General features: G+C 41.1%; 2 protein-coding genes across 2 annotated transcripts; one reads left to right on the top strand and one right to left on the bottom strand.

Annotated features, from left to right (window-relative positions):
- Positions 1–7,167: 7,167 nt before the first annotated feature.
- Positions 7,168–116,042, bottom strand: cacna2d3a (calcium channel, voltage-dependent, alpha 2/delta subunit 3a). The gene is made up of 37 exons (XM_041060289.1): positions 115,918–116,042; positions 115,463–115,544; positions 94,219–94,335; positions 82,376–82,435; positions 70,000–70,162; positions 65,904–66,035; positions 64,831–65,042; positions 63,719–63,793; positions 59,637–59,726; positions 58,904–59,017; positions 52,198–52,276; positions 48,119–48,252; positions 46,604–46,621; positions 42,670–42,741; positions 42,204–42,284; positions 41,503–41,577; positions 39,717–39,800; positions 39,549–39,620; positions 38,769–38,830; positions 38,589–38,656; positions 37,661–37,706; positions 37,044–37,141; positions 36,856–36,949; positions 36,612–36,707; positions 36,337–36,458; positions 35,406–35,483; positions 22,723–22,784; positions 22,133–22,177; positions 21,975–22,037; positions 20,364–20,434; positions 18,239–18,314; positions 18,062–18,114; positions 16,453–16,508; positions 13,759–13,873; positions 9,364–9,476; positions 8,099–8,181; positions 7,168–7,978 (listed from the first exon to the last, which is right to left on the bottom strand). The coding sequence occupies exons 1-37, from the start codon at positions 116,040–116,042 to the stop codon at positions 7,886–7,888; spliced, it is 3,279 nt and encodes a 1,092-aa protein (XP_040916223.1). The 3' UTR covers positions 7,168–7,885.
- On the top strand, positions 26,397–33,089 carry LOC121196998 (leucine-rich repeat and transmembrane domain-containing protein 1). The gene is made up of 4 exons (XM_041060302.1): positions 26,397–26,955; positions 28,869–29,253; positions 29,381–29,586; positions 30,929–33,089. The coding sequence occupies exons 1-4, from the start codon at positions 26,919–26,921 to the stop codon at positions 31,456–31,458; spliced, it is 1,158 nt and encodes a 385-aa protein (XP_040916236.1). The 5' UTR covers positions 26,397–26,918; the 3' UTR covers positions 31,459–33,089.
- Positions 116,043–116,773: the final 731 nt, after the last annotated feature.

Genomic DNA, 116,773 nt, shown 5'->3' with positions numbered 1-116,773 from the left:
CCTGCTCCTGTTGTCAAAGCCGCTGAGAGGAGCAAGGGTGCTGGCCAGGACGTCCACCAGAACAGGAAAATAAACCTAAGCAACTTACAATCCCAGAGTGAAAGAAGCAAAAGAGAGATTCAGAGCATGTGCCTATGCAATTTATGCCTACTTTCACCTTCAATTCACCTTCACCCAAGGGCATAATTTACATTTCAACTTTGGAGGAGACATCTGGGAAAAACTCAAGGCTCCCCAATTATAGTCTAATTCATGTTCATAACACACTGTGCGTACTATGTAACCCTTTGGCACTCAAGACAAATTAGTAGTGTATAAACATAATTTCTAAGTGACAGAGCTGCACTTAACTTGACATCCTGCCCTGGACTGTGTATAGAGAAAAGGGAAGCAAACTGTAATTCTGATTTACATAGTAGTGGTGATCATATGATAAAAAAGCCACTTTGTCACTAATGATGGATAAATTATGTAATACATAAACAATTATTAAGTAACTAATAAGTATTAAGTATTAAGAGGTATTCATATTTAAACTTGATACAACTGCGGTGTTGAAAATCATCAGCTGTTAAAATCTTTCATTACTGTACAAAAATGGGGAAGTTTCTTGTCTTTTGATTGGACGTTTTGGTCAGCACAGCTTGCTAATGATGAACATTTGTGACTAAAGCTTGTATTGTGCATACAGCAAGTAATTATTCTTTCTCATGCATTTGTTACACTATACCCTTTGTTTTTACTGTAACATAACGCACTTTACATATGTTTAGCAACAAGGCTGTTCCTTCTTCTTTGGGTGACACTCTGCTTTAACAATTCTACTTTTCGCTGTTGCACGTCAAGCTGTAATTACTCTAAAAACTCTATGCACCAGGCTATCATTAGGTTTATGCATTCACAGCAATGCAGTTTCTTAAAAGTAGCAGAATCTGATTGTTTAATGGTGCAGGCATTTAGCGCTTGCAAACCACACACACTGTTTACACCAGGGAGATTGTTAAAAAAGTATATAAACAGATGCTGGCCAAAATTACCATTCTGACTCAACTTGTTACCCTCAGTCCATAAATACATAGTTTATTAGGATCAGGCCCATTTCTTCTCCATCAACACAATGGCAAGGCATTTGGCTGGTAAGACTGGGTTGGGCTGGTTTGAATGGCTTACAAAGGAATTATTTTCTCAGATAAACAGCTCCAGGCCTCAGAGTTGATTAGGAGGCTCTGCATACAGCAGGAGCTCCATCCTGTGTCCTTAACTGTGGCTGTGACACTGACAGGGAGAGCGGTGTGATGAGCCTAGAGGCTGTGAGATGTTTATATGTCTGATTATACCTTTGTATATATGCTGAGATCACTCACTAGGGATTTATGAACCTGGATATCTGAATTAAGAAAGGAACTTGTCACAATCATGGGAAAGGGGAGGAAATAAGGTCCAGAGAGAAGGGAGGGAGAAGGACGGGAAAAAGGTGAGAAGGGGAAGAAATAAGGTCCAGAGAGGAGGGAGGGAAAAAAGGTGAGAAGGGGAAGAAATAAGGTCCAGAGAGGAGGGAGGGGAAAAAGGTGAGAAGGGGAAGAAATAAGGTCCAGAGAGGAGAGAGGGAAAAAAGGTGAGAAACGGAAGAAATAAGGTCCAGAGAGAAGAGGAGGAAATAATAGGAGAAGAGGAGGAAAAAACAACCATAGAGAAGGGGTCCAGAGGGGAGGAAATAAGGTCAAGTGAGAAGGGGAGGAAATAAGGTTCATTAGGAATGGGATGACTGAACTCTGTTCCTCCAGGTAATATGGGGGAGGAACACATTAGCAGATGTGATTTGGACTTAGGCTGAAACCAGGGAGGTTCGCAGTAACATGTGAAGGTCACAAAGGTGCAATTTCTTTTTCACATTTTATAAATGATGACAGCATTTCTGGAGAATCACTGCAATTCTCTACACTCAAAAAAGCACAAATGAACCGTTTCTTCCTATGTGTGTGTCTCTCTCTTGCACTAATACAAATGCATATGGATACTTACACAAACATGTTCCTGCTCCACCATTCTCATCCATCTCTTTCTGTCTCTCTCTGTCTCTTTTAGCCTCACCTTCTTGTGCTCTCTCTGTTGTGGACAGAGCTTGTGTGTTGGCTTCTTCTTCTCCTCTTCCAGTAATGACACACTTAAATAATAATACACTTCATACACCCACTAATAAGCAACATGAATCACACTCATATATCTACCCACAGACATGCAACCATACACACTCACACACACACACACATGCACACACACACACACACACACACACACACTGTGCCCCTGAGCTATGACAAGACCATGTCCTCAGTATATTATAGCCTTGATTATTTTTAATTACAACATGTCCTTTAACTGTGGAGCTGCAACAGTTACACAAATGAGAACCCTAATCAACTGGCTCTCCAGGCCTCCTGTCCAACTGCGGATCTCAAAAAACAAACAGACGGCGTCAAAGCCCCGCTTGCCTCTACCACAAAACACACGTCAGCCCCCAGCATTACCCCTCTGTGATGTCATGTCCTCTAAATGCTCCAGACGGTTAGGGTGAGAGAGAGCAGGAGGACCACATGCATGAAACAAACACACGCACACAAGGGCGTACTCTATGCATAAGCATAAATGCGTAGCACAAGTGCACACTGACACACAGATCAGAGATACAGAAAAGGGGCGTGATGGTGGTTAGAGTGACAGCAAGCAGGAGGACATACAGAGCTGCGGTTGATGTCAAGAGTAAGGTTTTGGATATTTGTACGGTCAAGAGGGTAATGATGGGTGAGAGAAGGGTGAGAGATGGGGTGAGTGGGGGACACTAGGGCATATAAATGTCACATTGCAGTAGTGATTTTTCTGTCAGGGCCTGTGGTTGTAACCTTAGCCTTCCTTTCACTGCTCTGCTATGCAAAATAAGGGAGCTGAAATCCCAGGGCCAGGCATACGCAGAACATGCGGCTCATGGGTCTAGCCAAGCATACACACACACACACACACACACACACACACACCTTTCATCAGGAACTCACACACTGATGTAAACATGAACACAAACCATACAAAACATTTAAAGCCCATAAAATGTTGATGTACTCGCTGTGTCTCTGTCTGTGTATTCATAATACACTGCATGGAAAAAGCAAAATCAGCATGGCACACACGCACGCACACAAACACACACATATACACTAATGTGCCAGTAAGAGCGACCATTTAGTCCTGTCCACACTGAGTTCATAGAGGGTTAGCAGGAGCAGCTCTCCAGCTGAGGTATAAAGATACTAATCAAACAAGACAGATGGACACGCACACACATGCTCGCACACACATACAGTCTTCTATAAAAGTCTGATGTAACCACACCATGCCCAGAGACGCCATGTACAAAAAAACACGGCAAATTATCACATCAACATTCAGCCTTCATCAGCACAGCAGGATTTTAAACAAGCGGGGGGGGGGGGGGGGGGGGCAACAGCAAATAGTCCCTAACTCATTGATCAGTCCTCCATCCAAGACAAACATGCTGATGCTGATGAACTGTGATCTGAGGGACCTCTAAAATCCTCACAGTACTTATAATGGTTGTTCGCAATCCCAATCCAAAGCAGAGACCTGGGGACAAACCGAGGCCGAGAGCCAATGGTGTTGCTTTGCTTTGAACCATTATATCGTGAGACCACCTACTCTGCTGTAATCAGCCCGCCTTTTCCCTCCATTGCCTCCCTGACCTCCAATCTAGCTTTCTTCCATCCCTCGCTTACCCTCCCCTCTCGCCTCTCTCTTCACTCCCGACTGTCCATTCTGTTAAGCCAGCCTAACTCTAAAAACAGCCTGGGCGCATTTGAGTGGCAGAGGTAAAGCAGGGGGGCTCCTGGGTCTCCATTTAGCTACTTCCTGTTTGAGGGAGCCAATATGTATGCCCCTCCAGGCCATTGCTTAGTTTGCCATGTGTAACCGAATGAGGCTTTTCGTAAACTTGACGAGCTGGCAGGGCTCAGATCGCTGCTACAAAGAAGCCGCTGAATATGCAAATGTTGAAAAATCTCCCTCAGATTATTTGCACAAATACAGAATGGAATGCTAAATATATGCCTATGATTTGTTCTGGTTTTGTTATTCAGTATTTGGCTGATGAGAGTAAGCTGCCTGTCCGACAGAAAACTGATGAACTACAAGCTGGTGAATTATGTGCACTCTTCTCCCCAAATATAAACTGCATGCTAATCCCAATCAGAGCACAAAAACAATGAGATATAGTTTCTCTGTTTCACACACACACACACACACACACACACACACACACACACACACACACACACACACACACACACACATACACACACACACACGCACACACACAGACAGTATTAGTTCAGCTGGCTGTCAGGTCTTCAAGCTCACCAAGAGGTCCATAAGCACTGAAGGCTTTTCTTCCTGTCACAGTATGGGGTACACAACTAACCCTGTGTATGTGTGTGTGTGTTGAGAGTGTATGTTTTCAGCTGGCACCTCTCAACCTTGGCAGCAGCGTGTCTCCTGGCACCCGCAGGAACAAATTTGTCTTTGGGGTTTGGTTCGGTTTTGGTCTCCGATGTGTGTGTGGGTACATGCATGTGTGGGTGAGGTAGTCGAGAGGTCTGGTCATTATCACCACTACAGCCAGCGAGCATGTGGCCAGAGCAGCAGGGAAAAAGGTAAAGCAGGGTGGAGAAGGAGGTAAATAAGGACGGAGCTGAGAAATGATGCTTAGAGGCAAAGGGTTGAAAATAATGACCGCATGTTAAAAAAAAATCGAATGCGAATAACAAATTCACACAGCAGAGCATAAAATCCCACTGAGCACGGCCCCGAAAGATAAATGAGACTCTTCTCTCTTTCCTTTTTCTCATTGTTTCTCTAAAATTAGATATTCACTACTGTAAACCTATCCTCTATGCAAACATAAGAATACATGCACACAGAGAGTTGCAGGGCTGATATTTTGCTAGTCACCCTGTGGAATGCCGACAGAATCGTATGTGTGTTTTCCCAGCTTGTCTTAGCTGTGGCGTGTTGTGGTCACCGGGCCTGTGTGTGGTCCTGGTGTGGTTCAGCTGCTCAGAATAATTTCCATTTAAACATATCTGTGGTCTTCAAAGCAAACCACCAATGTTATCCACTCCATTGGAGGTAACACCAAAAGCTTTGCCCTCTGTGTGACCGCCTGTGTGTGTGTGTGTGTGCATGTTGTGTTCACGTGTGTGAGTTAATGCATGGTTAAGACTGTGGGTGTATGCACAAATGTTCGAATGTGTGAATAGGTGTGTGATTCACTGTCATCTGTCTTCCGGTATATTAGCAAAGGAGATTTCTCATGTAGTCGAGATAATGGCGAGCAAACAGGACTAGAGTAGTGTGAGTGCTGATGGATGGGTGTGTTTTGAACTGCAGGGCCCCTTGAGGGCATTGTGTCCCAGTGATCAGTGACTCCTCTCTCAGGGGTTCCTTCCCACCACAAACACCAGTGCAGATCGGATCATTGGGAAAGAATGTGGACGCCTGCTCATAAGCTCATAAAATACCTTCAGTGATGTTCCACTTGCTCGCTGTGTCTTTGAATGTGTCTCTTTTGATGGACGGGGGTTATAGGTTTGACCTGGCTTGTCCACATGAACATTTCTGTGCTGAGCCAAACCTGTAAAGACACACATTTATGATTCCATTAAAATAAAAAAAGAGGTATCTTTTTTTAATGTTTCCTCAACATATACAAGTTGTCCAGTTAAATGTTGTGTTTCTTGCGAGAAATCCAGAAAATGGCATCTGTAGACATTTGCATGCTTTTTAGCATCTGTGTGGGTTGTGTTTTTCCCCTACCTGTGTGTGGGGAAAACAACTTACAGAAAACAGAGATGAGCATTTATCACTCACAGGACCCCCGAGGTGGCTACAGGGCTGCCACTGTGGCATCTCCCCAGAAAGAAGATTGCTTTCCCAAGTCTGCCTTTTGTACACTCATTGGATGCACTTTCCCATAACTCATCTGGCAAACAGGAAGGAATCACAGACCGGATTAGATGCGTGTTGACTCAAAACAGCTCCAATCCCATTATGCAGTGATAAATGACCCACCAGCAAGTCAGGGAGTCTTTGGACCATAAAAAGAGGAAGAGCAGAATGAACTGAGAATGATTAGAGAGTCACACAGTTCTGCTCGAGGGACAAGATCAGTGAAACTGTAGAGAATAGATTAGACCACTAGGATGGTGAGAATTACCTTGTCAGTGGAGGAGGAAGTAGGGGTTAGCAGAACTGGCGAGCTGAGAGGTGAGGAGAGAGATGGAGACGAAGCATGTCCCCTTGTTGACCACAGGGACCTTGGTGTTGACATGGATACCACAGCAGAGCAGCCCCCTGCTGGAACTGACAGAGAACTTTTATTGTTACTTGTTGTGCTCCCATGTTTGGACACACATACATATAAGAGTGACCCTGGCATGGCACAGCAATCCTATTCCTGTATGTATGTGCACATGGGTTTGTTTGTCAAAAAATTTGATTGTTTATGTCTATATCCTAAACAAATACAGATGTGTGTTGTGGTCGGCCTTCGATTCCAGTGTCACGGTCTTTATTGTCTTTCTTTGAGTGGGGGATAAGCCTCTAGGGTAGAGGCGTACATGAATGACAGAAGAGCAAAACACCAGATGCACACACAAATACATGCACATGTGCACGCGCGCGCGCGCGCGCACACACACACACACACACACACACACACACACACACACACACACACACACACACACACACACACACACACACACACACACACACACACACACACACACACACACACACACACTCAAAAGCCTGCCACATCTCACGTCTCATGTGGAGGCCAAAAAGCAGCCAGACATTTCCCTAACCATTTAAGCAGATACTGTATTAATCAGTCAAATCTGCCAGCAACAATGGAACAATCTGGGCTATAAAGTATTAAGTCTATTGTTCTATTCAATGTCTGCTTTCCTTAAGGGCCTCTCAACAACATGGCTTTCAACAACAGCGTAAATTTTAAACATCATTTTATTTCAAAAGTACACAAACAGGACCAATATCGTTCAATAAGGCAAAGCTCAAATATTAATAACCACTCACATCAGAGGACTCAAAATGTCATAGTCACAGTTTATGGGTACCACTTGCAAATCATAAATAAACCTTTTTTTCTTTATATATATATATATATACTAGATTTTTTTTTGTTCTCAACATGAAAAAAAGATCATTAGACAAACATTTCATTACAACCCCAGCCACATTTAATCATCTTCATCTTCAGCATTATTTTTTTTTAATCTTCAGAATCGTTACTGTCCATGAAAAGTCAGAGTGGGCCAAGGAAAGGTGCGCCTGTCTTCTTCCACATCGGTGTTACGTGGCTATAATGCCCAGTTCCAAGCCCAGCTACAGAACCCAGCCCTTAGCTGCTACCTGAAAGGACTGAACATAGTGATGAGTGTCAGTGGTTATTACTGGACAACTTGTGCAGTTTTTAAGCTACTAAGTGCATTGTTAGCTATGTTCAAAACTGTGCATCTCCTTAAAAACCTCTCCATGTAGCTCATGTGATATTGCTAAAGCACCTTAATGATCTCTACAGCTGTAAAAGCTGTCCACTATCAATCCTTTCAAATCTATGTCTTGTAGGGGTGTACCTCTAGGCTAGGGGTTTTGTAGGCGGTGAGCTGAAACTGGGCAGAGTTTTATAAGGGGCAGCAGGAGTGTTTTTTTTCTGTGGCATTGTTGCGATTCTTCTGTATGCTGAGCCAAGCCGATCCATGTCAAGTGCTGGATGGAGAGGCGTGGCTAGCTCTGGTCACCTAGGGAACAGTGCCAGTAGGGAGCAGAGCAGTGTTGCTGCAAGAGACGGGGTAAGACCCACAGCCCCTCCACACTCCATTGAGTTCTCCTAAAGACGGAGGGATGTGTTATAGACAGATATGGAATATTTTAATAAAACACAGACGCAGAGTCAGCAGAGGATGCATTATGAAAGAGAGTACTGTGTGTGCGTATGTGGTGCAAATACCTCAGGGTGAAAAGGGTGACAGGTATCTGGGCGCCTCCTGTCCTTTTGCATCTTCAATCTCTCGCACTTAAGAGATACATTATGTGCAGCTGAAGTCAAGGCAATAACAGACAATGTGTACACTCTGCAGGGTGTTTTCCTGCTGGAGTATATTTCTTGTTTATAATGGAAAGGAATGCATGTTTTTGAGTGCACCATGGAAAGAAGATCATCTGCAGGCAGGGATCTGTTTTGCACTGCGTGATGTGCAAAAAAAAAAAAAAAAGCATCGACAATGTTTGATGAGTTTTCTTTTGTCGCATAGCAACAGAATAGCAGGCTTTATGCTACAGTAAGCACTCTGCAGCAAAATAAACAGTGGTGGACATGTATATACAGTGTGACTATACTGCATAAAATTTCAGAGAAATGCACATTCTAGGAGAATTCAGCTTGGGTATATGGTAACGAGCTAAGTTCCTTCAGTCCGAATCCACCCTGAGCTGTGTCTGCTATTGATCAGTATCCAATCACAGTGTGGGCTGTTGAGTAACACAGTTCAAACACACACACACACACACACACTGCGAAGCAGACTTGTAGTAGAGTGCTGTCTCATAGCCTCGGCTTCAGAACTTGTCAGACACAATAATCCCATTTCTTACACTCATCGAAGGGGTAGAGGGCAAATAAACTCCAAAGCTTCCCCGCAAATTGAAACGCTCTCCATTATTCCCATCGGAGTTACATCAATGGACACATACTGGCCTTAATAATTCTGAAACTGGAAGTCATGAACTGAAAGAAACAGGCTGCTTCAATAAAAAAACATAACGAGGTCATATTTTTATTTTTCTCAGTGGGGAGACACAGTCTGTCTGGGAAGGTTGCATCAGGTTGGCTGTATAACACATCTGAGATCGCCTTCAAGCAATACCCCTCCATTCATTTCTGAATCTGTTCATTAGTTTGTTCATTCATTCTAACTATCCAACATGTCTTGGGCGGATAAGCCACTTTTTCGCAAAGTGACACATACCTTTGAAATTTGAGTTTCTGATTATTGTTAGTTTTTCATGCATTTAAATGAGTTTGATGAATGTAATTATTTCTTAGGTTGACAGAATTATTCGTTCTCAAGTCCCTGTTATATTTTTCTTGCTTTTATCCAAATAATACTATTTATTCCATCCATTCAGGATACAGACAAACTACTGTCCTGTTCAAAACCCCCTCAAACCCACCCACCCCCCAGTCCCTCCAGTCTTTTGGCCAGTTAAGGATATACATGATTTCGATGGGGTCCATGGTGATTGGCTCGAACATGCTGCAGTCACACTTGTTGTCCACCACCACCATGAAGAGATTACTGCTGGGGATCTGCTGGATCACAAAGGACCTGCCAATCACATTACAGACAGCCAGAAACAAAGAGATGAGGAAGGAAGAGGGGAGACGGAACAAGGGAGGTTGAGAGTTGGATTGGCGAGTAGACAAGGCGCATGGGTATAATGTAAAATTCCATGTGTGTCAGAAGATTTGTGTTATGAGTGTTCACATTCTCCCCTGGCAGAGGGGAGATGCACTGAAGAGACTCCACTGGATGCATGTCAAGAGGATGACTTGTCTCACTGCCAGCTGTCAATAAACATACTTAGACTGACTCACACCAATAGACACACATATAAAACATACACACATACTTCTCTAACTCACTCCATCCCCTCATCCTCCCCATCCTCTTCCCTTCTTTTGTCTTTGTTATATCCTATCCAAGGCGAGCACCAATGAAGTGTTGCCGAATATAAAACACTCCAAAGGGAAACAAATGGAAACCACACTTTTGTGCTCATAGCTTCCCATGGCTGTGTTTTACTGGGCTGAAAGATCAGGCCTCGCCTCGGCCTCCTGGCCAGTGATTTATGACCGTGGATAAGCTTTATGAAGAAGAGAGGTCGTAAAGATGATCTCTTCTTTCTGTCACCCTTTCTTTCTTTATCTCTTGCTTCTCTCCCTCCCTCTCTTCTGCCACAGCTGGGTGATTTATCAAGTTCACTGTGAGGCATTTATCAGACACGTATAAGAACATGCACGTGTGACTGAGTGAACACACACAGATGCAAAACTATACACGCGTACACTTTCTCAACTCTTGTGAAGGAGGACAGAAACTAAGACAAAGTGGGAGACACCTGACGGATCAAAACAAAACCTAATATCTACCGGGATATCTCAGTCCTCTCTAATTCAATACCATGTCCAATTTAATCTGACCACAAACAGCCTCCAATCCCTGTGTAGCACCAATCCACCGCACTCTAATACAGTTATCCCACCGTGACCAACCAAACCCAACCAAACCAGCCCAGCAAATGGGCCAAGCCAGTTCCAATCAGGGTGAATTAGGATCTGCTGATGTTTAATAATCCGTGCTCACCCCTGCACAGCGCCGGGCCGGCCCAGCTCAGCCCGCTGATAGAAAGCAGAGCAAGTGTTCTTGGAGAAAAGACTTAAACACATCCTGACAGCACAGCTGCTGGCCTTGAACATACTCAGTGCTGGGAAAGGGAGCACTACACCACATATGAATGCACACACACACACACACACACACGCACATACACACACAAAGATGTGTACAATATGCACAAATTTACGTAGACAGACATCAGTGCATACTCTCTTGCACAAACACACAGACAGCATAGACAGATAGATGTGTTCTTGACACGGTCTCCTAGTGCTGTGGCTTTTAGTGATTTTGGCCAGCTGAGAAACGGACAACAAAGACATCCAATATGTTTCTCTGAGAAAAGATAGAAAATGACAGAGAGACAGATGACCCTTTGACTGACATAGAGACTGACAGCAAGAAAGATAAGTCAGTAAAAGAGAAAGGATTCAAGAGTTAGATAGATGTTATACATCTATCTACAGCTGATATACTGTAGTAAAAGATACAGACACACAAAGTGGCTGACAAAGCTCTGACAAAACATGTCACACAATCTGTCGTTGAACCTAATAAAAAGCAGCACTGCTTATCAGCACTTTTTGATCATAAAAAAATGTTTAATTTTTCCAGTGTCCTTTTTACTGAAGTTCATTTTAGAGGTTAAAGCCATGACAAAATGACACTACATCACAGCACATGTTTAATTCTGCATGCTTTGCTTTTAATTCTGAACAGTAGCAGTTTTAGTACTTTTCATGGTAAAATTGTTCTGTGCTTATTTTTGGCTGAAAGCAATATTTTTCTGTGTCCTGTCGAGAATGTTCACATTTTTCCACTGATTTAATCATTGCATAACTTAACCATAACCATAACTGCATTCACTGTATGGTTTTCAGAAATATCTGTCATCACAGTTGGGAAATGTGTCCAGTAATTACTGTGTGTAATTTAACAATTACTAATTCACTTGAGTTGAAATTGCTCCAATGAAATCTCAACAAACAGACTGGCGAGTTTTCGGAGCAATGCTGTCATTTTATTTCCATTTCTCTTACTACTTTTGTGGAAAACGGGCATCTAGCCTCCTGAATTTATTTATTCAGCGACAGAGATAATGTGGATAAAAGAGATGTTAGATGATGTCTAGGAAATATACCCTACGATACCCTAAGCCTTTTTTTTATTTTTTTTTTTATTTTAATTTTTACCTTCCAGCGGCTATAGGTGCAAACACAGCTAACAGCTTATAAAAATGTCCTGACTGAGTAACATGAATCATTAGAAAAATCATATGGTCACTGAGAAACGTAACAATGATTATATTTACAAGTAAAGGTTCAACTCAAAAATGAATTATATAATAATTACATAATTATCATAAAAATGAGAACTTACTCTAACATGAAAACAAACAATTAAAATATCAAAATAACATAACAGAACATTTAAAAATGATAAATACTGGTTCCATAAAAACTGTGGCATGAATTCTGTTTTGTTTATTATTTAATATTGTCTAAAAACCGATTTGCTGCAACTGTAGCAGTAAAAATCTGTTAATTTAAAAGCTGTTTAAAGAAACAAAGCTTGCTTTATACTATGTCAGGAGTGACAACTTCATGATATACACAATTATCTCAGAATTACCATGATTATTAGTACGGATTATTATTACATAAAAAGAGACAGATATATTTCAAGAATCTCTAACAGATGAAACCACGTCTACATGACTGAATGTCGAGCTGAAGCCGTAACTCATTGTAGCTTTGAACCTCTCTCTCTTTTCGGGACATGTCTCGTCTGGGACGGTTGAGAGAAATAAAAAGGAGCCTGTGGAGCAGCAGGATATATGGCCATGAGTATTGTCGCTAATAGTCCCCTTGAAGACCTTCTCTGGTTAGAGACGTGACACACTCTTTGTCCTAAATCTCATGTTACAGTCTAAAGAAGCTGGCAATGCATTAATGGAAGTTAAGTCATCCTATAGGGCCGCTTAAACTGTTATATCATTCACAAGATTTCAATGTTTCTTGCGCTCTATTGCTCTGTTTCACCCGTCAGGAAGTAACAGACAAATACAAATACCCACATCACACACACATATGCACACACACAGTCAAATAGTACAGTAAAGAGAGATTTAACAGGCAAGAGCTTAGGGTATATTTCCTAGAGCATAAAGTACACACACGTGTCCCAATGAAAATATGAGAGAAAGGCCTCAGTCAGCCTGTAACGTGAAACAGATGTTTATCACCAATATCCTCTATTACTAATATGAGCCATAAAGTTCCATATAACCGAAATAAAAACTCCATTTTACTTTTGTCAAATTCATTGTGCTTTAAAAAAGATTTATTTGAAGGCAACATGTTGCGCAGAGCACACAGCCCTGCCCGCTAATCCCAGTTCTGGTGTCATCATTGGAGATGGGGCAATTCTTCTCTGAAGCACGCTTATGTCATGTGTGTATGTGCGGGTGGGTGTAAGTGTCTGAGAGGGTGCTGTGCCTGCTGGTATGTGTATGTGTGTGTGAACAGTACATGTGTCTGGGGTCTGACTGCATCCCCAAACCTCATTTTACTCCTGGCACCCAGGGCAGTGGTTACCCTGCTGACCTTGTGGGGCTGTACCGGCAGCAGACACACAATGAAAACACACACACACACACACACACACACACACACACACACACACACACACACACACACAAACATGGAGTTCTGAGCTTCCCTGGCAGTTCCACAGCTGGGAGCAATGAAGGGCCCATTGGAGGGATCCAGAGAACACCCCACAATTGCCTGACAGAAAAGCCCAAATTGTTAATGGGGACCACACTCATTTTCCCATTTTTAAAGGAAGCCTTTTTTCCACCTCTCTCCCTCATCTCTAAATGCCTCGTATTTCAAACTGCCGGAGGAGAGAGTGAGTGTCTGTGTGTCTGCATGTTTATCTCTGATGGATCACCGGGATAAAAGTGTTTTCAACAGACAACAAATGATTTAAACGTGTTTCTCATTATCAGGGATTACAGAGATAAAAATATTTCGCCGAGATGAGAGTTAACAGGATAATTCATTTTTCATTGTTAGCTTGTTTTATGGAGCACAGCGGAGCTTATATACAACAAGTTTTGCTTTACAATAGACAGACTTTTTTATTATTGTCACGTTGATTTTGGTGTTAATTTATGTTTATATGTATCTGTGAGTGTGTGTCATACTTGATGCAGCCATCACAGTCAATGTTGCCCGTGTTCTCTTTGATGGTTCTCTCTGAGACAAAAGCAGGGTACTCTGTGTCACATGGAACCTGCATGGTCCGACCTATCCTCTGAGCTGAGGGGCGGAAGGAAGGTAGACAGAAAAAGGAAGAAAAGACAGCGAAAGCAAAAGATGGAAAGAAAGAAGCAATGACAGAAAGAGGGAAAAAGGAAATGAGTCAAAGTTGGTGGGAAAGTCATGGAACATCCATTTCAAAGTCAAATATAGGTTTAAAATAGCAATGCAAATATATTACAAGCTAACAGTTAAACACACCACATCCTTACAAACATACAAGTTTGAAAAGAAGCAGCATTTCTGAACCAGAGCTGCCTCTTGTCCTGCTGGAGGTATTTCCAGTGTAAATCTAGGCCAACCACTCATGCAACATTGCTTGAACTCTCCTGCCACCCAGAGGTTTGAAGCAGTGCTACAGGATGGAAAGGACTGAGGAGGGAAAAGAATCATACAGGTTTCTATTTGTGTTAATATTTTAAAGCAGGCTTATTAAAGCAGCAGCAGCTAATATAAGCCTGAATTGCAAATTAAACAAACATTTCAATACGTGTAGTCGTATTTTGTAAGCACAGTTTTATCAGAGTGCTCTACACACAGATTTCTAACGATGGTGGATTATGTGTGCAATTTGAATGGAGTGGTTTAATTACTGGGTGTCAGCAGCGTGGCAGTGCTGTGTGAAAAAATATGTGTGTGTGCAGCTGTATATTAACTATATGCATGTGAGAAACGCAGCCTACACGTTTAAACGTCTGGGATTAGTTCAGCTCGAGAGGTTGTGTAGATTGGGTTACGGGCTGCTAAGTTGGGGTGTTTCAGTTGTGTGTCACAGGCCTGTGTCTCTATTGTAAAAAGATATAGAAAGTGCTGCTAAGACCTGAGGCTAGCCAGCTGTGAAATTGTCTCGACTGCTTGGCGAGCAGCGATGCCCAGCTTCACTTCATTCGGGATAAGAGTGTGCAAGGAAAGCATTTTATAGACTTTCATTTTGTGGTTCTCTCTCTCTCTCTTTCCCCTTTCTCACGTTCACATATGAAATATTTTCATATTAGTTTTGGCCAGAATTAATACTACAATGTGATGCTGCTTAGTGAGGCTTTAATTTCAGACAGGCAAACAGTATTCAACACTCCATAAAGCATTAGGCATCACAGCATTCACAGCTTGGCAGCAATCATATGAGAATGTGCATATGTTTGTGGAAGAAAGTGAGACCGAAAAAGAAAGGCAAGACATAAAATCAGAGAAGGAGAGAAAGAGAGATAGACTTAGTGAGAAAAAGAGAGCAAAGTCTTTTTTTTCTCCTGTTACAAAGCGGATATTGCTTCCCACCACTACCAATAGGACACACATCCTTACAGATCATAAAACCATCAACTATAATCCCCCTGGACACAAACAAATACAAATGTGTGTGCAGACAGACAGACACACACACACACACACACACAAACACACACACACATCCTCTCTCTCACACTGAGGTCACTTGAGGTAATCTCGTGTTTTGCCATTTTTACTTTTAGGTTTTGGATTGTGCCTCTTTATTCTGTTTTTCCAGTGGTCACACTGACTCAGACCAAGAGGAAATGGAGGGGAGATGGTGAAGATGAAGACAGGAGGTCAGTGCTGAGGACGATGGTTGGAACTTTGTTCCATGTGAACTCAAACATGAGTACAAAAGCCGGACAGTCGGTCAGTGTTTGCTTTTATTTTATATTATTCTTTAAAGTATATAAATTGCAGTATCTAAAAGAAAGGCCTGTTTTCATTTTATTCAAAAACTGAAAAAAAAGTTTACATTTTATTTGGCAGATTCCTTTCTCTCTTTTGTGAGAGGGAAGAAAACAAGTATGAAAGAAAAACAAAATAGAAAATTGTTCTTTTTAATTCTTCAGAAACTGAGGAAAACTAAGTTAGTTTAGGAATAAACCTTTAGATAGTTTCATTTAAGTTGAAATAGTATTAAGTTTAGGAAAAACTTGTAATACAGGTGGTATTTGGAAAGTATGAGATCTGTAAGAATATCAGCTCATGTCCAAATGCAATATAACTTCCCCAAAAATATTTTTTTGTTCTTTCTGTTATCCTATTAATTTCACATTAGTTTGTTGTATAAAGTAGAAAATCTGCAAATTCTAACAATGAAAACTATTGCTTTGGACCTTTTATTTTTTCATTTCTGTTTCTGAAAGTAAAATTCAAGAGCAAAAAATACACTCACCCATGCAACTGTCATTATCAAGGACTTTAAGACCTGAAATAGGTGCTGCTAACGAAAATAAAAGCTTTGATCAGTTTTGTTTTTTTATGTACATAGCTGTATAAATTTATCAATTTTCAATGAAGCTTAGTGTGTACTAATTACACAAAAGTATAGTGGAAATGATAATCCTGTTTATCTTTCTTGACATTGTAATCATAAATACTTATCAGAAGTATTGGTGATAATTATTTGAGAAACAAAATTATTTTGCACTTTATGCATCTTATATTTCTGCTGTGGCTATTTTGAACTACAGCTTACATTCAAAATAAAATATATTATGAACCCTGTACATTTGAATGTGCGTGTGTGAGTGTGCTTTAGATAGAGAGAGAGGGAGCCAGCACATCCCAGAAGAGTGCGTGCTTACCTTTTGCTGTCAGGTCAGAGTACCACCAGCTGTACAAGTTGAACTCGACCAGGAATCTAAATATGGAGAAAACATCGACCATGACAATTCACTCCAACACAAGCTTATATAATACATACTGTAGCACTGCAACCATTTTACCAACACGGTTAAAGTTTCTGCAGACATACAGAAGAGAAAATGTATTCCTATTTTAAAAATGAGAAGTAATTTGGCTTTAACAGGAACCGTGGCACAGACGTGAATCTTTGCTCACTGTCAGTTATCCTTGTTGTAATTTAATCATCTTTATAAGCTTCTCAGATGCCTCTAAAACTTACAATCATTAAAAAAAATGTTTTCAAAAAATTAGTGTAAAGTGTCTTCTGAGAATTCTTGTTTATTGGTATGCCTGCCAGACCATGCAGGCTAGTGCTTAAGCTGACTCTTTTCATTTGAGTAATGTGGAAAATTATCTTCAGTCTTGTAGAACATCAGTCTTGAATGACTTGTTGGAGCAGCAGCTTGTAAACAGGTTTTGTTTTGTTGACCTCATATATAATCATTTATGTGTACAGATGGTTGTATTTTCTCACTTCAGTGCTAACCTTATACGGTTATTAAATAAATGTTCCCTATATGAAGAAAACAATGTAATTAAAAATAATTGTAAGGAGACAGTATATGGCCATTTCCTAATTACATATGTCATAATGCATTGCATATACATACATCATACTGGCATATTTTTTAAATTAATGTATATGCTTAGGGCAACATGCTTCTGTAAGGCTTACTACATTGATAACCTATAGTGCATGTTCATTGTTTTTGTGACTTGTATTGCATGTGATATGTATTTAATTTGAAGGGTAATCATAAAGTCCTGAAGTTCTATAAATTTTACACACAATAGATACATTTTTGTCAATGGTTTGTAATTATTTATATATTTAATTTGATAAAACACAAGTGAAACTTTAGTGAGTTGTCACTGCAGTGACAACAGACCACCCAGGAAAACTCCACAATGTGGCATCGCAGGAATACCCGCGCTACAGGAAACATCAGGTAGCCATTATTGCTCATGATCACTGATGATCACGTTGACGTGCATGTGAAGGCACTCGTAAACAAACATACAGTTGATACTCACAAACACACACTTAACCTCAGACATGAGAGGCCACCGTACGAGTCCTCAACTAGAATTACCACCTTGCAGTTGGATATATCAGCCAACCAGTCATCTTGCAGTTTACGTCCATGTCTATCCAGATTCACATAATATATGCAGCGAAGGCTTTAAATGAGTTTAATAAAAATGTATTAAGTGTATTTTTTTGCTAAAGTTATCATTTTATTTACATTTATGATTCCAGTGAATAATTTCCAACTTTACAGTGGTCAAAAAACATGTTTTGTGAGGTTACAGTGACCTTGACCTTTGACAACCAAAATCAGCTCATTCTTGAGTCCATGTGAACATTTGTTCTAAATTCCCTCAAGGCATTCCTGAAAGATAACCAGAAAACATGATGCCTCCAGCCATGGCTGGAAAGCACATGTATGCAGCAGGCATAAGTTATTACAAAAACACAAGACACTCTCATATACACAGAAATCTTACATGACAAGCTCGGTCAGGATCCACTTCACGGCTGAGTAGAAAGCAAAATAAGGCTGGAGAAATAAAAAAGTGAGAAAAATATTGATCAGAAGCTAATAACAGATAATACGTTGTCTTTTACATCGCGTGGGAGTGCGAACATGGAGGTCAAACAGTGTGAAAAAATGCAGTACTCACATCCAACAGTGTGTGTCCACTGTCACTGCTCTCCGAAAAGACCCAGCAAAGAGCCTGGTAGTCATACAGAGTGACCCTGTGTAGATAAAGATAGAAAAGAGAGGACAGAGTGGGACAGAGACAGCAGGAGACATAGAATGTTTTTACATTTGACTTTTCATAATAATGATTTTGTCAGATCAGTACAACCAGGATAAGGTGATATAAGTCTTGATTCACACATTCCCTCTACTATTACATGCCTGTGGGGCCTTTTGGACTGCTGTGTGGGAGCAGGAAGGAAAGATCCCACCTCTGCTATAACTGCTGCTTTACCTTCGGATAATATATTGGATGGATGTGGCAAGAATGGGAAAAGGAAAGCAACTGAAAGCCGAGAGCTTCCCGAGAGGTTCCTCAAAGTGATGTAGGAAGGTGTGTGGTGTGTGTGTGTGTGTGTGTGTGTGTAGATGATTTGGGGATATTGGGGGGATATCAGAGGATTTAAGGGCTTAGTAGACCCTGAGGGTGTGAGGTCTGAGTCTGTCTGGGTGAGGTTATTGAAAGGGTTCCTAATACACACACATACCTAGATGCACACATGGGACACCCGTCCTCATAGCCTGCAGACAGCTTCCTATATACTTGACAATACTTTGTGTGTGCATGTGTGTGTGAGCACGTGTGTGATGTCTGAGTGGGCGCAGTCTATCCGCAGCCCTGGGCCATGTTCAAACCTCAGTCACAGTCCTGGTGACACACAGCTTCAACACACCGCCAGGAACCAATTAGTGCTAAGCCAGGCCACATAATGGTGTTAGCAGCAAACGTAGACCCATGTAATATTTGTATATGAGTATGAGGGTGTCTTTGCGTGGGTGTGTGAGAATGCCCTGCATTTGGTTTGCATGGGTGCATAACATCACTTTCAGCATGTTTATTCATTTCTCTTGTTTCAAAAGATTAATACTCCAAATGTAACTGAAAATAATGTGCCTACATTTATTTTCATCTACAGTCCCAGCGCTGACAGATAAATTCAAGCTGCCAGCTTGTGCCAGCCTCAAGTAGTTCACTCTAAAACGTCGTTAATGTTTTTTAATCAAGACAAAAACCGTGCTTCAACATTCTCTACAGATGGTACTGGGTTAAGACAGATCGTACTGGATTCATTACTGTTAAGATATATGAGCTCTATTACTCATCATGCTAATACATCACCGACACAAGTCATATTATTCATTCATCATATGTCATCCTCAATTTTATACAATCCCTCATCATCCAACGATAAAGATTCAGTGAAAGCTCTTTCAGGCGTCTTTGTTTTTATGAGTGGGACTGTAAACCATTTGCTGTCAGCTTTTGAGGTTCATCCCTATGATAAACAGGCGTGGTTGTCAACTTGTGCGATGATTTATCATCCATGATTTTTATATACTAAGACAGCATGGCAAAAATCTCCTAACCCACGTCCCAAAGGCAGAAATGAATGCTGGGTACAGTCCTGCTGCAGTGTTGGAAATGTGGTTGTAAGCTTCTGTGCAATCTAAATTTACACTTAGCCGTACAACTAAGTTAAGTTAGGATTCCACAAATGTTAGACCATACCAGTTTGACTCCACAGACAAAACTACAGTATGTGTCTGTCAGTGTCTGCTTCTCTGCATTTTTGCTCTGTAATTCTGGGAAAGGTATCCTCCTGGGTTAAATTTCCAAATTAATTGCAGAATGTCGCCACCCACTGCTCCTGGCGTTTTCCAGGAGACACAGCTCTACAACAAGCAGTATATGCGTGAATGTGTCTACATGTGTGTGTCAGTTTATGTGTGACTTCGAGTTTCTCCTAATTCCTTCATTTCAGGAAAAGATTTGCTATAATCCCCTAACGGAGAACTCAGCTAAGCGAGGGGTCGGAGTTCAGCGCTGAATAGCTCAACACGATTGGCCAAGTTAAGAGCTGTCAGCGCCAGGGGAGACATGCTCTCATTCTGTGGCCTGCCTGATATTATGCACATACATTTACACACATGCACATACACACACACACACACACTCTCATACATACACTTGTGCTGGCAAATATAAGTACATACTCATACATCCACCCACACACACACACACACATGCAGTTTGAAATCCTTACCTCTTGAAAGAGCCCATCTGCAGAAGCTTGCTCATTACAGCTCCCTCTGCTTCTCCAAAAAATTTCCCTGTCTGAGAAACAAGGCAAAGAGATTATCTTTACTAAAACAAGTCATAATAAAATGTAACTAACTTTAAATTATTGATGGAAGCCCTTGCAGGCTCAAAACACATGCACATATGCGCAGATGACAAGATCATCCACGAGGGAAACCTTCAATTACCAAATCCTTAGGAATGCTGAAATGACCAAGTGGGCCTGGCCGAGGAGAAAATTCAGTGATACGGGAACACCTTCTAGGAACAGAACTAAGAATAAAATCTCCCACATGGAACGCTTCCCAAAGCACACAAATAACCTGATGACATGGCATCAGGTTACACACAAATAACCTGATGAGACGGCACAAACACATGGAAAGCAGTTTCTGCAAAAAGGCTCTAACCATCTCATCTCATTTAGCTGAGACAGGAAGCGTTCCTGTTTTTATTTATTTTTTTGCCAGGGCTTAGTTTGTTTGTACTTCAGAAAGTACATCCTGTAGCGCTTTTTGATATTTGTTCTCACTGGTAAAGCTACAACTAACAATTAAATGAATATTATTTTTTTTCAATTGATTAGAATGTGAAATTTTAGAAAACCATGAAAAATGCATATTCTCAATTTCCCAAAGCCCCCCCCCCCCCCCCCCCCCCCCCCACAATCCTAAATTTCTTGGCACCTGGGAGGCACAGAATCCCACCTCAGCCGCATCTTGCATATGTAACCTCCTAACAGAGACAACATAACATGGCCTGAAATGACACGGCCTGGTAGATCCTCCAGCTCACCCGGACAGACAGACTCAAGACCCTTCGCACATTTAAAACAACATTTTGACAGATCACATTCATATTACCTTGTTGATCAATGTCATTTTCATTACACAGCAACAGTGAGATGAAACAACTTGACAAGCGGAACTCTAATCCATCTCCATCACCTCCAAATTAAGATCAAACAAAGGACAGGAGCAAGCAAGTGAGAGACACATGAAAAGAACATGCAGGGGACGGGAAGGGCAGTGACAGCCAGCGGACTGGCTTCTAGATGAGCCAAAACCAGAGTGACAGCATGTCTGGTGACAGCTAAGCAGAGGGTATATGCTAGGGCAGCACCATGTCTCCTTGAGAGCAGTGTAAACAACAATATTATGCATGACATGCAGAAAAATTATTATAAAACAGAGAAACAAAGGTAAACTTGCACCACAAATTAAAATTTAAGCTCAGCTCAACAGAGCCGTCATACTAAGACAATCAAACTTACCACTCATGCACATACATGTATACTCCCATGTTATTAGCCCAGAGGTTAAGCTCACAACTGTCTCAAAAAGACAGCTGTGTCAATAAAGCAGCTAATGTTCCGAATATGAGATCTAGCAAATGGTTTAATAGCTCTTCTTAAACTGAAATAGCATTTGAATTTCTGCTTGTTTTCTGTTTGCATGGGATAAAAAAAAAGTGTTTATTCTAAATATACCTACTTTAAAACAGGCTATTATGCAATCATATTCACTGATCTTGCCTTACCTGGTTCTACATGTGTGTGTGCGTGTGCGTATCTTACCAGACTGTAGTCCTCTGCTACCAGAATGAAGCCGTTGTTGTCAATGAGGTAGCAGTTAATATTCTGTTGAAAAGTAAATGAAGTGTTAAAGCAGTCATGAGAAGAAGAAGTGACAGAATCACGGAGGGTTCTAGCTGAGAAGAGAAAGGCTGACCGACCTCATCATCACAGCTTATGGAGCATTTCCCATCTAATGCTGCACACTGTAAGACAAACAAAGACAAAATATATCTGCATATTGTACGTGGATGTCACACCAAATATTTAGGCTGTCTGGCCGAGAACATAGATCCCTTCTGTCGGCTGAAAACCTTTGCTGTCGTCCAAAATCATTTTTAGATTAAAAAAAGGGGGAATTAAACAGACTGATGACCTTTATGTGTTAAAAGTTCTACCCAGTTTCATGGGTCCTTGAGTCATGAATTATTCATGTTGGGACGATGAAGTTTTTATTCAAGTACCAAAACGGGAGAAAACAAAGGACGCTTTATGAAAAGGCAAATATGTGTGCGGCACATTTATAACTAAGAAGCTGGAAGTAAGAACAAAACGGCTTGTGTGTTTTTTCCTTGAACCTTACTCACGTTTGTGTTTAATTTGTACATATTTTTAAACTACTTTGGGTAGGCAGTGTAACTGGCTCAGTTACAATTGGTTATTTTAGGTTTACAAGTGTGTTTGTAATGTTTGTGTGTGTGTGTGTGTGTGTGTGTGTAAACATGCAGGGTGTGTGTTTATGCATCTGTACCTGTCTGCTGGCTGTCCAGAATTTCTTCTGAAAAAACTCCAGTTTCATCTGGATGCCCACAGCTGAAAGAAAGACAACACAGTCACTGAGGCTTATCAACAGGACGTGTGTTGAAGTGCAGCAGCACTCTGATCTTTATCACAACAGAAGTCATGTCATTAACTCCAACTGAGGGAAAAGAAAACCCCTGCTGGACAAAAGGCTTCATAAGGGCAATTACACCCTTCATCATACATGCGTCAGCTTATTTTTCTGTGTGTGTGTGTGTGTAACACTGTAATCTGCACACATCTGTACAGATGCTGCTAACCACACTCAAAATGCTGTTTCACACGATTCTGCACCAGACCTCTCTCTTTCTGTGCCCACATGAAATTCATACCATGCCTCAGTCTGCCTCCCTGTTGTTATCCCAACAGACATTTCCAGAGTTGGTATACAGAGCTGCTCTCATTTCCATAAGCCTCATCCCAGCAGGTCCCTAAATACGTAGAACTGACCAGAATTCCTTGCCTGGAAAAAGAAAAAAAAAAACCTGTCGCTGACATTAAATATGTCAGCTTTTTCAGAGTTGGCTGAGGAAAGATTGACACATTCACCACAGGCTTTAACTTCCCTCCTCTCCTCCTCATCCTCCCCTCCCACCACCCCCTGCTACTAAGACTCAGAGGACCCTAGCTTTCTCTCAGTGGGGGCTTGCCATGCTTTGGGGGTGTGTAAGTATTTCCAGGAGCAAAATTTAAGAGCTTCATCCAAATGCACAGCAGCCACAGGTAGTAAACTAAATGGAAGAAAATGTGGCATTGGGATGGATTTAACAGCTGGGGCATTAAACTACAGTGAGACAGACAGGCATAATTGATTAGCCTTTTATTAGATAAACAATGATAAAAATTGCTATGCAGTACAAATTAAAAAAAAGTATTATTATATTATAGCATTATTATAATGTATGTCATTGGCAGTAATATCTATAGTTAGAATAGTTGCAGCAGTGGTAGCAGTAAATGTAAACTGACACTGATTTCGCATGTAGAGAAACAGTAATGAGTTACTGTTAGAGATGCAGTGAAGTGAGAGTGCATACAGATGGCATCCAAATAAAACAAAAAGCCTCTCTAAAAGCTATAACATAAAAAAAAAACCATCACTGGATGTCAACATGTGAAGGGAACATTAATAGTGAGAAATATTGTACTGGTTTCCACTTGTTTTAGTGTGATTGCATGTTTGCGTGATTGTTTAAGTGCAGTGGGGTGCTGCTGTGGCCTCTTTTAGCCCTTGCCCAGAGAAACAGGTGCAGATTATCCCATCATAAGCTTTGCCAGAGCCTTTCAGCAGCCCACCATTTCTACACCCACACGGAAAACCCAGAAGGAGAGTCTAATTTAAGATGCTGGGCAACAGCAATGGAAACGCACATGATATAAAACCAGGGAGAACCTTGATCATTAAGCCAATAAAAGATAAAGGATCATCTACTCTAAAATAAAAAAAGAGCTGTAAAAACAAAGGAAATAAAGATGTCAGGTTAAGTTGTCAGGCAAACATACTGCGAATTCTGAAAGTAATTAGAAGATGTAAGATTTGAAAACATAGCTCATATGAAAGTAGAAATATTCCACTGATGTCAAGCACATCTCTGCTCAGCAAGGAAAATAATTGATGGAAACATAAATCCAATATGAGCAGTGCAAGGGTTTACTCTCTAAAATGGTATTAGAGGTTAAAAGTGCACTGATGTTAGCTGGTACCTGGAAGCTGGCTCAAAACTAAGACAAAAGCCCCAATCTGTCTCTCTAATGCTTGGGAATTTTCTGTACTATGGAGGAACATTTAATTTCCCTAGGCATGATTTAAGAACTTGGGGGTGTTTATGCCCTGAGCTGGTTTTATGAGTTCAAAGATGAAGAGACATCAAATCCACTCCAAATCCCCCCCGTCACGAATTTCCAATCAGTGCAATCCCAGGAAGGGAGAGATGACAACCGGTTTAAGGTCTACAGATAGTTAGGATTCTAATATTGTATACATCCATTAAATGTATCCACAAGGGTGTGTGTGTGTGTGTGTGTGTGTGTGCATCAACTCACATCCCAGTGATACCAAAAACACCTCTAGGATAAACACAGACTCACATACGAGTGTCACAAACACACAGAGCTGTCTGAGAGATGTAGTGATTTGCAAATTTGGTGCTGCATGTGTCCAGCAGCGTAGCTCCACGGCAGCTACACAGCACAGGGGCGGATCACGTCAAGATGCTGAGCAACATTCAGAGGATGAGCCGAACAGGAGGCTGTTGTTCAGGATGCCAGCAGTCTGCAAGACTTAGGCTCCTCTGAGCCTCCTTCCTCCCTGTGCGTTGTTGTTAAGACAATACTAAGACTTGAGGTGCAAAATCCAGACAAAAGATTCAAATGATTTAAAAAAAACGGCAGTTCATCATTGTAAAGTTACCAAAAAAAAAAAAAAGATTTTTTTAAATCAGCAGGTGTTAGCAAAATCTCAAATAGCTCTCTGAATGAGCCAGAATATGTAACAGAAACACTTATATACAAATCATGACAACCATCTTTGTACTTTGCCCTTAAGGCTTCAATGTCACATGCATTAAATGCATCACAGGAGATACATGAGTCACATGGTGGTAATATAAGGCATTCTGGTCAGAGGAGGAATAGTAGGGCATGTTTTCTCTCTCTCTCTATTTTGGGTAACTTGATGCTTAACATTTTTAGACATTGTACCACAAACACTACAGACTGTCTGGACACATCAACCATATGGGCTTTTAGCAGATACAAAGGTGTCATCACACATTTGAGGATGTATTTGCCTGTGTAGGTGTACATGATCACTGAAGTGTGCATATGAGTGTGTGTGTGTGCGCGAGTGTGCAGGTTTAAACCCCAGTGCATGCATTTTTTGTTTTTTAAAGCATCCCCATGAGCGCAGTAATTGCTCAAGGCTGGTATTTTCACACATTTACCCCAATAATTCAACTAAATATAAGCTGGTGACGCATCCGGACTTCAATTTTTACTATACATGACAGAATGAAAATAATTGTCATGCCCTTCAGCAGAAGAATGGATATAAATATGGATGGACAGGAGGGCAAATACTAGGGAGGGCACTGCAAGCCAAGGTCAGCTTGTAAGCTTAATCATATTCATCGTTAAAATGATTCAATCATTAATCTCTTTCTCTCTCTTCCTTTGTTCAGTTTTTTGCTTCTCCTTGAAGCGACCCATGAGCTCAGCCAATCCATTTACATGCAAAAAAAAAGGGGGGGAAAAAAATCCATGTAAATTTACTGCAACAGCTTAATATCCTGCTGTGTGCGTGTGCGCATGAGTATGTGTGTGTTTGTGAGTTCTGTGTTGCTGTGCTGGGGGCGTGTTCTGTCACCACTCCTGCCCACGGCTCGTGCATAATATCTTCAGAGCAAGCCACAGCAATGGGCATCCTCCGACTGTGTTCAGTGTGTTCGAGTATTTGTTTAGACACACTGCAATCCAAATCTAATTTTGGCTTGTTCAACTCTTGCCAGAGCAATAGGAGGTAACGTGAATGTCATTGAATGTGTGTGAGTGTGATTTAAGAGGCACAGCTGTCCACTGGGAGATGACACACCATCACACTAACCAATACAACTGGGGACAGGAAGAGCGAGCCAGCAAAACAGAGAGCAAGAGAGAAACAGAGCAGAACAGAGTGTTGATTTGGGTTCAACAGAGGAGCAGAAATTAAATAAAATGAAGCAAGAGAAAAGGGAAAATAGAAACACGGGCAAAAAAATCATGAAGAAAAATACAAGAGACAGCACGAGGGGTTGAGAGACAGTGAGAGAGCAACAGAGAGAGATACAGAGCGAGAGAGAGAGAGAAAAAGAGAGAGAGGCAGATCTCCCTAACTCCAGTGATTCCCAGACTGGCTGGCTGGCAGTAAGCTCTGTGCTCTGATCTGCCCGCTCTGATGGGGTTTCATGCCCGTGCAGGCAGTGTTGGGGGATCCTGAGGGCAACACAGGTTTCTGCTGCTGATCTCGGCCTCTCTAATTACCACCTATTGACCATATCAAGCTTCACAGATGAGAGTCAGGACGAGCTAATCTCAACCTTACTGATGGCTAATGGATCATCAACCAATGACAATCACTAGAATCCAAAAAGGGAGATAAAACAACACCAAATGCAAGTGACAAAAGGACGTCTGGCAGACATGAGAGGTAGGAGCTCCATGTGTCAGCATGAATACATTTGTGTATATGTGTGTGCGTGTGTATTTGTATATGGCCAGGCAGGCTGCTATCAGCTGCTGAGACGAGTGTGTTGTGTAAATTGTTGTATAACTGAGTGATGTTGATTTGCTTGTAACAGTTGCTGAAGTAAAACAGTTAGATGCAACACACGTCAACTTTACAGTCACACTTCTATGTTTGTAGCTGTACATTAACGTTGCTCTCAAAATGTTTCCTGTTGCAAATAGGTATCGACACAGGCACTGAGCTGATTTAAAGTGGTACTTGATGTGGGTTGTGTGTGCATGTCATTACAAGCTCCTCTGTGTGTACTTTGGGCTGGAGGGACACATCAGAGCAAAGAGCCATTCTCCTGTGTTGACCTCATTCCAGAGCTGCTGCTACAACGCTCCACTGAGCTGATGCTCTGTTTCTGTGTATGCGTTGTATGTATATGAGTTCGTTTATGATTAGATGCACATTCAATCACATGTGCAAGCACATGTGATTGAATGCACTCTTGCATACACACACTGGTTTCATTAACAAGGATGCAATTAACACTGGGCTTTGTGCTACAGCGAAATTTACTAGACTAAATCTCAACTCAAGCAACGTAATATCATCACAGCAACACTGCCAAGAGCCATTCTACCAAACTAACACCTGAGAATAGACCTGGGAGTGCCTGCACCTGGATATTTCTGAACCTGCAAATCACAATTCACTGCAACAAGTCCACAAGCAATAACATTAGTCCATAATAATGATTACATGCTTTTAAATGAAAGACTGTCACTCCAATTATTAGACTATGCCACAATAGTGTTTTTTCACAGAATAGGGGAACTGTAGGACAAAGGTGTTGGTATCTTCTAAATGATACTGCTGGTTAACTGCTGAATGCTAAACAGCAGTTGTGTGAGTTGAGTGTTGTGTGACTACAGAGTTTAAACAATTAGACACTGTCCCCTTTCATTTTAACATCCCTCAAAGGTTATTTGATTATCACAGTTAATAGCTGCAGTGTTTCCTAATATGACAGTGGAAATAAGTATCAGGTTGTTGTGAGACTCAAAGCTGCCTGATCACAAAAGCATAAATTAGGTGAAGATTCCAGCGGGAGGTGCCACCTGATACAAGAGAAAATTAGATCATTCCCATTTGAGAAAACATTAAATATTCAGAACATTTTAGCTGTTGCACCCAAGGAAACAAAAACACAGTGCAGCTTATCTGCTCATGATCTCTGAGTGTAACTTGTGAGCTAGCTCCATTCCCAGGCACTAGTCTGAGCTTCATTTCATTGAGCCTTGAGCTAGTCCAGCCAATGCTATAAATACTGCTGTACTGTTCCAGAAGGAATGGACATGTGAAGTCATCTCAAAGGGAATCAGACACCCAATATCTGCTGTGTATGGATTTGTGTGTGGGTGGAGTGTGGGTGAGGGGTTATGAGGCTTTGGTGAAGTCACCAAGGGCCACTGTCTAAGGAGGGGTGGGAGGTGGGAGTTGGCATATTAGTAATAAGTTTACTTTCTTGCTCATTGAACAAAGAACTGTGCTTTCTGAGAAAAAAGCAAAGTGCACTGCATTCTTTTCCAAAGACATCACTTCAGATATTTATGCCGAAACAAAAATCCTCTAATTTATTTGATCCCTTATCCCCTGGTCCAGTGATAGTGGCCATGGCGGTTGAAGTATATATTGAAGTAATTATATAATAGTAGGCTGCCGCATTGCTCAAAGAGATCACATCTTTATTCATCTTTGAAAATAAAATCTTTAAACCATAATATATATATATATATATATATGTAGCTGTATTTTGTCATATTTAGCTGCAAATTGTAATAGAAATTTGATGTCTAATTCAACATTATGTCTCCTTGTCTCCACAGTGGTTCTCGTGTTTGCCCTCCTATCCCTCCACTCTTTGTCACATGCCTGTCCAAAGGAGTGTAGCTGCAACAGCAACACCAAAGTAGTAGACTGTCGGGGTCAAGGCCTATATGACATCCCCCGACGACTGCATCCAGACACTCAAGAACTCTATCTCCAAGATAACCGCATCAGGGGGCTGGGATCGATGGCTTTCAGAGAAATACCACTTGTCCGCATTCTTGATCTATCTAATAACTCTATAACATCTGTTTCGCCAACTGCTCTGCTGGGTCTCAGGACTCTACAGCGCCTCAGCCTAGCCTACAACAGCCTGAGAGAGCTTGACAAACGGTTGCTTGGATCTATCCGCTCGCTTTCACACCTTGACCTCTCACACAACAGGTTAAGCAACAAACTGGAACAGATCAAATCGTTATTTGTCCTTTCCTGAACAATACTCACTGTAAACTTGATACCACATAACTCATTGTATCTTATCTCATTTCCTTGCCATGTCCCTTCTTCGCAGCCTGTGGGGTTTGCCTGGAGCCATGGGGGACAGTTTGAGGAACCTTAGCCACCTGGGGCTGGCACACAACAGGCTAACACGGTTGGACCGCTCCCTGTTAGAGGCCCTCACCCGCCTGGACAGCCTCACACTACGAGGCAACCCCTGGAGGTGTGACTGCCAGCTCATAGGCCTCAAACTCTGGCTGGAGACCTACCTCTTTAAAGGTTAGACCACTAGTAGCTCTAGGCAGTGGCTGGGGAATGTCTGCAATGTTTCAAGTATTCATCCATCACAATGCCTTTCCTGCTGGGCACAGTATTAAATTATGGTAATATTTCATTATGGTAATACTGACCTTTAACACAAGAAAGTACCCTAAAACTAGTAGAAATGGCTGGACTTTATAATAGAGTGGTCAGTTCACACAACAAGAGAGCTTCTTTTAGGGATTTAAAAAGTCTGGCTGACGCCACATGGATATACTGTTATATATTTTGCCCTTGGACACAGTGAAGTTAAGACAAAGCTAAAAGGCCTGTCCAGTTATAAAAGATGGTGGAATAAGTGTGTCACATGTTTGAGTCTCATGTGGAACGAATGTAGGCTGTAGGTTCCGGTTTGACGAGGTGACCACATGCATATCAAATTCATATTGGATAATATTATGGGGGCGACAATTTACAACATTTGCGGTAGTCTTTATTGTGACTCTTGATTCACAGACATTGATTGACCTTAAAGCAAAAAGTGCCATCCATCAATAAAAATGTCCTGAATAATGTGATGATGTTAGGCAATCTATGTGGCAGTTCTTCTAACTATGGTGGTGGTCTCTATAACCAGAGACAGTGGGCCTATACGGAGTGATTAAGAGTTGAATTGCAACCTGCATCATTTTCCATGCCAGACCAACCCCTGCATGCATTAGATAACAAAATAACCACTGTATAGTGAAAGCTGGGCGTGCTGGGAGTTGGCTAGCCCGCCTACATTCCTGTGTTACCCTGACACATCTTTTGTCTTAAAGGCTGAAAATTCCAATTACTGTAAACCAGAACAATGGACCCAGATACACGGATGTATGCTTAACAGAAAGCCAGTGGTTAATAAGACAGGCAGAAAGACAAATGTTTGACAGAGAATGCTCAACATGAATTCAGAGAGATGAATAATAAAGAGATTTAAGGGACACACAGAGGACAGCTGATGAAGTCCTAACACAGCGCTTTCTCCAACAGACTCGATTCACTCCGTTTCAGTGATCCAACAGAGACTATTTGAGCTGTTAATCATCTAACACTTGCTAGTGCAGCCCCATTAAAGTAAGCCATTACATCCTATATTAATAAATATCTCAAAGTAATGGGTTGGTTCAGGCTCAGTTATGATGATTGTGATCATGGCCTCCTCTGTAGAAAGCTGCCAAAAAACTAAATGGGCCATGAACAGCAGGTAATGTGCTTATAATACACAACTGACTGTTGCATGACTCCCTCTTCATTCGTGCCCCTCACACCTGTCTTTTCCAATCACTCTCTAATTTAACTGTCTAATTGTGATCTCAAGGTGGAGTGGTGGATGAGGTGCTTTGCTCCCAGCCAGAAGAAATGAGGGATAGAGACCTGCAGAAAGTCCCTTACCAGCTCTTTCACGCCTGCATGACCACAAGCTACCATTACCTGTTTGCCAACATACACCACCTGGAGTCTGAGAGGCTAATGCGAGGCCACACCCATGGTAACCATGCTCATCCCTCTAGCCATGCTCTTCATGTCCCCATGGCAATGGGGGAGGGCTTTGGTGGTGGAGGAGGAGGAGGAGGAGGGGGAGGAGGAAATCTGCCAGAGTGTGAAACTAAGCAGAAGCAGCGGCCTGTCAACTTGCGCCACGCTATTGCCACAGTGATCATCACCGGCGTAGTGTGTGGAATCGTGTGTCTGATGATGCTGGCTGCAGCAGTGTATGGCTGCGCCTACGCCGCTATCATGGCCAAATATCAGCGGGAGCTAAAGAAGAACGAGGAGCTGGCAGCAGTGCAGGGGGCAGATCATGCCACAGCAGATGAGAAGGAGCCACTGGAGAATGCTATTGCCTAGGAGATGATAACATAAACCCTGGACTTAAAACCTGGGCCTCGACCCTTTAACCTGATCGTGTCTGGATGCCATATGTGTGCTTGTGCATGTATGTTTGTGAGGGAAAAAAAAGACGAGAGAGAGTGAAATTCTTTATGTGTGCGTACTGTATGTTCACCTCATTTCTGAGGCTTGGGTAGCTAAATTCCACAGGTATTTGACTATGCACTGATGAGAGTATCTTTTACTGTATGTGGGTTTGAGGGGCAGGCCAAAGAATTCAATTCAGTTCCATTTTGTCAGAGAAATGCATATCACAGATAGGAACAAACTGCTATATATTTATAATTGTGTATTTGTAGGTATAGTAGTAGAGCTCTGGTATTTAAAATGGATTTCAGATTTTGGTTGTCTTTTGGTTGTTGTTCATAATTTTGAGTCTGATTTTGAGGTCATTTTGAAAACTCATAGTAGGCAGCTGCTGTCAGTTCTGTTCTGTTCTAAGTTGCTCGTATCATTAACGTGAGAGTATGAGACAAAGAATGAAAGTGTTTGTGTCAGTGTTTCATTTGTGCTTGAAAGGTTGTGTGGAGATGTATACTGTATGCACATATTTATAGAGAATTTAAGAGTCTGTGCCTAATAACATGATATAGTTTTGAGGAGGAAACCTGTTTTCGTAAAGGATATTTTTCCTGACCGCTGAAGTGAAGATGGGAAATTCGTTGAAGCAATAATGAAACAAACTAAAATGAAAAACAGCAACAAAACCTGGACTCAGCCTTGTTGTTTTTCTATGACTTTACGGGTTCATAAGTCTGAATTCTCATCCTGCTGCACACAGTCACACCCACACACACACATACAAACTTTTAGAACTACAGTTTTTGAGATCAGTTTGTTTGTGAGTTAATGCTGATTACATAATGGTAGTCATGTCCTTCAGTATGTATTATATAAAATAAAGGGAAGCATTTTAAATGATTGCTGTATGTATACTGGCAATTAATTTGAGAATGGAGAAAGCATCATTAAAAGAGGGATGTTTTGTCCATTTTGGAGTGAATCTTACTGTTAGAGTGTACTTGTCAAATTGTTCGTGTGGGTAAACTATTATTGTGATTGTACCATTTTACAATATGAAAATCAAAGAAAAACTCTATTCTGAAAACTAAGCCACATTTTCTGAAGCCATACAAATGAAATATGTCACAGTAAAATCAAATGATCATAAAAGCAGGGAAATACCCCTCATGTGAAGCGTTGCAGTTGTAATCTTAAAATTAGTGACGCATGGGTGCGTTTTGGGTTTAATTTGATGTTGGCACTGTGACATTTTCTTTTGGGTTAATGAAGTTGAATCATTATCATGTCAAAAGACCTGACAGGAGCAAATGGTGAAACATACACATATTTCAATGAGAATGCTGTGATTATTACTTAAATAGTTTGCTACTTGGAAAAGATATATATAGAATAAGATATAAAATATACAATTTTTGTGTCTTACGTAGGACGTTTTCCCATTTTGGATATTGCTCAATCTTTTTTTTTTCTGATGGAGTTAACTGGTACCATTACAAGGGAATTCCATAGCTATGATGCATTATCAGGTGTCTAAATTGTCTCTTCATTATATTATTACATGTAAAATGTCACAGAGAGCATATATTTTAGGCAGTGTTTTTAGTCTATATTAAAAAATGTAGCTTGTGTGCAGTGCAAGCATCATTATTATCTATGTTTCGATAATTAGCCATCACAAGTAATTTTTGGTGTAGCCGCGGTGCAGCGTGTGGACACATGAATGTACACAGATGCCTTTGGTCTTACTGTCCAACCTCACTGTTATAGCTCTGTGTTTCTTACCACAGCAGATCCACTGCACGTGACTCAGGATGTGACCACAAACACAGACACACACACACACACGCGAGCATGTATGTACGCACACGTTAACGTTGTGACTCAAGCAATGTCTGCAGGGCCCGTGGTGCGTGATGTCATCAGCCTGTCCTGTTAAGTTAGTGTATTAGCGTATTCACAAGTCTACAGCTCAGTGGAGCGCAGGGCAGTGAAAACTGGCCCTAACCGGCCCACACTAAATTTGCATTCTAGCCTACATCTCTCCTCCCATCTGACTCTCTTATATAAAATCATCCTTACATACATCCCCCGATCTGACAAGCAGGATTGCCATTATTGTACGTCAGCACCCACTGTAACAATAGGGTCTTCATGAATCCTTGTTGCTGATTAGTCATTTGGATTGCTTCTAAACAAGATCTGAGAGAACGATGCTATCTTAAAAGAATAGTGATCGAGTCAACAGGGTCAAATAATACTGTGGGCTGGTGTAAACTGTGGGCTGCTTGTGTGCCGCTTGGCTAGAAATCTGATGCACACTCTATGTGCATGTACGCGTGTGTATGTGTGTGTGTGTGTGTGTGTGCGTGCGCTGTGGCACCACACAGACTCTCCCATCTCTGTCCTTATGCTCCAGTGGTTTCCCCCAGGCCAAGAGTACCCACAATGCACTGCTTTCATGTCAACGCATTCAGGCACCGTGAAATAATTTTCTCTTTCTCTGCCCTTTTATTTCTTCTCGTATTTTATCACTGCATTTTCAAAAGATTCTCCTCTTTTTCCTTTCTTCACTTTTTCTTTCTTCTGCCCACATATTTTTCTGTGATTCCTCCGCTGGCATTATCAGTCCTCATGTGTTGACAAGGGAACTTACATAGATAAGCATCTAAAGAGGTTTTTAATATGAAGCAAAAGCTGTGCTCCGCATTGGCCCTTGGTGCATATATTGGGGGTGGAAAGGATTGCAATACTCCACATCCTCTGCATGCTGTACTGTGTACTATATTTGAATGGAATACGTTACTCATTTTAGACATCATCATGTGTGTGATTAGTAAAGCTGTTGATGTAAAACACAATGGGAAAACAAGACTTCCAAAAGCATAAAAGAGGGGGATAAACATGAACAAAATTGGAGGCACCTTGCTGCAAGCATAGCTGCCTGAGGAATATGACACACATCTATACCTAGCTGCCTTTTTTAGCAGCCACATCAGAAGCTGTAATAGTTGCTTCAAACTTTCTTTACGTTAATTACAATTTTTGTCATGTCAAAAAACTTGCTTGGTCACTTGCAAACAAAAATACATTATGTATTTTCTTAACCTGTCATCCTCATCTGTACAGTGCTACAGTAAAAGTGTGGCATTAGTTACATAACACAGAGAACAATGACTGAAAGTCGTCTCGTGCCTTTGGGGAGAGGTGGGTAGCAAATGATCTCATATCACAACTTTCCTAAATACCACAACTGCTGTGAAAGCATATGTCTCTATTTCTAACCTCACACTTTTTTTAACCCATTTCTTCCATTTAATCGGCCTTTTCTTTCCTCTCCAACCAAGATGATGGCTAACAGAACAAGGGCCGCACTTCATACCATCAACTTGCTGATTGCACCAAGTTGCATTATATGGGCGTGACATTGTGGGGCGTCTGAGTCACCAGGATGTGAGATGAGGCAGGCCACAAAGAAATCCTCTACGCCACAATATGCCTTAAATACACACAGAGGCAGAAAAATGACTGCACAAAAGGCATTCATGAAACTGGCTTCTATTAATATATTTAGGCATAAATATTCTTGGATGTAAACGTCAATGCTATGTTGCACTCTCGCCTTCTTCTGAGCATACGTTCATGCAGGGGCAGGCGTGCTGACCAAAAAAAGCAACGTAGTCAGTATATGTGGGAAGTGAGTGTTTCGACTCAAAAAAGAGGAAAAGAAGTCGGGGTAGACAAGTGTGGACCAGGGAAACAAAGCCTCTACGGCATAACAGTGTAAGGAAGAGAATACTTCAGCCTCTGTCAGTGTAGGAGTGTGTGTGTGTGTGCGAGAAAGAGAGAGAGAGTGAGAAAGAGCCACTTGAGTTCCCACTTACCCGCAGCTATGGGTGATTTCCTCTCATCCAGAAGCTGAATGGCAGTGCTGGCCAATACAACACTCTTGTTTTCTGTTCCTAAGCCACACACATGAGCACACACAAACACAGCACACACAGAGTTCACATCACAGTCATATCATGATTTCTTATATTAGTTCTGAACTGACCACAGGGTGATTGGAGAGAGAAGCACTGAACATAAATACCACAGAGTACTATTTCATGGCTACAGCTAACTGCCACAGTCCTGAGAGGAAGAGTGCATCCAAGGCAAGTCCGCTGAGTAAATAAGAGGCTTTCAGATCACTTGTATTAGCTGGCACTAATGGAAGGCCTGAGGCTGAGGACAGATGAGAACACATTCTCCCTTTGGAGGAGAAACCATTTCTTAGAGACATAGTTAAACTGAATATGTGTGAGGTGCCTGTGTGTGTGTGTGTGTGTGTGTTCTGGCCAAGTCACTATGGAAAGGGCTGAACCTCTTCCTAACGTATCTTATTTCAACCCACAGCAATCAGTCCTTTCCACAAGAACACAGCCCAGAATTAATAAGAGAGGAAGGGGAGGCAGAGATGCATGGCCAGAGAAAATGACCAAATATGGGTGAAAAGGGAAAAAAAAGAGGATGTTTAAAAAAGGTCCTTGTAATACAAGTGACATATAATTTTATTTGTGTATTTGACAAACTGTAAGCTTGTTTTGGATCACCTTATACTGTAGCACTTTCCAGTTTGTTTCTGTAAACTTTCAGACACTTGGTGGTGCCGTTCTTACAGAGGCTATAAGGATCATTTTATTACGGTAGTAATAAAATGATAACTGTGTAGAGCTATAAAAAATTTAAAAGTGATATCTGACTTATCTCTAAACATTGGCCTTTGCGAGGAGAATTGATTTATCATCTCTTGTACTGAAATGTACAACTAACCTGTGTTGAAAGGTAGAGAGTAGACAAAGGTACCAGGAACTTGTTCTGCCGCTCTCTTGTACCACAGGGGAAAGTGATCGGCGTTGAACACCCCCTCTTTGTCCTCAGCTGTCAGGAAGTCTCTTGAAGCAGACAGGAAACAAAGGTGATGATATAAATGATGCATATGTGAAACAGAATATGCTCTTTGGAGACTGAAATGGAGCCTGTGTACACACTCTCTACAGAGTACATCTAAGTATCCATAGATACATACATAAAGTCAGAATACTTACTGGTTTGTAAGCTCGTCAGGCACCACAAATAGGTTAATTCTGGAAAGGCCTGTTCTTGTACCCAGGTAGGCTATCTCCACTCCTTTATCAGAGTTCCTGTGAAACGACAAACAGATCACCTGCAAATGTGCACTCTTACACAGCATGCCTGCTATCAGCACAGTCAAAAAAGAAAAAAATGTTTGCACAAGTCTAGGATTTTTCTGTATAATAGACTGTAAGATTTTGTCCTTCAGTGACATACTCAGATTTATTGAGAACAAGGCTGGTCCAGTATGCCTCCAAAGGAGCAGTCACCACTGCATCAAAGAGCACCTCCTGAATCAGCTCCTTGTCACCTAACAAAGCAAAAAAAAAATTCATGCTCATTAGCTAGTCAACATCAGTTGATATCAGTAAAGCAAACTGGTCTGCAGATGATGTTTAACCGACATTGTAGGTGGGGTTCGTGGCCACTGAGGTAGAGTTTGATCGCCTCTATCTGGGACAGGTAGCGGTGCTCTGGGTGCTCATCTGTGTTGCAGTATGTCCTGTCATATGACAAGATTGGACAATACAGACATTTGTTATAATGACATATAACACACAGTCATAAATGGCTCCAGATAGTTTCCTTTCAAAACTGATTTCTCAGCTGATCACTGATTATCTGCTTGAAACTGCAATAACTATTTAACCTCGGTAATATAATCCAGTTGCTTTCAGTAGCTTTTTGATTGCAGGGCATCTACAATGAATTAAATGTGAAGTAAAACAAAGATGGTTTTCACATTTGCAAGTTTAGTTTGAAAAGCGCTTACTGTAATTTGTTTAGATGTTGGCTCCCAATCCTAGTGACCACAAGTCATCAAGTGACACAAACCATCAAGTCAAAGTCCTACAGATCCCAAAGCTGTTGTATAACTGTTGTACTGCTGTGAAATTGTAACTTTGTTTGATTTTATAATGCGGCATAATATTTAGCATGGAGCCCAACCACAGTGCCTCTCGTGTAAGGGATGATGATCGGGTCAGAACAGAAACATACAGCAATGTCGATATACTCTTACCACTCATCTGCCAGGGCTACATCAGGATGCTCCAAGTCATGAAGCCCTGTAACGAAATAAGAACTATATATCTCAAACTAAATCCGCAAAGGCACTCAATATGAACTCATAATAACAGGGGTAGGCATCTACACCTCAAATGCACACACACTTAAAACACACACACACACACCGGGGGTGAAAAATGTGCTTTTTGAACGGATGTGACAGGTCTGATTAGATCAGGAAGAGCCAAGTCATGCTCAGAGGGCTCCGCATGATGGACATGTTTAGAGAAACACACAGACACAGACACATACACCACATGAATATTAACATGCATGAGGCTGGACATAAAAATAGACACAAATACACACAGAGGCACACATACGCACTGTCGAGACAAGGACAAGTACAACACACCTAAGGAGCCACTAAAGAAATATTTAACTTCCTGTCCAATTGTGGCTTTTGGGTTCATTATCACTACATTACTACTGAATGTGTGTGTGAGGGTGTGAGCAACAGAGAGATGGAAGAAAATAGGAGTAGAGACAGACTAGATGAAAAATAATGCCTTGTTATGTATATGTTATGAGTGGTGTAGAGTAAGTAAGTACTATAGCCATATAAAAAATGTCCTTTCCTAGCTTAAACTAGAATATTTTGCTGATAATGCTTTTGTATTTTTACTTCAGGAGCAGGACTTTTAGTTGTAATGGAATATTATACTATATAGAATTATATAATCTGTTATTACTGTTTTTACTTCAGTAAATGATCTGAATACGTCTTTCACCACCGCAGCTGAGTTAGCTGAGTGAGAGACAGGGATACAAAAACAATGAAAGACAATGAGGGAGAGAGTTTTACGCAGACAGAGCAAAACAGACGGAGATGATAAAGAGTAGAAGTGAGCAATGCAGAAAAGGAGGGAAGGATTTCCTACCTTCCTCCACTGTGACATTGCCTCTGAAGAAAAACTTCCCATGGCCTCTGGAAAGAGCTACCCCCAGACTGAAAATGACAAAAAAAAAAATCTAAATTGAAAACTCACCAGTTCTTTATTGTGCCGAAAAAACTGGGACTAGTCATGGTTCTGTCACTGCTCACATAAATGTCTCCTTACCTGAAAGGAGTCCCCTTTATGTCTGTGTAGTAGTAATCATTATGCAACACCAGTACACGTTTCTGAAATAAAGGAGATTAATAAATTCTATTATACGCTACAGTAAACAGTAGGCAGTGTGATGGCAGTTATCTGATGCGATTCCCTGTATTGTGGCTCCATCTAGTGGCGCAGGGAGTACATGCTCTGGATTAGCAGTTTGTCACAAAACCTGTTACTCTGCAGACGGATGTGTGGTTGTGCAGTGTGAGTATCTGGATAAGGATTATGGATTTGCATGTGTGTGTAGATTTGGGTGTGTGTATATGTGTGTCTGCAGATATGCATTTACATATTGAATGCTTAATAATCAGGCTAATGTATAATGCTCTTGACTAAGCTTTGAAAATGCAAAGTGCAGGCACGCTCACACAGACACACACCTGAATGCCTCCCTCTCTCCCTCTCCCTCTCCCTCTCTCTCTCTCTCTCTCTCTCTCTCTCAGACAGGCAAGTAGTAAAAGAGAATCACTGGGCTGCTGTCTCTCCCGTATTCAGCAACATGTGCTTGGTGGAGATAAGGGGCTCACACACAGACAGACACACACCCATGCATGCAGAGCAAACCAAATCAGAAACAAAATCCCCTAGTCAATCCTGTGCATTACTGTGCCAAGTGTAACAACCCCTTGGCAGAGTGGATTCTCCCTGCTGAGTATTTTCTCTGGCTCACCCTTTGGGACCATCTGAAAAGTGCTTGTTAGTGTGTGTTTGTGCATGTCTGAATGTTGGACTCCTCACCCCTTTGTCGACACTCTTCTTCACCTCCATGGAGAAGGTCCCCGTCTTCCTGTTGACCATGGCATTTCTCAGCTAGCAACACAAAACACATACCAAATTTCAAACACCAGATTTTTATGTTGGGGTGTCATGATGATGCTTAATGTAGACTTACTACAAGCATCTCACCGTGTCGTCCTTATCCTCCCATTCCACCTCAGACAAATCCACACTGCTGTAGTTCGGCTTCCTTCGCTTCTTGCCATCCCCATACTGGACACACAGACCCATGTACACACACATGCACACACACACACATAGAAAGATACTGAATAAAATGAAAGAATATACCATACTAAAGCAGAAACCCATTAATAATAAAATTATGACCAATGAACCTAGCTATTCTATCAGTTTTTTCTGAATTATATATTATAATAGTCAATAAAATTTCAGTCCAAAGTGACAATCTCAAATGGTTTGTTTTGTTCAACATTAAATCCAAAACCCAGTGACAGTCTATTTACAATGATATAAACCAGATAACAGCAGAATTTGAGAAGCTGCAAAATAAAAGCTGCAAACTAGCAAATAATAAATCACAAATGAGAATGTATTTTCTGACAGGATAGGATACAAGAGAAGGCAGATAGGAGACGGTTAGTTTAAATAAAGACCGGAAGCAGGCGTTTCTGCCTGCTTCCGGTCTTTATTTAGCCAGGCTAGCTGTTTCTAGCTAGCCTGGCTCTGTCTAAAGTTAAAAAAAAAAAAAGAATCCACCAACTAGCTCCTCCAATTCTCATTAACAGTAATCAACACAATATATCTTACTTGCTTAATCTGTGCATATACACAAAAGTAAAAATGGCAATTTGTGGTTTTCACAGAGACTATTTCGTAGTGGGTGCAGTGACTTCCTGAAGTCTTCTTATCACTGTGAGGTGACCAGGCAACCAGGCTAAGCTAAGCTGATCATCTCCTGTCTCTAGCTTCATACGTAACAGAGAGACATCAGACCGGTGTCACTCTTCTCACCACTACGCACAGAAGCAAATGAGAGAATTTCCCAAAATGTCAAAACTATACCACCAACTGAAATATTTTAAAGGGATGACCAGATTTTGTGTATGTGTGATGTTCATTTATGTGTCATTTCCTCTCTACTCTTCTCTCCTCTCCTCTGGCCCACATACCCTGTTTGATATGGACAATAAATAAAGGTGACACAGGCCAGAGTACTGGGCTTATCGCTGTGTATGATATGTGTTTGTGTGTGTCTGCTGTATGTGTGTACTTGTGAGTCCTCCTCTTCATCTGTCAGTGAGGACAGCCTCCCACCTCTCATTAGTTGTTAAACACTGTTCATTAATGTCTTTAATTAGACCGCCATTAAACCATCTGTCTGTCTGTCTCACTGTCTGTTCTCTTCTCATCCCTCCATATCTCTCCATTTTCATCCACTGTTGCACCCAGCTTTGTCACTCTCTGCACCTATTCTCACATTAAGCAGGCTCCTAGCTTTCCTCAGTCCCCCTCCCTCCCTCCCTCCCTGTACCTCTCTCTCCCCTCATCCTCTTGTGAGAGGAGTGAGTGAGTACAATGGAGTTAATCACAGCCATTCAGAAGCTGTATCTCTGTCTATTCACAGCACAGCGGAGGCCTGGAACACAGTCCCCTCATCTACATACCACCACGCAGCCAACACACACACACAGAGCTCACGGCACATAGACATAGAGCACCCACACAACTACGCACACATTTTCTATGTCCATCGGCATCACAATGTGACAGCAAAATCAGTAATTGACTTGACATGAACTCAAGAGTTAGTATTCCTAAGTCGTCTGTACAAAATAAATTAATACATTTGAACTTCAATCTCTACACCGTAAAAGGGATTGTTATGATAATAAGGTTCACTCTCAGTTAACTCGTTACAGAGCATTTGAATGGTGCTGGAGGTAATACTCACAAGTGGCCGTAGATCTGGGTGTGTAAGGATGTAGCCGTTGTTGGTGATTGCAAAGGCGTAGCCGTGAATGCCCAGCTAAGAGGATACACACAAAACACACACACAGACACACGAAATGGACACGTGACAAATCTGTACCTCTTTGTCAACCCCAGCTAATCAAGCTCTTTGTAATTTTTACAGGCAGAAGCTTTGTCTTTGTGGTGAGCCTCAGAAAACTGCACAATATATGAGGATGGCATCATTTGTCCAGGTCTGGAAAAATTACACACTTTCAAAGCTCAGAATTTTGCACCCAACCAAAGTTTACATTTTTCAAGTAAAAGAAACAAGCACAGGGGACATGGTGGGGGACACTATCAGAATGCATTAGTATACATAATGTGGGTAATTTTCTTGTCATAAGTGGACAGGAGGAATGAGCTGTGAATAATCTGTCAAAATTTCAACAAAACCTCTGCTACTGGGTTTGGCATCCAATTACTGCACTGTGGAAATGGACTGGCATTTGCAAGCACAGGAGTTTCAAAAAAAAAAAAAAAAAAAAAAAAAAAAAAGAGCAAAATCTGACTTAGCATCCAGGTGAACAGAGCATTCACAAAGCCCAATCACATGGTTCAAAAGACATCCAAGTTTGGGTCTGAAAATAAAAGGTGTGATTACTCGTAGGAATAAGTGAGGGCTGACGCTGGGTGTGGTACCTTATATTTGGGGATGGTCTTGAGCAGCTCAGAGACGGGCACATCTGTCCCAACCACCCCTAAAAGGATGCCACGGTTTCTCTGGAAGCACACACATTACAAAAGTTGTGTTTGAAAGGTCACTTTCAAAACACAGTCTCTCACAGATCCACTGTTTATGATATAAAATAAAAAATCAATCAACAATATACATTCAATTAGTGATGCTCTACTGTACCCTAATTTAGAGACTCCAATCAAACTGAAATTAGTGTTCATCAAATACAAACCTAATTAACCATTATTTCACAATTTGTGTCTATTCTCTCAAAACCTAATTCTTCTTGAGTTATGCAAAAAAAAAAAAAAAGTAATTGCATAGTTTTTCAATTAAACTGCAAGCTTGTTGGAGAAAAGAAGTTGGGGAAACACAATGGTCATAGCAACAAATGTGCTATTTATTCCATAGCACTCTGTTTGAACTTACAGTCTCATTCTTGGTACTGAACACTGGCATTGCCACTGTGGTCATCAGAACTGGACCTTGCCCGTCCTCCAACTGAGTGAGTCATGAGATATGAACGGTGAAAGACAGCAATTGAGAGGGTAAGAGAGAGGAAGAGAGACAGAGGGAGGGAAAATGATGAAACATTATTGTTATAGTTACAAAAGAAATGTAACTGCACAGCACATTGCACAGCATCATGCATATTAAATGAAGCATCTTGCTTAGTAACACTCAGTAAGTGATTATTTCAAGGTGCATAACGCTCTTTCCTTTAGTAGTGAACCTGACAGGAATTCTGCAGCAGACATAGTCATATTATCTTCTTGAGGGACCTAGAAAACATCCATGGCATGTTTTATTCATGTTTATTATTTGCCTTAAAATGTATTCAATCACAGCCTGCCTTTGATCTCATGCAGAATAAGCTTATCCAAAGGCAGTTCATCTAGTTTGGATGTGGGTATCTTCCCTCCCTAAAGACTGCTGGAATAATTACGATATTTATCTTTCTGGCGGCTGTCTGTATCTGGCGATGATATCCATTAGAGATGAAAGGTTGACACTATTATGAGGAGACTGGAGGAAGGCTTCGTACTCTGCAAAAAGCGCTCTGACCTTGTCCACTCACGAGTGTTGAAACTGTCTAAATGTCAGGCACTCGTGACAGTTTCTGTTCAAGTCACCGCAAGTAATTGGTGCATTAAGTGCAACATGAATCCCAGAACAAAATCCACAATCATTTAAGTTATATGGCTAAAAAGCATAAATCATGATTTATTTCTGCAGCAGCAATCAATAGAATATTATTCTATTATTTTATAAGATTCTGTTAAACTGACTAAAATACCAGATTCCAGCATAGTACTTATTCTAAGGGAACCAATGCTCTTAACTGAACATTGCACACCAACTGTACATTCTCCTTCCTCCATCGCTCACCCCCCTTTCCCACCAGTAATAACAGGTAATGACAGGAAACTGCTAGCATCAATTCTGTCTCCCTCAGACACTGGAAAAAGGGGAATTGGTGACCAGAGCTCAGACAGCTGGTAATAGCAATCCAGGACGCAGTATTGGACTTCAAAGAGAGAACAAAGCACACCTAAGTACAGCTGCTGTAACAATGGACAGCCTTGCTGCTGGAGAATGGGATCGATCAAAGGACAGGGGAAACGAGCAGAGCCTCATCTAAAAATACAAAATCTATTTCCAAGCTCAGGTCTATTGGATCATATATCACCGGTCTGTAAACATATGGACGGACATTTATTGCGTATCCCCGTGAACTGTTGTTCAGCAGTCCCACTTTTTTTCTAAGATGTTTTATTTTCAGTATATGTGCATTTGGTGAAAAATCAAGCTTACCCAGCTGCTCTGGGAAATGACATACTGTAATTAAGCAGATAACAAGAGCTGCATGGAGAAAGGCAGCCAGCAACTGCATCTGTTGGATTCAAAGCCAACGTCACATTACAGATGATCCTCACTTGCCCTACCCAGGGGACGAAAACCTTTTAAACCTGTGCTTCATTATCCTAACCCAGGAGAGGAAAGAGACACTTCCTCGAACCCTAAGCGAATGTCCTCCTACATGACCATGGCCCAAGTCCCTCAGGGAGTGCCCTTTATACAGAATTTGAATTATCATACATAACCTGTGACCTCTAATACAAGGTCAGAACTGAGCAAACATTTGGGGCCAAAATCTGCATCATCATTGCCACAGTCAGAGTAAATGAGGTGTGTTAGTCCTTTCCCCTGCTGTGGGTCAGAGAATGAAAAAGAACCCCACTAGGCTCTAATACACTCACTCCCCACTGACACAAATACCCACACACTTACACCCCTCAGAGGGTTCAGATACCCACCCCTGCCCCGTGTTTGGTGTCTCACAGGACACCTCTTAATCTAGGTTGCTGTGACAAATTGTGTGCTGGTGGACGAGGTGACTCTTGTTTCCTTGGAGACCGAGCTTAATGATGTTGGTGTGTGTAAGTGCTGAGGCCAAAGCCCCCCTGTAGGCTCGAGTGGGAAAACTAAAACACACCACATGGGAAGCAGCGCTGGCAAGGACCCAGCACACGCATTTGCTGCACAGGTGTTTTGGGATTATCCATGAAAGCTCTCAATTACCTCAATCAAATATTCAAACTTCTGCTTTGAAATTGTGTAGTTCATATTCATCCGTCATGACATTTTCAACAGCTTACTACTTTAATGTGTCATCAAAAGGTAATCAACTGCTCCCCGGTTTCCCATTTGTCTGTGTTCACGCTTAACCAAGTATCAGTCTTGTTCTTTGAACTTCAGTCCAAAAACCCTCCTCTCAACCCCACATCCTTCTTTACATCCTTTATATTCTCTTCCCAACTTTCACTGATACTGTAACCTTTTTCTTCAAATCTCTTACTTTCTCTGCGACCTTACACTAGTCCTCAAATATCCCCACCCCAACAACACGCACACGCACAGACACACACATAGTTCTCTCCCCGCCCCACCTCCCTCCCCTCATCCCTGAGCTCCGGTGTCAGTTCATTCGACAGAGTGGGAAACAAAGCCAAATGAGCCAGAGAATGATGGATGAAGCTGGTGAGACGACGGATAGGAGGAAGAGGAGAGAGAGTGGAAGGGGAACAAGAGCACAGGACGAGCACAGGTGGAGGAAAAGAGCTGGAGAGAGAGAGAGAGAGAGAGAGAGAGAGAGAGAGAGAGAGAGAGAGAGAGAGAGAGAGAGAGAGAGAGAGAGATGCGAAGTGAAACAGAGGAAGAAAGGGGAGATATGCAAGGCAAGAGATTATTAGGTTGCACTGAGGAATGGGGAGGAGAAGAAAAAGATAGGATGAAGGGTGCATCTGGAAAGATGATACCCATCAGCCCTAGAACGCAAATCCCATATGATTTCCTAACACTGTGCCAATCCTCGGAGTTTTGCTAACTTCTTATCAGACACAATCACGAAGCAGGGTGTGCACTTGTGTGTCTTTCTGTCACTGTTATACTCTCAGATGACTGTTGTGTATGTGTTCTCATAGCACCCAGGCCAGAGCTGTGCCGGGGTGATTACATGCAAAAAAGCAGTGCAGATTCCTTGCTAATCCCAATTATCATGTCTGACAATGTGATATCTATTTCTGTTTTCTGCTGAGCCGCTTCGATGTCAATCAGCTCGGGTCTATCACACTAAAAGTACTATGTCAGACATATGGCCTGCCAGCTGTCTAATGCAACTGCTCTGTGCTCAGCTCATGCTGATGGGGGGGGCAGAGCACTCTTCTGTTCCACCATCATCATTGTTATGATTACAGAGCTGCTTATCTCAACCCACATATGATTCGTAAAACACTGAAAAATAAAACACTGAAAACGATAAAAAGGCATCAGAACAGATCATCCCGCCAGTCATTATGGGCTATTGGATTTTCACCCAGAAGATGACAAAACAGCTTATTCTGGAGAATTCTACCAAAACAAATAACACGGGCAATCTTGTTTTCACACCAAAATCACACAGGCAAAAGAGCAAAATGTAGCCTCACATTTACACATACGGTCACACTGCCAGGCTCAGAGATACTGGCGAAGCACGGCCAACACAGAATCATCAATGATGAATGAGTGTGAGCGTGTGCACAGACGTGTGCGCGTGTTTGATCAGACGTGCAGAAGAGAGCGATCAACTGAACCAACGACAACCACGATGCATGGTTTGAATCAGGAGGTTGACGAGCAACATATGACACCGACACACAAGAAAATGCCATGGGTCAGTATGGTAGTTAGTTCACCCAAATTATGCCTTCACCTCGCAGAGATCAGAGACCAAAACGCACATGCACAAGAAATGCACATGAACACACACCAGGCCTCAACACAGCACAATACAGCAATGACCTCAAACCAGAATTTTTACCTTTTGCGCTTGGGGGAGCTAAAGAGAACAGATTAAGAAGGAGAGGAGGAGAGAAAGGGTCAATACGTTTGTGGATAAGTGTCAGAAAGCCTTCCAGTGTAGTTTCCACTGAATGGAGTTCCAGCACCAGTGGGTGCGATAAATCCACTGACACCGAGTTTGGCTGCAACTTTAAAAACAGCAAGAGAGTCAAGAGAGGAGAAGTTTATGGCTAGGAGGCTCACAGCAGAGGAAACAACACTTAAGTTGTCACTGTTGAGTCAGTGTTGAGTGCATGTTCTTTGACTGTGATAAATGGATGAGGATAATGAGGACAAAAATAAGCTGAGAAAGATAGAGAAAGGTAAAACATGAGGGATATGAAGAGGATTTCAGACAGGAAGAGTTCATTTTCATGTACTGTAGTGTTGATAGCCTGTGGGTATTTCTGCTGGAGGGCACTTTACTTTGTCTCCTTACATTTTTGAAGCTCTCTGTCTTTTAATCTATTTAGAAACAGCTGAGGACAAATGGCTGCTGTTCACCCTCTATGGCCAAACACAATAAATTGAACCAAAGAAGTGCACTGTGCATGCAGGAATACCACAGTATGCAGGTAGATTTTGTATTGCAGAGAATTCTATGGGCCTATAGGACTATCCTTTGGGATATTTTAGTGGTGATAATGTAATTTCCAGGGAACTATAAAGCATTCACAGGAGATTTAGCTAAGCATAAGATTATCTGATTAAAAAAAAAAAAAATTCTGGAAATAAATACGAATATGTGTCATTGTTCATTACCATAGCACTCAGTAGTCAGTTTATCAGGTGGCTCTAACTAAAACTAATGCAGTCAAATACAACAGTCCTGCGATAAATCCTACCTTCACGAAGGATATAATGTTTGGTTTTTATTGAAACTGTTTCAGATTGGTGCTGATTTGATTTTATGATTTGGAGGCTGCAGTTTGTGGTGTTGTTCTATTATACTGTAAAGCGATTTTTTTTATTATTTGGTCCACCTCATTTATATCAATGAGGGTAGGCTAAATAACAGAAACCACAGTCAGTATAATACAGAACCAAAACCAAAATGATCATAAAATAAAATCAACACCTCCCTAAAACAGTTTGAAAAGGTAGTTGCATTAGTTTTAGCTATGTGTGTCAAAGAGGCTGGAAACATTTAACGTGTGTCTGTGTGGGGTATGGTGCGAGGTTCCAAGATCAGAGACTAACTCACCAATGTTCTACTCACGCTACACAACTCCCAAACACACACAAGAGGCTCATTGACTTAATAGTTCCATCTGCTGCACAAACGCACTTTCACACATTCACAGTCTGAGACATACAAAGGCAAAACACACTGTCAACCCTCTATTTCCGTTTCATTACTACTATTCTCCACTGGACTATTCACTTCATCATGAAAATGCAAACGTATTTCTTGAACACACGATGAAACAAAGGGCATAATGGATTAAGTTTTCTTGAGTCCAACAGCGTGTGAGAGGTGGTATAGTCAACTCACAGTGCTATCAATGTAGGCCTCGGTCCACACCGTGTCGTGCTCCCGGTCGATCACCTTGGGACGACTCAGCACGTGGAGATACTCCATCACATTCTCTTGTACATCTGCCAATGTGGAAATCTGAGTGAAGTAGCCTGTGGGGCAGAGGGAGGAAGACGAAGAGAGAAAAGATAATGAATCATTTAACTCAGATGCTTGCCAGCAAGGGAGTGTGAACAGGTTCAGTCTCCTCTTTCACTATGCTGCCCCAAAACAGAGATCAGAAGTAGAGTTTCTATGTCTCCAACACTGTTTCACACAGCAAGTGTCACATCCAATATCAGCTTGGCCATTTAATCTTTTCCAAGCCATTGCTCCCATTTTACTTACCTTGGTACTAAAGCAGAGAAATTATATCTAGAATACAGTAAGGTAGGCAGCAGCTATTTGCTTGATGAAGCAGACGGAAACCTGGATGAAGAATTCCCTGCAGTGATGTACAAGTGAGTGCGAGCCAGCATGGGTTTGTGAATGGGTAAGTGGTATGTAAATGTAACAGAAAAACGATCTCAGTTAAACCAAATGTGATGCCATTTCCTACGATGGTAATGCTGCCATTATGATGCTAATGTGCATGTGCAGGAGGGAATATACTGTTTCCTCAGCGGGGGGGGGGGGGGGGGGGGGCAGAAAGGGACAGAGGAAGAGAGGGGATCAGGACAACAGTAAGACAGAGAGAGAGGACGAAAAGTGACAGAGAGAAGAAGGGAAAAGAGAGAGACCACCACATTTCCACCCATCCGTAAAAACAGCAAACTGCTTCCATCACCGTGAGGCAGTCAAGGAGAAAATCATAGCTGGAGGAAATAGATTTTGGGGTCATCGTTCCCAGCAACGACCTTTACTCCACAGGGAGAAAAGAGCCAGAGTCTAGACACAATATACAGATCGATGATGGATGCCATGTATCCCACCCCCCAAATAACTAAGGAGAAGATCTGCCACTGATAATCTAATTTTAAATCTGCAACCACAGGAAAGAAAAAAACACTTTAAAAGCTAAAGTTTCATACACGAACACTGGACGCATCAAAACTACATGATTACAGTCACCATAGCAACAGGAATGGACTTGACTCTGAACTTGACCTGGAAGTGAACTCTTCAGTATGTCTCGTTCTGTATTCTTCTGTACTTACACTTGCTATTTTGAGTGCATAAGTCACACTGACAAGTCACAATCACACTGACAACTGTAGCACATAACGCTCAAAAGTCACTGTAAAACGCTGGACACTTCTCACCCGGAATGGTCACCATCTTGGCTATGTAGCGGAAGGGGCAGGAACCATTAAATTATTTTCAAACTTGTGAAAATGGCAATTACAAAGGACACATACAACTTTTGATAAAGGTTTGTTTATTAGATAAGTTTGATGTAGGGGTTATGCTGCACAACAAGAGTCTACGGGCTGCGTTGATCACAAAAAGAATACGTAAATCAAGGTACCAGTACGTTTTCTGTGGCATAATTCCCACGTCAAATGAAACAGGGAGCAAATAAAAGCACATTCCTTTTTGAGTCGAGTGAGCAAACAAACTGGCAGATATATTGCTGGGTGATGCAAACATCGCGGGCAAATTTTGCACTCTGCATTTCCGGTAGGTGTGCAAAATTCACTCACTAAGTACATACTGTACACAGTATATTACATGGAAGTGCAGTACGAGATGAGACAGAGTGCTCGACAGATTCCTTCTTTTCATCCTTAGAGACATTCAGATCCAGCTATTATTCCACCAGACAGTGCAATGACAACACACACATACAGACTTACATCACACACAAAGCAAGCTGCCTCAGTCTAACTGCATCATTCATCACAGCGGTGAGTGAAGAATGACTACTCCCACTGGAAGGCTGGGGGCGTCCTTCGGGCTGAGCCACCAGGGCCAGTGAGATGAGCTGTGCAGGGGAAAAAATGAATGCTCCCTGCTTTCAGTGACATGGTACACCTGTTGTACATGCAGGACAGGACAGCCTCAGCATGGTCTGATCAGGACGAAGGCATTAATATATCTTTGAAGGACCTTGGCTTGGGCGACATGTAAGCAAAAATACACAACAAGGTGTCCTGTTACATGAAAATAACGGATGAGGTAGAGGTGAAAAATCTCATGATGTGAGGCAGAGCTAACCTGCACTACAAAAGTAAGTGGACACCCTTGCACACACCCATATGACCATATGTAACAACAAAATCACATAGATTCTGGTCGGCGTGTTTTGTTACAGAACACATACTGTAAAAACTCCTGCTCAAATTTGGCTTAAATGGTACTGCTTTGATTTTAAAGTTTAATTAAGCCAAATTCTAAGCGCCCCCCCCACTTCAACAGTGACATAATAGCCAAGACTCTGAGGTATATTTTATACTTGGATCCACAACTTGGAAGTACAAAAGAGCATTCTATATGGACTGGGGTGTCCACATACTTTTTGTCATACATCGCATGTTTGATATGTGTATGTTTAACATAGAAAATCCATTGATGGCATACACTGTATTCTATAAACATACAGACAGCCTGAGGGCACATTAGAGGGAGAAAAGAGGAGAGTTGCATATGGCTGAAGACGCAACTCTTTTTCTTGAGACTGTGATGGACAATGAATGATAATCCTGGTCCCAGAATCTATTTGTAAACCTAAATGAACTGAAACCAAGCAAAGTGCACATCAAGGCCTGCAGGACTCCATTGCTACGACAGATTTCCAACAGTTGGATTCCAGAGAGGCCATGTATGAGGTGAGATACAATGGAGCCTTCCTTCAACAAAAGCACGTTCATGCTAGCTAACCTGAATCACAGGATGGTGTAAGTCCTAATTCCGGTAACCCCCCCCCCTCACTTTTTTGAATGTACTGTGATTATATACATGGCCTCTCTGGTATGCAATTGATGGAAATCTGTCGTAGTGATGGGGAACTTTAATCCCTGTGTGCAGTTTTGGCTAAGGCCTGTATCCTTTTCTTGTTCACTTGCAACAAAAGGTATTTCTCATATGTATGGTCTGTTAGTAGGTGGTACAGCCATAAGGCTTTGTGGTAAACTTAAAAAAAATTACCAGTACTACCTGTGCCATGACACTTAACATTTCCAGAATACTCTCTGCTCCACTCAGAGGCCATAGGGAGATTTTTGACACCGCTGCCTTCAGTGACAAGGCAGACAAGGTAAAGCTTTTTCACCTGAAAAGCTACTTACAGTAAAATAAAATGAGGAAATGAAACCAAATTTTCCGCTGTAGTTTGGATAGAGATGTTGTACCTAGGGAGTTGAGAGAAGACTGCTCTACACAGCTCCTGGAGGCTAGAGAGGATGTCACTGTCACAAGCCTGACTCATCATCCGGCATACAAACACACACGCACTTATGTAGCACGACACACACACACAGGCCTCATCATCACCACTAACACCCTCAAACTGACTGGATGAGTTCTCTGGTATCACTTCCAAGCAAAACCGTGGATGTCCTTGTCCTCTTATCTACACACACACACACACACACACACACACACACACACACACACACACACACACACACACACAGTTAAAAATGCACGCACACCCCTTGTGTGACCTATGGCATGCCTGTCTTATCTATAGCAGCCTGAGGAAATGGAGCCAGACTGTCTCTGTCACCCACCTCCCAGCTAAATATAGAACCTGAAGGAAAGTGCTCTACACACTGAGACAACCATGACCACACACAAAGCATCTGAAAAGTGGTGTATCACCAAGATAGTTTGGACTTTAGGTTTAGAGGAAGATGTAATGTGACATATCTGGTCTGTGCAACTGGAACCAGCTGCCTGCTGTCACATACACATGCTAATACTGATGAGCGCTGACAAACACATGTCTATGCAACTAGATGCACGCACACAGACACACATGCCAAACACCCCAAACAAAACCTCAGCTCCATAATGCATTCGTTTTTCCGCCTGGCTGACAGCAACGTAGAGCAACTTTCCACTGCAAAAACGGATTATACAGTAGAGCAATCTATGCATGTGTTGTAAGATCCCACCTTTGTTAGCACATGCCATCCATTTCAGATTATCCGCGAAGGCCGACTCTCGACCAATCAGGTAAGGGAATATGCGGACCTGTAGAGAAAAAGCAGATAGCTTCCGTCAGTCACTTTAATCGCACTTTGATAGGCCCCACCACACCACCATATGGAAGATAACACTCAAAGTCAGGCAGAAGCCTCATTCTTTATCTGCTTTTTTTTTATTAGCAGGTCTTTTCTCCTTGATTATGGACTCAAAAGTTTTAACATTCGTGTTTCAGATTTTATTTAAAGTTCAAATAATTCAAATCATTTTTATCAGCTCAAGAAACTAAACAATTAAGGATTAACAGATACAGGTTTTTAAATAAGATAAGTGTTTCCAGAATCTGTAATTAGAATGAATACAAATGATAAACCATGAAGTAAATATTTTGAGTTGAAAAAGCCAAACTCAACCTTCATGTGCTCAATTCTGAGAATCCTCTAAACTCTCTCCTGCCAAACCCATTTTTGCCCAGCAGTGCTCAGTTGGATCTAGCAGCAGGTGTAGTTGGCAGGTGTGTTTATATATATGTGTGTGTACGTGTGTGTGTGTGTGTGAAGAGCAGGTTGCCAGATTGGACCAGATGCAAGCCTCTGGGGGCACAGCTGCCATAGCTCCCGTGCCTGCATTTTTCACTGCCTCCCTTCACCCTGACAGCATGTGTCTGTGTTTGTGTGTATGAATGTATGTATGTATGTGCAAGCACATGTGTCTAGATGTGGGCATGTGTTTGTCTATCTGTATGTGTATCTTAATTTGGGATGACTTGAGTAATGAGTAATACTCTCGTTCAAATTATATTTATTTCATTGTTATTGCTGTGTGTCACAGATGAACACCTTTTAAATCCAATAGTGATTATAACTGCTTTAGCAAGCAAAGATATAAACCACAGACAGCTAATTCTAGGCTCTCATTTTCTAGAATGGATATTGTTGCTCTATTGTTAACTGTAATGAGTTTCACTGTGAATAAGTGCAGTTGTCAAACTGTCATTTTTAAGCAGCCCTAGTAATCTAGACCATAATCATCCTCTATTCATACAAACCTCAGCCATCTGAATGACATTGTGACAGGAAAACACAACACAGCCAGCTTGATCATAACTGCTCCACGGTTAAGAGGTGCCACAGTGGGATTTTCTGGTTGTAGTTATGTGTTTTCCTTCACTGGTAGCCAAGATGGGAGAAAAACTACAGCAGGCTGGTTATTAAATATGGAAGAGGTTTACAGCTGAGTTAAGTACAGCGGAGATAAAAACTAAGCAGGGGTTCTAGCTCTGGCATGCAATCTTCAACCTACTTCACTGAACAAATTTTATATGGGCAGGAAAAAATACACATGTATGCAAGAATAAAAATGCACAGATATATAAGAAAACACATCTGTACATATCTTTGTACGCACAGATACACTCTCATGTAACTAGAGTAACACATACTTAGGCGAGTTTCAGGCACAAGTTTTTAAACACGAGTTTCCAAGTGTGCAAAAATACATTTGTTCACACTCCTACATTATGTATTTAGCACTTAACTCAATAATTTATCCAGTTCTTCCATGTAAACATTCAAACAAACGTTTAAAGGCTGTAAGCATGTCTGTAAGGCTACATGTGTTTTAATGTCCAGAACACACCATCGCAACTCGCACTGTTACAAAGCCACAGGCTAATTGTTCAGATGTTACTGGCCTCATGCAATATGTAGCATAGTCTAGGACAGGGGTCGACAACCTTAAATACTCAAAGAGCCATTTGGACCGTCTCCCACAGAAAACAAAACACCTGGAGCCACAAAACCCTTTTGACATCTAAAATGGGGATAACACTGCATATATCGTTTTTGTTTTGTTTGTTTGTTTTTTACCTGTATGCTATGTATAAAAAAAACTAGTGAGTTGCAGTTATGAAATCGGTGAACTGCGAAATTTTGAACGTCTTTTTGAAAAAAGACGCTTGGTTGATGCTTACTTTCAAATAAAATACTCAATGTCTATTATATGAAATAAAAACTATCCACCTGCCGTCTGCTTCTGTGTCCCGCCATCACTTATCGCGTGTACTGGAACGTGCACTCAGCTGTCAACCTGAAAATGTTGCCGCCGGATGTCGCACATCGGCGGTTGTGACGCATATTTTGAGCGACAAAAAATTAAAAACGTTTTATTTTAATGTTACAAGATCACCATAATCTAATCAAATTTGGAACTACATTTATAAAACGAACGAACTAAAATAAAAATACATTTAAATGAAATACTCATTATTTATTTTCCAAAGTCACAGGGAGCTACAGCGGAGGGATGAAAGAGCCACATGCGGCTCTGGAGCCGTGGGTTGCCGACCCCTGGTCTAGGACCAGACAGCCCTACTGCTGGTTATAAAACCACAGCTGATTTCAGTGGATATGGATAAGTAAATGTGTTTTGGACAAACAGATGTACGTATTGTAATAATGTAACTGCGTCTAAATGTTGTAATAAAATAAATTCTAGGACCAAGCCATTGTATTTTATGGAATTGGAGTGTGGAGTGGAAATGGAGTGTAGTGTTTTTTTTCCCTTAGATGTTTTGCTTTGTACAAATCCCATTCCCAATTTGGAAATAACATGCACATTTTGTAATTATGGCACAGAATTAATGGCAGAAATTATGTTTGGTTCATCTCTGATTGTCCGATACACTTAATGGGCAAAGCTTGGCTTGTGCAAAACAAAAAACACAAAATTATGTTCTCAACTCAACTCTAAAATTATTTTGCTAGCAGCACCTGTTAGCAAGCCTTTTAAATTCAGTTGTTACTACATTAGTGGTCCAAGATATTCAAACTTTAAGACATTAAAAACTCAAAAGACCCTGATAACCTTGTGTCACAGTTTGTGCCAAGTTAGCACAAGTCATCTTTTTCATCTATCTTTTGCCTCTAATGAAATTCCTTATCGTGAAATCTGCTTTTGTTTCTGTATTACAAAAAACTGGTGACCAAACACTTCTAAATGATTACAAGCCCAATTCTAATCAGTCTTGCTCAAGGTTCGGGAATTGGTAATTTCTAATCACTTTCTAAGTTTTTACTCTAATACAATTTTATCTGATTATGAATCCAGTATTTAGGAGAGCAGACCGAGATTTGTGTAAGAGAGAGTTTTAAAGTTACCTGGTCTCAAGGTGGTCAGTACCCTTTTGGTGAGTTTGCTAGTCTAAGAGTCTGTTTGCACAGACAGGCACTGCTTAGGTGAAATGGCCTAGTGGTGGATTACCAGGTTGAGCCAGTGACTCTCACGTGGAAGAGGCAGATGTTGCACATGGGGAACCTCTCAAAACTTAAAATTGGGAGCCAGGGCCACATGCAGACTGTGTCATATGGACGCTCTGTCTCTGTCTCTTAGGGCTCATGGTATCAGTCTAGGCCTTTCTGTGCCAAGTGTTGCTGTGCCTCTCATCTGTGGGACTGAGCCTGCACTGCTGCAGTGTAACCTCTGGGGACTTACAGTTGGCCCTTTACTGGTGGGACAACAGAAACAATATTGGCAGAGGATATAGGGGGCCTCAAGATACACAGTGTATTGAGGTGGCAACAGATATAGTATGGGCCACACACACCCTTGCCTATATGCACAAATATGCATAGACCTTCATTTTCAGGGTCAACTCATGCCGGTAAGGACAGTCAGGACACAGGATCTTTCATCAACTGGCTGCGCTGTCTAAGCCCCCACCATCAGCACTGGCCTCTGCAGCAATTTTGGTGCAGCAGCAACTGTCTCAATTGCAAATCACAAGAGTCACTCTGCCCCAGAAAGACTTTTTAACAATGCAGACATATTTTATTGAGCACCACACACACTCATTCAGAAACAAACCCTCAAATGATTACAGTTGTCAAAGACAGACAATCTCTCAGCAGATCAGTGGTCTGGGGAGGTCACAGTCCAGGAGTCTACACTCTCAGGTGGTTGAAGAAATTTAGTGCCACTACAGACTGGAAATGGACAATTTTATTAAGTGAAGAGTGCCACCTCCACTGCTCTAATCAATGCCATATGTTCCTCGCTGTTCTTACTGTATTATAAGAAAATTCCCAATTTACAACCATCGATCATTGCAAATATTCAGGGTGTACAGAAGGGTGCTGTTATGCTAACATTAAAATTTTTCCTTATGTTCCCGATCTTCATCGCAAAGTGTTTGATATTTCTGAACTGTAAAATTTCTCCCACTCTCATACCAGTGTGATTAAGGATTGCCTTTTTAATGACCTTCAAAAGAAAAACAATACACACATAACTGGTGTTGGGTTTGGTTAGATTTGGATCCTCTTTAGCCAAAGGTAGATGCAGAGTGCAGGGCATAATATTAAAATTGCATTTTGGTCACACACAGAAACAAATGCACAAATATAACTGGTTCCCTTTGGTTCATTATTCTGTAGATGAGGACGAACTTCCTGGACAAATTTGGATCCGCTCGCTCAGACCACATTTGAAAGTGGTCATATAAGCTTGCTTTGGCCACGACATGTGAAAAGTCCATATTACAAGTGAGTCAAATACATTGGGCGATTTGGTTTGCCTGGAACATGCCAAGGAATAGACCATTAAACACCATTAAAAACAACATGGAAAAACCATGATCTCACGTCAGAACAGGGCCTGAGATTATGGCTCACATATGTTTAGATGCACTTATGTGGATGTGCAAATATGCCCATGTTTATGTGTTGTGTGTAGATGGATACACAGGTGTGGGCACATTCTTGTAGACAGGTAGGCATGTGTGAATTTGTGGATGAGAGTATAGGAGTGAGTCTTTTGTTGAAGAATGTTTGGTACTTTTATCTCTTGATTTAACTCAAAGAAATGATTGATCACACACACACACGCACAAAATATCAGAGAGCAAAGTCAGGTATGTTCTTAAACAAACCAGCAGGGTCTTTGAGAAAATTTTAGTTCGTTGTTTAGTTTTTTATGCAGAGTTTTTTTTAATGATTTTGAGGTCATGCTACAAAAAGTTAAGATAAGTGCAAAATAGCTTTTAAAACATTCTTTATCTACAAAAGGCTGATATCTGAAAATTATGACAGTATCTCTCTAAAAATAATCACTTGTGTAACATGAAAGAAAAACTCATTATAGAATGTATTTGAAGTTTTCCAGTGCTTAAGACTTCTCATCAGTAGATTCTGTTTTTCATGGCAATGTTTTCTTTATGATTCTACAATATTTTCCTCTATAGCTTTTTGGAATAAATGCTGTCTGCATACAGATATATAGCATTCCGATTTTCCTGTGCATGCCTCTATACGCAGTGTGATGCTATACACTGGTGAAGCTGTAAGGCTGGTTGGATGGAAGCCATTAAAAACCAGCAGCAGAGGGAGGGAGAGAGAGAGAGACAGAGACAGGAGAGAGTGACAGAGACTGAAGACTTCTATTATCAGCGGGGCTTCTTCTAAATGGAAGTATCTAGCAGCCTTGTCCCCTCTCTGTTCACTGCTGTACAGCCTTGAGGCAGGAGTGGTGGTGGTGGTGGGGTGCAACCATTCCAGACACACACAAACACATGGGAATATAAGTGCATTTGGAAAATATTAATGCATTGTATTGTATTAATGCATATGAACATGTGTTCAGACACAATGTGAAAATTAGCTAATAATGTCTCCTAACACAGACACCAGATTCCACAACTGACTCCCACACACAAAAATGTGTGTGTACATTCCCATTCACATTCTCTGCAGGAACATTTCTTGTCGAGGCTGTTGAAAGATGTAACTGAGGCAATGAAAGTTTGCACTGTGTTTACATATATACAGTATGTGTTGGTGTATGCATGTATCTTTGCCTTTCGTACTCCCCTCCACCTTTTAAGGGTGAAGACCCTTTGGGCTTTCTTTTACAGAAGAAAATGGCCTAAGAATGAGCCTATTTCTTCCCCTCCATCTCCTCTCTCCCTCTCTCCTCCCATTTCATTTCATGGCCTGTCAGAAGAGCACCACAATTACCTTGCAGGACAGAAGAGAGACAGCTCAGACCTCAGAGACAGGGCCATACTTAACTCTGTTTTAAAGCCTTCTGAAAGTACCCCATACTGGGCACGTTCAATACTTTCTGCTTGTCAAAAACTTTATCGAACAACTCAGCCAAGTACTAACATGTGGCAAAAACATGCTCTGAAACACAACCACAGAACAGAACTGTATTCTATGTGCGAAACACTGACACACTTTTTGTTTGGTGATCCTGCTTGTGAGAATTGCAGTATGCCTCTAGAAACTATATTTCTGATGTAGTTACAATAATTGTACATAACTTGTTATAAATGTCCTAGCCCTAGAAAAAATCACTCATGCTATTTCTTGATGTATTTGAAAGAGACTTTAACTTGATTCCTCTGTCATCCCTTTAAAACTATGTCAAATGGACTTACTTCCTAATTCCACATTTTCTCACAGCGAGTTTAAAAAGTCATTCATAGCCACAGGAGCACATGAATCCACTGCTCTCCAGAGCTCACCCTTCAGTGGAATACACGGTCTCAGGTCGATGAAGTTGTGAACAAGGCATTATAATAGGAAATTGAGCTCAGCTGACCTCACTATACAACGGTCCAGGAACACAATTGCAGAGAATAATGTGATGTGTGTGTCTGTGTGTTTAATACACTACCTTCCTCTCTGGCCAGTTATACTTGGCAAAGATGGCATCATATGTGTCCACTGCCCCATCTGTCACCAACATAATGGCTTGGCTACACTCACTACCCCTCCCAGTCTCGTTGAACTGGAGACAGAGATAGAGAGGGAAGGTTACTGCAGGTGTACAAAATAAAAAAAACAAAGCTCTCTCTCTCTTCAATCCAAATAGAAACATAACTAGTTTAAAAATTGACTTTTTTTCAGTCACTTTCATCTAGTTGCTTCCCATTTGAGAATATCTTTACATGACTCACCTGTACGTCATGGAAGCTGTGTAGCAGCAAACTAAAAGAATAATAATAGTATGTCTTCTCCTGTATACATACATGCCCACAAACTACAAGTACCATGAGATTGCATTATTATGTTAAGATTACAGAGAGGAGTCATTAAGCAGGATGGAGACATCTGTCATTGCAGTGTGTACCTTAGATAGATACATGTTGTTAAAATATGAGAATTTAGAAAGGGATGGTAAATGTGCGTGTCTGTGTGTCTATGTGCATGTGTGTTTGATTAATTGCTTGTTCGTAATGAGGAGATGTCGAACCAGTCATCTGAGTCATCAAGTGTCTTGTTTACTTGGTTTTCGCATGATTCTGTTGATCTAGCTATTAATTACAGTGAGCTAATTAATTTTGTGCATGAAACTGTTTGTCTTCTGTGTGTGCGTGTGGGTGATCATGCATGAGTGTGTTACTTACGTCACTGAGAAGATTGAAGGCCTCAGTCAGAGCTATGTCTAACATACCAATGCCTTGGGCAAACAGCTTGTCGAGATGCTCTCGGAAATGCTGGGAAAATAAAGTTTGGGGAGAAGCCGTTACAATCACGGTGACGAGAGGAGAGAACATGAGCACTGAAAAAAACAGAGGGTGACAGAATTAGAGGTCACTAGCAATTTTTACTGAGAAAAAAAGATACAAAGAGCGGATAGCTACAGTAAAAGGATAAAAATGGAAATGATTTCATTTTCATAACACAGGGAAACACAATATTTTACCGAACTTTATTTACTATAATTTATGTGCGAACCAAGATTGTACCAATGGTCCGATAGGCTCTTTAACATGGCCCTGAGCCAACTTCTGCAGCAAACTGCCACATTATCTCACGGTGAAATGTCACATCCTGATCGAAAGAACTAAAATGTGCAGTTTCCCCTCCATCTCCTTTCATCTGACTACCATTCATTCTACTGTAAGCATACATATGTGCATGTGTATGGTTGTCTTCATAGGTTTCATTGTGCCACAAAGGGCACATTATTTCTCCGGAAATTAATGATGAGTTCAATATTGCAACCTAACAGGTCTCATGAGTATGTCTCATTATTTATAAGAGCCTTCCACACATACACACACACTCACGCACACAGCACAATCTATTAATAGCTATTTAGATCCAGTCATTGGCAACTGCTTTCAAAAACCATTACCTACGGAGGTTAGCAACCCTCACACACACTTCTATACTACTGGTGGTAACAGAGGCATTATATAGAACATATTCTCTGTCTCTCACTTTTTAGGATCTAGAAACACCACAGACATAGGCGCCACCTACATCACCATCCTCTCATCGTCTCCCATCTTTCTCTTTCTTTACTTTTGCTCTCTCCACAGTAATTTCCTCCAGTCTTCTGCTCCTTACTGAGGAGAAGAGAAAAGCCTCCCAACAGACAGTAGGAGGCCAAAGCAGCGTAAGCAGGGCTTGCTTACTTGGGTACAAAAGACGCACACAAGCATAAGCACGAGTAACACACAAATAAATATGTGCACAAAAACAACCTTCAGCGTCCCTGACAACAGCCCCATATGGCAAAAAGAACCTTTCCTTTGATGTGGATAAAAGGGTTAATCAGTTCCAACAAAAGGCTGTACCCTGAAGCACAGCAAACTTTACCTATTGTGTGTTTATGTGTGTGTGTGTGTGCGTGTGTTAGTGTGTCTGTGTGAGTGTGTGTGTGTTAAGATCGAAGTGATTTGTCTCAGCACAGCGGGCTATGTTCAATCCCTGGCACAGCAGTGTACTAAAGTGGCAGATTCAGAAAGTGTGTGCGCATGCATTGCTGAATGTGCCCAACCGTTTGTGCTGCACCACAAGGCTCTGAAACATACAGTACATTGGACCTCAAACTCTTCAATGCTGCAGACACATTTTATACTCAAAAATGATCACAGCATTCAGCTTAATGAAGCCTGGCTACAGGGACATAATAAGGAATGAACAAAAATATCTTATATTGCAGCTTGCAGAAGTCTTAGAAGTTATTTATCTCAACATAGAGGCAGGTGCAATTCTGATAAATGCATGGAAAAGAGAGGCAGAAAAAGAGTTGGGTTTGCTGAGCAAAAACAGTCACTACTATGTGGTGATGTGAGTAGATTAAGGCTATTTCAACAATAATACAAGTATTGTGTGATCAAATTTGATGTCAAACCTATAGTTCAGCATCATAGTAGTAAAATAATTCAGTGGATAGAAAGAATCAGCCATGGTTCTGCTGGTATTGGTTGACAGTTAATCTTAAAGTCAGATTCACACCCCGTTGCTGCATCCATTCAAAAATGTTCTGCCGGACTGGATTTGGAAACTTGAAGGTAGAAAGATGTTTCACACACCTCAGCTGCATTTCAGAGGACTGCTCTGAATTTAAGCACAGCAACTGTTATATAGAGATAATGTTACAAATCATGAGTGTTTCCCTTTAAGGGTCTAAATATTGGGCTGGAATTACTGCATATGTGAGTAACAATCAGACAGGGTGGATTTCACTTCCTCAGATTTCTGTTGACAAGTCTAATTAGTCAAATAACTAGTCATAGTAATATACCCTCATGAATGTGTGTCCAATAGAAGCCTGACAACAGGTATTTTTGACCCAGTTGAAGTTTGGGCGTGAAATAACAAATTTTGGAAAGACAGATCAGTAAGTTTAAGTCTCCAGTGTGACAGTCACTTTCTGCCCCCAGCTGAAGTAAAAGACATTAGCCTTATCTACTAGTGCAGACTGCCTTCTCCTCTTAGCTGGCTGACTCACACTACATTAAACTACCATCTGGAATTAAACACGTAACGCTAATCCATATGCATAAGTGTACACTCATTTAGAAATAAACAGAAACTCACTTAAACGCCAACAGGGACACATGCACAGATAGGAACACACACATAATTCTACCGTACTTGTACGTGGTACATGGAAAGTAGTCCATGCATTTGCTAGTAAACAGCTGCGTCCCGAAGATTTGACCTGGACTAATAGAGGTTAGCAATTGAATTTTTAAATGGAATTTCAAAGAATTTGGAAGAGATGGAATTTTTAGTGGGCACCTGGAGACAGAGCCTATATTGTAGAAACGATAGTAGAGCAGAGACTCATAATTGTGCAACAGTAATACGGAGGAGGCAAGGATTATTACATGTGCCATCTTGATGAAAATGTCCCGTATGAACAGTCCAATTAGTATATACAGTCAAACAAAAAGTTTCCCCAAACCACATTATGTGGAAATACTAATGCAGCTCGCTTCTTCAGGAAAATCCAAACCATAACTTTAAAGAGAAGTCCACCAAATTACTATTGCACTCCTTTGATATTCTCAGACTCATTCCATGCATTGTTCTTCTTTGTCAACAGGTGCACATGCAGCACAGCATGTGAAAGCTGAGAGCCTTATCTTTTCAGTGATATAAACATTTACAAGATACAACAACAACTGTAGGTACAACTAAACCACCATTATTACAAAAACATCAAAGTAATAATGTCGACCCTTATTGTTTTTATTTTTCCTCTACGCACCCTGCGGTTCCAACACGCATAGTAACAACAACAAAAATGATCTTGTTTTGTCCGGAAATGTCCAAAGAAAAATACAGTCAAAAACATATATATTTTTTTTTTATATACACATATATAAGTCCATAAATGATCAAAAGTTGCAATCGGATCATTCCAGTTCGAAAATATATCCCACTATTTCTCCTTCGTTTCTTCATTTTGTCACCTTTGTTTTGTGTTGAAAGTTGACAGGCATTTTTGGCAAATTTGGAAGGAGCAGGCAACAGAGCACTGGTGAGCTCACTTTTACAAACCTGTAATCCTCAGCCCCAACCAACAGTGCCTCAAGTTACATCACTTAAGGCAACTAACAGACTTCCAACAGTCGTCTTAGGAGCCATAAAAGACCCCCCCCCCCCCCCCCCCCCCGGACCTGTAAACAGACGTTGATGTGTAAAATCAGCCTAGGTCCCCTTTAAAGATACCAATCACCCAGCTCAGTCCCTACTCCCTCTCCTGCCTTCTGGAAAACATTATCAGAGAATCACCACTCCACTGCTCACAGACAGTTTCTTTCTGCAAGCAGTCTGATTAACAGGTCATGCACACTCCCACCACTTCAATACTCATACTTACTATATACTCATAAATATACTGTGCTCTACCTCAGTCTAAGCAGCTAAGTCAGTGACATCTTTTCATAGAAATGTGTGCATACGTCCCTTATTTGTGGAAAATTTTATTTACTTTATATTTGACATTATTTGTTGACATTTTTATGTTGTATTGCGTATTTTAATTTTTGTGGGTGCCTTAGTACAAACATTTAATTGTCTTGATTATTGTGGTTGCTGTATAGACAACGATAAAGTTGAACCTAACCATGTTTTTTTTTCCATCAAGGAACCCTGAGCCTGGCCAGGCCACTAAAATTCATCAGTGATTTCCAAACGACTATAAAATGAGAAAACAATAGGAGACAAAGAAAGAAAGACTCACATCTTTGTTGGTGACGTCTGCTTGGACCAGAGTTCCATTGAGGCACGGCTCCACATAATGTAATTCCTCATTGTACTGGAAGAGTACAAAAGGACTCATTAAAGCAAAAATAGTAATGACTTTAAATGTGCTGTATATATAGAAATATTCAATGTGATAAAAATACAAAATGTGAAGATGTCAGAAGCTTCACTCATCTTGATGAAAAGCACACACGTGCTCACATCGCACACACGGTACAGTACACAATGTACTCAGTGCCTGCCATTCTGTGATAATACTCACCATTTAATGCATGAGTATGAATTAGACTTCAAAGGCCATGAAAGAGAATGGAAGTGCATTTTTCTAAAGCCAGTAATTTTGCCCTAATCTTTGTAGGTATAAATGCATCTGTTGTTCATCTTGCTGTCTTTATGTGTGTATGTGTATATATGTATATGTATTGCAGCATGACAAAAACTCTCACTGCAGATATTTAAGACAAAATCCACAACAACTTTTACACAACTCTGAGTCTTAAAGTAAAAGTAGCACAAATAAAAAGACGACAGAAGAAACAGTTGAGTCAAAATGACACATCCTTTTAAAGAGTTTGGGGAAAAACAATATGTTTTTGCCTGATTGTCTAAATCCTCTTTTTCTCTGTTTTTCAAAAGAATAATTTTCAAAATAACATGATTAGGATATCAAATGATAATGAAGACTTTGTTCTGTGGAGAAAGAGAATGGAGGCTGGCAAAGTGACTAACGACGTTCTGATGTGAAACAGCATCAGACACACACATGTGCAAGTGCATGGTGATGCACACACATACACACTCATGGAGTTTCATCAGAATGAGATGTGATAACAATGGTTTGGGTGCCTGAGGCGGGATCCAATCACAACTGTCTCTTTTGCAATTCAAATCTTCATTCAGCTGACTGCTAATTGGTTGTGAGCGTGACAGAAGAGAAAGCTGATTCGTTCCAGCATTTCCTCTGATCTGAGGAACAGCGGATGTGGACTTATGTGTTTGTGTGTGTGTAACTAACTGAGTCTAAAAAACACAGAGGTTAAGTAGTAGTTTAAGTTGTTTACAGCTGTGTGCACATCTGTGTGGACTTACAGCGATGATGTTGAAAAAGTCGTCGTCTCCAAGAGTGTCCAGTATGGAGGAGACAGTCTGTCTGGCAATGGTCAGCCTGAGGCCTTTCATGCTGCCACTGACATCCACCAGGATCACCACATCTTTTGGAGAGGTGGCAGCCTGGATGTACCACTTCCGGTTACGACAGTCAAAAGCTATGACCCCGTGTTCATCTGGCTTCCATTTGATTCCTTGAAGAGCGTCACACATGAAAGACAAACGAATTGCGATAATGCTGGAGTTGTATAATTTGGATGGAAGGAAAACAAATAGAAACTGAAAAAAAGTGGCCAGGAAATTTGTTCTTTGAGCCCTAAAGGCTCTCTGCCAAAACACACTGCTTTTTCTGTCACAACAAATCTTTTTCTAAAACATTCATCATCTGCTTTTAAAACTACCTCTTCCCTTGTGGTTTTTTTTACAGATTTGGTTTATCCACATTACAAAAATACACATTTCTCACTTACGTTCAGTGATATCTAGCCATATAGCTAGAGATCTGAGATTTCTGCTGGTACCCCAGTACAGTGAATGTATCTGTATTGCTCAAAGCACTAAAGGATTCAACAGCAATATTTCCTTCTAAAAACTGTCTGGAAATGTCCAAATTACATTGAAATATCAACAGATCACACTGTTAACTGTTTTCATTTAGACCATTTCTGCAGTAGACAGAAAATATGGTTGTTGCCTATCTGTTGGGGTCTGTTGATCTGACAAGTTTTCACTAATTCCATTCAATATGCTACTTTTCTTAATTATGCTACTTTGGTTCTTATTCTTTCCACCTCACCTGAAAATCTTAATTTTATCCCATCTTCCTCACTCACTCTCTATCTCTACAAACTCTCTCACCTGTCTGTCTTTACCCCCCTCTTTCTTCTTCTGTGTACTCCTCTCCCCCTCCTCCAGTCTCTAGCTGTCAGTCTTTTAAGATTCCCACACACCCCTCACTCTGCTTTAGGGAGACAGCAACTTAATTACAAACACACATACACACACACCCACTACCTGACACCTATCCACCCTCACAGACACACACACACACTTACCTGGGTACTGCCTGAAAAAGCCTTTGGCACTGCCAAAGTACTGCCATATGAGCGATGGGTCTCTCTCAAAGTTATCCACAAACACTTTATTCAAGGCCTCTGACCAGTATACTCCGTTGACAATTGCAGAGTCTAAGGAATAAAAGGGAAAAATGCAGGGACAAAGACAAGCGTGGAGAGGAGAGAAGAGCACTATTTAAGTGGAAAGGTTGACACTGTTTTTACAGTCCAGGAGGTTGGAACAGATATTCTCTAGTGCCTTCTCATCCAGCCATATAATATCTCATACTGCACCTTCACAGATCACTATCAGGACCTATTCATTTCACAGAGATTCAAGCAAGTGCTAGCAGAAAAACAAAGTGAAAAGAGGGGAACAGAGAAAAAGTATTAAAGAGACAACAGAGAATAGGAATAGGAGAGACTGTAGACTGTAGAAATCTATGAAAAGTATTAACAGAGCTAAAACACAATAACTGCACCTCTGTAGTTACTCTGTGCAGTTACTGCAATCTGGCTTTGTATTTGCTGTTCAGGCTGTAGTAACCTCACTGTAGTAGTATCTGGGCTGTAATTGCTGTCACACTTAAAGCACTTCCAGAGATAGCTAGCCAATGAGACAGCTAAAGAGAGAAATCTACATCAAGTGAACGCTATCTGGTAAGATAGTCATGGCTAGTGCACTGGCATCTTGGTAATTCAGTTCATTATTCCACATACCTAAATGGAGGAGCCATTTAAGCTTTAAGTTCTAAATTAATTCAATTTACTGTGGTTAACAATAAGGTATCTTTACTTCAATCATATATAAATTATTAAATTATGCATGCAAAACACCTAGCAAAACAGAGACACTATATTTAATTTCAGTGTACTGCAAATGGACAAAATAAAGCATATTTTCTTAGACAAACTTTTTTAAATGGACAAGAAACTTGAAATAATCCATTTCTCTGGTAGATACTGCAGTTTTCTAGGATTCCACTTGGATTCCATGGATCCATTATCCAAATATTATGCGGGTTCTAGTGCAATTATTTTTTGAGGTAAAATAATCCTCCTGAAAAGGTAGAGTATATTTTATGTTACACAATGTTCCAGCCAGCCATTTTATTTTAACTTCACTGTTTCCGCTCTCTGTCATTGTAGGGCAATATTAATATTGGTGAATATGTAACATACAGAAAGTGTCTCTGTAAGTATGCCCATATGCTTCTGTACAATATTTGCTATAGATTTTGCTTATAATTCCATCCAAACTGATTGTAATGTATGGTGGAGCACATCCAATCCTTTGAGATTCTTTTATCAGTTTACAGGCTGAGAGAGAGGAATGAGTTTAACTGGTTAGCAACCAGACAGCCAAGCTTATTACAGCTACTTACTACCACAATTTTGCTTGGTTCAGAAGCGGGGAGGGGAAAAATGGAAGCAGAAAAGGATGAGCAAGCAGACAGACAGACAGACAGACAGACAGACACAATCGTACAGTAAGACAGATTTCACAAAAGCCTTTAGAGAGAGATAAAAACGGAAGGCAGACAGAAAGGCAGGCAGAAAATTACTAAGAGACAGACAGACAGACAAGTACCTAATGGACAGAGAGAAAGAAAAGCAGATAACAGATTTCCCATCATTTCCTATGCTGGCAACATTGTTATGCTGTCAACAGTCATGCCAATAAGCCATGATTGAATTAGTCTTCTGGAAGCTAGCAAACTGAAGCCCTCTCTTGATAGTAAACACCTATCCACCTCTATGGAGTGGAGGGGAGAGGAGGCTGGATTTGATCCAGGCTCCATTTACACAACAATACAGTCACTTCTGGTGCAGTTTGAGTGTCTATTACAATCTGGACTCGTCATGATGAGGGAGAAAATATGGGCTTTACTTCCCCCTAAGCTGTCATTTAAATTCATCTCAACTAATGCACTCCTTAATTCAATCTGATCAAAGAAGCTCCCACGATTCTATATATTCACGCGTGCACGTGTCCTCAGATTAAAAAGAACTGGGTAGGTTAGCCACTGCACCAGAGTGATCTAAGCTGAAATCAACTTCAATTTATTAGGTTACTTATGATGATTAGGCAGTAGGGTTTTAACAAGAGGAGGGAGGAAGCATGAGTGGAAACAGGAGAGAGGTGAGAAGCAAGGGGTGTGTGTGTGTGTGTACATGAGTGCATGTGCTCATATGGAGTGGCCAACATTTCTCCATCTCAGACAGTGTAAAGGTAGGTATATTGACATTAGAGTGTATCGACCTTCTGCAAATGTGTGCATGGCTTCACTGCATCCATGGTGCACGATCCTGTCATGTAGCCCCATAAAGTATGATGGTGGGAGCTGTGTTTTGGTTGCAATGTAAGTTTCGAAGATGGATGTTTGATGTGGAGCGTTCCTCCGCCGATTAATCTCTGGGGGCACAAAGCTTTCTGCTATCATGAACTCAACCTCCAATTCATCACTGCTGCCGCCAAACCATTTATGAAGTGTACAGGCTACAGCCAGCTCTTCAGCAGAATAAAGAATAGGTTCAGATGACAGTGATTGGCTAGCACGTGAAGAAAACACAGCCTTAGTTCAGTGATACCACTGGAGACTCCCAGTGCACCACCAAAAAAAGTAAGAGAGAAAAAAAAAAAACACAAATTGACCAGTAAAATATTATTTACTACGCTGGCCAATCAGATATACAGTATCCAAGCGCAGATTACTGGTAAATTAGCTTCTAACATTAATGGGGTAGTCCTACTTTTGCTACCAGGATAACTTTCCAGAGCTGTAGAATTTTGTATTACAATATTATAATTTGCATATATAATTTTTTTTGGCATCTGATAAGCATTTCACAAATCCACGAATGTATTGCTTAAACTGGACGTCCTGGATCACATTTCATCTTTTCACCTGCACCTGTAGCAAAACACACACACAATATAGCACCTTGCAATTTTTATTGCAGAAGCTATTTTCTGTCTCAACACCTGCTAACTTCTTGGCTGAAACCAAGTCATACACGTGAAAGTATTAATTACATGTCAGTGCAACAGCAGTGTGGTAATAAAAAAAAAACATTCGGATTCCTTGTTCACAACAGTAACAATGCTGTGCTAATAGATAAGCAAACTTTTGCAAATTAATTCCAGAGGAGAACAATTTCAGAAAGAATGTTTCCAAATGTTTTAAAGAATTGTTCATAAGCTGTTTCCTTGCCCCAAGCCAAGCCTCTCAGACTCCTTTTACAGAACAGTGAGTTTCCCCACCAATGAGCTCCCTGTAGTCCCAGCCAATACATCCATGTTATCACTGCCAGTGAACAAAGCCCGCAGATCTAAAACTCTGAAAGCAGTGTGCAAGTGTGTGTGTGTGTGTGCGTGTGTGGGAGAGCGTGTGCGATTCTACTCATTTGCCTGTGAATCAAATCAAAATTACTCTTCCTCTCCCAGTATCACTCCGCCAGCCTGCCAACCTCACTCTCCTAGCACTTTCATTCAATTCCTTTCCATTTCATTCAGTCTCCTCCTGTCACTCTCATTTGCTTTTCTCTTTTTTCTACCTAGCTGTAATTAATCTGTTGCTCAGACCTTCCATCAGTCTGACTTAACCTACTTTCTTTCTCATTTACTTTCTCCTCCTTTTCCTCCCTCTCTCTCTCCATATAATTTCTTTGCCTGTGGTAGCTGGGTTAAGCCGACATGACATTCACTCTGCCCACTGAGCATTGTATAAGGCCATGACTTCATTGCTTGGACTTGAGTGGATGGTAAATTAGCAGAATGTCTGATTATTTAACTGCAAATTAAGTCAGTGTGTGGTAGAGATGATCCAAAGTGTTACAGTTAATGAACTCAAATCCTCCTCCTGACACAGACGTATATCCATGTGCACCAGCACACATACTAACTGCTGTGCTGAGTTTTGTTCATTTTTAGACTGGGGCTTCAAATTAGTGGACAATTCAGCAAATAATAGACAACATTTCCAGAGAAGCTAAGATGTACATGATATTTTTATAATAACTGTGTTAAACTCAACCTTTTCTGCACACTTGTATTTTTGACACATTTATCCTAAATTTTAAGCGGTGAACATACCTTTGTTGTACATGTTGGTGGGTACCTGGACCACGCTGAGGCTTAGGTTGACTGACAGGTTGTTGAAGTGGTCATTGGGCTGCAGGATGAATTCTCCCCCGAGCTCTACACTTTTCCCCTCTTCATCTACCTCATTGATCAGCACTGCATTGAAGTATTCATACTGGAGATAAGAACAAAGAAACAGAGAGAAAGTGAGAGAGAGAGAAAGACAGAAACAGAGATAGAGACTGAGATGAGATTACACATAGAATTAAACACCTACAAAGTACTTTACTGAATAGTTCAATCAGAATCCTATATCTCAGTTTCAACATGTTAAAGTTGCTGAATCGTGTTATCACTGTATAGGATGACTGGGTCATTTTATTGCTGAGTCAGAGAGTAGTTTGCATACTGAGGTAACCTGAATCCCTGGATCATCCCATACGTGCATGTTGCTATGGCGGAAAGCTGCTGAGTTGACAAATCTCTGCTCGGTCTCCGCACACTCCCTTCCAAGCTAGATGCTGCATGTGGTGCTCTGCCTCCACTGTATTTTTAGTACTGCGCATACTGGGGAGACTATTAATAAATCATCGAGCTAGATAAATATAGAGCACATGGCTCCCTGCATCCCAAAGGCGCTGAAGTCTGAGATACCACAAAGGGGCACAGCCTACAAAGGCTATAGCCGGTGCAGAACAAAAGACGACAACAAGATAAAGATGCTCAAGCGATTGAGAAGAAAATTTGGCATTTTAGGCTAAAAACCCAAAGGCATGCAAATTTTTTTGTCTGTTCACATGTAAATGAACCACACATATATCTACAGTAAACTTAGACATCAAAATCATGTCAATACAAGCTGAAACCGGCAAAGCTGATCATGACTTAACAACATGTCATATCGACTGTATGTATGTTCATCTCTTGGATTTCAGTCGTAGAAAAACAGGCTCTTGTTGTGGTCACAGTGGATCACTGCAGAAGCACAGGTGCAGTACAGTCATATTTACTAACCTGGCCTATAAAACAGTTTGAGCCCATGTAAGAAGTAAGGACTGTGAGGAAACTTTCAAGTTATATGAGTGTGGCCCAAAACTCTTTTACTTTGATGACAACTGAAATTTGAACTAAATGTCAATTCACCACGACAACATAATGAAATGACAGTAAAATTATAATTATAATCTTCAACACATTTTCAGTTATATACATAGTGATGATAATAATATATGTGCTGTTAAGCAGTAGCTGATGGAGAACAACCTTTATTCTTCCCTAAATAAAAAATATCTTTTACTGCTCTCATTGTCTGTAGCAATGGCAGCAGCACCAGTTCAATTCCTACTGCAGGTGAACAGTGGTGATTACATGGCTAAAGGCCACAATGATTTCTCTTGTAATAGCCAAGAGAACAGGGTTTGAAAAGGGTCTCTGAAAAGAATGTATTGCTATTCTGAGGAGTCCACTACAAAGCCTCAGTACGCGTGTTATCATTCAGAGGGGGACAGACACTTTGGACTTTGATTTCTGAGGGATGAGTTGGGGGGGACTGAAAAGACAGCAGGTCGAAGTAAAGAGTGAATTTGTGCAGAGAATTCGGCATAGAGCACACATTTATACATCATCATACCTTGCCTATTCATCACCAAATAATCCTGACACAAGCCCTTAGACCTCAAACACATTCTACTGTCCTATCGCTTACTTGAGAGTACTCCTTCCTCTACATTCCTCAAATAACACTCACCCCACCACACTAGCTTCTCTATTCTCGCACCAGTAACCTTCATTTGGGCTAAATCTTTTCAGCTCCTCCTGAGGAACACCATCATCCCCTCAGCCTGGTGCAAAACACAGATAAAGCCATCAATTAGGCTGGCAAATGTAGTGCCTATCAGTGTAATTAATCAGGCCTGATTAGGCTTATTAGCCCTTTATCAAAGGGAACACTGCCATTTCAAGGTGAGGGAGCACAGTGTTGCATATTTCTGCCTATATTTTCCTTCTTCTCTTTTACCTGGGTCGTTACACCCCTATGTGAAGATAAAACTTAAAATATGTTTTCAAAAGACTACTCTCTTAGCTTTTTTTTGTTTTTTGGTCTTTCACTGTACTCATTTTTTCGCTCAGTCAAAATTCTCATTACATAAAGTGAGTGGGCTGGAAAGGCCAGTCTAGAGCAGTGGTGACATTAAGTAGACAAACACATGGCAACGTTTCATCCAATGAAAGTCAGTGCAGGACACAGGTTTCTTCATTCAGCATTTAGCTATGTCACTGCAAGACATCAGTATGCAACTCACGTTTGAGTTTTGACCCACCAATTGCGAAAATCTGATCTACACTGACCTTTACTATGTTTGGGATACCAGCCATTTTCTACAACCACTATGGTACCTGTTCTTTAAGGGCAACAGGGTGAACAGAATCCAAAGTAGCTGACTTTGACAGGGACTTTTTTATTTCTAAGAGTTTTCTAAGTGTTGCTCTAGAGAACCACTTCTACCTTGTGCATTTAAGAATAGACAAAAACTAACAACCAAGGGAACGAGAAGAAAATTGCAAAATTTCTTTACAATGTGTTCTTTAAACACAAGCACAACTCCAAATATATGCTAAAGTTGCTCTCTGTCAGCTGGATGAGTGATTATGTAACTTCTTTAAATGGGATAACATCAGTGTTGCATTCACAGCCTTGCAACTTTTGCAGTACTCTTTACTAAACACGCACCTCAAGGCTCCTTAGATAGTACCTCTTCAACAGTGATCAAAGAACTGTTGCCACTAACACGAGAAAGTCTCCTCCTGTGGTATAAAATCTGGTGAGGTTGCAGGAATGGCAACCTTCAGAAACTCTGGCACGGTTTCTCATTCCAGGGAACTGCTTACGTGTCCTCTTCACCCATCTCTTGCTTTCACTGTACCTGACCTCTCTTCCAACTGTCCAACTGTTTTTCTATCCCCTGCCAAAGAGGGCCACAGTATCCAGAGCCAGCCTTAATTGAACCTGATTATCACCTTCACAACCTCTTCAGGTCTCTCACAGTATGTTGCTCTCCAGTCCAAAGAAATTCAAACTTCTTTTGTTTTGTTTTTGTTTTTTTTTTACATTTCTTTAATTCTTCATTTAATTAATTCAATTTTTTTTTGTTCATTTTTGGCCAAAATATTTATTCTTTTCAAATTACTCAACATGTCTAACAAGCACAAACAGGAGATGGTGTAATGGGTAAAATGGAGCAACTATAGAAAGACTTTTTCATGAGTATTGAGTTGGATGTTACAAGACTTGCTCATTAGTAAAAGAAATAACTTTTTAACTTATAAAGCAAATCAAAATTCTTTCCTCCTTGGCAGCAGAGAACCGAGATTTTACCTTTTACCTCAACCTAGAATTTTGACTGGCTGAAGCCGTAAGTAGGACACTTAAAAACTGGGATCTTAGTTTACCCAATATGTGCACACGCAGACTACAACACACATTTGAACACACTGTGACACATGGTACACAGAGGCTTAACCGACTGCACCTGCAGAAAAACAAGGTCCCATTGCGTCTTCACTCTGTTCTCGTTCTGCCATTGTCTTGTTAGTTTCTCTTCTAACATTCTCTGTCTCACTTCCTCTGTCTCACCCTCCCAACCTGATTTGTCCCTTTTCCTTTTCTGACTGAGCCTGTTTCCTTCTATCCATTGTTCACTGGCTGTATGCAGTCTTCCACAAGTTCCTCACCACCCTCTGTCTCACAATTGACTCTTATGTGCTCTCTTGTCTCCGTCTCAAGCTCCTTTCTATATGTTTGCCCTGCTCCCTCTTTCCTCCCTGCCTGTGTGATAGCAAAAAAACTCAAGATCCAAGACAGAAAACAATAGTAGCTAATGACTTGGAGAAACAATTTAAGTTGTGCAGATGTAAGTGTCGTGAAAAAAAAGATAAAGACAAGAGAAAACGCCACCAGAGGCATTAGCCGTTTAAAGCATAGGGAATATAAAATAAAGTAAAACAAGTAAAACAAACAATGGTTAATGAGTCTGCTAATAGACTTATTTAGATTCACAGCATGTGGGCTTTAATTTTGATTAAAAGTGCACCCATCAGCTTTTGAGTTTCAGTCGCGTGGGAGTGTATGTGGGTGTGTGAATAGAGGTAGGGGCAAACTATAGCGTGCATTTGTGCATCCGTGGATGCTCCCAGGCATCATTTGAGGCTGTGTGTGTGTGTACAAGATGGATGGAAATGTGTGTGTGTGAGCGTGTCCAAGTGTGGGTGTATGTGTTGAGTAAGTCAATTATGCCATTCCAGTATTACAGTGAAGGAGTGCCCAGTGCCACTAATGCAGTCCCTGATCATGGTGTTAACAACCTGATCTTTAACGCTGGAGTGCATTACGCTGAGAGATCGCACATGTACCATCAGCACCCACTCACTCAGTGTGGGACAGACATAGAGGGAGAGGATGAGGGGGGGTTAGTGGAAGTAAACACTGGAGCATATTTCAGCTGCCTGTTTAAAAGTATAAGCCAAAAGAATGGATACATTTAAGGTGTAATATGTTCCATTTGACATCAGACTGTCACTGCTGCATTGACGTCTCAACAGTATTCTCCAATAACACTCAGAAAATAAGTAAATTAGAAATTAAATGTGCTATAATTTTCTGCCACTAACTCTCAGGGACTTTCTATTGAATTTACACTCTTATTATTTTAGATCATTTCTTTTTATTTTGGACTCAATCAAAGTTAAAAAAAAAAAAAAAATACACAAAAAAAGCAAAGCAACCCATATCAGAGATGTGATTAAAAAGCAAAATTCAAAGGTATGTGCTATCATCAGGTCAAAAGTAAACTAACATAACTTTTATGTACAGCCAAGTTTTTGCTTTGACAAATGATGAAACTAATAGGTTTTTAAATCACCTTTATTTATCTTTCAAAATCCTCTTTTCTTTTATCAGGCTTTCCATTAAACTAGTGTCTTTGTTCTTGTGTGATATTATTTTCCTTCATATTCTTTTAAAGGTTCATTCTAATTGTTTTATACTTGAAGCGCTTTGAAATGGTCTGTTATATTTTAACATTTATGATAATTTGTTTTTGATTAATTCTTTTTATGTTCCTTTTAAAATTAAATTGTAGGTGTGTAACACCATTAAATGGCCTCAGTAGGAATTACGCTGTATAAAAAAAACCTGCTTCAGTGTTTCTGTGGACCTGCAGTTTACTGGTTTCTATAGACATGTCACAATCTTTTTGTGAGAGATAAGTGAGACTTGTGCAGGAAGGTATTACGGAGAGGAGCACATATAATGCTGTCTTTAAATACTACTATTTCCCTGTGATCACTGAGTTCAGTGGCTGTCTTTTCAAACTGCCACGCAATTGCACTGTGCACTGTTATTGATGTAAGGTGCTTATGTGTAATTTATTTACTGTATGCTCCTTCTTAAGCATTTGTGTAATTTTTAAAAATAAACAATTATCAAGAACCCCATTTACCTTATGGACCTTTGCGGTTTGGTATCCCACACGTAAACACCACTCATATGCAGTATGTAAGTGCATGATCCACATGAATATGCTCACATAAAAACAAAAACATCTACTTTTGATAAATACTTTTGTTGCAAAGAGCACAACAATGAGCCAAGAGCTTTAAGAGAGAGGGAGCGAGACAGAGAGGAGACAGTGTGTGTATGTGTGTGCGTTTGTGTTTTGGGAGGGGGGCTGTTTGAGTGTGACGCTCCACCCTCTGGTGTTCACTTTTAACTCTCGTCTCCACTTCAACTCTACCAACTCACCCACCTCCCTACTTTCTTTCTTCACGGTTGGGAAAGGGGAGGACGCCACAGCCTGAGTGTGAAAATGTGACTGGAAAACAACCAGGGGCCATGGATACAGGTAATCAGACAGTAAACAAGACAGCAAATGGAGAAAATAACTTGGAGGAAAGGCCAAGTACGGGTTCATATACTGTGTTTAAAATCCTTCTTCGTGCATCTTATGATTTGGGCTCACTCTTTCTGACAAGACATGAGTATAAATCTATAGCAGCCATGTGAGGTTGCAATGCTCATTACACACCTCAAAACACCTCTGCTGTGTGTGTGAACAAAATTATCTGCGTTATTAACTGTAATCAATGCATCATTGTATTCCTGTGATTAAAAATTATGCTTTACGATATTTAATTTTAGAGCAAAATTGTGGAAATGAACAGTCACACAAAGCAACATGTTGATAAAAACAAGTGAAATGCCATTTAAGCTTTATCCACCACATCTTGTGTTCTCTGTCCAGAGGAAATAAATAATTCATTTGATAACTGGGCACTTATTTCCCTAGACTCACGCTAGACTTGCTGGAATTGTGAACAGAGACTGCACTAAAAGTCACGTAAATCGTGTCAGGTAAGAGAGAATTGCTCTGCTCTTACCTGACTTTTCAGTTTTCTCTTCATAAGCTTCTGTGTAACACGGTAGTTTTTTTGATTTTTATCTGCACTGGGTTGCAACATAAGTCTTTGCTGACCTGGTTCAAATTGGTTAGTTTTCTGAAAAGTCCAGTGTTGGTAATTTTGGTCTCATTTCACATTGGTTAATCTAAACTAGCAAATAGCATCTAAGGTTGTGTGCAGAAATCGTATTTTTTCACCTTCCAAAGACTAATGATTTATTTTGGTTCTAATTCTTGCTTAATAAAATGATGTACTGCTGAAATAAAATCTAAGGTAGTGAGGACAATGTATGGGAATATTACTTTTTTATTCCTCGAGTCTTTCTTCTGAAACTCATTCATTCAAGCTTTTTAGAGGCTTCTCAAAGTCAGTGATTGTAGGTAGCACCCAGTCTGTGAGGAGAAACTTTCTGAACTCTTGTCTCTTGAAATTTTGCAAATAAAAGTTGCTTGAAATTCTTTGTGCCTAAAATTGGCAAGCAGGTGAGATGCATGTATATGGATAAGGAAGAAGCAGAGCATATACATGTAAGAGTGTGTGGTATATTTGTGCATTATATGTTGGGCAGTCAAGGCAACTCTTGAATAAATGGCTTAAATATCCTATCTTCGCATCACTGGCCATGCATGTGACAGGACAGTGAAGTAGAGGATACCCTGGGTGAGACACACTCACTCAGGCCAAATAATTTTTGCCAGTAATAAGACACAAAAATTGGCAAACCAACAAGCATGTGGCCACCTCTCTGCACTCTATGGTAATACCCTAGACAGGGGAGCATGAGAACAAAAAAAAAGATTAGGCATTTCTCTCCCACTGCTCCCACCAGACTGGGGCTACATTTTCAGTCAGCATCAGGCTTGGCAATTGGCTGTTTGTCTCCAACCTCCAAGGAAGGATTTCATTGGCTGCAGAGGGCATAGGAGACTGCTCTCTGCTTTCCTATTTACAGTACATGAGCATTGCGGGTAAAAGAGCGAGGGAGGAAAATCGCAGAAGATTACCGTGCCAATTTCACATGGAAGCAGAAGAGCTCTGGAAAGGATAGATAAGGAAATTCCTATCAAACCGCTGCCAGCCAAATATGTATCCAATAGCAAAAAAAAAAACCACACAAACATTTTATAATAAACCCCGAATAGTGATGGAGGAGGTTTCACCCTACAGCGTGGATGTGGTATTTTTAGCACAGCTGGTGATAATTACCATCTATTCACCATGTTCTGCAGTAAAAAAGCACTATTAGAAATGCCACCATCAGAGCAGGGCAGACACAAACACACCTACACAGGTGTACACATACGGCACCTGCAAAAATGTACATGCATATTCACAAACACGTAAACAGCAGCAAACAATGCTTCAGCAGTTTGTGATCACAACTAAAGAATGCTCAAACATTTAATTTTATGTTCGGGCAATTCAAAACACAATTAGCAATGAAAAATTAATGGCTGCAACATAATCTGCCAAGAGGTACTGAAGACCAGCTTAACTAAGGATGAATACCAATACACACATTCACATACACACAGAGATGCACACATATGCTAACACGGACACGCTGACATGGATGCAGAACAATAGCCAAGGACAATTTGTTATTATTACTGTCATAACTGAGCTGCTGAAGAAGGGATTCATTTGTGAGAGATGTCGGAACACGATGTGAAACCTCCCACATTTCAACACCATCTCGACAGTGACTATCAAGATTTTTAACACATTTTCAGAAAAATTAGATGCAAGTTGATCTGCAGTTCATTTATTTCTTGTTGATTTTACTTTCCATTGCTTAGGTTCAGCTTCACTTTACCTGTCGGTCAGTCAGAGCCAAAGCTGGACAAACTCTTCAGTGGATCAGCAGGGTGGTGTTAACAGCAGCACAGGCGGCCAAAATGAGGAGGAAGAGAGTGTTGATGAAGATGGAGGAAGAGTATGAGAGTGCACTAGAAGCATTTGTTTTGTAAAAATTAAAAAGCACGTGTTTCTCTTACCATTCTGTGCTGTTAATGGTGGCTGATAATTGGTTGAGGAATAATTCGCAGTGTGATGACAATGACAAAGGTAATGATGAGTTTACTATGCTGTCAAATGGTAAAACTGTGTTTATTATTATATTTTGTCATAGTATTACTCAAGGACCCACAATTAAGAAGGTATATGTTATGTGATGAGTGCTGAAATGAGCATGGCTTATGAAACCTATAAGCAATGGGCTCAGTGGTTTGATGTCCTAATTTTTGCTCTCTATACCCAACCCACTGACTATGTGTTGCACATCATCTTTAAAAAATAAGCTCTGTAATGAGGTAACACTGGATCATACACCAACTGCATCTGCCATTACGTTAATCTGATTAAAGTAGATGCTATTACTGTGGTCACACACCATGCCAAAATTCATCTGGCAGGTACATGTGATTGTCATTATCATGCTCATGTTTCTCCCCCTTTTCTTTCCCTTCCTCTTCCTATTTCTGTTTCCCTTCTTCTTCCTATTTCCCATTCCCACATTTGTGGCAAGCTACATCCGCAATACATGTGTGCACATAGTATATTCTTGTATAGGGGTATGTCGGCTTGATAACGGTCTCTCACTCTGTCCTAGACATTGCGAAACTCTACATTACACTATACAATATGATCTCTCTCAGCCATTATCAGCTCTATAGCTGTGTCATCAAAGCTGAAACAAAGGGACACTCACTTTGCTGGGCTCATATCGTCGCCGCCAAGTAATTACTGGCATAAAGCACCGCTGTGAGCCCACACGGTGTGGCTGCCCCTCAAGCAGCATATGAAAACACAAACACACGCAGACAATCGTCCACAAGTAACACATGTGCAAACACAGGTCCACAAGAACATGCAAAGCTGGCTTCAATGATAAATACTCAACAAATTGCAAATTCGTGCATCAGCAACAACACACACACACAAAAGTATGGTTAAAGCAAGATACATAAAAACACTGATGTATAAAACCTGTACAGGGAAGCATTTTTTATTTTTTTACTCAATATGCAGCTGGCAACAGGTAAAATCTCACATCTTGTTCAATTGTTCTGCTAACGGTCAGATGAAAAGGACTTACAGAAGTTGGAAACTGGCTGATGCACACACAGATGCACACACACAGATGCACACACACACACACACACACACACACACACACACACACACACACACACACACACACACACACACACACACACACACACACACACACACACACACAAGTAATTTTGCAATGAAATGTTGCAATTTTCTTTTCTGGCTGTTCTCTGGGTGTACCTGTCGATTCAGCTGGTGATACATATTTTCTAGGTTGGTGTTCAAACCCAGAGTGAACTTGTTGCAATCAGCTGTGGGTGATTTTGCAGGTGGAGCACCCACCATTGTCAGACAATAGAAAGTGAAGCTGACTTTTTACAGCTGAAAAAACCCCCCCACCTTTTTAAAAAATATAACACTGTATGACTGTGGGACATAATGGTCTAAATTTGGATCTCACATCTTTCAGTGTAAAACTGTGAGTCTTGACAGAAGCCACTGCTGATTCTTAGGAGCTTAAACTGTATGTTAAGTGCTGCTTTTGTTTTTTTTTGTTTGTTTGTTTTTTTTTTTTTAACGGTTCTAGTTATCTAATAAATATTATACCCCATCCAAACCAAATAGACCCACAAATTCCAGGTCATCTTTGAAGCATCTTTAAAGTGTTAGAGGCTAGAAATTTCCTTTAAAGCACAGGAGGTTGCAGAGCATGTGGAGAATCAAGCAGGTGACCAAAAAAAGAAGAAAGGGGAACTATGAGAGAAGGGTTCAGAGCTGGACAGCAGTCAGTGGTTAAATTTAGTAATTGATCCTCCTTAATGACCCATGACAGCAGAAAACCACAGGCGTTCACTGTAATGCCTTAAAGAGCTGACAGAGTAAACACATACTCACTGCCACAGGCACAGACAGAGGCACACATAACACACACCACAGACTTTAAAAGTAGTTTTAGCAGCAAAATTCTCCCAAGTCAGCTTAGCATCATATTTCCTCTCTAAAACTCAAGTTTCTGTTGTCGCTCCTCCTACTTTAATAAACTCTGTTCTGAGATGTGCATGATGCGCAGCAAACTCAGGCGAAAACATCACAAGTGCACGGAACAACACACATTCCTCTTTTCTCTCTCTCTCTCTCTCTCTCTCTCTCTCTCTCTCTCTCTCTCTCTCTCTCTCTCTGGGTCACACACACACACACGCAATACAAAGCTGCACTCTAAAAATTAAAGCTGCTCAAATGGATTTGAGGCAGAACCATGAGAGCAGAGGCTGGGTTTGGGGATGTGTATGCAGATATGATTAGCTGAATGCATTTGCCCAAGTCTGCAGAACTGAGGGTGGAACTCCAAGGGAATAGTTTAAAATGTGTTGGGTTTTTGAGTAGGACTATGACAGTGATATAATACCATAAATAATTCATGATTTATGTTTCAGACTAGAGAATTTGTTTGTCACAGAGTAAATTCTGGCATAAAAACATGAGGATTAATTGCTTCACCTCTGACAAAATAGATAAGAAGCTTCCCACATACAATTCAATCTCTAGTTAGTATTATTATACAACTGTTGTTACAATCACGATGCCTTAAATACGTGGGAGATTTACTTTGATAAGACTGAGGGTTTGGACTAAAATACCCCTCAAATATTAATCTCATCTGATGGGGGCAGAGTTGAGGTTTTTAACCTATCCTGAGTACTTAGGGTGAGGCTGGGGCTTACATCTCTAACATTTCTTTTTTTAAAATTTACAGTTAAGAGAAGAGTTACTTCATCATAATGGCAGGAAACCTATAGCAGAAGTGTACCAGCATCAGTGTGTAGCTATGAGAGAGCAAAAGAGAGAAAGGGGTAAAGTTATTATAACCGAATGATGGCACAGACTACACAACTTATACCCAGGAAAAAAAGAGGAATTTTCCTTGACGGTGTGTTGATGTTCAGTATAGGCAGTAGGTCAGTGTTTGAAAACAAAACAGAACATGACTTCACAGCACTGTAATCTGAAAGACTCACTCTTGTCAAAAGAAAAACCGTTGAAGCTCTACCTCTTCCACTTCTGCCTTTTACCACCAAAATAGAGGAAAAGTCTGAGTAAACACACCCTAACCCTAACACCAAGACCTAACATTTACTCTAGATTGGTTTTCACATTTTGCATACAAACAATCAATGATGTGCGAGCAGCAGGGTGGGTATGAAATTCACAATGACACGTTAGCTTATATATAGACATTTTCAAGGAAACCAGTAAACTTGCTGTTTAGGGGTAAATTTGTACGTGGTTTCTGTTCTCACATTTGTACCATTTAAATCCAGTGCTCTGACCACATTGCTAGATGATAATAGTTAAATATGCACTGTGACTTCACATTGTAATTCCTGCAGATTACAGCATAAAGACAACTGCATGATCTCTTCACGATATACGTGTTTGGAGGCACGTCTGCTCCTCTGAGGCTGTGAATAACCTGACAGTGTGACAGTGGCAGACTGAGACATATGCTGACAAAATGATTATAGAGAGAAGTGGACTAATACACTTTTAAAAGAGAAAAGACTGTTAAGCCCAGTCAAGTGAAACAGACTACAGAACAATATTTCTGATGTCTCTCCCCCGTCCCTCCTGTGTTGTGTTTACAGAGGCCCTTGTCATTCACTGGGCCTTTTTTTTCCCCACTGCGGATCAATCTCAGAAGCGCTGGCTTCTGTAGGATAAATTATTTCCATCCAGAATTAATTAATGGGCTTACAAGAACAGGGAATGAACATTTTGACTCTAATGGTGGCAGTGTGGTCAGAACACAGCCATCATTACAGTCAACACGTGTCTCCAACATCTATACTGTAGATGCAGGGGACACATATACACACACCTGTAGGTTTGGATCCTCCTCGTGCTGTAGATGGGCTTCCTCTGCCGCCTCCACCAGTCTCTACAGGAGGAGAGGAGAGATACAATAGTTTTAGAACAAAAGTGAATTGATGAGTGGGTCAAAAAATAATAGACAGAGAAACATTCATTTTGAAAGTAGCTTTACAACTGGCTTTAGAAGTACCCCTGAGCGCAAAACCAACACTACCACCCCTCAGGATGCACACAGACACACACATGACACATACAGACACAGATAGTGGACAGACATTAGGCCATCTTGTGAAAAGAGGCTATTTTCCTAAATGGTTCAGCAGTAAAGGTAATGACTGCCCCAGGTTCTTTGGACACTACCACAACAAACTCCATCATCAGTTCATGCTGTTTTACACATGCTCTCTCTCTCTCTCTCATGCACTCAACAACACGCATACACAAACACATGCGCACACACATGCACTCTATCATCACCCTCTTGCTGTTACCGTCTGCTGTGTGTGCCTGTAGGGCAGTGCGAGTATCTGTGTGCCTGCGATTCAACGCTATCCTCTCTCTCTCTCTGTGACTTTTTCGCTCTCTCTTATGAGAACAATCATCTTTTGAAAATAGCTTTTTTTGTGAAAAGCAGGCAACATGATGTCACTGTCATCGTTCTCCAATGAAAGACAATCATGGAGAACTTTAAGTTGCAGAGTCCCTTTTAAATTAAACTTCTCTTTGCTTCATGGCCCGCTTTCTTTGTGCAGTGGCAACCAGGGGAAATAAACATTACGGCATAATATGAATCAGTATCCAATACTGGCACCATTATGACAGAATATGGATGGTTAGGTTGAGAAGCACATGCCATTCCACAGACCGCGCATAAAGATGGGATTAGCGAGGTGTGACGTCACCCATTGTTTTCCACTGGAGCTGGTTTGAAGACCAGTTTGATTACTTTCATTATTCATCTAAAGTATGTGAATAATATTCTTTTAATTATTAATGCTTCACATGCCTTGTTTTGTCCAAATAATAGTCATAAACCCAGAGACACAGAGTTTATAATGGTATAAAACAGGGAAAAGCAATAAACCCTTTCTTCTAAGACGGAGCCAGTGAACGTTTGATATTTCTGCTTTATGAATCACTTGTTGATTCATTTTTGTTGCTCCTCTAATAGATTAATCATTTCAGCGCCAAGTGAATATACATGTGTATATGACAGTGTCATCAGAGTATGTGAGGTATGTGGTGATGGGTGAGGGGCTGATATGGTTTTTTGTATAGAGGGTATAGAGGAGGGGCCCTGATGTTGGTGATGATGGTTGAAAACATAACTGTGCCAGTTCCTCCTTCTTGTGGTCCCTTGCTGGGAACATTGCGAATTTGTGCTCAGTTACTAAGTCAAAGGTAATAATGGCTGGCATACAGCAGCATTTCAAACAGGCTGAAGGTGAAGGACTTGAAAGAAGCTTTTTGGGCCCGGAGTAACAGTGATGGGAGCTGTGGCTCTTTTTAAGTGAGCCAGAACATTTGGCTCAGCTCAGCAATAACAGGCAGCTCTTTCAGCTCCCAAACTCTCTTCATTTAGTACCACATCTGGCTTTTATTATTCAGCCAAATTTAGCAATGTTTTGAGGTATGATTGGTATGTGGGCACATATATCACTTCAATTAATCTATGTAATGAACTCATAATTTCCAGAATACCATTATAAAAAACATTAATATAAAAACATCAAACACTATTTTAGGTGTATTGAACATTCCACAAACAAGCATTTTGCTACAAATACGAAACACAGTGCTTTGTTTGCAAGTGTCGTTCATCTGGTTTTCTGCTGTTTGGGCACTCCTCAAGTCTCTGTAAACACCCCCTCAATCCCCACCAACCTTCCGTCGGTGCACGGAGTGCCCGTGGCCGAGCAGAGTGCCCGAAAACATCATCCTATTATTCTGATTTGTATGAATTAACAAAAAGAAAGAAAACGGCTCTCAAACAGCTCCCATCGTTCACATAAAAGATCCGGTTCATCGGACCAACTCGTTCGCAACTTATACATCACTACTGAGTAACAGCTTGACTGTCAGGGATCTCTCTCTCTCTCAAACACACACACTCACATACACAAGTACTTCTTTCTACTTCCAGCTGTGATGCACATGGTATGTTCTCATAGCAAGTCATTTCTCTCATTCACAGCTGGTCCTGGTGTCTATGAGTTTTGGTAATGCACTTCCATTTCGCATTTCCATTCAAATGGCTTTACTCATAAAACTACTGCAATCAGCCAGCTTATTTCAGCTGAGCCATGTGTGAGTGTGTGTGTGTGCATGTGTGTTGTGCTGCTGCTGTGTGTGGAGGCAGGCTGTTTTGGGAAGCGAACACTGTAATCTAGAGCCTGGCCAATCATTTTCTTCACCATAGCAACACACCTGGCCATTGCATATCGTTGCATATCATTCTGTGCTTGGATCCATTCAGCTATCGATTCATGTATACATTTGTTCTGCTTCCTTCCTGGTTTTTGACAGGCTGAGAGAGGAAAGCACAACAGTGAACACCTCTGTGTCCTCTTTGGCCAGGACTTCTTCAGATCTTTTTTTGAATCAAACAAGAAACTCTCATGCCAGTGTGAGAGCATGGGTGCTAGTGTGTGTGTGTGTATGTATGAGAGCATCCGGGCATTGAAAGGCACCACAAAACCTAGGGCAGGTGCATCTGCTGGAAATCCACAACAAAGCATGCTCTAGGAACAAACAAAGATAAGGACGGTGGAATAAAGGGAGGATGAGAAAGGAATGAGAGAATAACATTCTCTAAAGGTCTGAATGCTTAGCCCCACACTCCCAGCGAAATGTCAGACGCTGCCTGTGTAGCCGGTGTCGATAGAAATACACTTTCCAGCATTTGTGAGTGGGTGATGGTGTGCGTTTGTGTGCATGAGTGAGTGTTAATGTTTTTCTCAGCTGACACGTGTTAAGATATTAGCCCTCTGACCTGTTGCGTCTTGCAGTCGCTTTTGCAAATGTCAATCACCGAATGTGAGAGTGTGCAAGTATATTAGTGTGAGTGTGATGAAATCTGACTGAATCTAAGTACAGACAAAAAAATGTGTCACAGTGGCTCAAAATTAAGCCTATTAATGTGTCACGCTGTACACACACACACAAAATAACACAAAACAGCTGGCTATAAGTATTGCACAGCATTACATCATCTCATGGAACACATTCATAGATACATGGCCGACGATAATTTCATCCCTGGTGCACTCCAATGAACATTTAAACACTTGATTCCCACCTGCTGATAATCTATTCTGGCATATTATTCATGCAGTGTAGCTTACCATGCAGGAAGATGGGAGTTAAAGCTCTGGGGCAAAAATAACTTACATAGTAGCAGGGAGTTTTTCAATTGGAAAAACCGATTAGAGATAAGTAGGTACTACTCACTCCTTTGAATGTCAATTCCACCGTATCACCAGGACGAACATTCCAGGTGGTGTGTTAGTCTTTGTGTGTACGTTGTGTTGCTGTGGGGCATACGCGAGAGTGCACGCTCTCCGTCTGAACGCGTTTGTGTGTGTGTGTCTCGCATATATTCAAATGAGCTTGCCACATCTTTTTGTCAATAGGTGGTCCCGCCAAAGTGTACGACGCAGTTTAAAAAGAGAGAGGAAATGACTTTTCTTCTCAAGTCGTTCTGTCGAGGCTCGGGCTCGGTGCGAGATGACAGCAATAATTAAACTGACACAGTCAGAGAGGCAGGCCCTGTTGTCTCCCTGAAAACACACATACACACACTCGTACACCAAATGTACACATTCACAAGCCTTCACTGTAGCTGACAGGGTAAAAGCTTGAACACACAGAGCTAACAAGACTTGCTGTGGTAACTGAATTAGATTTGTTAGCGCTAGAAGAAGAGTCTGGCATCTCTACCTGATTACAGGCCCCTGATGTGTTTCTGCTGGCCTCTGTCTTCACTACAGAGCTTTGATTCTCAACACAAACCTGATTAGACCCGACCCAATTGCTCTGGTCCAGGTCAGGCTTCATTTTCTTTTAATTCCCTTCAGGCTCATTTCATGTCGATTTGTTCTTAGCCTGAATCAAACCACAAGAAACAGTGTGTTGCATTAACAAGTTCACATTCAGCTTTGCCAGCACTTTCTATGATACTTTGGAGCTGTCAGGTTGGCTGAGGTTATGCATATTAAAACAGAAAATGATGACTATGAAGAAGAAGTAGAATTGAGGTTAATTTATTTTGACCTAACAGAAGGAAAATTCTAAGTTATGAAAAAAAAATTATTGATATTTATGTCATAATGTATGGACCCAACTTTTTTAAGCCGGAAAAAAAATCTTACCTCCTTCCCGCTCCCCCTGTTTTCCCAGTGTAAGCTGAGGTAATGTTGTCCCCTTCAATTAAAAACAATTTCTGTTCCCATTTCATCATTTTTCATCCCGCCCCCTTTCACTCGCCCAGTCCATTTCTCTGACATTTGCACTCATCTACCCCCTTTCATTATCCGACATCCTGTGATTATGATTTGCCTGACAAAGGATTCAGCTTGTTTACGCTTTCAAAAGTTCATAAACGATCCCCCTCATTTAGCTGTCAACTTGATTGGCCCATTGTTCTTGCGCGGTACTTGCTGTGAGGTAGGCTTCCTGATGGTTGGAGCTGCTGACCTTAACAAAAGCCTATCCATTATGAATGTAACACTAAAACTGTGAAAGTTAGCGAAGGCTGTCGTATATAGCTGAGCTGTGCTAACAAATGTTGCCAGAGAAGCAGAGGAGGGGTGGACGGAGGTCACATACATTATTGACTGATAGCGGAAGTCTTGGACTTTTTTTCTGAGCAGTACATTAAGCCCTGCCTCGGCACATTCCCTCCACCAAGAGGAAGGGAGGGCAGTGGCCTAAATCTGAATGTTCTCCCGAGGTAGCCAGGAACAAGACCACAGTCAACTTCAGTTCTAAATAGACTCACAGAAAAAAACATTCCCAGAGGTGCTGTGTGCTGTTGGTTCAGCATGCATTTGTACTTTGGGTTCAAATTTAACTTTTCTTTCCTCCCTGTAACCATCTTTTGGGGTTAGAATTTGTTCAAGAGATCAGAGCATTTTACCTTGAGAGTAGCAGAATTGCTATTTAATACTCAAATGTGCTAACAGCAACAAAAATTAATCAATATCAGCCACATTTATAAGCCTGGTCTGCACGTGTAGATAATAAGTTTGACACTCTCATTTACAACCAATTATTTTATTATTTTTCTTTTTTTTATATCTATCTGTACAACCTTAAACAAATAAAGTAGAGTAACTTAATAACTTGTCATGATTCTGCTTAGCCGGATGTATAGCTTTTCCTCGACCTTAAGAGGAAATGCTAACTAAGCCTTGGCCTGCTGGATTAGGGCAGGTCTGACGGGTCTTGGTTCTGCCAGAGGCCTGATCCATCAAGGCCTCAGCTGGGCTGAGCTAGACTGGCTTGGGTCAGCCCATCAATAGCATTGGGGACTGCAATTAATAATGTCAAACCAGCCCAGGAAGAGTTGCAGCATCAACAAAATGGAAAAGTGCCCTGTGACACTTTGCTTCCTCTGTTTTGCACATTTAGATTGGGTACAAGCCAAGTAGGCAGAGCATGGTGGAGAGACAGATACAAAGGGAAAGTGAAAGAGAGAGGGAGGAGAGTGGTGTTCTTTGAAACATCAGATCCCAATAATCAATACTTGACAAGTTCTCAGCATTTCTGCTGACTGAAAGGGAATCTGAAGTGCTTGAACCCAGCTCCACCATCCTTCTTATATTTCCTCTTTCTTCACACTTTCTTCACTTTCATTTCATGCTCAGATTGAACTCTTGACTCGTCTTTTTTTTTCTTGACATTTACCTTTCCCATCCTTCCAGCCTACAGCCTCATTTCATCATCCTAGAAAACAATCCCAATCTCTTTCACTTTGATGATTTGGTGACAGCAAAACAACCACAGAGAAGAAGAAGGAAGAGAGGGCCGCAGTCCTGACATCTCCTGGCTGGCTCTGCCTTGTCATTAGTAGCCATCATTCTCAACACACACTCACACACACACACACACACAGATGTGACAATGATCTGAGACTGAAGACAGCTAATGAAATGAGGGAAATGAGGGGAGCAGTGCTGTGAGCTCAGCGTGACAATGTGGTGTGCCAGGGAGGAGGTCAGACAGGAGGAAAGGACAAGACTGCAGGGCTGGACAACACCATTATAATCCCTATCAGAACTGTGTACCAACTAATAAGATAAAATCTTGCATAAGCAAGTTTAGCTCTCATACACTGTGTCTGCAATTAAAAACAAAACAAAAAACTACATATTTGTTGTGCCTTTTTTCCTAATATCAGACAAATTTGGGAAAAAAAATGAAAAACTTATCACAAACAACATTAAGTGTGCTTCTCTCCACTTGTTTTTAATGGGAAGTTTTCAATGTCCACATGAAAAAGAAAAAAAAAAGCCTGGGTGGAAATATCACAGATATGGTTGGCAAGACGCTCCTGTCCCATGTGGACTTGCCGGGAGTTCCTCTCCCTTGTGACTCTGTGTGTGTGCATGTGCAGTGCAGGGAAGCAGTCACAGCACGTTTTTCATTGCATTGTAATGTACAGCTTCTCACGCATATGACCTTGAAAGGTGCAGTGGAAACTGGCTTAGGCAGGCTGTAACATTCCTCATATTAATGCATTAAAACGTATAAATGCAATATTACCATCACATTTTCTGAATAGTTTGGCTGCCGCTCTTTCAATGACATCCCTTTTTTGCGTCCTCTTCCTCTGCTACTAAATGTTTGTGTTGATGGCCACAACTCCTAGGACTCACATGACAGCAGTGGATAGAAATGCGCATTAATTTGAATTTTGTTTTGCTGATTTTCTGGAAATTAAAATATGCAATTCATTTGGACGGATATTTGGCTATTTAGTGGCTCTCTGACATTACACTTAAAGGAAAATTATGGACAAGTTGGTTTGTTGCTCTGTCAGACTTATTTTTAGGAATGCCTTAAAATTCTCAGCAATTAAACTGCTGGTATTATGTTACCATTACACAGAGAAATTGCAGCCAAAACTACGAAAATAAGACAGAAGTTGTAATAAATGAGCATTTCCCTTTAAATGTTGACGCTTTTCAGCTAATAAGAGGAAACACATCTTTATTCAAATCATCTGCTGCAGACGACAAGTTATGCCACATTGTTGAAATGCTAAATTTGTGTTTGTAATTCACTGTGCATGTCAGCAAATGAAAATTAAAGTTCACAGGAGCTTTTGCTGGCAGCAAAATTTCATTAAAAGTCCTGTGTGTGCCTTTTATTTTTAACATACACCCACACAGACCTCCTCTGCTCTACACTGGTAATCATGTTGAGGACTACAGAGGCATAGCTGCCACAGGTAAATGATATCAGCAGGTACAGAGCAGAGACCGAATGCCATTACAGGAGAAACAGCCCTAGCAGCAAGGCATCCACTCTGCTTTGAAGTGCATTTGTCACATGAAACACAGCCGTGCTTGACTTCAAAGAGGGCATTACAATAGTTCCACGCCTTTCAACTTTGATAACAACATGTTCACTGTTTCTTTAACTGTCTGCTGTTGCTGCCATTTCCAGCCAGCAGACAGGCTTTTTCAGGAGAGGAGAGGAGCTGCTGTCTGCTAAACAATGATAATATCCCACTGACTCAGGAACTGATGAAAGTAATAGTAATTAAAAAGTAACAATAGCGAGCTAAGATGTTTGCTGAGCCCAGGAATAAACATAAATACACACATATGCCTATGGATTTACGTGACACGCACAAAGCTACACACAAGGACACAATGTCCTTTGCAAACACATGTTTACTTTCAAATGCTATGTGATTGGCCTTTTTAATCTTATCTACAGTGGAGCTGCAATTTAATTGGTGAAGCAACTGAAAAACACAACAGCTGAAAGTTTTATTTTCTATGAGACTGTGAGGAGGCTGTGCTTGCCATAATAATGTGGAGATGATAAGGGAAAGAGAATAGAGACATGAACACAATCACACACCAATTTTAAAAGCAATTACACACACACACACACACACAAGCTTTTTTCTCATATGAAGTCCGGACACAGTCCGGAGAATCAAGTTTGGACACTTTCTCTCACCCTTACGTGAGGGGTGGCACCTGGGCAGAGCTTGCAGGAGGCACGATAGAAAGCTCATCAACACACCCACTCGCTCTGTGAATTCTCTGGACAATGACCTGCTATATTCACACATCAGCTAAATGTATGTTTAATGTAAAGTCCTACCAATTCAGATCTTTGCACTCTCACATACTCCTGGGTAATATCTACATCAGTGTTGCAGCGCATGAGTGAAATAGCTATACATACACTTTGTCACTCTTTCTTGTCTTATATGAATTAAGCTTACAAATATGTTTCTCTGGCATCTTCCTTTCTCCAAATCAAAAGCATTATCTTAACACACAAGAATGAAAGCACAGACCTTTTCTCCCCTAAACACACTTAAGAAGAATGCCATCAGCAACCCTACACACACTTTAACAGGTGCATCCTTTTACAGCAGCAGAGGCTGCTGTCTCTCAGCAGGTGGCGGGGAGCGATAAAGAGGGGGAATCGATGTGGAGACGGGGAGATAAAACCACGTTGACGGACAGGGGAGAGCGCCTGCACGGAAATTGAATCGCTGGAGCGCCACATATACTTCAGCAAAAAGAAAAGAAATGGGAAGAGATGGAGTACAGAGAGCAGAGACAAAAAAAAGGAGAAAGGGATGCTTAAGGACAGCTGTAGGAGTGCATGCTGGGCCAGACAGAACAGAGTTTTGGTAATAAAAGATCAGAGAAACATGACAAAGATGGAGGAAAGGAGGGAAAAGGACTCATGGACACTGCCACTATATGTTTGTGACTAATGATTCATCACAAGGCTAACTGTCAGCAATGAAAATGAGAAGGGTGGAGGGGGACTGATAGCAGCTGACAAGATTTAAATATTCCATGGATGTGTGCATGGCGCCTTTTTTTCCCCTACTTCTCCACTTTCTTCAGATTTCTTTCCTATAACATTTATTCTTTCTCTTCCTCCCACGACTTTCATCTGCCTTTGTGAAAGTGCAATTTCGCGACCCCAGTGACCAGGATTCCTTCTCAACTTCACATCAACCCCCATAACTTTTTATTCCACACACACAAGTGCACACAACCCCCTGAGATGTACAATTATCAGGCATCCAGCATCCGGGCAGGCAGCTTTAGAGAAGCCATTAGCTAACCGAGCCCTCATGTCTCCAGGGGTTTAACGCACTCTCAAGGAGATGGCACACACAGACAACTATGTAACTAGACTCAACACGTCTAATCCCCTAGCTCAATGAAAATTACTGTCGTCAACAAGTAAGTTTATAAGACAGTTAAAATGGGTTGATAATGAAAAAAATGATGGTTATATAAATTAAATACAGTTAATACCGGTTTGGGAAGCATGTAGCGTTAGTTTAATCACAAAACAATGCTCATTATTATTAGAATGCCGATTAAGTCCTCGATTTTCTATTAGAGGAGTTAATAACATAACCAGTAACAATATTCAATTAGAACCTTGCTTTCATGCCAAGAATCATTGTATAAGAGAAGGAGTCATATTTTTTAAATGCCAAATGCCTATATTTTTTATATTCCCTATTAGCATGAAATACTTGTCTAAGTGCTCAGTAAAGACTGTTATGCATGTGGATGGGCAGAAATGCAAAGTGAATGTAACGCTGTGAAACAGGCATGATCATGCAATCCGAGAGGGCGAAGGCATCATACATAAGAATAATAACACAGGCACAAGCAAAGCTAAAGCACGGAAATGGTTTGTCACTATCTGTGCCCCTCTCTCTCCCTCCCTCGCTTCCCTTTCAGCTTGTATCCTTGGACCAGATCCTCAGAGAGAAATCCAATTTCTGTGAACAGCACCATGTTGTCCTGATAGGATCTATCACCTGGAGCTAGAACTGCAGCCAGAGAGGCAGTGCACCGTGGACACATCCTGAACTGCACCTGTTACAACACTGACAAACACACACACATAACCCGCAGACATGCTCACACACAGATATGGATAAGTAAATGAAGCATTCAGATTGTTTAAGAAAAGTAAATATAACACAATATAAAAATGCGCCAAAACTAGTGAGAGCCATGCATGCAAAATCTGGTTTTAATATGAACATTAGTTTCTGAGTCTGCCTGAAAGTAAACACAGAAAGTTGCTCCCTCAGAGCGCTATTATGCTAACAGAGGAATGTACATCCGGGTCAACTTCCCAGCCGATCCGATCATTCTGCGTATTCATCCATGCAAGCCAGTTTGCTTACAGCTGTGAGGCTGTGGACTATTATAAGGCCAACTGCGAGTTATTTCACGGCTGACTGTCTGGTCTGAGACTTGAAGGCAACAGAACCGACCCAAAAGACAATGTACCTCGGGAAACTGGTTGATGTTCCTCCGTAAATGACTGACGAGGAAAACTTTTGTGGCAGAGAGTGGATCATGTTAATGTTAGATGGGAAAACAGATGTCCACAGTTGAGACTAATTCTAGTGATGTAAATACAACAAATATCAGCACTGTTATCCTTGAGTACGAATTTCACCTTCACAAAATCCACCAGACTACAAGAATACATATTTCCCACCAAAAAAAACTATGCAGGGTTAGTGTTAATTGTCATTTCATTTTTGCAATTTGGAAACTTGCAGGCACTTGTTTGCTACTACTTCTCTAGCACAAACACACACCAAATGGAAAGCTATCTTCCCCACACGTAAACAAACAGTGTGCAAGCTTCCCATACACAGTTATCTATAACAGTTGTTCCAAGCAGCGACCCTCTGAGTTTACTTTTGCTGCTACTCAAAGGCAAGTGTTTGAAAAGATTCATATTAAAACCATGTTTATTGAAAGCGGGGCGCTCGCACAGGCAAGTGAAAAGTTAGCACAAGTCATTAAAGACAGCCATATTTATGGGGAAATATGTCAGGTTATAATACACTGGAATTATCCTTTAAGTATAAGTTAAGTGAAAGTGCTCATTATGCAGAATGGAGTTTATTAAAATCCGGTATAAATGTCGTAAAGTAAAAAGTACAATTTTCTGAAATGTATTAAAGTCTAAGTATAAAGTGCCTAAAACTTATATTTAAGCACAGTACTTAGTGCAGTCGCTGTCAGTTAAAGTATACCAATTCTACAGTCTACACATAAACACATTAAAAGTATAAATCATACGATCTTAGTTTTACTTTGGTAGTGTTCTCCTGAAGGGGCCTCTTCGTGTGGAACACTGATGTTTGGTCTGAGAAGATCAATAAAGTGACACAAGCACCGATGGGTGGATCACGGCCTCTCTGTGTCTGTCACCTCACTCCCCACACCCACTCTTTCACATTTCTCTCTCACACATATACACACCACACTCAAGACGTGTCTGGTTTCACGGCGGCAATGTGACACTACAGCACTTCTTCAGACATCAAGCAGGCTCAGGCTTTACTTTATGATTTCCAGCCTCTCGGAATAGATGTACCAGTGCAACAGAAAATGATTATATATTATTTGTAATTATTGTTATTTTTTTATGCACTGTGTGTGAAATCCTGATTGTCATGAGTGTAACTAAAGTAAAAGGAGCTTTTTATACATCTTTGTGTAGGAGTTGTTTCAGACTTTTTATAGTTTGTACTTTGGCTTAATTCTAAGGAAAGATTTGGTCTAGTGTGATTGATGAAGATTCAGTTACAAATACCTTCATTGCCTGGGCTTTCTTGTGAAACATCTCCTCCATGTCCTCTGCCAGCCTCTTAACCAACCGCAGCCCATCAATCTCCTCCACCCGCACCGCCCGCTCAAACTCCTTGTATTTCTGAAAAAAAAACACACACACATTCATGTTATCAGATAACATTTACTGCAACAGTTGAATCACTAAGTGGTGTGTTTTTGTTTGTTGGTATGTTTTATGTCACTGCATTTCACAGCATGGCCTCATGCCAATGTTCAGCGTCTTATCTATTCTTATCCTAAGGCAAAGCAAGGTGATGGGGAAAATATAATAATTTCACATCTAAATCATGAGATGAAAAATGAAAAAACATTGCCTATTACCAGTTATGAAAGCCTTCATATATTGTAGGAGGAGGGGGAAGCTATAAAAATATATTCTACACTAAAACTAGTCAAGACAAATCAAGTTTATCAATACAAACTAAAGTCGTACATACAATGTGAGTCTTGGCTATACAATGTAGGTGGTAAAATTACAGTATACAGAAACAATATTACAATATACAATGAAGGACTACTAGCAGTGCCACAAAGTACTAAGAATACACTATGAGTGGTTCAAAAGTGGAATAAAGCTTAGCAGAAACCAATCAGCTCAGCCAAGAGAATTATCAGCCACCTTCAACTTTTAGCCACCACACATTAAGCACTGATGACACACCGCTGCCCTCAGTATCTGCACTACACTAAATCACATTATTCTGCTATAAACCTATACTAGGGTGCTTAGCTTAACCAGCGCCTTAACCGGGGGACAGTGACATTAAGTCTCACTAATTCCACGCCCATACACGCCACACACACATACATATGCAGAGCTGATTTTGAGCGAGGGGTATACTTGTACAGGAAAAAAAAGAAGAAGAAGAAGAAGAAAAGAAAACCATTTTTGAAATCTGTGCAAAGCTGCAGGCGGCTGTGTTTCACTCTTTGAGGATTTAACAGAAGATTACCACCATATCAAATAGCATGCCCTCTCTAATGTTATGCCAACCTGCTTAGATGCATGCTCTTAGCTGCTTCCTGTACGGCAACACACATGAGCAGCATGGTGAGGGGAGAGGGATCACAGCAGGAGGAAGGGAATGGGGACAGCATCAGACACTCAGACAGTAGCTTTTGGATTTAGGCAATCATCTGAAAAACTGCAGGACATCCCCAAACAGAGGAGGATATTTTTCTGCCTCATACCAAAACTTTTGATAAGCATGGATTCTTAGCTTTAGCTGAAGGTGACAAGCGAAAGCTGAGCGACTGATCAAAATGTTCTGTCACTTCAGTGAACAACTCCTGAGACGAGTCAGTTTATTGTGCGGTGTCAGTGGAATGAAACGCCCTGAAAACAATCAAGCACAAAAAGGGGACACTGGCTTTGATCACTGATTGTTATCTCTCTAGTAAATTATCAAATATGGGTGAAAAAAAACTTTTTTGTATTTGTGTGTTGCTGTGTGTGAAGGAGCAATATTGGCACCCTTGCATTTGCTCCATCCTGTTAGAAAGACACGGCCAGACAGACAAACAGATGAGAAAGCAAAAGAGAGATAAAGAGAAACAAAAAGATTTAGAGAAAGAGATAGAGGGGGAAAAAAAGACTGTGATAGGGAGAGCAAACACTGTGTGGGTGCAAAGAGATTTGAGAGGCGGAAAGACAGGGAGGATGAAGAAGAAAGGGAAGGCGGAGAGATGTTAAGGGTGAAACGTGACAGTAGAGAGTAGATGAACAGGGTAATGGATGATCAGAAAGACCACGGAGAGATAATATCGAAGTGGGAAGGTCAGAGGGCGGTGTGAAATGCTATCTGTATTTGCAGAGCTGCAGACGGGCACAAACAGAGGGAAGCAAGTTAAAATCACTAAATTTCCATTCAGTTTAATATTTTATGACAAACACAGGAAGAAAAATGACTCACGCTAGACAAAGCCATAGATTAAGTTCAAATCTGTGGATTACTTCATTCATCATTACAAGCAGCCAATTATAAGAAGTGCAAGGGCCAGAGCCTGAAGGTACAATATTCCAGGGATGCCAGAATGATCATTGTACTTGGAAACAAATTGAAAAATAGAAGGGATTTTTTAGAGCAATTACAGTGATTAGCTCTGATTCATCACAGTACTTTTTGAGGAGATGAGTGTCCAACTTACTGTATAATGGAATTTGGGTTTGGGGGGGGGGGGGGGGGGGGGGGGTTTGGTGAACCTCCTGTTGTGAATGAGCAGGAAAAGGTCTTCTAGCAGTAGGGAGCAAGGAGAGAGATTTAAAAGCAGGGGGAGCAACGAGCAGCAGGAACAGCAAAGAGCTGCTGACAGTAAGAAGCCAAGGAGCACTGAAGAGGATCAGGTTCATAAAGGGAAACACTCACTGTTTCATCTTTATCTCCATATCATAGCATCAACACTCTGTTCACAGCCATAACACAGAACTGCCAGTGTGTCTTTGAAATGCTGCCGAAGTGGTGCCATTGCTGCCAAATTCATTTGCATGTCATGGCAAAACAGTTCAGTAATAAAATTCTCTTCTAAAGACTCTGTGAAGCCATCCAGACATGCTTCTGTTTCACATATGGTAAAGACTGAATCTGACGCTAGGATGGAAGGAAGGGAGGAAGGAAGGGAGGGAGGAAGGGAGGGAGGGAGGGAGGGAGGGAGGGAGAAGAAACAAGCAAATTATACAAAACACTTTAATGTCTTTTAAGACAGGTTTTTCTTCAGACCTCTTCTGTGTACCACAACTACCACAACCAAGTTTTACAGTTTCTCACACCATCTTTAGTCCCTTACCCAACATCACTGCTAACTAATTAACTGCAGCCTCAAGTGACATAGTCTGTGGCCAATCAAAGTGACTGGCTGATGACTCAGAAGCCAAATCACAGCAACCATATGAAAATCGGTGCGATAATCCCACTGCCTGACAGACAGCTGCAGAATGTCAGGGGGACAGAAAATCAAGGTTTTACGCCAATCCTGGTTCCCGGATGGCTCTGGTGGGCTGTTAAAGCTGACAGGTCAGCGGCAGCTCAAAACTGAACTGGCTTGACTGGTTTCTTCACCAATTTCTTTTTTTGTCCTTTCCTCCTTTTCTGTCCTTGTGCATCTTCTTCTCTCTAGTTTGTGTATCTCCTGTTTCCTCTTTCATCTGTCTTCTCCTCTACTGCACCCACTTCTTTTGCTAATTATAAAAATGAATGGGCTGACTTCATGGACACACACTCATGGATTATTCTTTCTTAAGACATCTCCTAAGTCTTTCCTATTGAAACCAATATATTTTTGTCCACAGCTACGCTAAATCCTTGCCCAAGAAACTGGCCCAGAACTGACAGCTATTACACACCTCGCCAAGGCATAAAGAAAGCACAGAGTGCCCACAGCCTGAGCTGAAGTGTTTATGTGTTTGTGATCGTGTTTGTGTGGTCAGCGAGAGGCTGAGAGGGTCCAGCTGACCACAGGCTGTCTGCAGCGCTATGTTCAGTCAGGCTGACCAGAGCAGACCAGGCCCAATTAGCCTGGAGCTATCCTCTTCACATCACATCATCATCACAGGAAAGCCAACTGACATACATCCAAAACCACCATTTCCCAGGAGAGGGGGAGAGGAAAGCTTCTACAACAGGCTTCAATGGCAACTTTAACATGAGGACAGCAGTGCAGTGAATGAGAAGAAAACTAGAGGAGTCAGATTTAGGCTCCTGTGTTAAGTATCTACTGTGCTGAAGTGTGCAGTATAACAAAGAGGAGACTGTGTAGAAGACACAGAGAAGGTCAGATATCATCGTAATACAATAAGTCGATCATATGTTATATGTAATCACTGTATGTGCTGATTTAGCGCAATTTTCAAGAAGCAATCAGTGCTTGTCGCCTGAAAATCTCATGTCTTAGAAGGGTTTCTGCTTTGGGGGTGGTCTGCTTTTAAGCTGGACCCCCTGTTCATGTCTACTAGTATAGCTGCTAATCTCCTGCTGAGCTGTGACACTGACTCAGAAGAACTGCATGTTTTGGCCTAACATGCTGTTGAGCACAATATAATGATTTTTTTTCTCGGTTTCCCCCAAGGGTCGTCATGTTTGCTTGAAACGGATTGAGTTTGTGCACCTGGATACTGACCTGATCTACATTCCCTGCCGTACATGCACCGTTCTTTTCACCAGGGGAATTTCTGCTACCCTATAATATGGGCTGGGCTGCACCTCAAACTTTTTGCAAACAACAAAGAAGTTGTTCCATTTTTTACAACCTATTGTTCTAGTTCTGCCCATCATTCCTACTGGTTTCAAAATCATTTAACGTACCATCTTAGCTGCTGAGATCATGGGTAGCTCATTTTAAACATCATGCAAATTACAAAAACATTTTCTCACCTACTTCTACTGGTCTCTTTCTAACCGGGCAGATAGTACTGGTTTTATTTTTGAGATATCTGTTTCTGAGATTTCTGATAACAGCCCAAAACAATTTAGGTGAATGGACTTTTTTTTTTGTATTGTACACAGCATTGAAAAACTTCAGTAAAGATTTTTTTAAAATACAATCTTTCTGCACTGTGAGCACAAAACTCCATTCATCTCTACTGTAGAAATATTTAATTACACTGGAGTTGGTAATGCAAACAGAAGTTATCAGAAAGGTTCAAGTCAGATTTCTTTTTCTTAGCAAGCAGGTGACAGGTGACAGGCAGCAGTTTAAGAGGTTAGTTACACCTCAGAGCCTTGAAGTTTTGATATCTTTACTACAAAGCAGTTCCAAAGGAGCAGCTCGAAATTGAGTAACAGAGCTTTTCTAAGCCAAAATAATTGTGTCTGCCCATAAACTAAACTAGTTACAGTTAAATTTACTTCTCCCCAAGCAAGTTACCTGTCAGGGTACTAAAGCTGCCTCATGTGTCCACTAAAAGAAGTTGTTTCAGCGGTGCTGACGACAAAGACAAACAGTGGTGACACATGCTGTACTGCACAGTCTGTGGTAACTCAATCCCTCTCTTTTTCTGCCCCCTCACCCCCTCTGCTTTGGTGCATCACATGAATGAGCTGATGCAGCTATTTTCTCTCCTACACAGTGTGCTCTGACTGTGGGACAACAATCCGAGGTTAGAATCCCTATCTCCAGGCTGCACCTCAGCGAGCAGGAACAGTGACGTGCAAGCCTGCATATACACACATGTATAGACATACAAAACACAGATATTAAAGATATAGATCCAAAAGATATGTGTAAGTGGAACAGGGCTGCTATCAAACCAAGCATTTTGCTGGTAAAGTCAGGACCAGGTAGGCTACATGTACACTAGTTTTTCTGTGTCCATCAGTTGGCTCGCCTCCATGATGGAGTATTAGAGTGTAGACAAATGAATGACATAATAAGTTTGGTATCTATGTATGTGGTTTCATTGGGGTTTGATAATAAAGTGATTAATGAAGGGGAAAAACTTCATTTCACACTAAGACTGAACCCCAATCCCCCAAATCCCAGCTCATTTTACGCGTCACCAGAGCCCACTTTGCCTTGGCCCATTCTCACATAATCTCACAGCTGTTTGAATCTGCCCCACCCAACCCCTGCATGCATGCACGCACACACACACACACACACACACACACACACACACACACACACACACACACACACACACACACACACACACACACACACACACACACACACACACACACACACACACACACACACAAACACATAGACTGACTGGAGCAAAAACATATGTTCACACTTCAAAATCTGTGCACACACACAAACATATAAATGTTAGTCTACAAATTCTTCACATATTAATTACAGATTTTCTTCAGCACATTAAATTAATTGCTTAACAATCAAGGGACAAATCATAATTCATAATTAACTGTTTAAAATGATGAAGCATGTGACTTAAATGTAGGTGACTAAAAGCCAGAATATGAGCTGTGTCATTGATTTTGTCAGTGGGTTGCTCAGGTGTTTCCTGTCTCTCTGGCTTACTAAATCTTGCTGAACATTCACTGCAGAAAAGGAGAGGCATAATTTGGAAGCGTGTGCCAAGAAGCCTGAATTACAAGTCTGTGTGCTTTAGTATTCTGTCTCATTCAAACTGCGTTATTTGGTTTTCATTCACAAAAAGCAGCCTGGTTTGTTTTGTTTGCTTCTGCCTGCTTGTCTGACTACAAGTGGATGAGTCTGGTTTGATGAACAAAGGAGAAACAGCTCAGAGAAGATTCTGATTGTGTGTGTGTGTAGGAGATGAGGAGAGACAAAGGACACAGGGAAATAGAGACCAATATGTCCACTTAGCATACTCTGACGTACACTGCCCCTGAAATTACTTGGATATCTAGATCTGGATAAGAAATACAAAAGTTGGCAGGAGTCTCTTCCTATTGAAACTGAAAAAAAAAGCATATAATTCCATGGTATAGACATGCAAAGACAAGAGGGCAAAGAAAAAACAAAAGATGAAAGGGGGAAGAAAGGAACCATAAAATCGGGCAACACGACCACTCTTTTTAACACCACTCTTCTCTGCATGCCTGTGCCTTTGATTCTTTCCATTTATAAATGGTGACATTCAATTCAAAATCCATAGACATACAATATAATAAAACATGATGTCTTTCTACAGATTGTATTTTGGATCAGAGTATTGCTACTTTTACTCAAGTAAAGCATTTGAACATAATAGCCCTTGATGTCAAGGATATCACAAAAAAAAAAAAAACTTTTGCAGCCTAATCTATATTAATTTTATCTTTTCCCAACATGTGGAGATTATTATATATTTATGAAACAGAATACTTAATATCCGCTGAAAAAATGTTAAGAAATGTCAGGCATAGACCTTGCTGAATTATTTAACCAAATCCCAGAACAGAGATGCACAAGTGGGGAGTAATTTCCCTCTGGATAAAGCGCACTTTCTATGTGTGTATATGCATGCAGGTGCTTGTATGTGTTCATTAATGCAAGTTAGTGTGTGTGAGCGTGTATTTTCCTAAACCATGTTCAAGAGAACAAACGTCTTGCAGTGTCATCATTTCATAAGAAGGACCACAGATTCCCTAAAGCCTAAAGGTGTTTGTAATTACAGCCAACATAGCTCAGGGAGGAGGAAGGGAGCAGGGGTGGAGAGACAAGGAGAGAGGAGGTGAACAGAGAGAAAGGGAAGAGGTAAAACCCAGAGGCGTGGTTGAACTTAACACGTGGTTGAAGTTAATGCTGTTTTCTGCCTCCGTGTCACTGGGCCACTACTGCGTTTGTGTCTGAGTGTGCGTCTGTGTGCAGGAACAAGGGAGAAAGAGAGAGAGAGAGAGAGAGAGAGAGAGAGAGGGTGAGAGACAGTTTGAAACAAATACACTCTCACTGATGTTGAATTCTGCCTCCTGTGAAACACTCAATCTGTTACTTGAGAAGGGGACAGGAGCTTCAGCCCAAATCCATGGCAGGAAATCACTGCTGGATCACAGGATCTCCCAGGAACGCCAACTCGTTGCCATGCCCTCCTCCTTTCATACCCTTCCTTGTACGCCAGCCGACAAATTGTTCCCTCAAAAGAAGAGCGCTGGCCGGAGATGAAGTGGAACAATTAATTTCACGCTTGTCCTCCCTCCCTCAAAAGCATGTTGGTCTGAGTCCCGTATCTGGTGGCACAGAGACACTCCCCGCAGATCGTAAAACACACACACACACACACACGTGCGCACACACACAACACCCTCATAGACAAAATGTAAATGAAACACTGTAACTGCTAATCACACAGACATAAAAAGAAGACATCTTTAAAAACAAATAAAATTCAGGAATCATAAAGTCTTCTTGCCTGACTGGCCACACCTTCATCATTGCTCCATTCACCATAACACAATCTATCAGCAGGGGTGAATATAGTATTGATCATAACGTGGAGATGTCTCAAAGTCAGATCAATGAACGGGGAGGATTGGTAGAGCACATGCACGCACTGCTTTGACAGACCACTCAATCATAAGGTGAGAAGAGAGCAGCACCTGATAGGAAATAAACGGTGGTAAAAAAGTGAGCTGGGAGCTGTTTCATTGTGGTCAGTCGTTGGCCCCTAGAAATCTACCACACCATCAGACACCCAGTCAGGAAGCAGACAAAGCATGAGTAGAAAACCAGAAAGAAGTAAAACTAAAAGTTGGCACCCAGGTCTCAATTGTTTTCTTACAAAACCAATAGTTTTTGTCTCACATGTTGAACATACACATAACCACATACCATAAACATTGAAAATTCTACTTAATTAAACTTACAAATTGATAACCAAATTCTGCCGTGTGTCAGGCTTAATAACAATGTTCAAAATTGTGGTACCTCTTTGCTTGTGACTGATTAATGCTCTGTTAAATCTAGACAGATAACACCAGCTAAATGATGATCTAAAAGTCTCCCTTTATCATCACTATTACACACTGGTTTCTTATTTTTCAACATGCTGACAGCAGTAACAGCAGCTGTAAATGGGTTGTCATCAGATGAGCTAAAATTGGAATTGACTGTTGAAAACAGTAAATAGTTTTTACTGTTTTACAAGTAAAATGTGGAACTTCACAGGGAGCCTTCCACTGGCGTGAAAACATGTTCATTATCTCAGGGAAGTGGTAGTTTTCCAATGACCAAACTGTCTTCCAGTGTGGGCAAACCTAAACGTAGCTAAAGACTGCCTCTCTAAATGCAATAAAAATCTAATTTTTGATTTAATTTAATTTTAATTACTTTATTAATCCCTCCTGGGGAAATTACTCTCTGCATTTTACCCACACCAAGTGAACAAAACAACAGTGAGGCGCCAGGGGAGCTGGGGTGGATTGGTGCCTTGCTCAGGGGCACCACAGCCATGGTCGCAGAAGCAGGTCGTACCCATTTTTGTGCGCTTGGTCGAGGGATCGAACCCACGACCCTCCAATCTCTTAACTTGCTGCGCCACGGCTGCCCCCTATCAGAAAAATCAGAACTGTAGGCTGAAAATTAAAACTTCAGGGGCTTCAGAAGCCCCTTCCACATTCCCTTCCTTTCAAGATGGAACTAGGTGGGTCCAACCACTTGTGTAACTTTCCCATACCAACAATGACTACTGACATTCACACTCACTTCACACCGTGAAGCTGTCAGGTGCACATCAGGTTCACAGAGGTGAGAGAGAAGCCGGGGTTTGAATTTGTGTCTCTAGCTCTTTTTCCATTCCTGATACAACTATTTCTGTCATTCTATCATGTGAACAACTGAGTGCCATACTGTGAATGCCTTCCAAGAGAGACTGGATAAGATAACCCAGCCCTTAGACTCAAGCCAGCCTTTGGAGAAACAAAGAGACTTGAGACCTTTTGAACTCAACTGCTCTGAAACTTGACTTAAGACTCAACTCGCAAAAAAATAATTAAAAACACTGAAATCTCAAGTTTAAAATCCATAAAATCCTAGAACTATGAATGTAAATAAAGTGCAGAGAGGCAGGCTTTGCATATTTAATCATATGCCCTGTGCATTAGAGAGACTTGGTCACTAGTACTATCAAAAAAGAGCTATTAACAGCTTTTCAAATACTGTGTCATTTTAAGAGGCAGCACTCAGACCACCATCGTCATCTTGGTTTAAGGGGACATGAACTTCTGTACCAAATTTCACGGCAATCAAAAGAACATTTTTTGTGACATTTCACTTAAAACCCCAAATGTCAAACTCATTGTGGCACTAAAGAAAAAGTCAGGGGATCACCAAGCCAGTAGGCTTCATCCTTTGGGGACTGGGAATGTCTGCACAGAACTTCATGGCAATCCTTCATCTGATGGCTGCTGAGACATTTCAGGGACCAAAGTGGTGGCCCGATTGAGAGACCAGGCGTCTAACAATGGTCGTTCGTCTCTGCGCAACGTACAAATTGTCGGGTATTATCTCTTACATAACCAAATATTGAGATGGACTTTGAAAAATCTCTCTAAAAAGTCACTGGTTCATGCACATTCTCCCCGTGAGCAAAGGCCATGGTGCTCTTTTTTTATTTCAGCATAATTGAAACCACTTACACACCTCACCCATTTAGATCCTTAACACAATTCATCCACCAGCAGCTCCTGTGTGTGTGTGTGCTTCTGCAGTGATAGAGTGTTTAAAGGCTGCCTGAGGGCTGTTGAGAGGAGCAGTAGAATAACAGCTGTACACTAACGCAAACACACACGCAAACACACAAGGCCTTATGGCATAGCTGGTAGCAACGCTCAGGAGTTTGTCCCAGGGTGCACTGCGTCTGTTGGGTATGCACCATTGCCCCTCAGAGTGGGTGCCAACTCCCTGCTCTCTCTAATGACCGCCATCTTTCAAAGTCTTCACATGCCTTGCCATCATGGTGCCCCCCGCACCCCGACACCCGCCCAACCTATACACACAAGGAAGCTCCTAAAGGGCTGAGGCTGACATCCCCTACACCAGCATGAGAACTTATCTACCCTAAAATAATGCTTTCATGAGGCAAAGCAAACCCTTTGTCTTTCAGAACTTATGCAGTAAGTGCAAGAAGCGGCCTCCCTACCATTTCCACTCCGCTTCTTCTTTCATACAGCCATAATTCACTTCACCAAAAAACATAATAGCACCAAGAGCAGGTCTAATCTGTTCACATGGAACTGATTAATAGTCCACAGTCTATCTGTAGTTGCCCGCATTCAGTTGGTTTCAGCAGAGTCCTGGAAAACATTTTTCATGCTTAGCAGCACGTTCAGTGTGGCCTGCTGCTTCCCTATTCCACTCCATACATTCTCACATTCTGAAATTGATTCTAGCAGCAGCCGGCGTGAAAGTGGAAGGAGAGAGCAAAACATTGTGGTGGATGTATAAAGGCAATATTCATCCTTGCAAGTGGAGATTTATTATGGGAAGTTACACTTTTCGGACCGCAGTTTCATTTGAGTTTGCTTTGAAAGCCTCACAAAGAAATGAAGGAAATAAATGTACTGCCCATAGTTGTGGAGAATGCATTTGAGATCCCTAAAACATTTCATCAGGAGACACTACAAAGTTGAACTGGACTCATAAATGAAATGAACAATATGAAATAAGTGTAGCCTACATAAAATTAAAAAAAAAAACAACTAAAAGCGATGTACTGTTCAGAAAGAAACAAGTTAAAAACATATAAGCAGCATTAACAAATCATTAGGTATTCAAATATGGCCATTTTTAGAGATATCAAGACATGAAGCAGGAACTCTTCCCATCAGTAGAGACTCATTTCTGGGAGACTCAGGCTCAAGGTAATAAAAATTCTACAGGGATAGTAGCCCCTGTCATCCGATAACACTGATCATGATCTTTAGGTGTTCACACCATGAATGTTCAGTTGCGCATCGTCTCACAGGAGCTTACTGAGCTGAGATCCAGAACCTGTGCAGATCACTGGTGTAAACTGTCATCCCTATTGTACTTCTGGGAAAAAAAAAATCTTGAGATGGTAAATGCTTTGTGACTATTTGAAAAAAAGGCAGTGGCATGGGAACGAGTGTGGTCAACCCCATTGTTGAGAAAAGCTGCGGCATTCAAATAAAGGTGCAGTTTCTCAGTTGTTAGAGCGCTACAATCATTCCACACACTGCTTGTACTATTCACGCCAGGCAAGTGTAATCAATGGAGCATCACTGCTTACAGCAAAGTCTGAGTGCCGTCAGCATACTGCAAAGAAAAAGGAATGCATCTGAACTATAGATGCCAACTACAACTTTTTGTTCTTTGCTGGTTACACTGCGTTTGCACAGAGGAAAGCAACTGACTGACTGAATACAAGCATGGCATCAACAAGCCTTCTTAATTCATAGTAAAGCTGGATTTACACTTGTGTTACAGGGCTAAGCCATACCTGTGGCAGGTATGTGCATAGGCTCCAAGGTCATTTCTTAAGCTATGGCGTAGCCGACGTGCACCTCCTCAAAAATGTAACTACACCTCAGGGCTACAGTGCTAATGGAGATACAATGTGAAGAAAACAAGAACCGTGAATCACAGCTTGTGTTTTCCCCAACATGTCTCTGATACTGGTGAAGTTTGTGGAGAGTGAAGACAACACTAATAAAGTTAAAGACAGACTCTTGGCAGTTTCCTTTTCCTCTCTTCATCCTTTGCTAGCAAACATCTAACAAAGCAATAACACTGCAAACCTTCTGTTCACCGCACAATGTGAACAATGAACATAAACACAGTGACTGCACAGTGGTGGTTTCCTGTTCAGTTACCAAGCACAGCGAAACAATGTTAGAAGTTTCTTGGACGTAACTCTGTGTTCACAAAGCCGATTAACCATGTTTGAGTCTATATTAATCAGATGTCTAGTTCATTTCTGATAATCTTAATTAATTTGTCAATGAAAAGTCACATTTTCCAACCTGGAGAAGATTGTTGTATTGTCTGGGTCAATAGTAAATGAAGCAATTCCTAATCATTTGTATGTGTATGCATCACTGCACACCCTAAAGCACTGCCAGTAATAAATTAAACATTGGCGATTCAACAATTACGTTGAAAACAATCCCATTTTATGACCAGTTACATTATTGCAGACTAAAATATTAAATAGATTTGTATTATATAGTTGAAGAACAGACTGACTATAATTGAAAAAGCAACATTTCCTCTCTGTGGACTGAATATGGCCCCTCTTACCTTCCATAGAATATGTCTTTGTTACTGCACATGCCAACAACACCATGTAATCAATACACCTTAACATTGATCCACACTGATCCTCTGTGTCCAAGCAGGGCTGGGCGGTATATCGACTTTGTAAGGTATGTCAATATATTCTTGAACAAGATATGGGATGAGACAATACCAATAAGGTTTGATGTTGTGTCTTCGGTAAAGTTGTGCTAACGTTTGCATCTCTTCTCAAACGCAACCCCACTCACTCACAAGTTCTGCAGTCACAGCTCCAGTCAGCATTATAGTTTTTCATTTATGTTGGTATATTGTGCAGCTGTATATTTTAGAACAGAGTAGGCCTGTTGTTATTTTTGTTGTTTACATTTTTATTGTTATTTGCACACCTGTGTGTTTTGTTTAGCAGGAGAGGAAAGCCTGTAATTGTACTCTATTTTAATAGAGAGAGCTGTTATTTTTGTTGAAAACAACTGAGGAAGCATTGTAAGAGATAGGCCTTCTTTTATCTAACATAGGCTATTCATTTTATAATAATAATTTAACTATAATCATTATCGTTTACACATTTTGCAGCTTTACATTTTCAAAGAGGGAAGGAAACAAAACCCTGTCTTTGCATTTAATTTTGATCACAGTCTTTTCTCATAGGTGAGTTTGATTTTTTTGGTCCACATCGACCAGCCCTATGTCTAAGCAATCGTTTGTTACTTACTCAGGGCTCAGCATTTCCTCACTGTCTCCCGCACATTCACCAATAAATGCACAACAGGGCATGTAACAGAGACACGGAAGAAAACTAAATATACAGAGTACAGAGAGAGAAAAGTTTTTGTAATGTGTGTTGAGGGAGATGTTCAGTGTGCAACAGGGAAAGGCTAACTAAAGTGCATGTGTGTACTGATGTGTGGTTTTCTCATTGTTGCTTACGCATAACTGTATTCCTCCACACTCTGTTCACAAGTGTGTGTTTGTGTGAGATGATAGCAAGCGCAGGTGAAGGTCATCAAGAGGAGAGGCCACTGTTGTCCCACTGAGCTGGATTTGGCAGCACTCTCACAGTCCATGAGAAGTGCTGTGCAGTGCGGGGCTCTGTAAAGTACTCTAAAACTGTGTGTGTTGGTGCGAGTGTGTATGTTGGCAGAGTTGATGTAGAGTCAGAGGGGATGACTTGGGACACATACTGAGAGTGGAGTGAGTGCAGGACATTGTGCTTGGCCAGCAGAACTATTTTTTGAGAGTGTGGGCACCAACACTTGCTCCAAACTCTGGCGTGTCCCAAGATCCCCTCCCATGTATTCTTTAGTGCCGTAGCTGCATCCTATCCATTATTAAAGCAGAGGGATGGAGGGAGAGGAGCAGTGACTTAGAGAGAAAGTGCGAGAGGGAGGGGGAGAGAAGAATAATTGGGGGAGGCACAAGGATGCAAAAACACTTGGGTGAAAATGTTGACAGAGGGAAGAGTTGACAGAAAGGTTGAGGGCAGTAAAGAGACAAAGTGAGAGAAAAGTGAAAGAAAAAGAAGGAACGAAAGAGCTCTGGTGCCAGTTTATCTGTAATTCCGAGCGTAATGTAAAAACAAGAATTATCTGAGCATGCAGAGGACATGTGAGAAGGCATTTGTGATTTATGGAGCAGCTGTAATGGGTTCGATGTGCTTTCTCATATTCCCTGTATTACTTTGTAAGAGTCATCTTTACCTACAGCAAACAGGGTGGACCCAAACAGCAGGCAGGATGATTGATATGGACAGCAGCAAGTCACAGACAGTCCTTCACACAATGCCGCACACGTTAATGTGCTTAATATTACTAGTCCCACCCCTTTACCAAGTTGGCAAATGTTTACTCTCTACATGCAATCGAGTCTGGAGCACACCAGGTGAATAATCTGTCATAATTACAGAAATCTGTAAAAGTGTGTGTGTGTGTGTGTGTGTGTGTGTGTGTGTGTGTGTGTGTGTGTGTGTGTGTGTGTGTGTGTGTGTGTGCGCGTGTGCCTGCATACATGTGTGTGTCCATTAATGTCCGGTGTAGCCACGGTGAGATGCTCTTTATCTGCAGGCCAACAGAGGCAGAGCCAGACCTGAGCAGCCAGTGACAGATGACAGTGGATATTTATCTTCAGTGTTCACATTCATCATCCAAACAGCACGGAGCACAACGTGTTACACTGTATGCAAACACCGTGTGTGTGCATGTGAATCTTCTCCAGAAACTTCAGGAACTGGGAAGACAAATCCGTTTCCTTACAATCACAAACTAACTACTAAATCGAACGCGTTTCACGCCGGCAAACGAACTTAGTCAGAGAAAATGGGGATAAACCAAAGAAATAAACCGTACAACAAGTCATCAAAAGACACTTGATTTTCTAAGCCCACAAACACAGCATCAGCAGTTGCGCTCTTTAAGTATTTAAGTTCTTTAATCTGGTAGCAAAGGGCCTCGCTCTCTGCTCCTGAGCTCTCTACAGTAAAGGCAGGGTGTTCGATTCACAGTGGCTTTTCTCATGCTTTTCTCACCAACAAAGCACTAATTACAGTATGAGTGAGTGGCTGTGTTGGCTAAAGCTGGCCTGCAAGGACATGAAAGGATAGCAGCACAGGCTGCACTCTCACCTGCTAACGCTGTAATTAACTCTGTGACACGGCATTCCTCAGTCATTTTCTCTCTTTCTTTCTTTCTTTCTGACACACACACATCTTTCTTTCCCCACTCCCACTATGAGCAGTGGAGGAATCAAATTAAGCAAGATCATGCTTTGGTCAATGGGAACAAGAGAGGGAGGGAGAGAGGAGCAGAAGAAGAGATGGGAGGGTTTGGGGAGGTTAGGGAAAGAGGGACAGTCATCAGTACACACCCCTACACACCCCCTTCCCTCACCTCATCGCCAGCCGTGCTGAACCAAACCTGACAGCTATTCAATTTTCCCAAAGCTAAATCTAATCTGCAGCCGTCTCCCCCTCACTGACACACTGTTACACTGGAACGCCTCAGCCATCACCCACCCTTGGCAGCAGATTGGCACCATCACACATACTTCCCCCCTCTACTTTGACGCAGACACACACATTCACACACATACATATACAAAGTCATCCAGACGCCAACAAAGGGCAACAAGAGAAATAAGTAAAACTGCTCTTTAAATTAGGCTGAAGAACAAGTGATAATCATACAATCTGAATTTTTTTTTGGATGCAATCAAGAACTTGCTGTGATATATTACCAGCCTAAAGCTTTTTTTTCCCAGCCAGGCTGAAACACATCAGTGGCGTAGCCAGGATTTCAGGATTTTACTAAGGTCATGGGCCTAAATACCTCCAGCACAACCCCACCCCTCTAAGACATTTTTGAGTTTGCTGATTCTATATGTCCCCACCACACTGTCTAAAGACCTTCTTCAAGAATGTAATTCTGGTAAAGAAGTATGAAATTGCTAGACCTCGTATTTTTATTCATTTGTTTAAAAAGATCTAAAAAAAAAAAAAATACAGAATCATCTTACAAACTACTCTGTGTATTTGCAGAATATAAACTCCTCCTCAGATATTAGTGAGGTGGACATGACCTCGGTACATCCAGTACTGAATGTACTCAACTGATTAATATTGAGTTTCTCAAAGTAACTTCTACAAATAACCTATGGTTAACATAAATAAAAACATTTTCTTCACAAATGTTTGTAAAGGGCAACTTGCATTTGAAATAAAAGAATTTAACTACATCAATTTCTTGTTAGCTAATATGACAAACGTATAACATTTGTAAATAAAAAGGAATGTTTTCTCAAATTAAAACTTTAAGTGCTGTTTAATATGGGTACTGAACAGAAAAAAAACTTATATTGCAGTTCTGCAAACAGCAAGAGTCATTCTTCCACTGTTGTCATCCAAATATGTAATTAATTTTAAATGAACGTGAAAAACTGAAATGCATAATCATTTCCACTTCAAAATTAGACAATTAGTCATGCTCTTAAATCTGGTTAGTGTGACTGAAATACATATTCAGAACAAAAATAGATCTTTTTTCCCCTGAACAGACCAACATGAAACTGCCTTCTGCAGAAATATTATATCACGTTTTTGTGAAACAAGTCTTGCAGAAAGGTCTTCAATAGATCAAAACACTTCCGTGTGTAAAACACTTAACCCATCACTGATCTCTTGTGTTTATAGGATTTTTTTGAAAGCCCATTAGATAATGCCAAATAAACTGGTATCAAGTAAAATAAAGTGGTATTAAGCAAAAAATAAGCTGTTTTTGGCACTAGCTTATATCAAAGTTGCTATTCAAATAAAGTCCAATTGACAGCATTTTAATCGAAAAGAAGTGTTTTATCTTATTTCTTTGGGTAACACTTGTAGGTAACACTTGTAGGGTTTTATTTTCAGATTTCTCATCTGTCAGTGATAATATTGTTTACTGTATAACTACAATACATTTATGTAAAGTTTAAAAAGGTAGCAAAAAAGAGGAAGATGAACATGCAGTCAGAAAAATATGTATTTTATATTTCATTTTTTTTCTGGTACAGTAGTATTTAACTATGTTTCATGGATTGATGACACATATTTCTTCAAAAATCACGCAGTGATGACAAATATTTTATAGCAAAAGCTGATGAACGACCACATCAGTGGACACAAATTAAAGCACATGTTCCTCTCCCTAACGCTTTCTCTCTGTGCTCTCTACACCCAGCATGTGCATGTTGCGTGTCTTTCTGTAAGCCTAGTGCTTCTTCACTTCACTGGACGACTTTAGTACTAATATATATTTTTCATCCGCTGTTTCCTTTTGAAGAAACACTCCGCTCTGTCTTCTTTGACTCATTCTTTAGGAATATTGTCATTAGACATGTCAGTGGCTTGCCGCACTAAAACTCATCGGTAGTAAAGGAAAATGGTATGGGAACACTCCACTCTGAGAGCATACACACACACACACAGAGGCACACAGTCTTCCTCCTCGCCCAGGCAAATCGATTCTAGCATACTCTTGTCACACATCATTACACCTTCCTATCATTCTCTGCTCTTTTGCTCTGTATATGCGCCTCTGAGTGTGAGAGAGTTAGTGTGTGTATGTGTGATTGAGCATGCTTTAAGTAGGTATGCAAACCCAACACATACACACATGCTGCCTGTTCCTCACCCTCAGATACAGCTTATGCTTTTAAAAATAGGAAAGCAAACGTGCGCGGATAACTTTCAGACAGCTGGGGTGGCGATTCCCACAGAATGATCATTTGTCTTGTGTCTTCCATTACCAAGAGGCTTGAAGTTATTTCAGCGTGGCATAATGTCCCACTACTTTGATTCCAGAAAGCCATAACATCAGTGAGGTGAAAACTAGTCCAGCCAACAACACACACACAGACACAGCCATCACAACCAGACTGGCTCATATAGACAGGTTGCTCAATGATACATGAAATTAAAGATTTCAACAGAATAGCAGTGAAGAGGGTAAAACACACAGAGCTAATTCTGACTGTCAGTGGGAGATGTTTAATGTGTCTCAAACAGAGGACTCCTGCCCTTTGTATGAGTGTGTGAGTGTGTGCATATATACAGTGTATCGTATTGTTTTTGTACATACACCGATGGCTGTACTGCTAACATCCGATTTGTGTAACAAATTCAAGGCGTCATTGATCCCATTTTGTTTTTTTTTTTCTTTCTCTTGTGCAAGACTACATACACACAAGCATGCGTCCACACACACGCGCGCCCTTACTGGTATAACCTTGAAACAAGAGCTGTTTCCGATGAATACAGGAAGCGGGTTGTGGCGTGGGAAGGGAGGACAGATCAGGATAGGAGAGGAAAGAGGAGAGGGGGTGTTTGGATGAAAGGATAAATCTGGTCCAACTGGGTTAAAAAAAAAAAATCTTAATTTAAAATTTTGTTCACATCATTTGAACAAAAGTAATTATCTTCAAATATTTACATTTATATGATTTCGGTATGCTGGGTCCTTCTGGGAATTATGCACATTAGCAGTCATGCAATAATTTCACTGACTATTTCAAGTCATGAATCTGTTCTTACAAACCTGTTTGACTGAAATTACTGAAAGCATCTATATGAATTATCTATGAAAATATTAAGCTGGTAATGTATTTGGATTAGGGCTGTCACTCAATTAAAAAGAATTGAGCAATTTATTGGGTTATTATTTATGATTAACCACACTCTCGCACTTTTTTAAGAATATCTGTTATTAAAGATGATTAAATTGGAAGTCAAATCAAGCGTCAAATTAATGCAGAGTCAACGCAACGGAAGTATCAGATTCAATTTGAAGCCTTTTAACTTGAACACCAGGAGCCACAATGGCTGCAAGACATTCAAGACAGTGCAGAAATGTTACAAAACATAAATCATGATGAGCAATGTTTTCAACTTCTGTGGTAGCTTAACTCAACTTGTGTACCGCACTGATCTGATATGTACATCATCATCAGGCAGCTTTTAAAAATTCACTTCCCACATAACTGTCAGTCTTTTTTTTCCTTTTACAGTATATTTTAGCATATTAACTACACATTAAAGAATTCTTTGTGCAATCACAAAAAATTGTATATTTGAAATAAAACACACCATGATGTGCTGTGAGTGAAACGCCTGCACATTCAAAGAATTTGTTGTGCCTGTGTGGTTCTACCTGTGAAGCATGATTCAGGTTAAGTTGTATAGTGTAATCGTGTGTGTGTGTGTGTGTGTGTGTGTGTGTGTGTGTGTGGGTGCATGACTGCGTGCATGCGTGTGACTCTTGAAGAGGTATGGTTATTTCCAAGGGAGTTTTGTTACGCTAGGGTCAGGGAGATAACTGAAGAGAGACTGAGTCCATCTGTCCGCTGCCCAGGGGAAACAAACACACACACACATACCACACACACACACACACACTTTGGTCTTTTCTCTTCAGTACCATCCTCCTCTCTATGTATGACACTGTATATCCCACATTCTTTATGCCTATTTAAAAGCATATGTACCCTCAGGGGAACTGTGGTCCCTCTTCAACAAGAGCTGTACAACACTGTACTGGACACACAATAAGGCCCAACATACAGGGCACAGAGACATGATGCCAAAGCCTGCAAGTGAATGCATGCATGGAATTATTAAATCCCGCACATCAGATGATACTGAATAAAACTATACTTGCAACAAACCAGTTTGGTGTGAAAAGATGCACTTTTCCCACAAAGAGGTCTCCAGTCTTTTCTTTGCTCAATTAACCCTGCGGCCTTCATTTGCATTTCATAAAGAGGTCGTCACTCCGTGGGAGGGTTATCTTCTTTTAGGAGGCAGAAAAAGATGAGAAAGGGGAACAGTTTTTATCCTGTCAAAAAGATAACACCACTACTCTGCCTTATCAGCGGCTGATGAAATCCCACGCTATAGGGCCATATGTGTCTATGGGGCTGTGCATGTGACTATGCAGTGTGTGGCCATGTGCATACATTTATGTGTGCATGGGGGGTGGATTCTGCATGCGTGCACATGTGTATAGGGGATTCATGTAAGTGACAGACACAGATTGTGGTTGTGTGACACATTATACCTGGTTTGGCGCGTGTGGCACCAGCAGCCACACACCACAGTGGGTGCTCTGGTACATCCACCAGAGCCCTGGACTGCTCGCCCCAAGCACAACATTGTGTGTGTGTGTGTGTGTGTGTGTGCCTGCTGAGAGGTTAGCTTCAGCACTGCCCTTTATCCACCAGCTATCCATTAGCCAGTTTTAACTCATGCTTCATCAACTGACCCTCCATTACAAAAATTTGCATTCCATCACGCTCAAATCTTGCATTAATGCCACAAAGCAAAGTGGACGAGGAACGGCACCACATTGCAGAGAGGTATGAAAAAAAGGTAATTGGGAGGGGGGGCCACTTTTAGCTGCTAAGCAAAAACGTAGTGCTTTCCGAAGAGTATATTTGTGTGTATGTGTGTGTGTGTGTAAATGCATCCGCTGGAGTGCTTAAGAAGTGGACACCCATTTAAAAGGCACATGTTCTGAATAAGCTTTTAAATCGGTGCCTACCTAGTCGACATGCATTACCGATTCTCAAGTGGCTAAAAAGCACAGGTCCTGCAGTTTAAGAGATGAAGAGTGACATTTCTCTCAACTCAAAAATTACTCAGCAGCAGTCATTTCCTCTCAAAGGCTGGTTTTTCACATCCACGCAGCAATTTCAAAAGTCTCTCAAAAGGGTATCTTTAAGCTTTTTCGATAAACAGTTACCCACAGGATCACATAATTTCAGCTTTGGAAAAAAAAAAAAAAAGCTCTCTAATAAAGTGTGTGTTCCTACTTACATGCTCGAATGGTGTAAACATTTTTTTAATTAAAAAAAAAAAAATTCAAGGACAAAAGAGATCATTTTAAAAGAAAATCTCCTATACTCTCCTCCACTTGATTTAGCATCAAGAGTAAAACTGCCCATAAGAACACCATGCTCAAGTCCAGTCATCTGAAAAAGAGTAGAGGAGCACAGGGTGCACTTTTAGTTTGACACCTGAAGCTCACCTTCTGCAGAAGCTGAGAGCCAGAGTACTTTGCCGAGATGGACTTCATCTCCCCACCAAACGCTGAGGCCCACAGCTTCACCCTGCAAATGGCACGAATATACACAGATCACAAAGAGCAGCGGGAAGTCAGAGATAGTTAATAAATATATGAACAGACAGGTTACGATTTAAAGCAGGTAACATGCTGTCTTAACAAGTCCATTTGATTTTACAAGAGCATTAATTTATAACCAAGCGAATTTAATATTTTGTGACTGAAACGTCACAGAAATAAAAGGGCATTGGAAACCATTCAGGTACGATAGTCCATTTTCTTTCCGTGGTATGTTGCTTTTTTTGTTGTTGTTGTTGTTGTTTTTTTTTTTTTTTGTTTTTTAATCAAGTTCTGATTTGTTACTCGGAAAATCAAGTAAGTGATGCGCGGCGCCTTTGCGTAAAAGAGCGTCTACTTACACGGACGGAGGGATGCTCTGGTGGTTGCCTCCCACCTCAGTGACCCTGGTGCTTAGAGTTGAGAAAAGTAAAAGCAGACACGCACACCACGCGCTGGAAACCACACAGCTCCGATCCACCTGCATCTTGGGCAAAAACACCCTCCCAACGCGCACACTGCGAGTTTTGGGCTTTATGTCGCCACCGTGGATTTATTTTCCCCCTCTCCAGAGAATCCCCCCCCAAAAAAATGAAAAGAAAAGACGGAGGAAATCAAAAGTCACCTATGCTGACTGACTGAATCACGCATGGCAATGTGTGGATCTGTTCTTGGTGGCGGGACGAGCGATGCGCCTTGGCAAACGGCAGGATCCTCAGCTGTGTGAGTTATCCAAAGTGCCGCGGTGTGGCCCCCGCTGACCGGTGCGGTGCACACGGCTCTGGTGCCCGACGGAAAGTCCGCTTAGTCGCTTTGTTCGACCGACTTCGCCCACTGAGAGCACAGAGTGGAGGTTCAGGGGAAACCGGGGAGATCATCAAACGATGCAGAGCACGCCTACTCCTCTTGAGTGGTGCGACTAGCCTCCTCTCTCTCCCCTTCTCTCTCTCTCTCTCTCTCACACACACACACTTTCATCCTCCTCCTTCCTCTCAGAATCTGAGGATAGGCTACTGAGGATGCTGTTATTGTTGCTGAATTACGCCATACTTCTGACCTGCCTCTCTCTTTCTCTCCCTCACCCTCTTCTCCCCCACTCATGGGCTCTAATACAGGGCTATAATAGCTAGCCTTTAGCTTTCATGTCAGATCAAGTCATGCACTGTATGCCCAGTTCACTGAAGCAGGAATTACTGCCAAAGTGCTGACTAAAGACAG

The sequence above is a fragment of the Toxotes jaculatrix genome, chromosome 2, assembly GCF_017976425.1.
Source record: "Toxotes jaculatrix isolate fToxJac2 chromosome 2, fToxJac2.pri, whole genome shotgun sequence".
NCBI lineage: Eukaryota > Metazoa > Chordata > Actinopteri > Toxotidae > Toxotes > Toxotes jaculatrix.
The sequence above is the reverse complement of the archived record's forward strand: the minus strand, read 5'-3'. Positions and strand labels throughout refer to the sequence as shown.

Bases quoted from the DNA above. Each gene is read 5' to 3' on its own strand.
- LOC121196998 (XM_041060302.1), top strand. From the start codon at position 26,919: ATGCAAGTGACAAAAGGACGTCTGGCAGACATGAGAG. The intron at 29,254-29,380 runs GTTAAGCAACAA...CCTTCTTCGCAG, and splicing joins CTTGACCTCTCACACAACAG to CCTGTGGGGTTTGCCTGGAG. The intron at 29,587-30,928 runs GTTAGACCACTA...TGTGATCTCAAG, and splicing joins GGAGACCTACCTCTTTAAAG to GTGGAGTGGTGGATGAGGTG.
- cacna2d3a (XM_041060289.1), bottom strand. From the start codon at position 116,042: ATGCAGGTGGATCGGAGCTGTGTGGTTTCCAGCGCGTGGTGTGCGTGT. The intron at 82,436-94,218 runs GTATTTGTAACT...CTCCTCCTGTAG, and splicing joins AGAAAGCCCAGGCAATGAAG to AGACTGGTGGAGGCGGCAGA. The intron at 18,115-18,238 runs GTGAGTACTGCA...TTATTTCTCCAG, and splicing joins GTGGACACACACTGTTGGAT to CCTTATTTTGCTTTCTACTC.